Consider the following 144179-nt stretch of genomic DNA (forward strand, 5'->3'; position numbering starts at 1 on the left):
TGTTTGAAATGGCAGAGCTCACAATCTCGGATCATGCCGTTTATTTAGAATCAGAGCGATTTCAGCTTTGATGACCGAGTTGTTGAGTTTAACAAAATGCGCCAGGGCTCGTCCGGGATTTGAACCCGGGACCTCTCGCATTTTAATCGTGAAACGCCCAAAGCGAGAATCATACACCTAGACCAACGAGCCGCCCATGTTATTCTTTCATTTGCTTTGAGTTTCACTGCGCTGGTGCGAATCCAGCTCACAGAGGACCTGTTTATTCAGTTTAAATATTATTATCTTTTCCTCAATCCACTTCTTTTTTCGAGCAGTTTCCTTGAACCTGCTCACAATTCGCCCCATAAAAAGAGATGCAGCGGCATTACGGCCGCATAGACTAATGGATAAGGCGTCTGACTTCGGTTGCAAATTCTAAAGTTATCAGAAGATTGAAGGTTCAAATCCTACAAAGGTCGTTTAATTATCTGGGCGACACTTTTTATATTCTGAATCTGGCGTGAAACCGGCCATTTTTGACAGCCCCTCATCTGAAGTAACGGAAGGCCTGTTGCTTACATTTAGCTGATTGTACATTTTCAACATTGTAGATCTGTGTGCACGGGCAGGATAAGCGGTGAAGTTGAATTTCTTTCAGGGTAGTTCTAATTCGATGCAAAAAGCAAGAAATGGAATGTCTGAGAGCATTGCCTCGGTGAGAAGAGGTGGCCGAGAGGTTAAGGCGATGGACTGCTAATCCATTGTGCTCTGCACGCGTGGGTTGGAATCCCATTCTCGCCGTTACTGTATTACACGTTTGATGCTGATGCACTTTCCAAGCATTTCACTGAATCTTACTTGAAATGCAATTTCGTGAAAATTGTGCTGGTGTTGATGGTCTGTGCCCTTGCATTACTCATATCTTGTTAAAAGTAAAATATTCCAAGAAATTCCTCAACCCACCTTGAATGAAAGTGGAGTGTGAGATCGCGAATCGGAGACTGAGAACCCTCTCTTCCTTCCTCTGAGATTGGCACCGAATGAAAGACTAGCGGCAACAGAGGCAAATGATTAGGGAGCAGAAACATAAATTTCTCCTTTGGGGGCAATTTAATTTCAAAAATATTTATCAAACTTAATGACGAGATTTTCTGTTTTTGGGACTTTGGTTGAGAGATAAATAATGCGCGAGAAATCCTCGTTCTTTTCAGCATTCGCTCATGGGATCTGAAGCCCCAGTTTAACATCTTACTAGAAAGACGGCACTGCCGACAGTGCAGCACGACCTCAGTACTGCCCTGGAGTGTCAGCCTGGATTATGCACTCAAGTCTCTGGAGTGAGGCTTGAGTATGCTACCGCTGAGCCACGGCTGACACCTAAACTCAGTTCATTTGGCTGGAGTAAAATGACGGAGAAAAAGGGAAACATTATAATGGAGTAAACTTTCAACTTGACGTCCAAGATTAAACCGGGCATCGTTTTATAAACAGCCCGATTTATGTTGCCATAGATTTCATAAGCTTTGAAAATCAGGCCTGTCTATAATGGGCGGGGTCGTGGTCACTTGCGAATCATTCTGGGTCTGTTTAAACCGGGAGTGCTCACAGTCCCGCATCATTCTGTGTCTGTTTGAAATGGCAGAGCTCACAATCTCGGATCATGCCGTTTATTTAGAATCAGAGCGATTTCAGCTTTGATGACCGAGTTGTTGAGTTTAACAAAATGTGTCAGGGCTCGTCCGGGATTTGAACCCGGGACCTCTCGCATTTTAATCGTGATACGCCCAGAGCGAGAATCATACCCCTAGACCAACGAGCCGCCCATGTTATTTTTCCATTTGCATTGAGTTTCACTGCGCTGGTGCGAATCCAGCTCACAGAGGACCTGTTTATTCAGTTTAAATATTATTATCTTTTCCTCAATCCACTTCTTTTTTCGAGCAGTTTCCTTGAACCTGCTCACAATTCCCCCCATAAAAAGAGATGCAGCGGCATTAGCGGCCGCATAGACTAATGGATAATGTGTCTGACTTCGGTTGCAAATTCTTCAGTTATCAGAAGATTGAAGGTTCAAATCCTACAAAGGTCGTTTAATTATCTGGGCGACACTTCTTATATTCTGAATCTGGCGTGAAACCGGCCATTTTTGACAGCCCCTCATCTGAAGTAACGGAAGGCCTGTTGCTTACATTTAGCTGATTGTACATTTTCAACATTGTAGATCTGTGTGCACGGGCAGGATAAGCGGTGAAGTTGAATTTCTTTCAGGGTAGTTCTAATTAGATGCAAAAAGCAAGAAATGGAATGTCTGAGAGCATTGCCTCGGTGAGACGAGGTGGCCGAGAGGTTAAGGCGATGGACTGCTAATCTATTGTGCTCTGCACGCGTGGGTTGGAATCCCATTCTCGTCGTTACTGTATTACACGTTTGATGCTGATGCACTTTCCAAGCATTTCACTGAATCTTACTTGAAATACAATTTCGTGAAAATTGTGCTGGTGTTGATGGTCTGTGCCCTTGCATTACTCATATCTTGTTAAAAGTAAAATATTCCAAGAAATTCCTCAACCCACCTTGAATGAAAGTGGAGTATGAGATTGCGAATCGGGGACTGAGAACCCTCCCTTCCTTCCTCTGAGATTGGCACCGAATGAAAGACTAGCGGCAACAGAGGCAAATGATTAGGGAGCAGAAACATAAATTTCTCCTTCGGGGGCAATTTAATTTCAAAAATATTTATCAAACTTAATGACGAGATTTTCTGTTTTTGGGACTTTGGTTGAGAGATAAATAATGCGCGAGAAATCCTCGTTCTTTTCAGCATTCTCTCATGGGATCTGAAGCCCCAGTTTAACATCTTACTAGAAAGACGGCACTGCCAACAGTGCAGCACGACCTCAGTACTGCCCTGGAGTGTGAGCCAGGAATATACACTCAAGTCTCTGGAGTGTGGCTTGAGTATGCTACCGCTGAGCCACGGCTGACACCTAAACTCAGTTCATTTGGCTGGAGTAAAATGACGGAGATAAAGGGAAAAATGATAATGGAGTAAACTTTCAACTTGGCGTCCAAGATTAAACCGGGCATATTTTTAGAAACAGCACGATTTATGTTGCCATAGATATCATAAGCTTTGAAAATCAGGCCTGTCTATAATGGGCCGGGTCGTGGTCACGGTCACTTGCGAATCATTCTGGGTCTGTTGAAACCGGGAGTGCTCACAGTCCCGCATCATTCTGTGTCTGCTTGAAATGGCAGAGCTCACAATCTCGGATCATGCCGTTTATTTAGAAGCAGAGCGATTTCAGCTTTGATGACCGAGTTGTTGAGTTTAACAAAATGTGTCAGGGCACGTCCGGGATTTGAACCCGGGACCTCTCGCATTTTAATCGTGAAACGCCCAAAGCGAGAATCATACCCCTAGACCAACGAGCCGCCCATGTTATTCTTCCATTTGCATTGAGTTTCACTGCGCTGGTGCGAATCCAGCTCACAGAGGACCTGTTTATTCAGTTTAAATATTATTATCTTTTCCTCAATCCACTTCTTTTTTCGAGCAGTTTCCTTGAACCTGCTCAAAAATCGCCCCATAAAAAGAGATGCAGCGGCATTACGGCCGCATAGACTAATGGATAAGGCGTCTGACTTCGGTTGCAAATTCTAAAGTTATCAGAAGATTGAAGGTTCAAATCCTACAAAGGTCGTTTAATTATCTGGGCGACACTTTTTATATTCTGAATCTGGCGTGAAACCGGCCATTTTTGACAGCCCCTCATCTGAAGTAACGGAAGGCCTGTTGCTTACATTAAGCTGATTGTACATTTTCAACATTGTAGATCTGTGTGCACGGGCAGGATAAGCGGTGAAGTTGAATTTCTTTCAGGGTAGTTCTAATTAGATGCAAAAAGCAAGAAATGGAATGTCTAAGAGCATTGCCTCGGTGAGACGAGGTGGCCGAGAGGTTAAGGCGATGGACTGCTAATCTATTGTGCACTGCACGCGTGGGTTGGAATCCCATTCTCGTCGTTACTGTATTACACGTTTGATGCTGATGCACTTTCCAAGCATTTCACTGAATCTTACTTGAAATACAATTTCGTGAAAATTGTGCTGGTGTTGATGGTCTGTGCCCTTGCATTACTCATATCTTGTTAAAAGTAAAATATTCCAAGAAATTCCTCAACCCACCTTGAATGAAAGTGGAGTGTGAGATCGCGAATCGGAGACTGAGAACCCTCTCTTCCTTCCTCTGAGATTGGCACCGAATGAAAGACTAGCGGCAACAGAGGCAAATTATTAGGGAGCAGAAACATAAATTTCTCCTTTGGGGGCAATTTACTTTCAAAAATATTTATCAAACTTAATGACGAGATTTTCTGTTTTTGGGACTTTGGTTGAGAGATAAATAATGCGCGAGAAATCCTCGTTCTTTTCAGCATTCTCTCATGGGATCTGAAGCCCCAGTTTAACATCTTACTAGAAAGACGGCACTGCCAACAGTGCAGCACGACTTCAGTACTGCCCTGGAGTGTGAGCCAGGATTATACACTCAAGTCTCTGGAGTGTGGCTTGAGTATGCTACCGCTGAGCCACGGCTGACACCTAAACTCAGTTCATTTGGCTGGAGTAAAATGACGGAGATAAAGGGAAAAATGATAATGGAGTAAACTTTAAACCGGGCATCGTTTTAGAAACAGCCCGATTTATGTTGCCATAGATTTCATAAGCTTTGAAAATCAGGCCTGTCTATAATGGGCGGGGTCGTGGTCACTTGCGAATCATTCTGGGTCTGTTTGAACCGGGAGTGCTCACAGTCCCGCATCATTCTGTGTCTGTTTGAAATGGCAGAGCTCACAATCTCGGATCATGCCGTTTATTTAGAATCAGAGCGATTTCAGCTTTGATGACCGAGTTGTTGAGTTTAACAAAATGCGCCAGGGCTCGTCCGGGATTTGAACCCGGGACCTCTCGCATTTTAATCGTGAAACGCCCAAAGCGAGAATCATACCCCTAGACCAACGAGCCGCCCATGTTATTCTTTCATTTGCTTTGAGTTTCACTGCGCTGGTGCGAATCCAGCTCACAGAGGACCTGTTTATTCAGTTTAAATATTATTATCTTTTCCTCAATCCACTTCTTTTTTCGAGCAGTTTCCTTGAAGCTGCTCACAATTCGCCCCATAAAAAGAGATGCAGCGGCATTACGGCCGCATAGACTAATGGATAAGGCGTCTGACTTCGGTTGCAAATTCTAAAGTTATCAGAAGATTGAAGGTTCAAATCCTACAAAGGTCGTTTAATTATCTGGGCGACACTTTTTATATTCTGAATCTGGCGTGAAACCGGCCATTTTTGACAGCCCCTCATCTGAAGTAACGGAAGGCCTGTTGCTTACATTTAGCTGATTGTACATTTTCAACATTGTAGATCTGTGTGCACGGGCAGGATAAGCGGTGAAGTTGAATTTCTTTCAGGGTAGTTCTAATTAGATGCAAAAAGCAAGAAATGGAATGTCTGAGAGCATTGCCTCGGTGAGACGAGGTGGCCGAGAGGTTAAGGCGATGGACTGCTAATCTATTGTGCTCTGCACGCGTGGGTTGGAATCCCATTCTCGCCGTTACTGTATTACACGTTTGATGCTGATGCACTTTCCAAGCATTTCACTGAATCTTACTTGAAATGCAATTTCGTGAAAATTGTGCTGGTGTTGATGGTCTGTGCCCTTGCATTACTCATATCTTGTTAAAAGTAAAATATTCCAAGAAATTCCTCAACCCACCTTGAATGAAAGTGGAGTGTGAGATCGCGAATCGGAGACTGAGAACCCTCTCTTCCTTCCTCTGAGATTGGCACCGAATGAAAGACTAGCGGCAACAGAGGCAAATGATTAGGGAGCAGAAACATAAATTTCTCCTTTGGGGGCAATTTAATTTCAAAAATATTTATCAAACTTAATGACGAGATTTTCTGTTTTTGGGACTTTGGTTGAGAGATAAATAATGCGCGAGAAATCCTCGTTCTTTTCAGCATTCTCTCATGGGATCTGAAGCCCCAGTTTAACATCTTACTAGAAAGACGGCACTGCCGACAGTGCAGCACGACCTCAGTACTGCCCTGAAGTGTCAGCCTGGATTATGCACTCAAGTCTCTGGAGTGAGGCTTGAGTATGCTACCGCTGAGCCACGGCTGACACCTAAACTCAGTTCATTTGGCTGGAGTAAAATGACGGAGAATAAGGGAAACATTATAATGGAGTAAACTTTCAACTTGACGTCCAAGATTAAACCGGGCATCGTTTTAGAAACAGCCCGATTTATGTTGCCATAGATTTCATAAGCTTTGAAAATCAGGCCTGTCTATAATGGGCGGGGTCGTGGTCACTTGCGAATCATTCTGGGTCTGTTTAAACCGGGAGTGCTCACAGTCCCGCATCATTCTGTGTCTGTTTGAAATGGCAGAGCTCACAATCTCGGATCATGCCGTTTATTTAGAAGCAGAGCGATTTCAGCTTTGATGACCGAGTTGTTGAGTTTAACAAAATGTGTCAGGGCTCGTCCGGGATTTGAACCCGGGACCTCTCGCATTTTAATCGTGAAACGCCCAAAGCGAGAATCATACCCCTAGACCAACGAGCCGCACATGTTATTCTTTCATTTGCTTTGAGTTTCACTGCGCTGGTGCGAATCCAGCTCACAGAGGACCTGTTTATTCAGTTTAAATATTATTATCTTTTCATCAATCCACTTCTTTTTTCGAGCAGTTTCCTTGAACCTGCTCACAATTCGCCCCATAAAAAGAGATGCAGCGGCATTACGGCCGCATAGACTAATGGATAAGGCGTCTGACTTCGGTTGCAAATTCTAAAGTTATCAGAAGATTGAAGGTTCAAATCCTACAAAGGTCGTTTAATTATCTGGGCGACACTTTTTATATTCTGAATCTGGCGTGAAACCGGCCATTTTTGACAGCCCCTCATCTGAAGTAACGGAAGGCCTGTTGCTTACATTTAGCTGATTGTACATTTTCAACATTGTAGATCTGTGTGCACGGGCAGGATAAGCGGTGAAGTTGAATTTCTTTCAGGGTAGTTCTAATTCGATGCAAAAAGCAAGAAATGGAATGTCTGAGAGCATTGCCTCGGTGAGACGAGGTGGCCGAGAGGTTAAGGCGATGGACTGCTAATCTATTGTGCTCTGCACGCGTGGGTTGGAATCCCATTCTCGTCGTTACTGTATTACACGTTTGATGCTGATGCACTTTCCAAGCATTTCACTGAATCTTACTTGAAATGCAATTTCGTGAAAATTGTGCTGGTGTTGATGGTCTGTGCCCTTGCATTACTCATATCTTGTTAAAAGTAAAATATTCCAAGAAATTCCTCAACCCACCTTGAATGAAAGTGGAGTGTGAGATCGCGAATCGGAGACTGAGAACCCTCTCTTCCTTCCTCTGAGATTGGCACCGAATGAAAGACTAGCGGCAACAGAGGCAAATGATTAGGGAGCAGAAACATAAATTTCTCCTTTGGGGGCAATTTAATTTCAAAAATATTTATCAAACTTAATGACGAGATTTTCTGTTTTTGGGACTTTGGTTGAGAGATAAATAATGCGCGAGAAATCCTCGTTCTTTTCAGCATTCTCTCATGGGATCTGAAGCCCCAGTTTAACATCTTAATAGAAAGACGGCACTGCCGACAGTGCAGCACGACCTCAGTACTGCCCTGAAGTGTCAGCCTGGATTATGCACTCAAGTCTCTGGAGTGAGGCTTGAGTATGCTACCGCTGAGCCACGGCTGACACCTAAACTCAGTTCATTTGGCTGGAGTAAAATGACGGAGAAAAAGGGAAACATTATAATGGAGTAAACTTTCAACTTGACGTCCAAGATTAAACCGGGCATCGTTTTAGAAACAGCCCGATTTATGTTGCCATAGATTTCATAAGCTTTGAAAATCAGGCCTGTCTATAATGGGCGGGGTCGTGGTCACTTGCGAATCATTCTGGGTCTGTTTAAACCGGGAGTGCTCACAGTCCCGCATCATTCTGTGTCTGTTTGAAATGGCAGAGCTCACAATCTCGGATCATGCCGTTTATTTAGAAGCAGAGCGATTTCAGCTTTGATGACCGAGTTGTTGAGTTTAACAAAATGTGTCAGGGCTCGTCCGGGATTTGAACCCGGGACCTCTCGCATTTTAATCGTGAAACGCCCAAAGCGAGAACCATACCCCTAGACCAACGAGCCGCACATGTTATTCTTTCATTTGCTTTGAGTTTCACTGCGCTGGTGCGAATCCAGCTCACAGAGGACCTGTTTATTCAGTTTAAATATTATTATCTTTTCCTCAATCCACTTCTTTTTTCGAGCAGTTTCCTTGAACCTGCTCACAATTCGCCCCATAAAAAGAGATGCAGCGGCATTACGGCCGCATAGACTAATGGATAAGGCGTCTGACTTCGGTTGCAAATTCTAAAGTTATCAGAAGATTGAAGGTTCAAATCCTACAAAGGTCGTTTAATTATCTGGGCGACACTTTTTATATTCTGAATCTGGCGTGAAACCGGCCATTTTTGACAGCCCCTCATCTGAAGTAACGGAAGGCCTGTTGCTTACATTTAGCTGATTGTACATTTTCAACATTGTAGATCTGTGTGCACGGGCAGGATAAGCGGTGAAGTTGAATTTCTTTCAGGGTAGTTCTAATTCGATGCAAAAAGCAAGAAATGGAATGTCTGAGAGCATTGCCTCGGTGAGACGAGGTGGCCGAGAGGTTAAGGCGATGGACTGCTAATCTATTGTGCTCTGCACGCGTGGGTTGGAATCCCATTCTCGTCGTTACTGTATTACACGTTTGATGCTGATGCACTTTCCAAGCATTTCACTGAATCTTACTTGAAATACAATTTCGTGAAAATTGTGCTGGTGTTGATGGTCTGTGCCCTTGCATTACTCATATCTTGTTAAAAGTAAAATATTCCAAGAAATTCCTCAACCCACCTTGAATGAAAGTGGAGTATGAGATTGCGAATCGGGGACTGAGAACCCTCCCTTCCTTCCTCTGAGATTGGCACCGAATGAAAGACTAGCGGCAACAGAGGCAAATGATTAGGGAGCAGAAACATAAATTTCTCCTTCGGGGGCAATTTAATTTCAAAAATATTTATCAAACTTAATGACGAGATTTTCTGTTTTTGGGACTTTGGTTGAGAGATAAATAATGCGCGAGAAATCCTCGTTCTTTTCAGCATTCTCTCATGGGATCTGAAGCCCCAGTTTAACATCTTACTAGAAAGACGGCACTGCCAACAGTGCAGCACGACCTCAGTACTGCCCTGGAGTGTGAGCCAGGATTATACACTCAAGTCTCTGGAGTGTGGCTTGAGTATGCTACCGCTGAGCCACGGCTGACACCTAAACTCAGTTCATTTGGCTGGAGTAAAATGACGGAGATAAAGGGAAAAATGATAATGGAGTAAACTTTCAACTTGGCGTCCAAGATTAAACCGGGCATATTTTTAGAAACAGCCCGATTTATGTTGCCATAGATATCATAAGCTTTGAAAATCAGGCCTGTCTATAATGGGCCGGGTCGTGGTCACTTGCGAATCATTCTGGGTCTGTTTAAACCGGGAGTGCTCACAGTCCCGCATCATTCTGTGTCTGCTTGAAATGGCAGAGCTCACAATCTCGGATCATGCCGTTTATTTAGAAGCAGAGCGATTTCAGCTTTGATGACCGAGTTGTTGAGTTTAACAAAATGTGTCAGGGCTCGTCCGGGATTTGAACCTGGGACCTCTCGCATTTTAATCGGGAAACGCCCAAAGCGAGAATCATACCCCTAGACCAACGAGCCGCCCATGTTATTCTTCCCTTTGCATTGAGTTTCACTGCGCTGGTGCGAATCCAGCTCACAGAGGACCTGTTTATTCAGTTTAAATATTATTATCTTTTCCTCAATCCACTTCTTTTTTCGAGCAGTTTCCTTGAACCTGCTCAAAAATCGCCCCATAAAAAGAGATGCAGCGGCATTACGGCCGCATAGACTAATGGATAAGGCGTCTGACTTCGGTTGCAAATTCTAAAGTTATCAGAAGATTGAAGGTTCAAATCCTACAAAGGTCGTTTAATTATCTGGGCGACACTTTTTATATTCTGAATCTGGCGTGAAACCGGCCATTTTTGACAGCCCCTCATCTGAAGTAACGGAAGGCCTGTTGCTTACATTTAGCTGATTGTACATTTTCAACATTGTAGATCTGTGTGCACGGGCAGGATAAGCGGTGAAGTTGAATTTCTTTCAGGGTAGTTCTAATTCGATGCAAAAAGCAAGAAATGGAATGTCTGAGAGCATTGCCTCGGTGAGACGAGGTGGCCGAGAGGTTAAGGCGATGGACTGCTAATCCATTGTGCTCTGCACGCGTGGGTTGGAATCCCATTCTCGCCGTTACTGTATTACACGTTTGATGCTGATGCACTTTCCAAGCATTTCACTGAATCTTACTTGAAATGCAATTTCGTGAAAATTGTGCTGGTGTTGATGGTCTGTGCCCTTGCATTACTCATATCTTGTTAAAAGTAAAATATTCCAAGAAATTCCTCAACCCACCTTGAATGAAAGTGGAGTGTGAGATCGCGAATCGGAGACTGAGAACCCTCTCTTCCTTCCTCTGAGATTGGCACCGAATGAAAGACTAGCGGCAACAGAGGCAAATGATTAGGGAGCAGAAACATAAATTTCTCCTTTGGGGGCAATTTAATTTCAAAAATATTTATCAAACTTAATGACGAGATTTTCTGTTTTTGGGACTTTGGTTGAGAGATAAATAATGCGCGAGAAATCCTCGTTCTTTTCAGCATTCTCTCATGGGATCTGAAGCCCCAGTTTAACATCTTACTAGAAAGACGGCACTGCCGACAGTGCAGCACGACCTCAGTACTGCCCTGGAGTGTCAGCCTGGATTATGCACTCAAGTCTCTGGAGTGAGGCTTGAGTATGCTACCGCTGAGCCACGGCTGGCACCTAAACTCAGTTCATTTGGCTGGAGTAAAATGACGGAGATAAAGGGAAACATTATAATGGAGTAAACTTTCAACTTGACGTCCAAGATTAAACCGGGCATCGTTTTAGAAACAGCCCGATTTATGTTGCCATAGATTTCATAAGCTTTGAAAATCAGGCCTGTCTATAATGGGCGGGGTCGTGGTCACTTGCGAATCATTCTGGGTCTGTTTAAACCGGGAGTGCTCACAGTCCCGCATCATTCTGTGTCTGTTTGAAATGGCAGAGCTCACAATCTCGGATCATGCCGTTTATTTAGAATCAGAGCGATTTCAGCTTTGATGACCGAGTTGTTGAGTTTAACAAAATGTGTCAGGGCTCGTCCGGGATTTGAACCCGGGACCTCTCGCATTTTAATCGTGATACGCCCAAAGCGAGAATCATACCCCTAGACCAACGAGCCGCCCATGTTATTTTTCCATTTGCATTGAGTTTCACTGCGCTGGTGCGAATCCAGCTCACAGAGGACCTGTTTATTCAGTTTAAATATTATTATCTTTTCCTCAATCCACTTCTTTTTTCGAGCAGTTTCCTTGAACCTGCTCACAATTCCCCCCATAAAAAGAGATGCAGCGGCATTAGCGGCCGCATAGACTAATGGATAATGCGTCTGACTTCGGTTGCAAATTCTTCAGTTATCAGAAGATTGAAGGTTCAAATCCTACAAAGGTCGTTTAATTATCTGGGCGACACTTTTTATATTCGGATCTGGCGTGAAACCGGCCATTTTTGACAGCCCCTCATCTGAAGTAACGGAAGGCCTGTTGCTTACATTTAGCTGATTGTACATTTTCAACATTGTAGATCTGTGTGCACGGGCAGGATAAGCGGTGAAGTTGAATTTCTTTCAGGGTAGTTCTAATTAGATGCAAAAAGCAAGAAATGGAATGTCTGAGAGCATTGCCTCGGTGAGACGAGGTGGCCGAGAGGTTAAGGCGATGGACTGCTAATCTATTGTGCTCTGCACGCGTGGGTTGGAATCCCATTTTCGTCGTTACTGTATTACACGTTTGATGCTGATGCACTTTCCAAGCATTTCACTGAATCTTACTTGAAATACAATTTCGTGAAAATTGTGCTGGTGTTGATGGTCTGTGCCCTTGCATTACTCATATCTTGTTAAAAGTAAAATATTCCAAGAAATTCCTCAACCCACCTTGAATGAAAGTGGAGTATGAGATTGCGAATCGGGGACTGAGAACCCTCCCTTCCTTCCTCTGAGATTGGCACCGAATGAAAGACTAGCGGCAACAGAGGCAAATGATTAGGGAGCAGAAACATAAATTTCTCCTTCGGGGGCAATTTAATTTCAAAAATATTTATCAAACTTAATGACGAGATTTTCTGTTTTTGGGACTTTGGTTGAGAGATAAATAATGCGCGAGAAATCCTCTTTCTTTTCAGCATTCTCTCATGGGATCTGAAGCCCCAGTTTAACATCTTACTAGAAAGACGGCACTGCCAACAGTGCAGCACGACCTCAGTACTGCCCTGGAGTGTGAGCCAGGATTATACACTCAAGTCTCTGGAGTGTGGCTTGAGTATGCTACCGCTGAGCCACGGCTGACACCTAAACTCAGATCATTTGGCTGGAGTAAAATGACGGAGATAAAGGGAAAAATGATAATGGAGTAAACTTTCAACTTGGCGTCCAAGATTAAACCGGGCATATTTTTAGAAACAGCCCGATTTATGTTGCCATAGATATCATAAGCTTTGAAAATCAGGCCTGTCTATAATGGGCCGGGTCGTGATCACTTGCGAATCATTCTGGGTCTGTTTAAACCGGGAGTGCTCACAGTCCCGCATCATTCTGTGTCTGTTTGAAATGGCAGAGCTCACAATCTCGGATCATGCCGTTTATTTAGAATCAGAGCGATTTCAGCTTTGATGACCGAGTTGTTGAGTTTAACAAAATGTGTCAGGGCTCGTCCGGGATTTGAACCCGGGACCTCTCACATTTTAATCGTGATATGCCCAAAGCGAGAATCATACCCCTAGACCAACGAGCCGCCCATTTTATTTTCCCATTTGCATTGAGTTTCACTGCGCTGGTGCGAATCCAGCTCACAGAGGACCTGTTTATTCAGTTTAAATATTATTATCTTTTCCTCAATCCACTTCTTTTTTCGAGCAGTTTCCTTGAACCTGCTCACAATTCCCCCCATAAAAAGAGATGCAGCGGCATTAGCGGCCGCATAGACTAATGGATAATGCGTCTGACTTCGGTTGCAAATTCTTCAGTTATCAGAAGATTGAAGGTTCAAATCCTACAAAGGTCGTTTAATTATCTGGGCGACACTTTTTATATTCGGATCTGGCGTGAAACCGGCCATTTTTGACAGCCCCTCATCTGAAGTAACGGAAGGCCTGTTGCTTACATTTAGCTGATTGTACATTTTCAACATTGTAGATCTGTGTGCACGGGCAGGATAAGCGGTGAAGTTGAATTTCTTTCAGGGTAGTTCTAATTAGATGCAAAAAGCAAGAAATGGAATGTCTGAGAGCATTGCCTCGGTGAGACGAGGTGGCCGAGAGGTTAAGGCGATGGACTGCTAATCTATTGTGCTCTGCACGCGTGGGTTGGAATCCCATTTTCGTCGTTACTGTATTACACGTTTGATGCTGATGCACTTTCCAAGCATTTCACTGAATCTTACTTGAAATACAATTTCGTGAAAATTGTGCTGGTGTTGATGGTCTGTGCCCTTGCATTACTCATATCTTGTTAAAAGTAAAATATTCCAAGAAATTCCTCAACCCACCTTGAATGAAAGTGGAGTATGAGATTGCGAATCGGGGACTGAGAACCCTCCCTTCCTTCCTCTGAGATTGGCACCGAATGAAAGACTAGCGGCAACAGAGGCAAATGATTAGGGAGCAGAAACATAAATTTCTCCTTCGGGGGCAATTTAATTTCAAAAATATTTATCAAACTTAATGACGAGATTTTCTGTTTTTGGGACTTTGGTTGAGAGATAAATAATGCGCGAGAAATCCTCGTTCTTTTCAGCATTCTCTCATGGGATCTGAAGCCCCAGTTTAACATCTTACTAGAAAGACGGCACTGCCAACAGTGCAGCACGACCTCAGTACTGCCCTGGAGTGTGAGCCAGGATTATACACTCAAGTCTCTGGAGTGTGGCTTGAGTATGCTACCGCTGAGCCACGGCTGACACCTAAACTCAGATCATTTGGCTGGAGTAAAATGACGGAGATAAAGGGAAAAATGATAATGGAGTAAACTTTCAACTTGGCGTCCAAGATTAAACCGGGCATATTTTTAGAAACAGCCCGATTTATGTTGCCATAGATATCATAAGCTTTGAAAATCAGGCCTGTCTATAATGGGCCGGGTCGTGATCACTTGCGAATCATTCTGGGTCTGTTTAAACCGGGAGTGCTCACAGTCCCGCATCATTCTGTGTCTGCTTGAAATGGCAGAGCTCACAATCTCGGATCATGCCGTTTATTTAGAAGCAGAGCGATTTCAGCTTTGATGACCGAGTTGTTGAGTTTAACAAAATCTGTCAGGGCTCGTCCGGGATTTGAACCCGGTACCTCTCGCATTTTAATCATGAAACGCCCAAAGCGAGAATCATACCCCTAGACCAACGAGCCGCCCATGTTATTCTTCCATTTGCATTGAGTTTCACTGCGCTGGTGCGAATCCAGCTCACAGAGGACCTGTTTATTCAGTTTAAATATTATTATCTTTTCCTCAATCCACTTCTTTTTTCGAGCAGTTTCCTTGAACCTGCTCAAAAATCGCCCCATAAAAAGAGATGCAGCGGCATTACGGCCGCATAGACTAATGGATAAGGCGCCTGACTTCGGTTGCAAATTCTAAAGTTATCAGAAGATTGAAGGTTCAAATCCTACAAAGGTCGTTTAATTATCTGGGCGACACTTTTTATATTCTGAATCTGGCGTGAAACCGGCCATTTTTGACAGCCCCTCATCTGAAGTAACGGAAGGCCTGTTGCTTACATTAAGCTGATTGTACATTTTCAACATTGTAGATCTGTGTGCACGGGCAGGATAAGCGGTGAAGTTGAATTTCTTTCAGGGTAGTTCTAATTAGATGCAAAAAGCAAGAAATGGAATGTCTAAGAGCATTGCCTCGGTGAGACGAGGTGGCCGAGAGGTTAAGGCGATGGACTGCTAATCTATTGTGCACTGCACGCGTGGGTTGGAATCCCATTCTCGTCGTTACTGTATTACACGTTTGATGCTGATGCACTTTCCAAGCATTTCACTGAATCTTACTTGAAATACAATTTCGTGAAAATTGTGCTGGTGTTGATGGTCTGTGCCCTTGCATTACTCATATCTTGTTAAAAGTAAAATATTCCAAGAAATTCCTCAACCCACCTTGAATGAAAGTGGAGTGTGAGATCGCGAATCGGAGACTGAGAACCCTCTCTTCCTTCCTCTGAGATTGGCACCGAATGAAAGACTAGCGGCAACAGAGGCAAATTATTAGGGAGCAGAAACATAAATTTCTCCTTTGGGGGCAATTTACTTTCAAAAATATTTATCAAACTTAATGACGAGATTTTCTGTTTTTGGGACTTTGGTTGAGAGATAAATAATGCGCGAGAAATCCTCGTTCTTTTCAGCATTCTCTCATGGGATCTGAAGCCCCAGTTTAACATCTTACTAGAAAGACGGCACTGCCAACAGTGCAGCACGACTTCAGTACTGCCCTGGAGTGTGAGCCAGGATTATACACTCAAGTCTCTGGAGTGTGGCTTGAGTATGCTACCGCTGAGCCACGGCTGACACCTAAACTCAGTTCATTTGGCTGGAGTAAAATGACGGAGATAAAGGGAAAAATGATAATGGAGTAAACTTTAAACCGGGCATCCTTTTAGAAACAGCCCGATTTATGTTGCCATAGATTTCATAAGCTTTGAAAATCAGGCCTGTCTATAATGGGCGGGGTCGTGGTCACTTGCGAATCATTCTGGGTCTGTTTAAACCGGGAGTGCTCACAGTCCCGCATCATTCTGTGTCTGTTTGAAATGGCAGAGCTCACAATCTCGGATCATGCCGTTTATTTAGAATCAGAGCGATTTCAGCTTTGATGACCGAGTTGTTGAGTTTAACAAAATGTGTCAGGGCTCGTTCGGGATTTGAACCCGGGTTCTCTCGCATTTTAATCGTGATACGCCCAAAGCGAGAATCATACCCCTAGACCAACGAGCCGCCCATGTTATTCTTCCATTTGCATTGAGTTTCACTGCGCTGGTGCGAATCCAGCTCACAGAGGACCTGTTTATTCAGTTTAAATATTATTATCTTTTCCTCAATCCACTTCTTTTTTCGAGCAGTTTCCTTGAACCTGCTCACAATTCCCCCCATAAAAATAGATGCAGCGGCATTAGCGGCCGCATAGACTAATGGATAATGCGTCTGACTTCGGTTGCAAATTCTTCAGTTATCGGAAGATTGAAGGTTCAAATCCTACAAAGGTCGTTTAATTATCTGGGCGACACTTTTTATATTCTGAATCTGGCGTGAAACCGGCCATTTTTGACAGCCCCTCATCTGAAGTAACGGAAGGCCTGTTGCTTACATTTAGCTGATTGTACATTTTCAACATTGTAGATCTGTGTGCACGGGCAGGATAAGCGGTGAAGTTGAATTTCTTTCAGGGTAGTTCTAATTAGATGCAAAAAGCAAGAAATGGAATGTCTGAGAGCATTGCCTCGGTGAGACGAGGTGGCCGAGAGGTTAAGGCGATGGACTGCTAATCTATTGTGCTCTGCACGCGTGGGTTGGAATCCCATTCTCGTCGTTACTGTATTACACGTTTGATGCTGATGCACTTTCCAAGCATTTCACTGAATCTTACTTGAAATACAATTTCGTGAAAATTGTACTGGTGTTGATGGTCTGTGCCCTTGCATTACTCATATCTTGTTAAAAGTAAAATATTCCAAGAAATTCCTCAACCCACCTTGAATGAAAGTGGAGTATGAGATTGCGAATCGGGGACTGAGAACCCTCCCTTCCTTCCTCTGAGATTGGCACCGAATGAAAGACTAGCGGCAACAGAGGCAAATGATTAGGGAGCAGAAACATAAATTTCTCCTTCGGGGGCAATTTAATTTCAAAAATATTTATCAAACTTAATGACGAGATTTTCTGTTTTTGGGACTTTGGTTGAGAGATAAATAATGCGCGAGAAATCCTCGTTCTTTTCAGCATTCTCTCATGGGATCTGAAGCCCCAGTTTAACATCTTACTAGAAAGACGGCACTGCCAACAGTGCAGCACGACCTCAGTACTGCCCTGGAGTGTGAGCCAGGATTATACACTCAAGTCTCTGGAGTGAGGCTTGAGTATGCTACCGCTGAGCCACGGCTGACACCTAAACTCACTTCATTTGGCTGGAGTAAAATGACGGAGATAAAGGGAAAAATGATAATGGAGTAAACTTTCAACTTGGCGTCCAAGATTAAACCGGGCATATTTTTAGAAACAGCCCGATTTATGTTGCCATAGATATCATAAGCTTTGAAAATCAGGCCTGTCTATAATGGGCCGGGTCGTGGTCATTTGCGAATCATTCTGGGTCTGTTTAAACCGGGAGTGCTCACAGTCCCGCATCATTCTGTGTCTGTTTGAAATGGCAGAACTCACAATCTCGGATCATGCCGTTTATTTAGAAGCAGAGCGATTTCAGCTTTGATGACCGAGTTGTTGAGTTTAACAAAATGTGTCAGGGCTCGTCCGGGATTTGAACCCGGGACCTCTCGCATTTTAATCGTGAAACGCCCAAAGCGAGAATCATACCCCTAGACCAACGAGCCGCCCATGTTATTCTTCCATTTGCATTGAGTTTCACTGCGCTGGTGCGAATCCAGCTCACAGAGGACCTGTTTATTCAGTTTAAATATTATTATCTTTTCCTCAATCCACTTCTTTTTTCGAGCAGTTTCCTTGAACCTGCTCAAAAATCGCCCCATAAAAAGAGATGCAGCGGCATTACGGCCGCATAGACTAATGGATAAGGCGTCTGACTTCGGTTGCAAATTCTAAAGTTATCAGAAGATTGAAGGTTCAAATCCTACAAAGGTCGTTTAATTATCTGGGCGACACTTTTTATATTCTGAATCTGGCGTGAAACCGGCCATTTTTGACAGCCCCTCATCTGAAGTAACGGAAGGCCTGTTGCTTCCATTAAGCTGATTGTACATTTTCAACATTGTAGATCTGTGTGCACGGGCAGGATAAGCGGTGAAGTTGAATTTCTTTCAGGGTAGTTCTAATTAGATGCAAAAAGCAAGAAATGGAATGTCTAAGAGCATTGCCTCGGTGAGACGAGGTGGCCGAGAGGTTAAGGCGATGGACTGCTAATCTATTGTGCACTGCACGCGTGGGTTGGAATCCCATTCTCGTCGTTACTGTATTACACGTTTGATGCTGATGCACATTCCAAGCATTTCACTGAATCTTACTTGAAATACAATTTCGTGAAAATTGTGCTGGTGTTGATGGTCTGTGCCCTTGCATTACTCACATCTTGTTAAAAGTAAAATATTCCAAGAAATTCCTCAACCCACCTTGAATGAAAGTGGAGTGTGAGATCGCGAATCGGAGACTGAGAACCCTCTCTTCCTTCCTCTGAGATTGGCACCGAATGAAAGACTAGCGGCAACAGAGGCAAATTATTAGGGAGCAGAAACATAAATTTCTCCTTTGGGGGCAATTTACTTTCAAAAATATTTATCAAACTTCGTGACGAGATTTTCTGTTTTTGGGACTTTGGTTGAGAGATAAATAATGCGCGAGAAATCCTCGTTCTTTTCAGCATTCTCTCATGGGATCTGAAGCCCCAGTTTAACATCTTACTAGAAAGACGGCACTGCCAACAGTGCAGCACGACTTCAGTACTGCCCTGGAGTGTGTGCCAGGATTATACACTCAAGTCTCTGGAGTGTGGCTTGAGTATGCTACCGCTGAGCCACGGCTGACACCTAAACTCAGTTCATTTGGCTGGAGTAAAATGACGGAGATAAAGGGAAAAATGATAATGGAGTAAACTTTAAACCGGGCATCGTTTTAGAAACAGCCCGATTTATGTTGCCATAGATTTCATAAGCTTTGAAAATCAGGCCTGTCTATAATGGGCGGGGTCGTGGTCACTTGCGAATCATTCTGGGTCTGTTTAAACCGGGAGTGCTCACAGTCCCGCATCATTCTGTGTCTGTTTGAAATGGCAGAGCTCACAATCTCGGATCATGCCGTTTATTTAGAATCAGAGCGATTTCAGCTTTGATGACCGAGTTGTTGAGTTTAACAAAATGCGCCAGGGCTCGTCCGGGATTTGAACCCGGGACCTCTCGCATTTTAATCGTGAAACGCCCAAAGCGAGAATCATACCCCTAGACCAACGAGCCGCCCATGTTATTCTTTCATTTGCTTTGAGTTTCACTGCGCTGGTGCGAATCCAGCTCACAGAGGACCTGTTTATTCAGTTTAAATATTATTATCTTTTCCTCAATCCACTTCTTTTTTCGAGCAGTTTCCTTGAACCTGCTCACAATTCGCCCCATAAAAAGAGATGCAGCGGCATTACGGCCGCATAGACTAATGGATAAGGCGTCTGACTTCGGTTGCAAATTCTAAAGTTATCAGAAGATTGAAGGTTCAAATCCTACAAAGGTCGTTTAATTATCTGGGCGACACTTTTTATATTCTGAATCTGGCGTGAAACCGGCCATTTTTGACAGCCCCTCATCTGAAGTAACGGAAGGCCTGTTGCTTACATTTAGCTGATTGTACATTTTCAACATTGTAGATCTGTGTGCACGGGCAGGATAAGCGGTGAAGTTGAATTTCTTTCAGGGTAGTTCTAATTCGATGCAAAAAGCAAGAAATGGAATGTCTGAGAGCATTGCCTCGGTGAGACGAGGTGGCCGAGAGGTTAAAGCGATGGACTGCTAATCTATTGTGCACTGCACGCGTGGGTTGGAATCCCATTCTCGCCGTTACTGTATTACACGTTTGATGCTGATGCACTTTCCAAGCATTTCACTGAATCTTACTTGAAATACAATTTCGTGAAAATTGTGCTGGTGTTGATGGTCTGTGCCCTTGCATTACTCATATCTTGTTAAAAGTAAAATATTCCAAGAAATTCCTCAACCCACCTTGAAGATTAGACAGGGCTTGATGGCCGGCATGGACACGATGGGCCGAAGGGACTCTATCCGTGCTGTATTACTCTATGACTCTATGAATGAAAGTGGAGTGTGAGATCGCGAATCGGAGACTGAGAACCCTCTCTTCCTTGCTCTGAGATTGGCACCGAATGAAAGACTAGCGGCAACAGAGGCAAATGATTAGGGAGCAGAAACATAAATTTCTCCTTTGGGGGCAATTTAATTTCAAAAATATTTATCAAACTTAATGACGAGATTTTCTGTTTTTGGGACTTTGGTTGAGAGATAAATAATGCGCGAGAAATCCTCGTTCTTTTCAGCATTCTCTCATGGGATCTGAAGCCCCAGTTTAACATCTTACTAGAAAGACGGCACTGCCGACAGTGCAGCACGACCTCAGTACTGCCCTGGAGTGTCAGCCTGGATTATGCACTCAAGTCTCTGGAGTGAGGCTTGAGTATGCTACCGCTGAGCCACGGCTGACACCTAAACTCAGTTCATTTGGCTGGAGTAAAATGACGGAGATAAAGGGAAACATTATAATGGAGTAAACTTTCAACTTGACGTCCAAGATTAAACCGGGCATCGTTTTAGAAACAGCCCGATTTATGTTGCCATAGATTTCATAAGCTTTGAAAATCAGGCCTGTCTATAATGGGCGGGGTCGTGGTCACTTGCGAATCATTCTGGGTCTGTTTAAACCGGGAGTGCTCACAGCCCCGGATCATTCTGTGTCTGTTTGAAATGGCAGAGCTCACAATCTCGGATCATGCCGTTTATTTAGAAGCAGAGCGATTTCAGCTTTGATGACCGAGTTGTTGAGTTTAACAAAATGTGTCAGGGCTCGTCCGGGATTTGAACCCGGGACCTCTCGCATTTTAATCGTGATACGCCCAAAGCGAGAATCATACCCCTAGACCAACGAGCCGCCCATGTTATTCTTCCATTTGCATTGAGTTTCACTGCGCTGGTGCGAATCCAGCTCACAGAGGACCTGTTTATTCAGTTTAAATATTATTATCTTTTCCTCAATCCACTTCTTTTTTCGAGCAGTTTCCTTGAACCTGCTCACAATTCGCCCCATAAAAAGAGATGCAGCGGCATTAGCGGCCGCATAGACTAATGGATAATGCGTCTGACTTCGGTTGCAAATTCTTCAGTTATCAGAAGATTGAAGGTTCAAATCCTACAAAGGTCGTTTAATTATCTGGGCGACACTTTTTATATTCTGAATCTGGCGTGAAACCGGTCATTTTTGACAGCCCCTCATCTGAAGTAACGGAAGGCCTGTTGCTTACATTTAGCTGATTGTACATTTTCAACATTGTAGATCTGTGTGCACGGGCAGGATAAGCGGTGAAGTTGAATTTCTTTCAGGGTAGCTCTAATTAGATGCAAAAAGCAAGAAAGCATTGCCTCGGTGAGACGAGGTGGCCGAGAGGTTAAGGCGATGGACTGCTAATCTATTGTGCTCTGCACGCGTGGGTTGGAATCCCATTCTCGTCGTTACTGTATTACACGTTTGATGCTGATGCACTTTCCAAGCATTTCACTGAATCTTACTTGAAATACAATTTCGTGAAAATTGTACTGGTGTTGATGGTCTGTGCCCTTGCATTACTCATATCTTGTTAAAAGTAAAATATTCCAAGAAATTCCTCAACCCACCTTGAATGAAAGTGGAGTATGAGATTGCGAATCGGGGACTGAGAACCCTCCCTTCCTTCCTCTGAGATTGGCACCGAATGAAAGACTAGCGGCAACAGAGGCAAATGATTAGGGAGCAGAAACATAAATTTCTCCTTCGGGGGCAATTTAATTTCAAAAATATTTATCAAACTTAATGACGAGATTTTCTGTTTTTGGGACTTTGGTTGAGAGATAAATAATGCGCGAGAAATCCTCGTTCTTTTCAGCATTCTCTCATGGGATCTGAAGCCCCAGTTTAACATCTTACTAGAAAGACGGCACTGCCAACAGTGCAGCACGACCTCAGTACTGCCCTGGAGTGTGAGCCAGGATTATACACTCAAGTCTCTGGAGTGAGGCTTGAGTATGCTGCCGCTGAGACACGGCTGACACCTAAACTCAGTTCATTTGGCTGGAGTAAAATGACGGAGATAAAGGGAAAAATGATAATGGAGTAAACTTTCAACTTGGCGTCCAAGATTAAACCGGGCATCGTTTTAGAAACAGCCCGATTTATGTTGCCATAGGTATCATAAGCTTTGAAAATCAGGCCTGTCTATAATGGGCCGGGTCGTGGTCACTTGCGAATCATTCTGGGTCTGTTTAAACCGGGAGTGCTCACAGTCCCGCATCATTCTGTGTCTGTTTGAAATGGCAGAGCTCACAATCTCGGATCATGCCGTTTATTTAGAAGCAGAGCGATTTCAGCTTTGATGACCGAGTTGTTGAGTTTAACAAAATGTGTCAGGGCTCGTCCGGGATTTGAACCCGGGACCTCTCGCATTTTAATCGCGAAACGCCCAAAGCGAGAATCATACCCCTAGACCAACGAGCCGCCCATGTTATTCTTCCATTTGCATTGAGTTTCACTGCGCTGGTGCGAATCCAGCTCACAGAGGACCTGTTTATTCAGTTTAAATATTATTATCTTTTCCTCAATCCACTTCTTTTTTCGAGCAGTTTCCTTGAACCTGCTCAAAAATCGCCCCATAAAAAGAGATGCAGCGGCATTACGGCCGCATAGACTAATGGATAAGGCGTCTGACTTCGGTTGCAAATTCTAAAGTTATCAGAAGATTGAAGGTTCAAATCCTACAAAGGTCGTTTAATTATCTGGGCGACACTTTTTATATTCTGAATCTGGCGTGAAACCGGCCATTTTTGACAGCCCCTCATCTGAAGTAACGGAAGGCCTGTTGCTTCCATTAAGCTGATTGTACATTTTCAACATTGTAGATCTGTGTGCACGGGCAGGATAAGCGGTGAAGTTGAATTTCTTTCAGGGTAGTTCTAATTAGATGCAAAAAGCAAGAAATGGAATGTCTAAGAGCATTGCCTCGGTGAGACGAGGTGGCCGAGAGGTTAAGGCGATGGACTGCTAATCTATTGTGCACTGCACGCGTGGGTTGGAATCCCATTCTCGTCGTTACTGTATTACACGTTTGATGCTGATGCACATTCCAAGCATTTCACTGAATCTTACTTGAAATACAATTTCGTGAAAATTGTGCTGGTGTTGATGGTCTGTGCCCTTGCATTACTCACATCTTGTTAAAAGTAAAATATTCCAAGAAATTCCTCAACCCACCTTGAATGAAAGTGGAGTGTGAGATCGCGAATCGGAGACTGAGAACCCTCTCTTCCTTCCTCTGAGATTGGCACCGAATGAAAGACTAGCGGCAACAGAGGCAAATTATTAGGGAGCAGAAACATAAATTTCTCCTTTGGGGGCAATTTACTTTCAAAAATATTTATCAAACTTCGTGACGAGATTTTCTGTTTTTGGGACTTTGGTTGAGAGATAAATAATGCGCGAGAAATCCTCGTTCTTTTCAGCATTCTCTCATGGGATCTGAAGCCCCAGTTTAACATCTTACTAGAAAGACGGCACTGCCAACAGTGCAGCACGACTTCAGTACTGCCCTGGAGTGTGTGCCAGGATTATACACTCAAGTCTCTGGAGTGTGGCTTGAGTATGCTACCGCTGAGCCACGGCTGACACCTAAACTCAGTTCATTTGGCTGGAGTAAAATGACGGAGATAAAGGGAAAAATGATAATGGAGTAAACTTTAAACCGGGCATCGTTTTAGAAACAGCCCGATTTATGTTGCCATAGATTTCATAAGCTTTGAAAATCAGGCCTGTCTATAATGGGCGGGGTCGTGGTCACTTGCGAATCATTCTGGGTCTGTTTAAACCGGGAGTGCTCACAGTTCCGCATCATTCTGTGTCTGTTTGAAATGGCAGAGCTCACAATCTCGGATCATGCCGTTTATTTAGAATCAGAGCGATTTCAGCTTTGATGACCGAGTTGTTGAGTTTAACAAAATGCGCCAGGGCTCGTCCGGGATTTGAACCCGGGACCTCTCGCATTTTAATCGTGAAACGCCCAAAGCGAGAATCATACCCCTAGACCAACGAGCCGCCCATGTTATTCTTTCATTTGCTTTGAGTTTCACTGCGCTGGTGCGAATCCAGCTCACAGAGGACCTGTTTATTCAGTTTAAATATTATTATCTTTTCCTCAATCCACTTCTTTTTTCGAGCAGTTTCCTTGAACCTGCTCACAATTCGCCCCATAAAAAGAGATGCAGCGGCATTACGGCCGCATAGACTAATGGATAAGGCGTCTGACTTCGGTTGCAAATTCTAAAGTTATCAGAAGATTGAAGGTTCAAATCCTACAAAGGTCGTTTAATTATCTGGGCGACACTTTTTATATTCTGAATCTGGCGTGAAACCGGCCATTTTTGACAGCCCCTCATCTGAAGTAACGGAAGGCCTGTTGCTTACATTTAGCTGATTGTACATTTTCAACATTGTAGATCTGTGTGCACGGGCAGGATAAGCGGTGAAGTTGAATTTCTTTCAGGGTAGTTCTAATTCGATGCAAAAAGCAAGAAATGGAATGTCTGAGAGCATTGCCTCGGTGAGACGAGGTGGCCGAGAGGTTAAAGCGATGGACTGCTAATCTATTGTGCACTGCACGCGTGGGTTGGAATCCCATTCTCGCCGTTACTGTATTACACGTTTGATGCTGATGCACTTTCCAAGCATTTCACTGAATCTTACTTGAAATACAATTTCGTGAAAATTGTGCTGGTGTTGATGGTCTGTGCCCTTGCATTACTCATATCTTGTTAAAAGTAAAATATTCCAAGAAATTCCTCAACCCACCTTGAAGATTAGACAGGGCTTGATGGCCGGCATGGACACGATGGGCCGAAGGGACTCTATCCGTGCTGTATTACTCTATGACTCTATGAATGAAAGTGGAGTGTGAGATCGCGAATCGGAGACTGAGAACCCTCTCTTCCTTCCTCTGAGATTGGCACCGAATGAAAGACTAGCGGCAACAGAGGCAAATGATTAGGGAGCAGAAACATAAATTTCTCCTTTGGGGGCAATTTAATTTCAAAAATATTTATCAAACTTAATGACGAGATTTTCTGTTTTTGGGACTTTGGTTGAGAGATAAATAATGCGCGAGAAATCCTCGTTCTTTTCAGCATTCTCTCATGGGATCTGAAGCCCCAGTTTAACATCTTACTAGAAAGACGGCACTGCCGACAGTGCAGCACGACCTCAGTACTGCCCTGGAGTGTCAGCCTGGATTATGCACTCAAGTCTCTGGAGTGAGGCTTGAGTATGCTACCGCTGAGCCACGGCTGACACCTAAACTCAGTTCATTTGGCTGGAGTAAAATGACGGAGATAAAGGGAAACATTATAATGGAGTAAACTTTCAACTTGACGTCCAAGATTAAACCGGGCATCGTTTTAGAAACAGCCCGATTTATGTTGCCATAGATTTCATAAGCTTTGAAAATCAGGCCTGTCTATAATGGGCGGGGTCGTGGTCACTTGCGAATCATTCTGGGTCTGTTTAAACCGGGAGTGCTCACAGCCCCGGATCATTCTGTGTCTGTTTGAAATGGCAGAGCTCACAATCTCGGATCATGCCGTTTATTTAGAAGCAGAGCGATTTCAGCTTTGATGACCGAGTTGTTGAGTTTAACAAAATGTGTCAGGGCTCGTCCGGGATTTGAACCCGGGACCTCTCGCATTTTAATCGTGATACGCCCAAAGCGAGAATCATACCCCTAGACCAACGAGCCGCCCATGTTATTCTTCCATTTGCATTGAGTTTCACTGCGCTGGTGCGAATCCAGCTCACAGAGGACCTGTTTATTCAGTTTAAATATTATTATCTTTTCCTCAATCCACTTCTTTTTTCGAGCAGTTTCCTTGAACCTGCTCACAATTCGCCCCATAAAAAGAGATGCAGCGGCATTAGCGGCCGCATAGACTAATGGATAATGCGTCTGACTTCGGTTGCAAATTCTTCAGTTATCAGAAGATTGAAGGTTCAAATCCTACAAAGGTCGTTTAATTATCTGGGCGACACTTTTTATATTCTGAATCTGGCGTGAAACCGGTCATTTTTGACAGCCCCTCATCTGAAGTAACGGAAGGCCTGTTGCTTACATTTAGCTGATTGTACATTTTCAACATTGTAGATCTGTGTGCACGGGCAGGATAAGCGGTGAAGTTGAATTTCTTTCAGGGTAGCTCTAATTAGATGCAAAAAGCAAGAAAGCATTGCCTCGGTGAGACGAGGTGGCCGAGAGGTTAAGGCGATGGACTGCTAATCTATTGTGCTCTGCACGCGTGGGTTGGAATCCCATTCTCGTCGTTACTGTATTACACGTTTGATGCTGATGCACTTTCCAAGCATTTCACTGAATCTTACTTGAAATACAATTTCGTGAAAATTGTGCTGGTGTTGATGGTCTGTGCCCTTGCATTACTCATATCTTGTTAAAAGTAAAATATTCCAAGAAATTCCTCAACCCACCTTGAATGAAAGTGGAGTATGAGATCGCGAATCGGAGACTGAGAACCCTCCCTTCCTTCCTCTGAGATTGGCACCGAATGAAAGACTAGCGGCAACAGAGGCAAATGATTAGGGAGCAGAAACATAACTTTCTCCTTTGGGGTCAATTTAATTTCAAAAATACTTATCTAACTTAATGACGAGATTTTCTGTTTTTGGGACTTTGGTTGAGAGATAAATAATGCGCGAGAAATCCTCGTTCTTTTCAGCATTCTCTCATGGGATCTGAAGCCCCAGTTTAACATCTTACTAGAAAGACGGCACTGCCGACAGTGCAGCACGACCTCAGTACTGCCCTGGAGTGTCAGCCTGGATTATGCACTCAAGTCTCTGGAGTGAGGCTTGAGTATGCTACCGCTGAGCCACGGCTGACACCTAAACTCAGTTAATTTGGCTGGAGTAAAATGACGGAGATAAAGGGAAACATTATAATGGAGTAAACTTTCAACTTGACGTCCAAGATTAAACCGGGCATCGCTTTAGAAACAGCCCGATTTATGTTGCCATAGATTTCATAAGCTTTGAAAATCAGGCCTGTCTATAATGGGCGGGGTCGTGGTCACTTGCGAATCATTCTGGGTCTGTTTAAACCGGGAGTGCTCACAGTTCCGCATCATTCTGTGTCTGTTTGAAATGGCAGAGCTCACAATCTCGGATCATGCCGTTTATTTAGAAGCAGAGCGATTTCAGCTTTGATGACCGAGTTGTTGAGTTTAACAAAATGTGTCAGGGCTCGTCCGGGATTTGAACCCGGGACCTCTCGCATTTTAATCGTGAAACGCCCAAAGCGAGAATCATACCCCTAGACAAACGAGCCGCCCATGTTATTCTTCCATTTGCATTGAGTTTCACTGCGCTGGTGCGAATCCAGCTCACAGAGGACCTGTTTATTCAGTTTAAATATTATTATCTTTTCCTCAATCCACTTCTTTTTTCGAGCAGTTTCCTTGAACCTGCTCACAATTCGCCCCATAAAAAGAGATGCAGCGGCATTAGCGGCCGCATAGACTAATGGATAATGCGTCTGACTTCGGTTGCAAATTCTTCAGTTATCAGAAGATTGAAGGTTCAAATCCTACAAAGGTCGTTTAATTATCTGGGCGACACTTTTTATATTCTGAATCTGGCGTGAAACCGGCCATTTTTGACAGCCCCTCATCTGAAGTAACGGAAGGCCTGTTGCTTACATTTAGCTGATTGTACATTTTCAACATTGTAGATCTGTGTGCACGGGCAGGATAAGCGGTGAAGTTGAATTTCTTTCAGGGTAGTTCTAATTAGATGCAAAAAGCAAGAAATGGAATGTCTGAGAGCATTGCCTCGGTGAGACGAGGTGGCCGAGAGGTTAAGGCGATGGACTGCTAATCTACTGTGCTCTGCACGCGTGTGTTGGAATCCCATTCTCGTCGTTACTGTATTACACGTTTGATGCTGATGCACTTTCCAAGCATTTCACTGAATCTTACTTGAAATACAATTTCGTGAAAATTGTGCTGGTGTTGATGGTCTGTGCCCTTGCATTACTCATATCTTGTTAAAAGTAAAATATTCCAAGAAATTCCTCAACCCACCTTGAATGAAAGTGGAGTATGAGATTGCGAATCGGGGACTGAGAACCCTCCCTTCCTTCCTCTGAGATTGGCACCGAATGAAAGACTAGCGGCAACAGAGGCAAATGATTAGGGAGCAGAAACATAAATTTCTCCTTCGGGGGCAATTTAATTTCAAAAATATTTATCAAACTTAATGACGAGATTTTCTGTTTTTGGGACTTTGGTTGAGAGATAAATAATGCGCGAGAAATCCTCGTTCTTTTCAGCATTCTCTCATGGGATCTGAAGCCCCAGTTTAACATCTTACTAGAAAGACGGCACTGCCAACAGTGCAGCACGACCTCAGTACTGCCCTGGAGTGTGAGCCAGGATTATACACTCAAGTCTCTGGAGTGTGGCTTGAGTATGCTACCGCTGAGCCACGGCTGACACCTAAACTCAGTTCATTTGGCTGGAGTAAAATGACGGAGATAAAGGGAAAAATGATAATGGAGTAAACTTTCAACTTGGCGTCCAAGATTAAACCGGGCATATTTTTAGAAACAGCCCGATTTATGTTGCCATAGATATCATAACCTTTGAAAATCAGGCCTGTCTATAATGGGCCGGGTCGTGGTCACTTGCGAATCATTCTGGGTCTGTTTAAACCGGGAGTGCTCACAGTCCCGCATCATTCTGTGTCTGCTTGAAATGGCAGAGCTCACAATCTCGGATCATGCCGTTTATTTAGAAGCAGAGCGATTTCAGCTTTGATGACCGAGTTGTTGAGTTTAACAAAATGTGTCAGGGCTCGTCCGGGATTTGAACCCGGGACCTCTCGCATTTTAATCGTGAAACGCCCAAAGCGAGAATCATACCCCTAGACCAACCATACGCCCATGTTATTCTTCCATTTGCATTGAGTTTCACTGCGCTGGTGCGAATCCAGCTCACAGAGGACCTGTTTATTCAGTTTAAATATTATTATCTTTTCCTCAATCCACTTCTTTTTTCGAGCAGTTTCCTTGAACCTGCTCAAAAATCGCCCCATAAAAAGAGATGCAGCGGCATTACGGCCGCATAGACTAATGGATAAGGCGTCTGACTTCGGTTGCAAATTCTAAAGTTATCAGAAGATTGAAGGTTCAAATCCTACAAAGGTCGTTTAATTATCTGGGCGACACTTTTTATATTCTGAATCTGGCGTGAAACCGGCCATTTTTGACAGCCCCTCATCTGAAGTAACGGAAGGCCTGTTGCTTCCATTAAGCTGATTGTACATTTTCAACATTGTAGATCTGTGTGCACGGGCAGGATAAGCGGTGAAGTTGAATTTCTTTCAGGGTAGTTCTAATTAGATGCAAAAAGCAAGAAATGGAATGTCTAAGAGCATTGCCTCGGTGAGACGAGGTGGCCGAGAGGTTAAGGCGATGGACTGCTAATCTATTGTGCACTGCACGCGTGGGTTGGAATCCCATTCTCGTCGTTACTGTATTACACGTTTGATGCTGATGCACATTCCAAGCGTTTCACTGAATCTTACTTGAAATACAATTTCGTGAAAATTGTGCTGGTGTTGATGGTCTGTGCCCTTGCATTACTCACATCTTGTTAAAAGTAAAATATTCCAAGAAATTCCTCAACCCACCTTGAATGAAAGTGGAGTGTGAGATCGCGAATCGGAGACTGAGAACCCTCTCTTCCTTCTTCCTTCCTCTGAGATTGGCACCGAATGAAAGACTAGCGGCAACAGAGGCAAATTATTAGGGAGCAGAAACATAAATTTCTCCTTTGGGGGCAATTTACTTTCAAAAATATTTATCAAACTTCGTGACGAGATTTTCTGTTTTTGGGACTTTGGTTGAGAGATAAATAATGCGCGAGAAATCCTCGTTCTTTTCAGCATTCTCTCATGGGATCTGAAGCCCCAGTTTAACATCTTACTAGAAAGACGGCACTGCCAACAGTGCAGCACGACTTCAGTACTGCCCTGGAGTGTGTGCCAGGATTATACACTCAAGTCTCTGGAGTGTGGCTTGAGTATGCTACCGCTGAGCCACGGCTGACACCTAAACTCAGTTCATTTGGCTGGAGTAAAATGACGGAGATAAAGGGAAAAATGATAATGGAGTAAACTTTAAACCGGGCATCGTTTTAGAAACAGCCCGATTTATGTTGCCATAGATTTCATAAGCTTTGAAAATCAGGCCTGTCTATAATGGGCGGGGTCGTGGTCACTTGCGAATCATTCTGGGTCTGTTTGAACCGGGAGTGCTCACAGTCCCGCATCATTCTGTGTCTGTTTGAAATGGCAGAGCTCACAATCTCGGATCATGCCGTTTATTTAGAATCAGAGCGATTTCAGCTTTGATGACCGAGTTGTTGAGTTTAACAAAATGCGCCAGGGCTCGTCCGGGATTTGAACCCGGGACCTCTCGCATTTTAATTGTGAAACGCCCAAAGCGAGAATCATACCCCTAGACCAACGAGCCGCCCATGTTATTCTTTCATTTGCTTTGAGTTTCACTGCGCTGGTGCGAATCCAGCTCACAGAGGACCTGTTTATTCAGTTTAAATATTATTATATTTTCCTCAATCCACTTCTTTTTTCGAGCAGTTTCCTTGAACCTGCTCACAATTCGCCCCATAAAAAGAGATGCAGCGGCATTACGGCCGCATAGACTAATGGATAAGGCGTCTGACTTCGGTTGCAAATTCTAAAGTTATCAGAAGATTGAAGGTTCAAATCCTACAAAGGTCGTTTAATTATCTGGGCGACACTTTTTATATTCTGAATCTGGCGTGAAACCGGCCATTTTTGACAGCCCCTCATCTGAAGTAACGGAAGGCCTGTTGCTTACATTTAGCTGATTGTACATTTTCAACATTGTAGATCTGTGTGCACGGGCAGGATAAACGGTGAAGTTGAATTTCTTTCAGGGTCGTTCTAATTCGATGCAAAAAGCAAGAAATGGAATGTCTGAGAGCATTGCCTCGGTGAGACGAGGTGGCCGAGAGGTTAAGGCGATGGACTGCTAATCTATTGTGCACTGCACGCGTGGGTTGGAATCCCATTCTCGCCGTTACTGTATTACACGTTTGATGCTGATGCACTTTCCAAGCATTTCACTGAATCTTACTTGAAATACAATTTGGTGAAAATTGCACTGGTGTTGCTGGTATGTGCCCCTGCATTACTCATATCTTGTCAAAATTAAAATATTCCAAGAAATTCCTCAACCCACCTTGAATGAAAGTGGAGATGAGATCGCGAATGCGGAGATCTGAGAACTCTCTCTTCCTTCCTCTGAGATTAGCACCGAATGAAAGACTCGCGGCAACAGAGGCAATTGATTAGGGAGCAGAAACATAAATTTCTCCTTTGGGGGCAATTTAATTTCAAAAATATTTATCAAACTTAATGACGAGATTTTCTGTTTTTGGGACTTTGGTTGAGAGATAAATAATGCGCGAGAAATCCTCGTTCTTTTCAGCATTCTCTCATGGGATCTGAAGCCCCAGTTTAACATCTTACTGGAAAGCGGCACTGCCAACAGTGCAGCACGACCTCAGTACTGCCATGGAGTGTCAGCCTGGATTATGCACTCAAGTCTCTGGAGTGAGGCTTGAGTATGCTACCGCTGAGCCACGGCTGACACCTAAACTCAGTTCATTTGGCTGGAGTAAAATGACGGAGATAAAGGGAAAAATGATAATGGAGTAAACTTTCAACTTGGCGTCCAAGATTAAACCGGGCATCGTTTTAGAAACAGCCCGATTTATGTTGCCATAGATTTCATAAGCTTTGAAAATCAGGCCTGTCTATAATGGGCGGGGTCGTGGTCACTTGCGAATCATTCTGGGTCTGTTTAAACCGGGCGTGCTCACAGTCCCGCATCATTCTGTGTCTGTTTGAAATGGCAGAGCTCACAATCTCGGATCATGCCGTTTATTGAGAAGCAGAGCGACTTCAGCTTTGATGACCGAGTTGTTGATTTTAACAAAATGTGTCAGGGCTCGTCCGAGATTTGAACCCGGGACCTCTCGCATTTCAATCGCGAAATGCCCAAAGCGAGAATCATACCCCGAGACCAACGAGCCGCCGATGTCATTCGCCCATTTGCATTGAGTTTCACTGCGCTGGTGCGAATCCAGCTCACAGAGGACCTGTTTGTTCAGTTGAAATATTATTATCTTTTCCTCAATCCACTTCTTTTTTCGAGCAGTTTCCTTGAACCTGCTCACAATTCGCCCCATAAAAAGATTTCAGCAGCATCAGCCGCCGCATAGACTAATGGATAAGGCGTCTGACTTCGGTTGAAAATTCTTCAGTTATCAGAAGATTGAAGGTGCTAATCCTATCACGGTCGTTTAATTATCTGGGCGACACTTTTTATATTCTGAATCTGGCGTGAAACCGCCAGTTTTTGCCAGTCCCTCACCTGAAGTAACGGAAGGCCTGTTGCTTACAATTAGCTGATTGTACATTTTCAACATTGTAGATCTGTGTGCACGGGCAGGATAAGCGGTGAAGTTGAATTTCTTTCAGGATAATTCAACTTCGATGCAAAAAGCAAGAAATTGAAAGTCTGAGAGCAGTGCATCGGTGAGACGTGTCGGCTGAGAGGTTAAGGCGATTTTCTGCTAATTCATTGTGCTTTGCACGCGTGGTTTCGAATCCCATCCTTCGTTGTTACTGTATTCCACGTTTGATGCTGATGCACTTTCCAAGCATTTCACTGAATCTTACTTGAAATGCTATTTCGTGAAAATTGCATTGGTGTTGCTGGTCTGTGCCCCTGCATTGCTCATATCTTGGTAAATTAAAATATTCCAAGAAATTCCTCAACCCACCTTAAATGAAGGTGGAGATGAGATCCCGAATTGGAGACTGACAACCCTCTCTTCCTTCTTCCTTCCTCTGAGATTGGCACCGAATGAAAGACCTGCGGCAAATGATTAGGGAGTAGATACATAAATTACTCCTTTGGGGGCAATTTAATTTCAAAAATAGTTTTCAAACTTAATGACGAGATTTTCTGTTTTAGGGTCCTTGGTTGAGAGACAGATAATACGCGAGAAATCCTCGTTCTTTTCAGCATTCTCTCATGGGATCTGAAGCCCCAGTTTAACATCTTACTAGAAAGACGGCACTGCCGACAGTGCAGCATTACCTCAGCACTGCCCTGGAGTGTCAGCCTGGTATAATGCACTCAAGTCTCTGGAGTGAGGCTTGAGTATGCTACCACTGAGCCACGGCTGACACCTAAACTCAGTTCATTTGGCTGGAGTAAAATGACGGAGATAAAGGGAAAAATGAGTGCTCACAGTCCTGGATCATTCTGTGTCTGTTTGAAATGGCAGAGTTCACAATCTCGGACCATGCCGTTTTTTTTACAAGCAGAGCGATTTCAGCTTTGATGACCTAGTTGTTGAGTTTATCAAAATGTGTAAGGGCTCGTCCGGGATTTGAGCCAGGAACTTTTCGCATTTTAATCGTAAAATGCCCAAAGCGAGAATCATACCCCTAGACCAACGAGCCGCCGATGCTCTGCTTCGAGTTGCATTGCGATTCCCTGCACTGGTGCAAACCCAGCTCGCAGAAGTCCTGTTCATTCAGTTAAAATGTTTATCTTTTCCTCAATCCGCTTCTTTTTGCGTGCAGTTTCCTTGAATCTGCTCACAATTCTCCCCATAAAACGAGGCTTAACAGCATCAGTGGCTGCGTGGCCTAATGGAGAAGGCGTTTGACTTCAGTTGCGAGATTTTCAGTTATCAGAAGATTGTAGGTTCGAGTCCTCCCGCGGTTGTTTAATTAACTCAGCGACACCCGTTCTGAATCTGGCTGCGAACCGACCATTTTTGATCGTCCCTCAATTGAAGCAGTGGAAGGCCTTTTGCTTACATTAAGCTGATTGTACATTTTCAACATTGTAGATCTGTGTGCACGGGCAGTTTAAGAGGTGAAGTGCACTTTCTTTCAGGGTATTTCTGCTTAGATGCAAAAAGCAGGAAATGGAATGGCTGAGAGCGGTATATGGTTGAGACAAGGTGGCCGAGAGGTTAAGGCGTATGGGCTGTTAATCCATTACCGATCTGTACGCGATGATTCGGTTCCCATCCTTGTCGTTATTATGTTTGATACTGGTACACTTTCCGAGCATTTAACTGAATCTTGCCTAACATAAGCTTTCAAATGCAATTTCGTCAGAATCGCCCTGGTGCTCCTTGACTGTGCCCCATGCATTATTCATATCTTGTTAAAATTAAAAGAGACCACTGCAATTCTTCAACTCCTTGAATGACGGTGGAGCAGTGATCGCGATTCGGAGATTGTCGAATTCCTCCTTTCTTCTGCTGAGATTGTCACCGAATTAAAGAGTAGCGGGACCAGAGGCAAATGATTAGGGAGCAGAAACACAAATTTCTCCTTTAGGAGGCAATGGGGCAGACATTCCTGTTTGAAAGAGAAGAATCCCGGGGAGCGTATGATGTCACGCCGCCCAGGAGTGCAGACAGCGCGAAGCCTGTAGCGCGCTGTGCAAGTGAGACACGCTCCTTGAGGTCTCATTGTAATAGGACACGCCCATAACCTGTGAAAGCAGCTGGAGAGCACTCTTTCTTACAGAACAGAAGTGCAGGTAGGTTCTGTGTATTTTTATCAATGTTTTGGTAACTTTTAAAATTTTTTGAATGATTTTGATGACTCTCAGAAAGTTTTAAAGAGAATTGAAGCTGTTTGAGCCGTTTTTAAAGCCTTGAAAACAATCTTTTAATTCTGTTCAGTTAATTAGCAAATTGAGATGGCTGGAATGACCACATTTAACGTGATTAAAAGAAGTCAGAACTTCACTGAGGATCACCTCAGAAATCTCCTCAGCGAGGTGGAGGCGAGGCGCCTGCGCATCATGGGGAATGAGGAGACGAGGGCACCGCGAAAATGTCAGATGGCAGCGTGGTCGGAACTTGCACAAGCTGTCAGCGTGAACTCCACCATTCCACGTACAGCGGAACAATGTCGCAAGAAATTCAGTGACTTGTTGCGATGTGTCAGGGTTTGTACAGTTTTAACGAAAGTGTACCGTTAAATTGCTAAGAGTTTATTTTAACTGGATTGCAAAAGGCTTCTGCATTTAATTTTCTAAATTAAATTCATGGTAAAGTCACCTGAGCTAGCAATAAAACTTTATGGCTTTGGGGCCAGCTCAGGGTTACCTTCTGTTCTCTTATCTTGATTCCAGTGCTTTGAGCTGTAAAACTTCAATCAGAGATTTTAAGAAACACCTAACCCAGTCTTCAAAGCCTCTGCTGACCATGTCAGAAATGCAGCTGTGTGATTCTATTTTCACTTCTTTAATATCAGAGTAAGATATCACACAATGCCAGAGAACGCACACGCACAGGCGGTGGTTTTGCCATGCTGAGGGTTTTGACCGAGCATGAGGAATGGGTCGAACAAATGTGTGGATTTGCTAGCAATCGCCCTGCTGAAGGATCTGAAACAAACATTGCTGACCCTCATAGTGAGTTGCCCTGCCCAGCTATATGTTGAAGAAGGATAGGTGTCTGCTGAATATCGGTGATGTGGCACATCTTGCTTTACCTTTGCAAATGTTTTCTGCTTCATTCCCACAGCTGGACAGAGTACCTCTCAAATGCGGGATGAGCAGTGCGTGGAGTCAGCGGCCGCAGAGGGCATTGAAAAGGCGCAGGAAACGTTAGCATGTCACCTTCTGCCCACTCTGCCTCCTTCAACCCTCAGCCACAGAGGCCAGTGGCCAATTTGTTTAATTGTTATATTTCTCATTTTATTGAAATGTTTCATGATTTCTTACATATTTAAATTTAAATGTTTATTTCTGCATGAAAGGATGTGTTACCTTTTCGTTTAAGCAGTACACCCAGTAGTCAATCTTAAAACAATTTAAACATTTCTTTTATTTCAAATATTTTACAACAGTTACAGAAGTAGAAACTAGCTAGTTCCCACCTTGAATGTTTGTATCGCAGTAAGAAAGTAAAAATTACTGTAAAATGTTTACACTTTCTTTGCCAACAGTTAGCATTATGCACATGTTTGAAAACGTTACATGAGGTAGTACCCATCTTAAATTTTGCCATTTCACTGTGAATCAAACAAAAATTACTTAAACCTGTTTACAAAATGATTTCAAAACTGTTAACTTTAATATTATTAAAGTGCATAAAAGAAGTCCTTAACATCCTGAATGTCTTACTTGCACAACAAAAGAAAGACAAGTAAAAACTAACTGTTTACAATATTTCTTCCTCATTGTTCATTTTTAGAAATTTTTTAAAAGTAAAGAAGCTTTATTTAAAATTTACAAGTTATTCACTGCATACATCGAAACAGAAGATGAAAAGTTTTTGATGATGCAATAAAAGGTCACTGTTTCACTTTAATAGGTGTCTGCTTCTGTCTTTGCCTTGCGGGGGGAGGGGTAGGTTCAGGGCGTAACTACCGCATGAAGCTTTTAGCTGCCAGCAGTTCGCGAGCAGCCTTAGATTCGGCGGCACTTGGCTCCTCCCCATGAGGCCTGGCAACATGCACATTGCCATCGCCTTCATCCTCCACTTCAACAGGCAGCTGTTCATTATTGTTAAGGGTCAGTCCTTCCTGCAGGGCAAGGAGGCCAGCACAATCCGTGCCACTTTCTGGTGAGAGTACTGCAAGGTCACCCCTGACCTATCCAGGCACCGGAAGCGTGATTACAGAACTCCTATTGTCCTCTCCACCACTTGACGTGTAGTCACGTGTGCATGGTTGTATCTCTCCTGAGACTGATTAATGGTATTGCGGCAGGGGGTCATCAGCCATGGTTTTAGCGGGTAGCCCTTGTCGCCCAATATCCATGCGGATCCTGTAGGCAATTTGCTGAGAGAATCATACAATTTAGAGTTACGGAGGACGAAGGAGTCATGATTACTTTCCCGGTGCCCTGCATTCACGTTTATGATCCGGAGGTGTGCACCACATAATATCATAACATTCAATGAATGATACCCCTTCCTGTTAATGAATGTCACAGGTGCATCCTTGGGTGACTTCAAAGCAATATGGGTTCCATCGACGGCCCCAATCACTTTGGGTAATCCAGCAATGCGATAAAAAGCTAAGGCCATCTCCTTCTGATGTCGAGTGGACAAGTCATAACGAATGAAATCTGAAAGCCTACGGCAAATGGCTTCTGCGACCTGGTGAATGCAGACGTTCGCAGCATTCTTGGAGATGTTGCATATGTCACCGGTGCCTGCTTGAAATGATACACTTGCAAAGAAGTTCAATGCTGTGGTTACCTTCATGTTCACTGACAAGGCAGTGCGTGTTTTCGAGCTTGGCTACAAGTCCGCCTTCAACGTGTCACATAGTCGGCCAATTGCCTCTTTACTGAAGCGCAGCCTCCTGATACACAACTCCTCGGACAGCATATCAAATGATCGCCTCTCCCTGTAAACTCTGTGGGGTGGGTAGTTGTTTCTTCTGATCAGGAGACGGTTATGGTTCCTCAATCTTCTATGTTGCTCCTGGCCTTGCGATTTCTTTGAAGCAAATACACATAGAACATCGCGGCAACATTTCTATAAGAGGGCATGTTTCTCGCTCACAGGACTCCTCACTACACAGACGTACCTGTTCGGAGTAAATGGAAATAGTTGTTACAGTTATTTTAATAAACTTAGTGCCTATAACATCAACTCGGCCTATACCAGGAAGCATGCTTTAACAGCTTGCAAACACATCCTTCCCGCCTGATGAATATCACAGACCTAGATCCTTTTCTAATAAATTACATTTGCAGAAATTCATCATTACATAAATACATTCATCCACGTACTGAAAAGAATACATACATAAATGCACATCCTTAATGGAATATATACAGACATACATACAATCGTACATACATATTACTAAATATTACTGATGACAATTTCATTTTGTAAGCATTTTATTATTTTTAAAACAGTAAATTTCACATTTTATAAAAATAAATTCAATGAGGCCTTGCCCACAGCCACAATTGCTCCTTCTACCTACAATACTGAAAAACAGTTTTAAACAAAAAAAAATTTTTAAACTTACCTCAGCCTTTCTTAAAATAACTTTCCTCCCCTTCCCAAACAGAAATAAAATGACTTTCAGAAGCTCCACGATGACAGACTTCTTCCTCCGCAGTTTCTCGATAGCTTTACTTCTGCTTTTTTTATTTCCAAGTTGTCAGGACTGACCCTCACTGAATCCATGAATGAAATCGACAAAGTTCACTGCGCACGCGCTGCCTGTGCAGTCGCACGCGCTGTGCCTCTGAACCCCTTAGGTCAGAGGACAGGAAATGTGACTTTTCCCCGCATGCGCTGTGCATGCTGAAAACCGGCAATTCCTCCGGCCACACGCATGAGTACCCCGTCCGTACTCACGCATTCAGAGAGGAATTACTGGGCCAATGTAATTACAAAAATATTTATCAACCTTAATGACGAGATTTTCTGTTTTAGTGTCTTTGGTTGAGAGGTAAATAAAGGGCGAGAAATCCTCGTTCTTTTCGGCATACTCTCATGAGATCGGATGGCCCGGTTTAACGTCTTACTAGAAAGAGGGAGGCACCAACAGTGCAGCACTACCTCAGTACTGCACTGGAGTGTCAGCCTGGATTATGTGCTCAGGTCTCTCGAGTGGTGCTTGACTTTGCTGCGGCTGAGCCACGGCTGACACCTACACTCAGTTCATTTGGCTGGAGAAAAATGACGGAGATAAAGGGAAAAATTATAATGGAGTAAACTTTCAATTTGTCACCCAACAGAAAAGCGGGCATCGTAATCGGCCGCCTGTTATAGAAACAGTCCGATATATGTTGCCATCGATTTCATAAGCATTGAAAATCAGGCCTGTCTATAATGGAATGGGTCGTGGTCAGTTGTTAATCACTCTGGGTCTAATTAAACCGGGAGTGCTCACATTCCCGGATCATTCTGTTTCTGTTTAAAATGGCAGAGCTCACAGTCCCGATTAATTCCGTATTTTTTAAAGTAGAACGGTTTCAGCTTTCATGACCGAGGTGTTGAGTTTAACTAAATGCGGCGGGGCTCAGTCCAGGATTATGAACCCGGGACGTCTCGCATTTTAAGCCACGAAAATTCCCTAAGCGAGAGTCATACCCCTAGACCAACGAACCACCGATGCTGTGCTTCAAGTTGCATTGTGATTCCCTGCGCTGGTGCAAACCCAGCTCGCAGAAGTCCTGTTCATTCAGTTAAAATGTTTAACTTTTCCTCAATCCGCTTCTTTTTGCGAGCAGTTTCCTTGAATCTGCTCACAATTCTCCCCATAAAAAGACACCCAGCAGTATCAGCGGCTGCGTGGCCTAATGGATAAGGCGTCTGATTTCGGTTATGAGTTATTCAGTCATCAGAAGATTGCAGGTTCGAGTCCTGCCGCAGTCGTTTAATTAACTGGGCGACACTTTTTCTGTTCTGAATCTGGCTTCAAACCGAACATTTTTGACATTCCCTCAACTGAAGCAGTGGAAGGCCTTTTGCTTACATTAAGCTGATTGTACATTTTCAACATTGTTGATCTGGGTGCACGGGCAGGATAAGCGGTGAAGTGGACTTTCTTTCAGGGTATTTCTGCTTAGATGCAAAAAGCAGGAAATGAAATGGCTGAGAGCAGTATATGGTTGAGTCGAGGTGGCCGAAAGGTTAAGGCGATAGACAGTTAATCTATTGCCGATCTGTACGCGAGGGTTCAGCTCCCATTCTCGTCATTATTACGTTTGATACTGGTACAATTTCCGAGCATTTAACTGAATCTTGCCTAAAATAAGCTTTCAAATGCAATTTCGTCAGAATCGCCCTGGTGCTCCTGGTCTGTGCCCCATGCATTACTCATATCTTGTTAAAATTAAAAGAGACCGCTGCAATTCTTCAACCTCTTGAATGAATGTGGAACAGTGATCGTGATTCGGAGATTGTCGAACTGCTCCTTTCTTCTGCTGAGATTGTCACCGAATGAAAGAGTAGCGGGACCAGAGGCAAATGTTTAGGGAGCAGAAACATAAATTTCTCCTTTAGGAGGCAATGTAATTTCAAAAATATTTATCAACCTTAATGAAGAGATTTTCTGTTTTAGTGTCTTTGGTTGAGAGCTAAATAATGGGCGAGAAATCCTCGTTCTTTTCGGCATATTCTCATGGGATCGGAGGGCCCGGTTTAACGTCTTACTAGCAAGACGGGGGCACCAACAGTGCAGCAGTACCTCAGTACTGCACTGGAGTGTCAGCCTGGATTATGTGCTCAAGTCTCTGGAGTGCTGCTTGACTTGGCTGCAGCTGAGCCACGGCTGACACCTACACTCAGTTCATTTGGCTGGAGAGAAATGACGGAGATAAATGGAAAAATTATCATGGAGTAAACCTTAATTTGTCGTCCAACAGAAGAGCGGGCATTATAATCGGCCGCCTATTATAGAAACAGTCCGATTTATGTTGCCATCGCTTTCTTAAGCATTGAAAATCAGGCCTGTCTTTAATGGAATGGGTCGTGGTCAGTTGTTAATCACTCTGGGTCTGTTTAAACCGGGAGTGCTCACAGTCCCGGATCATTCTGTGTCTGTTTAAAATGGCAGAGCTCACAGTCCCGGATCATTCCGTTTTTTTTAAAGTAGAGCGATTTCAGCTTTCATGACTGAGGTGTTGAGTGTAACTAAATGCGACTGGGCTCGTTCGGGATTTGAACCCGGGACCTCTCGCATTTTAAGCCACAGAAATTCCCTAAGCGAGAATCATACCCCCTGGACAGACGAGCCGCCGATGTTATGTTTCAAGTTGCATTGCGATTCCCTGCGCTGGTGCAAACCCAGCTCGCAGAAGTCCTGTTCATTCAGTTAAAATATGTTTATCTTTTCCTCAATCCGCTTCTTTTTGCGAGCATTTTACTTGAATCTGCTCACAATTCTCCCCATAAAAAGAGATACAGCCGCATCGGTGGCCGCGTGGCCTAATGGATAAGGCGTCTGACTTCGGTTGTGAGGTTTTTCAGTTATCAGACGATTGCAGGTTCGAGTCCTGCAGCGGTCGTTCAATTAACTGGGCGACACTTTTTCTGTTCTGAATCTGGCTTCAAACCGACCATTTTTGACAGTCCCTCAACTGAAGCAGCGCAAGGCCTTTTGCTTACATTAAGCTGATTGTACATTTTCAACATTGTAGATCTGTGTGCATGGGCAGGATAAGCGGTGAAGTGGACTTTCTTTCAGGGTATTTCTGCTTAGATGCAAAAAGCAGGAAATGGAATGGCTGAGAGCAGTGCATGGTTGAGACGAGGTGGCCGAGAGGTTGAGGCGATGGACTGTTCATCGAGAATGCGGATCCCATCTTCGTCGTTATTACGTTTGATCCTGGTACCCTTTCCGAGCTTTTCACTGAAACTTGCCTAAAATAAACTTTCAAATGCAATTTCGTCAGAATCGCCCTGGTGCTCCTGGTCTGTGCCCCATGCATTACTCATATCTTGTTAAAATTAAAAGAGACCACTGCAATTCTTCAACATCTTGAATGAATGTGGAGCAGTGATCGTGATTCGGAGATTGTCGAACTCCTCCTTTCTTCTGCTGAGATTGTCACCGAATGAAAGAGTAGCGGGACCAGAGGCAAATGTTTAGGGAGCAGAAACATAAATTTCTCCTTTAGGTGGCAATGTAATTTCAAAAATATTTATCAACCTTAATGAAGAGATTTTCTGTTTTAGTGTCTTTGGTTGAGAGCTAAATAATGGGCGAGAAATCTTCGTTCTTTTCGGCATACTCTCATGGGATCGGAGGGCCCGGTTTAACGTCTTACTAGAAAGACGGGGGCACCAACAGTGCAGCACTACCTCAGTCCTGCACTGGAGTGTCAGCCTGGATTATGTGCTCAAGTCTCTGGAGTGCTGCTTGACTTTGCTGCCGCTGAGCCACGGCTGACACCTACACTCAGTTCATTTGGCTGGAGAGAAATGACGGAGAGAAATGGAAAAATTATAATGGAGTAAACCTTCAATTTGTCGTCCAACAGAAGAGCGGGCATTGTAATCGGCCGCCTATTATAGAAACAGTCCGATTTATGTTGCCATCGATTTCCTAAGCATTGAAAATCAGGCCTGTCTTTAATGGAATGGGTCGTGGTCAGTTGTTAATCACTCTGGGTCTGTTTAAACCGGGAGTGCTCACAGTCCCGAATCATTCTGTGTCTGTTTAAATTGCAGAGCTCACATGACCGGATCATTCCGTTTTTGTCAAAGCAGAGCGATTTCAGCTTTCATGACTGAGGTGTTGAGTTTAACTAAATGTGACGGGGCTCGTCCGGGATTTGAACCCGGGACCTCTCGCATGTTTAAGCCAGAGAAATATCCCTGAGCGATAATCATACCCCTAGACCCACGAGCCGCCGATGTTATGTTTCAAGTTGCATTGCGATTCCCTGCGCTGGTGCAAACCCAGCTCGCAGAAGTCCTGTTCATTCAGTTAAAATATGTTTATCTTTTCCTCAATCCGCTTCTTTTTGCGCGCATTTTACTTGAATCTGCTCACAATTCTCCCCATAAAAAGAGATATCGCCGCATCAGTGGCCGCGTGGCCTAATGGCTAAGGCGTCTGACTTCGGTTGCGAGGTTTTTCAGTTATCAGACGATTGCAGGTTCGAGTCCTGCCGCGGTCGTTCAATTAACTGGGCGACACTTTTTCTGTTCTGAATCTGAATATTTTTGAAATTACATTGCCACCTAAAGGAGAAATTTATGTTTCAGCTCCCTAAACATTTGCCTCTGGTCCCGCTACTCTTTCATTCGGTGACAATCTCAGCAGAAGAAAGGAGGAGTTCGACAATCTCCGAATCACGATCACTGCTCCACATTCATTCAAGATGTTGAAGAATTGCAGTGGTCTCTTTTAATTTTAACAAGATATGAGTAATGCATGGGGCACAGACCAGGAGCACCAGGGCGATTCTGACGAAATTGCATTTGAAAGTTTATTTTAGGCAAGTTTCAGTTAAATGCTCGGAAAGGGTACCAGTATCAAACGTAATAACGACGAGGATGGGATCCGCATTCTCGATTAACAGTCCCTCAGAACCGACCATTTTTGACAGTCCCTCAACTGAAGCAGCGCAAGGCCTTTTGCTTCCATTAAGCTGATTGCACATTTTCAACATTGTAGATCTGTGTGCATGGGCAGGATAAGCGGTGAAGTGGACTTTCTTTCAGGGTATTTCTGCTTAGATGCAAAAACCAGGAAATGGAATGGCTGAGAGCAGTGCATGGTTGAGACGAGGTGGCCGAGAGGTTAAGGCGACGGACTGTTAATCGAGAATGCGGATCCCATCCTCGTCGTTATTACGTTTGATACTGGTACCCTTTCCGAGCATTTAACTGAAACTTGCCTAAAATAAACTTTCAAATGCAATTTCGTCAGAATCGCCCTGGTGCTCCTGGTCTGTGCCCCATGCATTACTCATATCTTGTTAAAATTAAAAGAGACCACTGCAATTCTTCAACATCTTGAATGAATGTGGAGCAGTGATCGTGATTCGGAGATTGTCGAACTCCTCCTTTCTTCTGCTGAGATTGTCACCGAATGAAAGAGTAGCGGGACCAGAGGCAAATGTTTAGGGAGCTGAAACATAAATTTCTCCTTTAGGTGGCAATGTAATTTCAAAAATATTTATCAACCTTAATGAAGAGATTTTCTGTTTTAGTGTCTTTGGTTGAGAGCTAAATAATGGGCGAGAAATCCTCGTTCTTTTCGCCATACTCTCATGGGATCGGAGGGCCCGGTTTAACGTCTTACTAGCAAGACGGGGGCACCAACAGTGAAGCACTACCTCAGTCCTGCACTGGATTGCCAGCCTGGATTATGTGCTCAAGTCTCTGGAGTGCTGCTTGACTTTGCTGCCGCTGAGCCACGGCTGACACCTACACTCAGTTCATTTGGCTGGAGAGAAATGACGGAGATAAATGGAAAAATTATAATGGAGTAAACCTTCAATTTGTCGTCCAACAGAAGAGCGGGCATTGTAATCGGCCGCCTATTATAGAAACAGTCCGATTTACGTTGCCATCGATTTCCTAAGCATTGAAAATCAGGCCTGTCTTTAATGGAATGGGTCGTGGTCAGTTGTTAATCACTCTGGGTCTGTTTAAACCGGGAGTGCTCACAGTCCCGAATCATTCTGTGTCTGTTTAGAATGGCAGAGCTCACATGACCAGATCATTCCGTTTTTGTCAAAGCAGAGCGTTTTCAGCTTTCATGACTGAGGTGTTGAGTTTAACTAAATGCGACGGGGCTCGTCCAGGATTTGTACCCCGGACCTCTCGCATGTTTAAGCCAGAGAAATTCCCTAAGCGATAATCATACCCCTAGACCAACGAGCCGCCGATGTTATGTTTCAAGTTGCATTGCGATTCCCTGCGCTGGTGCAAACCCAGCTCGCAGAAGTCCTGTTCATTCAGTTAAATATGTTTATCTTTTCCTCAATCCGCTTCATTTTGCGAGCATTTTAATTGAATCTGCTCACAATTCTCCCCATAAAAAGAGGTACAGCCACATCAGTGGCCGCGTGCACTAATGGATAAGGCGTTTGACTTCGGTTGCGAGGTTTTTCAGTTATCAGACGATTGCAGGTTCGAGTCCTGCCGCGGTCGTTTAATTAACTCGGCGACACTTTTTCTGTTCTGAATCTGGCTTCAAACCGACCATTTTTGACAGTCCCTCAACTGAAGCAGCGGAAGGCCTTTTGCTTACATTAAGCTGATTGTACATTTTCAACATTGTAGATCTGTGTGCATGGGCAGGATAAGCGGTGAAGTGGACTTTCTTTCAGGGTATTTCTGCTTAGATGCAAAAACCAGGAAATGGAATGGCTGAGAGCAGTGCATGGTTGAGACGAGGTGGCCGAGAGGTTAAGGCGATGGACTGTTAATCGAGAATGCGGATCCCATCCTCGTCGTTATTACGTTTGATACTGGTACCCTTTCCGAGCTTTTAACTGAAACTTGCCTAAAATAAACTTTCAAATGCAATTTCGTCAGAATCGCCCTGGTGCTCCGGGTCTGTGCCCCATGCATTACTCATATCTTGTTAAAATTAAAAGAGACCACTGCAATTCTTCAACCTCTTGAATGAATGTGGAACAGTGATCGTGATTCGGAGATTGTCGAACTGCTCCTTTCTTCTGCTGAGATTGTCACCGAATGAAAGAGTAGCGGGACCAGAGGCAAATGTTTAGGGAGCAGAAACATAAATTTCTCCTTTAGGAGGCAATGTAATTTCAAAAATATTTATCAACCTTAATGACGAGATTTTCTGTTTTAGTGTCTTTGGTTGAGATATAAATAAGGGGCGAGACATCCTCGTTCTTTTCGGCATACTCTCATGGGATCGGAGGACCCGGTTTAACGTCTTACTAGAAAGACGGAGGCACCAACAGTGCAGCACTACCTCATTACTGCACTGGGGTGTCTGCCTGGATTATCTGCTCAAGTCTCTGGAGTGGTGCTTGACTTTGCTGCCGCTGAGCCACGGCTGACACCTAGACTCAGTTCATTTGGCTGGAGAGAAATGACGGAGATAAAGGGAAAAATTACAATGGAGTAAACTTTCAATTTGTCACCCAACAGCAAAGCGGGCATCGTAATCGGCCGCCTGTTATAGAAACAGTCCGATTTATGTTGCCATCGATTTCATAAGCATTGAAAATCAGGCCTGTCTATAATGGAATGGGTCGTGGTCAGTTGTTAATCACTCTGGGTCTATTTAAACCGGGAGTGCTCACATTCCCGGATCATTCTGTTTCTGTTTAAAATGGCAGAGCTCACAGTCCCGATTAATTCCGTATTTTTTAAAGTAGAACGGTTTCAGCTTTCATGACCGAGGTGTTGAGTTTAACTAAATGCGGCGGGGCTCAGCCCGGGATTTGAACCCGGGACGTCTCGCATTTTAAGCCACGAAAATTCCCTAAGCGAGAGTCATACCCCTAGACCAACGAACCACCGATGCTGTGCTTCAAGTTGCATTGTGACTCCCTGCGCTGGTGCAAACCCAGCTCGCAGAAGTCCTGTTCATTCAGTTAAAATGTTTAACTTTTCCTCAATCCGCTTCTTTTTGCGAGCAGTTTCCTTGAATCTGCTCACAATTCTCCCCATAAAAAGACAATCAGCAATATCAGCGGCTGCGTGGCCTAATGGATAAGGCGTCTGACTTCGGTTATGAGTTATTCAGTCATCAGAAGATTGCAGGTTCGAGTCCTGCCGCAGTCGTTTAATTAACTGGGCGACACTTTTTCTGTTCCGAATCTGGCTTCAAACCGAACATTTTTGACAGTCCCTCAACTGAAGCAGTGGAAGGCCTTTTGCTTACATTAAGCTGATTGTACATTTTCAACATTGTTGATCTGGGTGCACGGGCAGGATAAGCGGTGAAGTGGACTTTCTTTCAGGGTATTTCTGCTTAGATGCAAAAAGCAGGAAATGAAATGGCTGAGAGCAGTATATGGTTGAGTCGAGGTGGCCGAAAGGTTAAAGCGATAGACAGTTAATCTATTGCCGATCTGTACGCGAGGGTTCAGCTCCCATCCTCGTCGTTATTACGTTTGATACTGGTACACTTTCCGAGCATTTAACTGAATCTTGTCTAAAATAAGCTTTCAAATGCAATTTCGTCAGAGGCGCTCTGGTGCTCCTGGTCTGTGCCCCATGCATTACTCATATCTTGTTAAAATTAAGAGAGACCACTGCAATTCTTCAAATTCTTGAATGAAGTTGGAGCAGTGATCGCGATTCGGAGATTGTCGAACTCCTCCTTTCTTCTGCTGAGATTGTCACCGAATGAAAGAGTAGCGGGACCAGAGGCAAATGATTAGGGAGCAGAAACATAAATTTCTCCTTTAGGAGGCAATGTAATTTCAAAAATATTTATCAACCTTAATGACGAGATTTTCTGTTTTAGTGTCTGGTTGAGATATAAATAAGGGGCGAGACATCCTCGTTCTTTTCGGCATACTCTCATGGGATCGGAGGACCCGGTTTAACGTCTTACTAGAAAGACGGAGGCACCAACAGTGCAGCACTACCTCATTACTGCACTGGGGTGTCTGCCTGGATTATCTGCTCAAGTCTCTGGAGTGGTGCTTGACTTTGCTGCCGCTGAGCCACGGCTCACACCTAGACTCAGTTCATTTGGCTGGAGAGAAATGACGGAGATAAAGGGAAAAATTACAATGGAGTAAACTTTCAATTTGTCACCCAACAGAAAAGCGGGCATCGTAATCGGCCGCCTGTTATAGAAACAGTCCGATTTATGTTGCCATCGATTTCATAAGCATTGAAAATCAGGCCTGTCTATAATGGAATGGGTCGTGTTCAGTTGTTAATCACTCTGGGTCTATTTAAACCGGGAGTGCTCACATTCCCGGATCATTCTGTTTCTGCTTAAAATGGCAGAGCTCACAGTCCCGATTAATTACGTATTTTTTAAAGTAGAACGGTTTCAGCTTTCATGACCGAGGTGCTGAGTTTAACTAAATGCGGCGGGGCTCAGTCCGGGATTTGAACCGGGGACGTCTCGCATTTTAAGCCACGAAAATTCCCTAAGCGAGAGTCATACCCCTAGACCAACGAACCACCGATGCTCTGCTTCAAGTTGCATTGTGATTCCCTGCGCTGGTGCAAACCCAGCTCGCAGAAGTCCTGTTCATTCAGTTAAAATGTTTAACTTTTCCTCAATCCGCTTCTTTTTGCGAGCAGTTTCCTTGAATCTGCTCACAATTCTCCCCATAAAAAGACACCCAGCAGTCTCAGCGGCTGCGTGGCGTAATGGATAAGGCGTCTGACTTCGGTTATGAGTTATTCAGTCATCAGAAGATTGCAGGTTCGAGTCCTGCCGCAGTCGTTTAATTAACTGGGCGACACTTTTTCTGTTCCGAATCTGGCTTCAAACCGAACATTTTTGACAGTCCCTCAACTGAAGCAGTGGAAGGCCTTTTGCTTACTTTAAGCTGATTGTACATTTTCAACATTGTTGATCTGGGTGCACGGGCAGGATAAGCGGTGAAGTGGACTTTCTTTCAGGGTATTTCTGCTTAGATGCAAAAAGCAGGAAATGAAATGGCTGAGAGCAGTATATGGTTGAGTCGAGGTGGCCGAAAGGTTAAGGCGATAGACAGTTAATCTATTGCCGATCTGTACGCGAGGGTTCAGCTCCCATCCTCGTCGTTATTACGTTTGATACTGGTACACTTTCCGAGCATTTAACTGAATCTTGCCTAAAATAAGCTTTCAAATGCAATTTCGTCAGAGTCGCTCTGGTGCTCCTGGTCTGTGCCCCATGCATTACTCATATCTTGTTAAAATTAAAAGAGACCACTGCAATTCTTCAACTTCTTGAATGAAGTTGGAGCAGTGATCGCGATTCGGAGATTGTCGAACTCCTCCTTTCTTCTGCTGAGATTGTCACCGAATGAAAGAGTAGCGGGACCAGAGGCAAATGATTAGGGAGCAGAAACATAAATTTCTCCTTTAGGAGGCAATGTAATTTCAAATATATTTATCAACCTTAATGACGAGATTTTCTGTTTTAGTGTCTTTGGTTGAGATATAAATAAGGGGCGAGACATCCTCGTTCTTTTCGGCATACTCTCATGGGATCGGAGGACCCGGTTTAACGTCTTACTAGAAAGACGGAGGCACCAACAGTGCAGCACTACCTCATTACTGCACTGGGGTGTCTGCCTGGATTATCTGCTCAAGTCTCTGGAGTGGTGCTTGACTTTGCTGCCGCTGAGCCACGGCTGACACCTAGACTCAGTTCATTTGGCTGGAGAGAAATGACGGAGATAAAGGGAAAAATTACAATGGAGTAAACTTTCAATTTGTCACCCAACAGAAAAGCGGGCATCGTAATCGGCCGCCTGTTATAGAAACAGTCCGATTTATGTTGCCATCGATTTCATAAGCATTGAAAATCAGGCCTGTCTATAATGGAATGGGTCGTGGTCAGTTGTTAATCACTCTGGGTCTGTTTAAAAAGAGAGTGCTCACAGTCCCGGATCATTCTGTTTCTGTTTGAAATGGCAGAGCTCACAGTCCCGGATCATTCCGTTTTTTTTAAAGGAGAACGATTTCAGTTTTCATGACCGAGGTGTTGAATTCAACTAAATGTGGCGGGGCTCGTTCGGGATTTGAACCCGGGACCTCTCGCAATTTAAGCCATGGAAATTCCCTAAGCGAGAATCATACCCCTAGACCAACGAGCCGCCGATGTTATGTTTTAAGTTGCATTGCGATTCCCTGCGCTGGTGCAAACCCAGCTCGCAGAAGTCCTGTTCATTCAGTTAAAATGTTTAACTTTTCCTCAATCCGCTTCTTTTTGCGAGCAGTTTCCTTGAATCTGCTCACAATTCTCCCCATAAAAAGAAACTCAGCAGCATCTGCGGCTGCGTGGCCTAATGGGTAAGGCGTCTGAATTCGGTTAGCGAGTTTTTCAGTTATCAGAAGATTGCAGGTTCGAGTCCTGCTGCGGTCGTTTAATTAACTGGGCGACACTTCTTCTGTTCCGAATCTGGCTTCAAACCGACAATTTTTGACAGTCCCTCAACTGAAGCAGTGGAAGGCCTTTTGCTTACATTAAGCTGATTGTACATTTTCAACATTGTAGATCTGGGTGCACGGGCAGGATAAGCGGTGAAGTGAACTTTCTTTCAGGGTATTTCTGCTTAGATGCAAAAAGCAGGAAATGGAATGGCTGAGAGCAGTATATGGTTGAGTCGAGGTGGCCGAAAGGTTAAGGCGATAGACTGTTAATCTATTGCCGATCTGTACGCGAGGGTTCAGCTCCCATTCTCGTCATTATTACGTTTGATACTGGTACAATTTCCGAGCATTTAACTGAATCTTGCCTAAAATAAGCTTTCAAATGCAATTTCGTCAGAGTCGCTCTGGTGCTCCTGGTCTGTGCCCCATGCATTACTCATATCTTGTTAAAATTAAAAGAGACCACTGCAATTCTTCAACTTCTTGAATGAAGTTGGAGCAGTGATCGCGATTCGGAGATTGTCGAACTCCTCCTTTCTTCTGCTGAGATTGTCACCGAATGAAAGAGTAGCGGGACCAGAGGCAAATGATTAGGGAGCAGAAACATAAATTTCTCCTTTAGGAGGCAATGTAATTTCAAAAATATTTATCAACCTTAATGACGAGATTTTCTGTTTTAGTGTCTTTGGTTGAGATATAAATAAGGGGCGAGACATCCTCGTTCTTTTCGGCATACTCTCATGGGATCGGAGGACCCGGTTTAACGTCTTACTAGAAAGACGGAGGCACCAACAGTGCAGCACTACCTCATTACTGCACTGGGGTGTCTGCCTGGATTATCTGCTCAAGTCTCTGGAGTGGTGCTTGACTTTGCTGCCGCTGAGCCACGGCTGACACCTAGACTCAGTTCATTTGGCTGGAGAGAAATGACGGAGATAAAGGGAAAAATTACAATGGAGTAAACTTTCAATTTGTCACCCAACAGCAAAGCGGGCATCGTAATCGGCCGCCTGTTATAGAAACAGTCCGATTTATGTTGCCATCGATTTCATAAGCATTGAAAATCAGGCCTGTCTATAATGGAATGGGTCGTGGTCAGTTGCTAATCACTCTGGGTCTATTTAAACCGGGAGTGCTCACATTCCCGGATCATTCTGTTTCTGTTTAAAATGGCAGAGCTCACAGTCCCGATTAATTCCGTATTTTTTAAAGTAGAACGGTTACAGCTTTCATGACCGAGGTGTTGAGTTTAACTAAATGCGGCGAGGCTCAGCCCGGGATTTGAACCCGGGACGTCTCGCATTTTAAGCCACGAAAATTCCCTAAGCGAGAGTCATACCCCTAGACCAACGAACCACCGATGCTGTGCTTCAAGTTGCATTGTGACTCCCTGCGCTGGTGCAAACCCAGCTCGCAGAAGTCCTGTTCATTCAGTTAAAATGTTTAACTTTTCCTCAATCCGCTTCTTTTTGCGAGCAGTTTCCTTGAATCTGCTCACAATTCTCCCCATAAAAAGACAATCAGCAATATCAGCGGCTGCGTGGCCTAATGGATAAGGCGTCTGACTTCGGTTATGAGTTATTCAGTCATCAGAAGATTGCAGGTTCGAGTCCTGCCGCAGTCGTTTAATTAACTGGGCGACACTTTTTCTGTTCCGAATCTGGCTTCAAACCGAACATTTTTGACAGTCTCTCAACTGAAGCAGTGGAAGGCCTTTTGCTTACATTAAGCTGATTGTACATTTTCAACATTGTTGATCTGGGTGCACGGGCAGGATAAGCGGTGAAGTGGACTTTCTTTCAGGGTATTTCTGCTTAGATGCAAAAAGCAGGAAATGAAATGGCTGAGAGCAGTATATGGTTGAGTCGAGGTGGCCGAAAGGTTAAAGCGATAGACAGTTAATCTATTGCCGATCTGTACGCGAGGGTTCAGCTCCCATCCTCGTCGTTATTACGTTTGATACTGGTACACTTTCCGAGCATTTAACTGAATCTTGTCTAAAATAAGCTTTCAAATGCAATTTCGTCAGAGGCGCTCTGGTGCTCCTGGTCTGTGCCCCATGCATTACTCATATCTTGTTAAAATTAAGAGAGACCACTGCAATTCTTCAAATTCTTGAATGAAGTTGGAGCAGTGATCGCGATTCGGAGATTGTCGAACTCCTCCTTTCTTCTGCTGAGATTGTCACCGAATGAAAGAGTAGCGGGACCAGAGGCAAATGATTAGGGAGCAGAAACATAAATTTCTCCTTTAGGAGGCAATGTAATTTCAAAAATATTTATCAACCTTAATGACGAGATTTTCTGTTTTAGTGTCTTTGGTTGAGATATAAATAAGGGGCGAGACATCCTCGTTCTTTTCGGCATACTCTCATGGGATCGGAGGACCCGGTTTAACGTCTTACTAGAAAGACGGAGGCACCAACAGTGCAGCACTACCTCATTACTGCACTGGGGTGTCTGCCTGGATTATCTGCTCAAGTCTCTGGAGTGGTGCTTGACTTTGCTGCCGCTGAGCCACGGCTCACACCTAGACTCAGTTCATTTGGCTGGAGAGAAATGACGGAGATAAAGGGAAAAATTACAATGGAGTAAACTTTCAATTTGTCACCCAACAGAAAAGCGGGCATCGTAATCGGCCGCCTGTTATAGAAACAGTCCGATTTATGTTGCCATCGATTTCATAAGCATTGAAAATCAGGCCTGTCTATAATGGAATGGGTCGTGTTCAGTTGTTAATCACTCTGGGTCTATTTAAACCGGGAGTGCTCACATTCCCGGATCATTCTGTTTCTGCTTAAAATGGCAGAGCTCACAGTCCCGATTAATTCCGTATTTTTTAAAGTAGAACGGTTTCAGCTTTCATGACCGAGGTGCTGAGTTTAACTAAATGCGGCGGGGCTCAGTCCGGGATTTGAACCGGGGACGTCTCGCATTTTAAGCCACGAAAATTCCCTAAGCGAGAGTCATACCCCTAGACCAACGAACCACCGATGCTCTGCTTCAAGTTGCATTGTGATTCCCTGCGCTGGTGCAAACCCAGCTCGCAGAAGTCCTGTTCATTCAGTTAAAATGTTTAACTTTTCCTCAATCCGCTTCTTTTTGCGAGCAGTTTCCTTGAATCTGCTCACAATTCTCCCCATAAAAAGACACCCAGCAGTCTCAGCGGCTGCGTGGCGTAATGGATAAGGCGTCTGACTTCGGTTATGAGTTATTCAGTCATCAGAAGATTGCAGGTTCGAGTCCTGCCGCAGTCGTTTAATTAACTGGGCGACACTTTTTCTGTTCCGAATCTGGCTTCAAACCGAACATTTTTGACAGTCCCTCAACTGAAGCAGTGGAAGGCCTTTTGCTTACTTTAAGCTGATTGTACATTTTCAACATTGTTGATCTGGGTGCACGGGCAGGATAAGCGGTGAAGTGGACTTTCTTTCAGGGTATTTCTGCTTAGATGCAAAAAGCAGGAAATGAAATGGCTGAGAGCAGTATATGGTTGAGTCGAGGTGGCCGAAAGGTTAAGGCGATAGACAGTTAATCTATTGCCGATCTGTACGCGAGGGTTCAGCTCCCATCCTCGTCGTTATTACGTTTGATACTGGTACACTTTCCGAGCATTTAACTGAATCTTGCCTAAAATAAGCTTTCAAATGCAATTTCGTCAGAGTCGCTCTGGTGCTCCTGGTCTGTGCCCCATGCATTACTCATATCTTGTTAAAATTAAAAGAGACCACTGCAATTCTTCAACTTCTTGAATGAAGTTGGAGCAGTGATCGCGATTCGGAGATTGTCGAACTCCTCCTTTCTTCTGCTGAGATTGTCACCGAATGAAAGAGTAGCGGGACCAGAGGCAAATGATTAGGGAGCAGAAACATAAATTTCTCCTTTAGGAGGCAATGTAATTTCAAATATATTTATCAACCTTAATGACGAGATTTTCTGTTTTAGTGTCTTTGGTTGAGATATAAATAAGGGGCGAGACATCCTCGTTCTTTTCGGCATACTCTCATGGGATCGGAGGACCCGGTTTAACGTCTTACTAGAAAGACGGAGGCACCAACAGTGCAGCACTACCTCATTACTGCACTGGGGTGTCTGCCTGGATTATCTGCTCAAGTCTCTGGAGTGGTGCTTGACTTTGCTGCCGCTGAGCCACGGCTGACACCTAGACTCAGTTCATTTGGCTGGAGAGAAATGACGGAGATAAAGGGAAAAATTACAATGGAGTAAACTTTCAATTTGTCACCCAACAGAAAAGCGGGCATCGTAATCGGCCGCCTGTTATAGAAACAGTCCGATTTATGTTGCCATCGATTTCATAAGCATTGAAAATCAGGCCTGTCTATAATGGAATGGGTCGTGATCAGTTGTTAATCACTCTGGGTCTATTTAAACCGGGAGTGCTCACATTCCCGGATCATTCTGTTTCTGTTTAAAATGGCAGAGCTCACAGTCCCGATTAATTCCGTATTTTTTAAAGTAGAACGGTTTCAGCTTTCATGACCGAGGTGTTGAGTTTAACTAAATGCGGCGGGGCTCAGCCCGGGATTTGAACCCGGGACGTCTCGCATTTTAAGCCACGAAAATTCCACTAAGCGAGAGTCATACCCCTAGACCAACGAACCACCGATGCTGTGCTTCAAGTTGCATTGTGATTCCCTGCGCTGGTGCAAACCCAGCTCGCAGAAGTCCTGTTCATTCAGTTAAAATGTTTTACTTTTCCTCAATCCGCTTCTTTTTGCGAGCAGTTTCCTTGAATCTGCTCACAATTCTCCGCATAAAAAGACAACCAGCAGTATCAGCGGCTGCGTGGCCTAATGGATAAGGCGTCTGACTTCGGTTATGAGTTATTCAGTCATCAGAAAATTGCAGGTTCGAATCCTGCCGCAGTCGTTTAATTAACTGGGCGACACTTTTTCTGTTCCGAATCTGGCTTCAAACCGACCATTTTTGACAGTCCCTCAACTGAAGCAGTGGAAGGCCTTTTGCTTACATTAAGCTGATTGTATATTTTCAACATTGTTGATCTGGGTGCACGGGCAGGATAAGCGGTGAAGTGGACTTTCTTTCAGGGTATTTCTGCTTAGATGCAAAAAGCAGGAAATGAAATGGCTGAGAGCAGTATATGGTTGAGTCGAGGTGGCCGAAAGGTTAAGGCGATAGACAGTTAATCTATTGCCGATCTGTACGCGAGGGTTCAGCTCCCATCCTCGTCGTTATTACGTTTGATACTGGTACACTTTCCGAGCATTTAACTGAATCTTGTCTAAAATAAGCTTTCAAATGCAATTTCGTCAGAGGCGCTCTGGTGCTCCTGGTCTGTGCCCCATGCATTACTCATATCTTGTTAAAATTAAGAGAGACCACTGCAATTCTTCAACTTCTTGAATGAAGTTGGAGCAGTGATCGCGATTCGGAGATTGTCGAACTCCTCCTTTCTTCTGCTGAGATTGTCACCGAATTAAAGAGTAGCGGGACCAGAGCCAAATGATTAGGGAGCAGAAACATAAATTTCTCCTTTAGGAGGCAATGTAATTTCAGAAATATTTATCAACCTTAATGACGAGATTTTCTGCTTTAGTGTCTTTGGTTGAGATATAACTAATGGGCGAGACATCCTCGTTCTTTTCGGCATACTCTCATGGGATCGGAGGACCCGGTTTAACGTCTTACTAGAAAGACGGAGGCACCAACAGTGCAGCACTACGTCATTACTGCACTGGAGTGTCTGCCTGGATTATCTGCTCAAGTCTCTGGAGTGGTGCTTGACTTTGCTGCCGCTGAGCCACGGCTGACACCTAGACTCAGTTCATTTGGCTGGAGAGAAATGACGCAGATAAAGGGAAAATTACAATGGAGTAAACTTTCAATTTGTCACCCAACAGAAAAGCGGGCATCGTAATCGGCCGCCTGTTATAGAAACAGTCCGATATATGTTGCCATCGATTTCATAAGCATTGAAAATCAGGCCTGTCTATAATGGAATGGGTCGTGGTCAGTTGTTAATCACTCTGGGTCTGTTTAAAAAGAGAGTGCTCACATCCCGGATCATTCTGTTTCTGTTTGAAATGGCAGAGCTCACAGTCCCGGATCATTCCGTTTTTTTTAAAGGAGAACGATTTCAGTTTTCATGACCGAGGTGTTGAATTCAACTAAATGTGGCGGGGCTCGTCCGGGATTTGAACCCGGGACCTCGCGCAATTTAAGCCATGGAAATTCCCTAAGCGAGAATCATACCCCTAGACCAACGAGCCGCCGATGTTATGGTTTAAGTTGCATTGCGATTCCCTGCGCTGGTGCAAACCCAGCTCGCAGAAGTCCTGTTCATTCAGTTAAAATGTTTAACTTTTCCTCAATCCGCTTCTTTTTGCGAGCAGTTTCCTTGAATCTGCTCACAATTCTCCGCATAAAAAGACAACCAGAAGTATCAGCGGCTGCGTGGCCTAATGGATAAGGCGTCTGACTTCGGTTATGAGTTATTCAGTCATCAGAAGATTGCAGGTTCGAGTCCTGCCGCAGTCGTTTAATTAACTGGGCGACACTTTTTCTGTTCCGAATCTGGCTTCAAACCGAACATTTTTGACAGTCCCTCAACTGAAGCAGTGGAAGGCCTTTTGCTTACATTAAGCTGATTGTACATTTTCAACATTGTTGATCTGGGTGCACGGGCAGGATAAGCGGTGAAGTGGACTTTCTTTCAGGGTATTTCTGCTTAGATGCAAAAAGCAGGAAATGAAATGGCTGAGAGCAGTATATGGTTGAGTCGAGGTGGCCGAAAGGTTAAGGCGATAGACAGTTAATCTATTGCCGATCTGTACGCGAGGGTTCAGCTCCCATCCTCGTCGTTATTACGTTTGATACTGGTACACTTTCCGAGCATTTAACTGAATCTTGTCTAAAATAAGCTTTCAAATGCAATTTCGTCAGAGGCGCTCTGGTGCTCCTGGTCTGTGCCCCATGCATTACTCATATCTTGTTAAAATTAAGAGAGACCACTGCAATTCTTCAACTTCTTGAATGAAGTTGGAGCAGTGATCGCGATTCGGAGATTGTCGAACTCCTCCTTTCTTCTGCTGAGATTGTCACCGAATTAAAGAGTAGCGGGACCAGAGCCAAATGATTAGGGAGCAGAAACATAAATTTCTCCTTTAGGAGGCAATGTAATTTCAGAAATATTTATCAACCTTAATGACGAGATTTTCTGCTTTAGTGTCTTTGGTTGAGATATAACTAATGGGCGAGACATCCTCGTTCTTTTCGGCATACTCTCATGGGATCCGAGGGCCCGGTTTAACGTCTTACTAGAAAGACGGAGGCACCAACAGTGCAGCACTACGTCATTACTGCACTGGAGTGTCTGCCTGGATTATCTGCTCAAGTCTCTGGAGTGGTGCTTGACTTTGCTGCCGCTGAGCCACGGCTGACACCTAGACTCAGTTCATTTGGCTGGAGAGAAATGACGGAGATAAAGGGAAAAATTACAATGGAGTAAACTTTCAATTTGTCACCCAACAGAAAAGCGGGCATCGTAATCGGCCGCCTGTTATAGAAACAGTCCGATTTATGTTGCCATCGATTTCGTAAGCATTGAAAATCAGGCCTGTCTATAATGGAATGGGTCGTGGTCAGTTGTTAATCACTCTGGGTCTGTTTAAAAAGAGAGTGCTCACAGTCCCGGATCATTCTGTTTCTGTTTGAAATGGCAGAGCTCACAGTCCCGATTAATTCCGTATTTTTTAAAGTAGAACGGTTTCAGCTTTCATGACCGAGGTGTTGAGTTTAACTAAATGCGGCGGGGCTCAGCCCGGGATTTGAACCCGGGACGTCTCGCATTTTAAGCCACGAAAATTCCCTAAGCCAGAGTCATACCCCTAGACCAACGAACCACCGATGCTGTGCTTCAAGTTGCATTGTGATTCCCTGCGCTGGTGCAAACCCAGCTCGCAGAAGTCCTGTTCATTCGGTTAAAATGTTTAACTTTTCCTCAATCCGCTTCTTTTTGCGAGCAGTTTCCTTGAATCTGCTCACAATTCGCCCCATGAAAAGACAACCAGCAGTATCAGCGGCTGCGTGGCCTACTGGATAAGGCGTCTGACTTCGGTTATGAGTTATTCAGTCATCAGAAGATTGCAGTTTCGAGTCCTGCCGCAGTCGTTTAATTAACTGGGCGACACTTTTTCTGTTCCGAATCTGGCTTCAAACCGAACATTTTTGACAGTCCCTCAACTGAAGCAGTGGAAGGCCTTTTGCTTACATTAAGCTGATTGTACATTTTCAACATTGTTGATCTGGGTGCACGGGCAGGATAAGCGGTGAAGTGGACTTTCTTTCAGGGTATTTCTGCTTAGATGCAAAAAGCAGGAAATGAAATGGCTGAGAGCAGTATATGGTTGTGTCGAGGTGGCCGAAAGGTTAAGGCGATAGACAGTTAATCTATTGCCGATCTGTACGCGAGGGTTCAGCTCCCATCCTCGTCGTTATTACGTTTGATACTGGTACACTTTCCGAGCATTTAACTGAATCTTGTCTAAAATAAGCTTTCAAATGCAATTTCGTCAGAGGCGCTCTGGTGCTCCTGGTCTGTGCCCCATGCATTACTCATATCTTGTTAAAATTAAGAGAGACCACTGCAATTCTTCAACTTCTTGAATGAAGTTGGAGCAATGATCGCGATTCGGAGATTGTCGAACTCCTCCTTTCTTCTGCTGAGATTGTCACCGAATTAAAGAGTAGCGGGACCAGAGCCAAATGATAAGGGAGCAGAAACATAAATTTCTCCTTTAGGAGGCAATGTAATTTCAGAAATATTTATCAACCTTAATGACGAGATTTTCTGCTTTAGTGTCTTTGGTTGAGATATAACTAATGGGCGAGACATCCTCGTTCTTTTCGGCATACTCTCATGGGATCCGAGAGCCCGGTTTAACGTCTTACTAGAAAGACGGAGGCACCAACAGTGCAGCACTACGTCATTACTGCACTGGAGTGTCTGCCTGGATTATGTGCTCAAGTCTCTGGAGTGGTGCTTGACTTTGCTGCCGCTGAGCCACGGCTGACACCTAGACTCAGTTCATTTGGCTGGAGAGAAATGACGGAGATAAAGGGAAAATTACAATGGAGTAAACTTTCAATTTGTCACCCAACAGAAAAGCGGGCATCGTAATCGGCCGCCTGTTATAGAAACAGTCCGATATATGTTGCCATCGATTTCATAAGCATTGAAAATCAGGCCTGTCTATAATGGAATGGGTCGTGGTCAGTTGTTAATCACTCTGGGTCTGTTTAAAAAGAGAGTGCTCACAGTCCCGGATCATTCTGTTTCTGTTTGAAATGGCAGAGCTCACAGTCCCGGATCATTCCGTATTTTTTAAAGGAGAACGATTTCAGTTTTCATGACCGAGGTGTTGAATTCAACTAAATGTGGCGGGGCTCGTCCGGGATTTGAACCCGGGACCTCTCGCAATTTAATCCATGGAAATTCCCTAAGCGAGAATCATACCCCTAGACCAACGAGCCGCCGATGTTATGTTTTAAGTTGCATTGCGATTCCCTGCGCTGGTGCAAACCCAGCTCGCAGAAGTCCTGTTCATTCAGTTAAAATGTTTAACTTTTCCTCAATCCGCTTCTTTTTGCGAGCAGTTTCCTTGAATCTGCTCACAATTCTCCCCATAAAAAGAAACTCAGCAGCATCTGCGGCTGCGTGGCCTAATGGGTAAGGCGTCTGAATTCGGTGAGCGAGTTTTACAGTTATCAGAAGATTGCAGGTTCGAGTCCTGCTGCGGTCGTTTAATTAACTGGGCGACACTTCTTCTGTTCCGAATCTGGCTTCAAACCGACAATTTTTGACAGTCCCTCAACTGAAGCAGTGGAAGGCCTTTTGCTTACATTAAGCTGATTGTACATTTTCAACATTGTAGATCTGGGTAGGATAAGCGGTGAAGTGGACTTTCTTTCAGGGTATTTCTGCTTAGATGCAAAAAGCAGGAAATGGAATGGCTGAGAGCAGTATATGGTTGAGTCGAGGTGGCCGAAAGGTTAAGGCGATAGACTGTTAATCTATTGCCGATCTGTACGCGAGGGTTCAGCTCCCATTCTCGTCATTATTACGTTTGATACTGGTACAATTTCCGAGCATTTAACTGAATCTTGCCTAAAATAAGCTTTCAAATGCAATTTCGTCAGAGTCGCTCTGGTGCTCCTGGTCTGTGCCCCATGCATTACTCATATCTTGTTAAAATTAAAAGAGACCACTGCAATTCTTCAACTTCTTGAATGAAGTTGGAGCAGTGATCGCGATTCGGAGATTGTCGAACTCCTCCTTTCTTCTGCTGAGATTGTCACCGAATGAAAGAGTAGCGGGACCAGAGGCAAATGATTAGGGAGCAGAAACATAAATTTCTCCTTTAGGAGGCAATGTAATTTCAAAAATATTTATCAACCTTAATGACGAGATTTTCTGTTTTAGTGTCTTTGGTTGAGATATAAATAAGGGGCGAGACATCCTCGTTCTTTTCGGCATACTCTCATGGGATCGGAGGACCCGGTTTAACGTCTTACTAGAAAGACGGAGGCACCAACGGTGCAGCACTACCTCATTACTGCACTGGGGTGTCTGCCTGGATTATCTGCTCAAGTCTCTGGAGTGGTGCTTGACTTTGCTGCCGCTGAGCCACGGCTGACACCTAGACTCAGTTCATTTGGCTGGAGAGAAATGACGGAGATAAAGGGAAAAATTACAATGGAGTAAACTTTCAATTTGTCACCCAACAGAAAAGCGGGCATCGTAATCGGCCGCCTGTTATAGAAACAGTCCGATTTATGTTGCCATCGATTTCATAAGCATTGAAAATCAGGCCTGTCTATAATGGAATGGGTCGTGGTCAGTTGTTAATCACTCTGGGTCTATTTAAACCGGGAGTGCTCACATTCCCGGATCATTCTGTTTCTGTTTAAAATGGCAGAGCTCACAGTCCCGATTAATTCCGTATTTTTTAAAGTAGAACGGTTTCAGCTTTCATGACCGAGGTGTTGAGTTTAACTAAATGCGGCGGGGCTCAGTCCAGGAATTTAACCCGGGACGTCTCGCATTTTAAGCCACGAAAATTCCCTAAGCGAGAGTCATACCCCTAGACCAACGAACCACCGATGCTGTGCTTCAAGTTGCATTGTGATTCCCTGCGCTGGTGCAAACCCAGCTCGCAGAAGTCCTGCTCATTCAGTTAAAATGTTTAACTTTTCCTCAAACCGCTTCTTTTTGCGAGCAGTTTCCTTGAATCTGCTCACAATTCTCCCCATAAAAAGACACCCAGCAGAATCAGCGGCTGTGTGGCCTAATGGATAAGGCGTCTGACTTCGGTTATGAGTTATTCAGTCATCAGAAGATTGCAGGTTCGAGTCCTGCCGCAGTCGTTTAATTAACTGGGCGACACTTTTTCTGTTCCGAATCTGGCTTCAAACCGAACATTTTTGACATTCCCTCAACTGAAGCAGTGGAAGGCCTTTTGCTTACATTAAGCTGATTGTACATTTTCAACATTGTTGATCTGGGTGCACGGGCAGGATAAGCGGTGAAGTGGACTTTCTTTCAGGGTATTTCTGCTTAGATGAAAAAAGCAGGAAATGAAATGGCTGAGAGCAGTATATGGTTGAGTCGAGGTGGCCGAAAGGTTAAGGCGATAGACAGTTAATCTATTGCCGATCTGTACGCGAGGGTTCAGCTCCCATCCTCGTCGTTATTACGTTTGATACTGGTACACTTTCCGAGCATTTAACTGAATCTTGTCTAAAATAAGCTCTCAAATGCAATTTCGTCAGAGGCGCTCTGGTGCTCCTGGTCTGTGCCCCATGCATTACTCATATCTTGTTAAAATTAAGAGAGACCACTGCAATTCTTCAACTTCTTGAATGAAGTTGGAGCAGTGATCGCGATTCGGAGATTGTCGAACTCCTCCTTTCTTCTGCTGAGATTGTCACCGAATTAAAGAGTAGCGGGACCAGAGCCAAATGATTAGGGAGCAGAAACATAAATTTCTCCTTTAGGAGGCAATGTAATTTCAGAAATATTTATCAACCTTAATGACGAGATTTTCTGCTTTAGTGTCTTTGGTTGAGATATAACTAATGGGCGAGACATCCTCGTTCTTTTCGGCATACTCTCATGGGATCCGAGGGCCCGGTTTAACGTCTTACTAGAAAGACGGAGGCACCAACAGTGCAGCACTACGTCATTACTGCACTGGAGTGTCTGCCTGGATTATCTGCTCAAGTCTCTGGAGTGGTGCTTGACTTTGCTGCCGCTGAGCCACGGCTGACACCTAGACTCAGTTCATTTGGCTGGAGAGAAATGACGGAGATAAAGGGAAAATTACAATGGAGTAAACTTTCAATTTGTCACCCAACAGAAAAGCGGGCATCGTAATCGGCCGCCTGTTATAGAAACAGTCCGATTTATGTTGCCATCGATTTCATAAGCATTGAAAATCAGGCCTGTCTATAATGGAATGGGTCGTGGTCAGTTGTTAATCACTCTGGGTCTGTTTAAAAAGAGAGTGCTCACAGTCCCGGATCACTCTGTTTCTGTTTGAAATGGCAGAGCTCACAGTCCCGGATCATTCCGTTTTTTTTAAAGGAGAACGATTTCAGTTTTCATGACCGAGGTGTTGAATTCAACTAAATGTGGCGGGGCTCGTCCGGGATTTGAACCCGGGACCTCTCGCAATTTAAACCATGGAAATTCCCTAAGCGAGAATCAGACCCCTAGACCAACGAGCCGCCGATGTTATGTTTTAAGTTGCATTGCGATTCCCTGCGCTGTTGCAAACCCAGCTCGCAGAAGTCCTGTTCATTCAGTTAAAATGTTTAACTATTCCTCAATCCGCTTCTTTTTGCGAGCAGTTTCCTTGAATCTGCTCACAATTCTCCCCATAAAAAGAAACTCAGCAGCATCTGCGGCTCCGTGGCCTAATGGGTAAGGCGTCTGAATTCGGTTCGCGAGTTTTTCAGTTATCAGAAAATTACAGCTTCGAGTCCTGCTGCGGTCGTTTAATTAACTGGGCGATACTTCTTCTGTTCCGAATCTGGCTTCAAACCGACAATTTTTGACAGTCCCTCAACTGAAGCAGTGGAAGGCCTTTTGCTTCCATTAAGCTGATTGTACATTTTCAACATTGTTGATCTGGGTGCACGGGCACGATAAGCGGTGAAGTGGACTTTCTTTCAGGGTATTTCTGCTTAGATGCAAAAAGCAGGAAATGGAATGGCTGAGAGCAGTATATGGTTGAGTCGAGGTGGCCGAAAGGTTAAGGCGATAGACTGTTAATCTATTGCCGATCTGTACGCGAGGGTTCAGCTCCCATTCTCGTCATTATTACGTTTGATACTGGTACAATTTCCGAGCATTTAACTGAATCTTGCCTAAAATAAGCTTTCAAATGCAATTTCGTCAGAGTCGCTCTGGTGCTCCTGGTCTGTGCCCCATGCATTACTCATATATTGTTAAAATTAAAAGAGACCACTGCAATTCTTCAACTTCTTGAATGAAGTTGGAGCAGTGATCGCGATTCGGAGATTGTCGAACGCCTCCTTTCTTCTGCTGAGATTGTCACCGAATGAAAGAGTAGCGGGACCAGAGGCAAATGATTAGGGAGCAGAAACATAAATTTCTCCTTTAGGAGGCAATGTAATTTCAGAAATATTTATCAACCTTAATGACGAGATTTTCTGCTTTAGTGTCTTTGGTTGAGATATAACTAATGGGCGAGACATCCTCGTTCTTTTCGGCATACTCTCATGGGATCCGAGGGCCCGGTTTAACGTCTTACTAGAAAGACGGAGGCACCAACAGTGCAGCACTACGTCATTACTGCACTGGAGTGTCTGCCTGGATTATCTGCTCAAGTCTCTGGAGTGGTGCTTGACTTTGCTGCCGCTGAGCCACGGCTGACACCTAGACTCAGTTCATTTGGCTGGAGAGAAATGACGGAGATAAAGGGAAAATTACAATGGAGTAAACTTTCAATTTGTCACCCAACAGAAAAGCGGGCATCGTAATCGGCCGCCTGTTATAGAAACAGTCCGATATATGTTGCCATCGATTTCATAAGCATTGAAAATCAGGCCTGTCTATAATGGAATGGGTCGTGGTCAGTTGTTAATCACTCTGGGTCTGTTTAAAAAGAGAGTGCTCACAGTCCCGGATCACTCTGTTTCTGTTTGAAATGGCAGAGCTCACAGTCCCGGATCATTCCGTTTTTTTTAAAGGAGAACGATTTCAGTTTTCATGACCGAGGTGTTGAATTCAACTAAATGTGGCGGGGCTCGTCCGGGATTTGAACCCGGGACCTCTCGCAATTTAAACCATGGAAATTCCCTAAGCGAGAATCAGACCCCTAGACCAACGAGCCGCCGATGTTATGTTTTAAGTTGCATTGCGATTCCCTGCGCTGTTGCAAACCCAGCTCGCAGAAGTCCTGTTCATTCAGTTAAAATGTTTAACTATTCCTCAATCCGCTTCTTTTTGCGAGCAGTTTCCTTGAATCTGCTCACAATTCTCCCCATAAAAAGAAACTCAGCAGCATCTGCGGCTCCGTGGCCTAATGGGTAAGGCGTCTGAATTCGGTTCGCGAGTTTTTCAGTTATCAGAAAATTACAGCTTCGAGTCCTGCTGCGGTCGTTTAATTAACTGGGCGATACTTCTTCTGTTCCGAATCTGGCTTCAAACCGACAATTTTTGACAGTCCCTCAACTGAAGCAGTGGAAGGCCTTTTGCTTCCATTAAGCTGATTGTACATTTTCAACATTGTTGATCTGGGTGCACGGGCACGATAAGCGGTGAAGTGGACTTTCTTTCAGGGTATTTCTGCTTAGATGCAAAAAGCAGGAAATGGAATGGCTGAGAGCAGTATATGGTTGAGTCGAGGTGGCCGAAAGGTTAAGGCGATAGACTGTTAATCTATTGCCGATCTGTACGCGAGGGTTCAGCTCCCATTCTCGTCATTATTACGTTTGATACTGGTACAATTTCCGAGCATTTAACTGAATCTTGCCTAAAATAAGCTTTCAAATGCAATTTCGTCAGAGTCGCTCTGGTGCTCCTGGTCTGTGCCCCATGCATTACTCATATATTGTTAAAATTAAAAGAGACCACTGCAATTCTTCAACTTCTTGAATGAAGTTGGAGCAGTGATCGCGATTCGGAGATTGTCGAACTCCTCCTTTCTTCTGCTGAGATTGTCACCGAATGAAAGAGTAGCGGGACCAGAGGCAAATGATTAGGGAGCAGAAACATAAATTTCTCCTTTAGGAGGCAATGTAATTTCAAAAATATTTATCAACCTTAATGACGAGATTTTCTGTTTTAGTGTCTTTGGTTGAGATATAAATAAGGGGCGAGACATCCTCGTTCTTTTCGGCATACTCTCATGGGATCGGAGGACCCGGTTTAACGTCTTACTAGAAAGACGGAGGCACCAACAGTGCAGCACTACCTCATTACTGCACTGGGGTGTCTGCCTGGATTATCTGCTCAAGTCTCTGGAGTGGTGCTTGACTTTGCTGCCGCTGAGCCACGGCTGACACCTAGACTCAGTTCATTTGGCTGGAGAGAAATGACGGAGATAAAGGGAAAAATTACAATGGAGTAAACTTTCAATTTGTCACCCAACAGAAAAGCGGGCATCGTAATCGGCCGCCTGTTATAGAAACAGTCCGATTTATGTTGCCATCGATTTCATAAGCATTGAAAATCAGGCCTGTCTATAATGGAATGGGTCGTGGTCAGTTGTTAATCACTCTGGGTCTATTTAAACCGGGAGTGCTCACATTCCCGGATCATTCAGTTTCTGTTTAAAATGGCAGAGCTCACAGTCCCGATTAATTCCGTATTTTTTAAAGTAGAACGGTTTCAGCTTTCATGACCGAGGTGTTGAGTTTAACTAAATGCGGCGGGGCTCAGCCCGGGATTTGAACCCGGGACGTCTCGCATTTTAAGCCACGAAAATTCCCTAAGCGAGAGTCATACCCCTAGACCAACGAGCCGCCGATGTTATGTTTTAAGTTGCATTGCGATTCCCTGCGCTGGTGCAAACCCAGCTCGCAGAAGTCCTGTTCATTCAGTTAAAATGTTTAACTTTTCCTCAATGCGCTTCTTTTTGCGAGCAGTTTCCTTGAATCTGCTCACAATTCTCCCCATAAAAAGAAACTCAGCAGCATTTGCGGCTGCGTGGCCTAATGGGTAAGGCGTCTGAATTCGGTTAGCGAGTTTTTCAGTTATCAGAAGATTGCAGGTTCGAGTCTTACTGCGGTCGTTTAATTAACTGGGCGACACTTCTTCTGTTCCGAATCTGGCTTCAAACAGACAATTTTTGACAGTCCCTCAACTGAAGCAGTGGAAGGCCTTTTGCTTACATTAAGCTGATTGTATATTTTCAACATTGTTGATCTGGGTGCACGGGCAGGATAAGCGGTGAAGTGGACTTTCTTTCAGGGTATTTCTGCTTAGATGCAAAAAGCAGGAAATGAAATGGCTGAGAGCAGTATATGGTTGAGTCGAGGTGGCCGAAAGGTTAAGGCGATAGACAGTTAATCTATTGCCGATCTGTACGCGAGGGTTCAGCTCCCATCCTCGTCGTTATTACGTTTGATACTGGTACACTTTCCGAGCATTTAACTGAATCTTGTCTAAAATAAGCTTTCAAATGCAATTTCGTCAGAGGCGCTCTGGTGCTCCTGGTCTGTGCCCCATGCATTACTCATATCTTGTTAAAATTAAGAGAGACCACTGCAATTCTTCAACTTCTTGAATGAAGTTGGAGCAGTGATCGCGATTCGGAGATTGTCGAACTCCTCCTTTCTTCTGCTGAGATTGTCACCGAATTAAAGAGTAGCGGGACCAGAGCCAAATGATTAGGGAGCAGAAACATAAATTTCTCCTTTAGGAGGCAATGTAATTTCAGAAATATTTATCAACCTTAATGACGAGATTTTCTGCTTTAGTGTCTTTGGTTGAGATATAACTAATGGGCGAGACATCCTCGTTCTTTTCGGCATACTCTCATGGGATCCGAGGGCCCGGTTTAACGTCTTACTAGAAAGACGGAGGCACCAACAGTGCAGCACTACGTCATTACTGCACTGGAGTGTCTGCCTGGATTGTCTGCTCAAGTCTCTGGAGTGGTGCTTGACTTTGCTGCCGCTGAGCCACGGCTGACACCTAGACTCAGTTCATTTGGCTGGAGAGAAATGACGGAGATAAAGGGAAAATTACAATGGAGTAAACTTTCAATTTGTCACCCAACAGAAAAGCGGGCATCGTAATCGGCCGCCTGTTATAGAAACAGTCCGATATATGTTGCCATCGATTTCATAAGCATTGAAAATCAGGCCTGTCTATAATGGAATGGGTCGTGGTCAGTTGTTAATCACTCTGGGTCTGTTTAAAAAGAGAGTGCTCACAGTCCCGGATCATTCTGTTTCTGTTTGAAATGGCAGAGCTCACAGTCCCGGATCATTCCGTTTTTTTTAAAGGAGAACGATTTCAGTTTTCATGACCGAGGTGTTGAATTCAACTAAATGCGGCGGGGCTCGTCCGGGATTTGAACCCGGGACCTCTCGCAATTTAAGCCATGGAAATTCCCGAAGCGAGAATCATACCCCTAGACCAACGAGCCGCCGATGTTATGTTTTAAGTTGCATTGCGATTCCCTGCGCTGGTGCAAACCCAGCTCGCAGAAGTCCTGTTCATTCAGTTAAAATGTTTAACTTTTCCTCAATCCGCTTCTTTTTGCGAGCAGTTTCCTTGAATCTGCTCACAATTCTCCCCATAAAAAGAAACTCAGCAGCATTTGCGGCTGCGTGGCCTAATGGGTAAGGCGTCTGAATTCGGTTAGCGAGTTTTTCAGTTATCAGAAGATTGCAGGTTCGAGTCCTGCTGCGGTCGTTTAATTAACTGGGCGACACTTCTTCTGTTCCGAATCTGGCTTCAAACCGACAATTTTTGACAGTCCCTCAACTGAAGCAGTGGAAGGCCTTTTGCTTACATTAAGCTGATTGTACATTTTCAACATTGTAGATCTGGGTGCACGGGCAGGATAAGCGGTGAATTGGACTTTCTTTCAGGGTATTTCTGCTTAGATGCAAAAAGCAGGAAATGGAATGGCTGAGAGCAGTATATGGTTGAGTCGAGGTGGCCGAAAGGTTAAGGCGATAGACTGTTAATCTATTGCCGATCTGTACGCGAGGGTTCAGCTCCCATTCTCGTCATTATTACGTTTGATACTGGTACAATTTCCGAGCATTTAACTGAATCTTGCCTAAAATAAGCTTTCAAATGCAAATTCTTCAGAGTCGCTCTGGTGCTCCTGGTCTGTGCCCCATGCATTACTCATATCTTGTTAAAATTAAAAGAGACCACTGCAATTCTTCAACCTTCGTGAATGAAGTTGGAGCAGTGATCGCGATTCGGAGATTGTCGAACTCCTCCTTTCTTCTGCTGAGATTGTCACCGAATGAAAGAGTAGCGGGACCAGAGGCAAATGATTAGGGAGCAGAAACATAAATTTCTCCTTTAGGAGGCAATGTAATTTCAAAAATATTTATCAACCTTAATGACGAAGTTTTCTGTTTTAGTGTCTTTGGTTGAGATATAAATAAGGGGCGAGACATCCTCGTTCTTTTCGGCATACTCTCATGGGATCGGAGGACCCGGTTTAACGTCTTACTAGAAAGACGGAGGCACCAACAGTGCAGCACTACCTCATTACTGCACTGGGGTGTCTGCCTGGATTATCTGCTCAAGTCTCTGGAGTGGTGCTTGACTTTGCTGCCGCTGAGCCACGGCTGACACCTAGACTCAGTTCATTTGGCTGGAGAGAAATGACGGAGATAAAGGGAAAAATTACAATGGAGTAAACTTTCAATTTGTCACCCAACAGAAAAGCGGGCATCGTAATCGGCCGCCTGTTATAGAAACAGTCCGATTTATGTTGCCATCGATTTCATAAGCATTGAAAATCAGGCCTGTCTATAATGGAATGGGTCGTGGTCAGTTGTTAATCACTCTGGGTCTATTTAAACCGGGAGTGCTCACATTCCCGGATCATTCAGTTTCTGTTTAAAATGGCAGAGCTCACAATCCCGATTAATTCCGTATTTTTTAAAGTAGAACGGTTTCAGCTTTCATGACCGAGGTGTTGAGTTTAACTAAATGCGGCGGGGCTCAGCCCGGGATTTGAACCCGGGACGTCTCGCATTTTAAGCCACGAAAATTCCCTAAGCGAGAGTCATACCCCTAGACCAACGAGCCGCCGATGTTATGTTTTAAGTTGCATTGCGATTCCCTGCGCTGGTGCAAACCCAGCTCGCAGAAGTCCTGTTCATTCAGTTAAAATGTTTAACTTTTCCTCAATCCGCTTCTTTTTGCGAGCAGTTTCCTTGAATCTGCTCACAATTCTCCCCATAAAAAGAAACTCAGCAGCATTTGCGGCTGCGTGGCCTAATGGGTAAGGCGTCTGAATTCGGTTAGCGAGTTTTTCAGTTATCAGAAGATTGCAGGTTCGAGTCCTACTGCGGTCGTTTAATTAACTGGGCGACACTTCTTCTGTTCCGAATCTGGCTTCAAACAGACAATTTTTGACAGTCCCTCAACTGAAGCAGTGGAAGGCCTTTTGCTTACATTAAGCTGATTGTATATTTTCAACATTGTTGATCTGGGTGCACGGGCAGGATAAGCGGTGAAGTGGACTTTCTTTCAGGGTATTTCTGCTTAGATGCAAAAAGCAGGAAATGAAATGGCTGAGAGCAGTATATGGTTGAGTCGAGGTGGCCGAAAGGTTAAGGCGATAGACAGTTAATCTATTGCCGATCTGTACGCGAGGGTTCAGCTCCCATCCTCGTCGTTATTACGTTTGATACTGGTACACTTTCCGAGCATTTCACTGAATCTTGTCTAAAATAAGCTTTCAAATGCAATTTCGTCAGAGGCGCTCTGGTGCTCCTGGTCTGTGCCCCATGCATTACTCATATCTTGTTAAAATTAAGAGAGACCACTGCAATTCTTCAACTTCTTGAATGAAGTTGGAGCAGTGATCGCGATTCGGAGATTGTCGAACTCCTCCTTTCTTCTGCTGAGATTGTCACCGAATTAAAGAGTAGCGGGACCAGAGCCAAATGATTAGGGAGCAGAAACATAAATTTCTCCTTTAGGAGGCAATGTAATTTCAGAAATATTTATCAACCTTAATGACGAGATTTTCTGCTTTAGTGTCTTTGGTTGAGATATAACTAATGGGCGAGACATCCTCGTTCTTTTCGGCATACTCTCATGGGATCCGAGGGCCCGGTTTAACGTCTTACTAGAAAGATGGAGGCACCAACAGTGCAGCACTACCTCATTACTGCACTGGGGTGTCTGCCTGGATTATCTGCTCAAGTCTCTGGAGTGGTGCTTGACTTTGCTGCCGCTGAGCCACGGCTGACACCTAGACTCAGTTCATTTGGCTGGAGAGAAATGACGGAGATAAAGGGAAAATTACAATGGAGTAAACTTTCAATTTGTCACCCAACAGAAAAGCGGGCATCGTAATCGGCCGCCTGTTATAGAAACAGTCCGATATATGTTGCCATCGATTTCATAAGCATTGAAAATCAGGCCTGTCTATAATGGAATGGGTCGTGGTCAGTTGTTAATCACTCTGGGTCTGTTTAAAAAGAGAGTGCTCACAGTCCCGGATCATTCTGTTTCTGTTTGAAATGGCAGAGCTCACAGTCCCGGATCATTCCGTTTTTTTTAAAGGAGAACGATTTCAGTTTTCATGACCGAGGTGTTGAATTCAACTAAATGTGGCGGGGCTCGTCCGGGATTTGAACCCGTGACCTCTCGCAATTTAAGCCATGGAAATTCCCTAAGGGAGAATCATACCCCTAGACCAACGAGCCGCCGATGTTATGTTTTAAGTTGCATTGTGATTCCCTGCGCTGGTGCAAACCCAGCTCGCAGAAGTCCTGTTCATTCAGTTAAAATGTTTAACTTTTCCTCAATCCGCTTCTTTTTGCGAGCAGTTTCCTTGAATCTGCTCACAATTCTCCCCATAAAAAGAAACTCAGCAGCATCTGCGGCTGCGTGGCCTAATGGGTAAGGCGTCTGAATTCGGTTAGCGAGTTTTTCAGTTATCTAGAAGATTGCAGGTTCGAGTCCTGCTGCGGTCGTTTAATTAACTGGGCGACACTTCTTCTGTTCCGAATCTGGCTTCAAACCGACAATTTTTGACAGTCCCTCAACTGAAGCAGTGGAAGGCCTTTTGCTTACATTAAGCTGATTGTACATTTTCAACATTGTAGACCTGGGTGCACGGGCAGGATAAGCGGTGAAGTGGACTTTCTTTCAGGGTATTTCTGCTTAGATGCAAAAAGCAGGAAATGGAATGGCTGAGAGCAGTATATGGTTGAGTCGAGGTGGCCGAAAGGTTAAGGCGATAGACTGTTAATCTATTGCCGATCTGTACGCGAGGGTTCAGCTCCCATTCTCGTCATTATTACGTTTGATACTGGTACAATACCGAGCATTTAACTGAATCTTGCCTAAAATAAGCTTTCAAATGCAATTTCGTCTGAGGCGCTCTGGTGCTCCTGGTCTGTGCCCCATGCATTACTCATATCTTGTTAAAATTAAAAGAGACCACTGCAATTCTTCAACTGCTTGAATGAAGTTGGAGCAGTGATCGCGATTCGGAGATTGTCGAACTCCTCCTTTCTTCTGCTGAGATTGTCACCGAATTAAAGAGTAGCGGGACCAGAGCCAAATGATTAGGGAGCAGAAACATAAATTTCTCCTTTAGGAGGCAATGTAATTTCAAAAATATTTATCAAACTTAATGACGAGATTTTCTGCTTTAGTGTCTTTGGTTGAGATATAAATAAGGGGCGAGACATCCTCGTTCTTTTCGGCATACTCTCATGGGATCGGAGGACCCGGTTTAACGTCTTACTAGAAAGACGGAGGCACCAACAGTGCAGCACTACCTCATTACTGCACTGGGGTGTCTGCCTGGATTATCTGCTCAAGTCTCTGGAGTGGTGCTTGACTTTGCTGCCGCTGAGCCACGGCTGACACCTAGACTCAGTTCATTTGGCTGGAGAGAAATGACGGAGATAAAGGGAAAAATTACAATGGAGTAAACTTTCAATTTGTCACCCAACAGAAAAGCGGGCATCGTAATCGGCCGCCTGTTGTAGAAACAGTCCGATTTATGTTGCCATCGATTTCATAAGCATTGAAAATCAGGCCTGTCTTTAATGGAATGGGTCGTGGTCAGTTGTTAATCACTCTGGGTCTGTTTACACCGGGAGTGCTCACAGTCCCGGATCATTCCGTTTTTTTTAACGCAGAGCGATTTCAGCTTTCATGACCGAGGTGTTGAGTTTAACTAAATGTGTCGGGGCTCGTCCGGGATTTAAACCCGGAACCTCTCGCATTTTAAGCCACAGAAACTCCCTAAGCGAGAATCATACCCCTAGACCAACGAGCCGTCGATGTTATGTTTCAAGTTGCATTGCGATTCCCTGCGCTGGTGCAAACCCAGCTCGCAGAAGTCTTGTTCATTCAGTTAAAATATGTTTATCTTTTCCTCAATCCGTTTCTTTTTGGCGAGCATTTTAATTGAATCTGATCACAATTCTCCCCATAAAAAGAGGTACAGCCGCATCAGTGGCCGCGTGGCCTAATGGATAAGGCGTCTGACTTCGGTTGCGAGGTATTTCAGTTGTCAGACGATTGCTGGTTCGAGTCCTGCCGCGGTCGTTCAATTAACTTGGCGACACTTTTTCTGCTCTGAATCTGGCTTCAAACCGACCATTTTTGACAGTCCCTCAACTGAAGCAGCGGAAGGCCTTTTGCTTCCATTAAGCTGATTGTACATTTTCAACATTGTAGATCTGTGTGCATGGGCACGATAAGCGGTGAAGTGGACTTTCTTTCAGGGTATTTCTGCTTAGATGCAAAAACCAGGAAATGGAATGGCTGAGAGCAGTGCATGGTTGAGACGAGGTGGCCGAGAGGTTGAGGCGATGGACTGTTAATCGAGAATGCGGATCCCATCCTCGTCGTTATTACGTTTGATACTGGTCCCCTTTCCGAGCATTTAACTGAAACTTGCCTAAAATAAACATTCAAATGCAATTTCGTCAGAATCGCCCTGGTGCTCCTGGTCTGTGCCCCATGCATTACTCATATCTTGTTAAAATTAAAAGAGACCACTGCAATTCTTCAACATCTTGAATGAACGTGGAGCAGTGATCGTGATTCGGGGATTGTCGAACTCCTCCTTTCTTCTGCTGAGATTGTCACCGAATGAAAGAGTAGCGGGACCAGAGGCAAATGTTTAGGGAGCAGAATCATAAATTTGTCCTTTAGGAGGCAATGTAATTTGAAAAATATTTATCAACCTTAATGAAGAGATTTTCTGTTTTAGTGTCTTTGGTTGAGAGCTAAATAATGGGCGAGAAATCCTCGTTCTTTTCGGCATACTCTCATGGGATCGGAGGGCCCGGTTTAACGTCTTACCAGCAAGACGGGGGCACCAACAGTGCAGCACTACCTCAGTACTGCACTGGAGTGTCAGCCTGGATTATGTGCTCAAGTCTCTGGAGTGCTGCTTGTCTTTGCTGCCGCTGAGCCACGCCTGACACCTGCACTCAGTTCATTTGGCTGGAGAGAAATGACGGAGATAAATGGAAAAATTATAATGGAGTAAACCTTCAATTTGTCGTCCAGCAGAAGGGCGGGCATTGTAATCGGCCGCCTATTATAGAAACAATCCGATTTATGTTGCCATCGATTTCATAAGCATTGAAAATCAGGCCTGTCTTTAATGGAATGGGTCGTGGTCAGTTGTTAATCACTCTGGGTCTGTTTACACCGGGAGTGCTCACAGTCCCGGATCATTCTGTGTCTGTTTAAAATGGCGGAGCTTACAGTCCCGGATCATTCCGTTTTCTTTAACGTAGAGCGATTTCAGCTTTCATCACTGAGGTGTTGAGTTTAACTAAATGTGTCGGGGCTCGTCCGGGAGTTGAACCCGAGACCTCTCGCATATTTAAGCCACAGAAATTCCCTAAGCGAGAATCATACCCCTAGACCAACGAGACACCGATGTTATGTTTCAAGTTGCATTGCGATTCCCTGCGCTGGTGCAAACCCAGCTCGCAGAAGTCCTGTTCATTCAGTTAAAATATGTTTATCTTTTCCTCAATCCGTTTCTTTTTGGCGAGCATTTTAATTGAATCTGATCACAATTCTCCCCATAAAAAGAAATACAGCCGCATCAGTGGCCGCGTGGCCTAATGGATAAGGCGTCTGACTTCGGTTGCGAGGTATTTCAGTTATCAGACGATTGCAGGTTTGATTCCTGCCGCAGTCGTTCAATTAACTGGGCGACACTTGTTCTGAATCTGGCTTCAAACCAACCATTTTTGACAGTCCCACAACTGAAGCAGCGGAAGGCCTTTTGCTTACATTAAGCTGATTGTACATTTTCAACATTGTAGATCTGTGTGCATGGGCAGGATAAGCGGTGAAGTGGACTTTCTTTCAGGGTATTTCTGCTTAGATGCAAAAACCAGGAAATGGAATGGCTGAGAGCAGTGCATGGTTGAGACGAGGTGGCCGAGAGGTTGAGGCGATGGACTGTTCATCGAGAATGCGGATCCCATCCTCGTCGTTATTACGTTTGATACTGGTACCCTTTCCGAGCTTTTAACTGAAACTTGCCTAAAATAAACTTTCAAATGCAATTTCGTCAGAATCGCCCTGGTGCTCCTGGTCTGTGTCCCATGCATTACTCATATCTTGTTAAAATTAAAAGAGACCACTGCAATTCTTCAGCATCTTGAATGAATGTGGAGCAGTGATCGTGATTCGGAGATTGTCGAACTCCTCCTTTCTTCTGTTGAGATTGTCACCGAATGAAAGAGTAGCGGGACCAGAGGCAAATGTTTAGGGAGCAGAAACATAAATTTCTCCTTCAGGAGGCAATGTAATTGCAAAAATATTGATCAACCTTAATGAAGAGATTTTCCGTTGTCGTGTCTTTGGATGAGAGCTAAATAATGGGCGAGAAATCCTCGTTCTTTTCGGCATACTCACATGGGATCGGAGGGCCCGGTTTAACGTCTTACCAGCAAGACGGGGGCACCAACAGTGCAGCACTACCTCAGTAATGCACTGGAGTGTCAGCCTGGATTATGTGCTCAAATCTCTGGAGTGCTGCTTGACTTGGCTGCAGCTGAGCAACGGCTGACACTTACACTCAGGTCATTTGGCTGGAGAGAAATGACGGAGATAAATGGAAAAATTATAATGGAGTAAACATTCAATTTGTCGTCCAACAGAAGAGCGGGCATTGTAATCGGCCGCCTATTATAGAAACAGTCCGATATATGTTGCCATCGCTTTCTTAAGCATTGAAAATCAGGCCTGTCTTTAATGGAATGGCTCGTGGTCAGTTGTTAATCACTCTGGGTGTGTTTAAACCGGGAGTGCTCACAGTCCCGGATCATTCTGTGTCTGTTTAAAATGGCAGAGCTCACAGTCCCGGATCATTCCGTTTTTTTTAAAGTAGAGCGATTTCAGCTTTCATGACTGAGGTGTTGAGTTTAACTAAATGTGACTGGGCTCGTCCAGAATTTGAAACCAGGACCTCTCGCATTTTAAGCCACAGAAATTCCCTAAGCGAGAATCATACCCCTAGACCAACGATCCGCCGATGTTATGTTTCAAGTTGCATTGCGATTCCCTGCGCTGGTGCAAACCCAGCTCGCAGAAGTCCTGTTCATTCAGATAAAATATGTTTACCTTTTCCTCAATCCGCTTCTTTTTGCGAGCATTTTAATTGAATCTGCTCACAATTCTCCCCATAAAAAAAGTTACAGCCGCATCAGTGGCCGCGTGGCCTAATGGATAAGGCGTCTGACTTCGGTTGCGAGGTTTTTCAGTTATCAGACGATTGCAGGTACGAGTCCTGCCGCGGTCGTTCAATTAACTGGGCGACACTTTTTCTGTTCTGAATCTGGCTTCAAACCAACCATTTTTGACAGTCCCTCAACTGAAGCAGCGGAAGGCCTTTTGCTGACATTAAGCTGATTGTACATTTTCAACATTGTAGATCTGTGTGCATGGGCAGGATAAGCGGTGAAGTGGACTTTCTTTCAGGGTATTTCTGCTTAGATGCAAAAAACAGGAAATGGAATGGCTGAGAGCAGTGCATGGTTGAGACGAGGTGACCGAGAGGTTGAGGCGATGGACTGTTCATCGAGAATGCGGATCCCATCCTCGTCGTTATTACGTTTGATACTGGTACCCTTTCCGAGCTTTTAACTGAAACTTGCCTAAAATAAACTTTCAAATGCAATTTCGTCAGAATCGCCCTGGTGCTCCTGGTCTGTGTCCCATGCATTACTCATATCTTGTTAAAATTAAAAGAGACCACTGCAATTCTTCAACATCTTGAATGAATGTGGAGCAGTGATCGTGATTCGGAGATTGTCGAACTCCTCCTTTCTTCTGTTGAGATTGTCACCGAATGAAAGAGTAGCGGGACCAGAGGCAAATGTTTAGGGAGCAGAAACATAAATTTCTCCTTCAGGAGGCAATGTAATTTCAAAAATATTGATCAACCTTAATGAAGAGATTTTCTGTTTTAGTGTCTTTGGATGAGAGCTAAATAATGGGCGAGAAATCCTCGTTCTTTTCGGCATACTCTCATTGGATCGGAGGGCCCGGTTTAACGTCTTACCAGCAAGACGGGGGCACCAACAGTGCAGCACTACCTCAGTACTGCACTGGAGTGTCAGCCTGGATGATGTGCTCAAATCTCTGGAGTGCTGCTTGACTTGGCTGCAGCTGAGCCACGGCTGACACCTACACTCAGGTCATTTGGCTGGAGAGAAATGACGGAGATAAATGGAAAAATTATAATGGAGTAAACCTTCAATTTGTCGTCCAACAGAAGAGCGGGCATTGTAATCGGACGCCTATTATAGAAACAGTCCGATTTATGTTGCCATCGCTTTCTTAAGCATTGAAAATCAGGCCTGTCTTTAATGGAATGGCTCGTGGTCAGTTGTTAATCACTCTGGGTCTGTTTAAACCGGGAGTGCTTGCAGTCCCGGATCATTCTGTGACTGTTTAAAATGGCAGAGCTCACAGTCCCGGATCATTCCGTTTTTTTTAAAGGAGAGCGATTTCAGCTTTCATGACTGAGGTGTTGAGTTTAACTAAATGTGACTGGGCTCGTCCGGGATTTGAACCCGGGACCTCTCGCATTTTAAGCCACAGAAATTCCCTCAGCGAGAATCATATCCCTAGACCAACGAGCCGCCGATGTTATGTTTCAAGTTGCATTGCGATTCCATGCGCTGGTGCAAACCCAGCTCGCAGGAGTCCTGTTCATTCAGTTAAAATATGTTTATCTTTTCCTCAATCCGCTTCTTTTTGCGAGCATTTTAATTGAATCTGCTCACAATTCTCCCCATAAAAAGAGGTACAGCCGTATCAGTGGCCGCGTGGCCTAATGGATAAGGCGTCTGACTTCGGTTGCGAGGTTTTTCAGTTATCAGACGATTGCAGGTTCGAGTCCTGCCGCGGTCGTTCAATTAACTGGGTGACACTTTTTCTGTTCTGAATCTGGCTTCAAACCAACCATTTTTGACAGTCCCTCAACTGAAGCAGCGGAAGGCCTTTTGCTTACATTAAGCTGATTGTACATTTTCAACATTGTAGATCTGTGTGCATGGGCAGGATAAGCGGTGAAGTGGACTTTCTTTCAGGGTATTTCTGCTTAGATGCAAAAACCAGGAAATGGAATGGCTGAGAGCAGTGCATGGTTGAGACGAGGTGGCCGAGAGGTTGAGGTGATGGACTGTTCATCGAGAATGCGGATTACATCCTCGTCGTTATTACGTTTGATACTGGTACCCTTTCCGAGCTTTTAACTGAAACTTGCCTAAAATAAACTTTCAAATGCAATTTCGTCAGAATCGCCCTGGTGCTCCTGGTCTGTGCCCCATGCATTACTCATATCTTGTTAAAATTAAAAGAGACCACTGCAATTCTTCAACATCTTGAATGAATGTGGAGCAGTGATCGTGATTCGGAGATTGTCGAACTCCTCCTTTCTTCTGCTGAGATTGTCACCGAATGAAAGAGTAGCGGGACCAGAGGCAAATGTTTAGGGAGCAGAAACATAAATTTCTCCTTAAGGAGGCAATGTAATTTCAAAAATATTGATCAACCTTAATGAAGAGATTTTCTGTTTTAGTGTCTTTGGATGAGAGCTAAATAATGGGCGAGAAATCCTCGTTCTTTTCGGCATACTCGCATGGGATCGGAGGGCCCGGTTTAACGTCTTACCAGCAAGACGGGGGCACCAACAGTGCAGCACTACCGCAGTACTGCACTGGAGTGTCAGCCTGGATTATGTGCTCAAATCTCTGGAGTGCTGCTTGACTTGGCTGCAGCTGAGCCACGGCTGACACCTACACTCAGGTCATTTGGCTGGAGAGAAATGACGGAGATAAGTGGAAAAATTATAATGGAGTAAACCTTCAATTTGTCGTCCAACAGAAGAGCGGGCATTGTAATCGGACGCCTATTATAGAAACAGTCCGATTTATGTTGCCATCGCTTTCTGAAGCATTGAAAATCAGGCCTGTCTTTAATGGAATGGCTCGTGGTCAGTTGTTAGTCACTCTGGGTCTGTTTAAACCGGGAGTGCTTGCAGTCCCGGATCATTCTGTGACTGTTTAAAATGGCAGAGCTCACAGTCCCGGATCATTCCGTTTTTTTTAAAGTAGAGCGATTTCAGCTTTCATGACTGAGGTGTTGAGTTTAACTAAATCTGACTGGGCTCGTCCGGGATTTGAACTCGGGATCTCTGGCATTTTAAGCCACGGAAATTCCCTAAGCGAGAATCATACCCCTAGACCAACGAGCCGCCGATGTATTGTTTCAAGTTGCATTGCGATTCCCTGCGCTGGTGCAAACCCAGCTCGCAGAAGTCCTGTTCATTCAGTTAAAATATGTTTCCCTTTTCCTCAATCCGCTTCTTTTTGCGAGCATTTTACTTGAATCTGCTCACAATTCTCCCCATAAAAAGAAATCCAGCAACGTCAGTGGCCGCGTGGCCTAATGGATAAGGCGTGTGACTTTGGTTGCGAGGTTTTTCAGTTATCAGACGATTACAGGTTCGAGTCCTGCCGCGGTCGTTCAATTAACTGGGCGGAGGTTTTTCTGTTCTGAATCTGGCTTCAAACCGACCATTGTTGACAGTCCCTCAACTGAAGCAGCGGAAGACCTTTTGCTTACATTAAGCTGATTGTACATTTTCAACATTGTCGATCTGTGTGCATGGGCATGATAAGCAGTGAAGTGGACTTTCTTTCAGGGTATTTCTGCTTAGATGCAAAAACCAGGAAATGGAATGGCTGAGAGCAGTGCATGGTTGAGACGAGGTGGCCGAGAGGTTAAGGCGATGGACTGTTAATGGAAAATGCGGATCCCATCCTCGTCGTTATTACATTTGATATTGGTACACTTTCCGAGCTTTTAACTGAAACTTGCCTAAGATGAACTTTCAAATGCAATTTCGTCAGAATCGCCCTGGTGCTCCTGGTCTGTGCCCCATGCATTACTCATATCTTGTTAAAATTAACGAGACCACTGCAATTCTTCAACTTCTTGAATGAATGTGGAGCAGTGATCGTGATTCGGAGATTGTCGAACTCCTCCTTTCTTCTGCTGAGATTGTCACTGACTGAAAGTGTAGCGGGACCAGAGGCAAATGTTTAGGGAGCAGAAACATAAATTACTCCTTTAGTAGGCAATGTAATTTCAAAAATATTTATCAACATTAATGAAGAGATTTTCTGTTTTAGTGTCTTTGGTTGAGAGCTAAATAATGGGTGAGAAATCCTCGTTCTTTTCGGCATACTCTCATGGGATCGGAGGGCCCGGTTTAACGTCTTAACTAGCAAGACGGGGGCACCAACAGTGCAGCACTACCTCAGTACTGCACTGGAGTGTCAGCCTGGATTATGTGCTCAAGTCTCTGGAGTGCTGCTTGACTTTGCTGCCGCTGAGCCACGGCTGACACCTGCACTCAGTTCATTTGGCTGGAGAGAAATGACGGAGATAAATGGAAAAATTATAATGGAGTAAACCTTCAAATTGTCGTCCAGCAGAAGAGCGGGCATTGTAATCGGCCGCCTATTATAGAAACAGTCCGATTTATGTTGCCATTGATTTCATAAGCATTGTAAATCAGGCCTGTCTTTAATGGAATTGGTCGTGGTCAGTTGTTAATCACTCTGGGTCTGTTTAAACCGGGAGTGCTCACAGTCCCGGATCATTCTGTGTCTGTTTAAAATGCCAGAGCTCACAGTCCCGGATCATTCCGTTTTTTTTAAAGTAGAGCGATTTCAGCTTTCATGACTGAGGTGTTGAGTTTAACTAAATGTGACTGGGCTCGTCCGGGATTTAGAATCCGGGACCTCTCGCATTTTAAGCCACACGAAATTTACCGAAGGGAGAATCATACCCCTAGACCAACGAGCCACCGATGTTATGGTTCAAGTTGCATTGCGATTCCCTGCGCTGGTGCAAACCCAGCTCGCAGAAGTCCTGTTCATTCAGTTAAAATATGTTTATCTTTTCCTCAATCCTCTTGTTTTTGCGAGCAGTTTCCTTGAATCTGCTGACAATTCTCCCCATAAGAAGAGGCTCAGCAGCTTCAGCGGCCGCGTGGCCTAATGGATAAGGCGTCTGAATTCGGTTGCGAGTTTTTCAGTTATCGAAAGATTGCAGGTTGGAGTCCTGGCGCGGTCGTTTAATTAACTGGGAGACGCTTTTTCTTTTCTGAATCTGGCTGCAAACCGACCATTTTTGACAGTCCCTCAACTGAAGCAGCGGAAGGCCTTTTGCTTACATTAAGCTGATTGTACATTTTCAACATTGTAGATCTGTGTGCACGGGCAGAATAAGCGGTGAAGTGAACTTTCTTTCAGGGTATTTCTGCTTAAATGCAAAAAGCTGGAAATGGAATGGCTGAGAGCAGTGTATGGTGGAGACGAGGTGGCCGAGAGATTAAGGCGATGGACTGTTAATCTATTGGGCTCTGTACGCGTGGGTTCTGGATCCCATCCTCGTCGTTATTACGTTTGATAGGGATTGCCAGCGAGGCCCACGTTCCAGGAAGGAATAAAAACAACAGTTTTTTCGCGCCTGATGTTGCTTAATAAAGGGATTGTTGATGAAGTGCCTGTCTCACTAGATGCTACTTGACCTGATCAACGTTCGCTCCATCATATATTTTTTATTTTGAACTTTGCAGCGAGCATTTCTTCGGGCAACAACAAAATCAATACAATTTTATGACAGGAGTGCGTTTCGAATCCACGCCCCCGAAAAGAATGAAGCTTTAATTCAGTGCCTTAGACTGCTCGGCCACGCTATCACACTGGTGGGATTTCATTTCTGATACTGGTGACTGATAATTGAAAGCCGGCATTGAGTCAAGGGCTTTGCATTGAGAAAGAAGGAAACAAAGAGCTTTCTGAGCTCTGTTTATGGAGCGAGGTGGTTGAGGGGTTAAGGCGGTGGGTCGCTAATCATCTGTGCTCTACACGCATTGTTTTGAATTCTACCGTTATTGTATTTAAGACTAGATCTTTTTCAACGCATCCAAGACTCCTGAGTCCTTTCCTTGTCCAATCCGCAGTGGGAAGTTTTGTTTTGCTGCCTCACTCTATTTGCACAAATCAGCAAAGTCCTCATTTCAGCCCAAACTGTTTCTTGCACGGAGGTGTTGAAATTGTAAGCTATAAGTTACGTGAAGTGTAATTGAAAGTGGACAGTGACGTCTGATAAAAGGAAAATTTCTCTTCAGATGCTGCCTGATCTATTGAATATTTCCAATATGTTCTGTTTTAATTTTGTGCTTTCACTGTAGCAGTTTACCCGACAACACAAAACCTGCCTCAAGGGCGCAGTTTCAGGCAAAACGTTTCTGCGCTCTTCTCACATACAAGATCTACTTACCTTTCCCCGCACACGATGTAAAGGCAGCTGTTTCTGCCCACTTTCTCCTGCACCGCAACATTCCAAACACACGTTGCTCCTGGCATCAGGGAGTCTCAGAGTTTCTCAGAGGGGATTGCCAGAGCAATGGGGAGCTCAGAAGCTGTGAGGGAATTGAAGGGTTTCTGAGATAGTATCACGTGGGTATGAGGGCTCTAAATGGATACCAGAGAGAGTAACGGACACTCAGAAGGTATTATAGAGGGAAAGGGAACTCAGGAGTTATCAGAGAGGTTTAATGAGGCCTCGGGAGGTATGAGAGTGTGTAAGGGGCGCTCAGACTGTATCGAAGAGGGTACGGGACGCTGAGGAGCTATCAGTGAGAGTAAGCAATACTCTGGAGATATCAGAGTGAGAAATGAACACTCAGGTTTTATCAGAAAGATTGAGGAACGCTTAGGTGGTAGCAGTGAGTCTGGTGGAACATGAGTTTTTATCGCATAAACTTCACATTGTCTAAATATCAACATGGTTAATGAAAGCAAAGTTGAATCCGAATGTAACAGCTGGTCTGCCGTGTCCTAAGTGGGGACTGTAACGATCAATAACATGTCATTCTATAGTGGACACTAGGTGGAGCCATAGAGCTGTGTAGAGCTGTATATAAGACTGCACTACCCAGCTGTATATATATTAAGACTACATTACCCATGAGGCACTAGGCTACCAACAAGGAAGCAGTCAAGATGGAAGCCTCTGCAGATACTGTACCAGTCCACATGTGCTCAACAAAGTAACTAACAAAAGCTAGCTGTGTTCATAATAAGAATGTCTATTTATTAATGAACATAACATGGTACCAGGATGGTGAAGATCTGCTGAAAATTGTTAAAAGCGACATGGAGAATTTGAAGCCACCAGAGCGTTTGAATCTCACAGAAAAAATCGACTACAATTGGCAGACTTTTAAACAGTAATTCGAACTCTACATTGCAGCCATCGGATTCGGTACGAAGCCAGACGCAAGGAAGATAGAATTGCTGCTTACGGATGCAGGCCCACAGGTGATAGAGGTATTTAATACATTTGTATTTAATCCAGTGGAGAACAGAGAAAAATTAGGAGATGTGCTAAAAAAATTTGATGCACTTTGCGCTCCCAAAAAGAATGAGACGTATGAAAGATACATCTTCCGTTCTCGGACACAGCAACAAAATTAGACTTTTGCTAGCTTTATAACTGACCTGAAACTGAAAGCACAGACATGTAATTTCTCTGAGCTCAAAGCATCCATGATTCGTGACCAGATTGTGTTTGGTATTCATGATAAAAAAGTCAGGGAACGTCTGTTGAGAGAAACCAAACTAAATTTGGAAAATGCGGTGAAAATATGCCAAGCCAGCGAGCTAGCTCGAAAGCACACGAAGACTTTCAGTGAAATCAATAATGATGCGATTGCAATGAGTGATAATGCTGCTGTCGGTGCTGTGTACTACAAGGGGAAGAAACGTGGGCAGAACAGAAATGAAAAGCAATCGGAGGATGAAATTTTTAATTGTAAACGCTGTGGTTACAAACACCAGTAAAGACAATGCCCAGCGTTTGGAAAAATGTGCACAAAGTGTAATGGAAAGAATCACTTTGCCAAGCAATGCTTTTCAAAAGTAAAAACAACGAAAGGGCAACAAGTTAATGTGATTGAGGACATTGATGCTCAAAGTGATCACATTTGCAGTAAGTTTTGGCTGCTCGAGGAACTCCGGCTCCGTGTTGAAGAGCTGGAGTCCTTGCTTCAAACACTGAGACACATCAGGGAGGGGGAGAGTTACCTGGACTCTGTGTATCACGAGGTAGTCACACCAATTAGATTAATTAATTCAGATGTAGTCCGTGGCCAGGGTCAGGATGGTGTGACTAGAAGTGAGGCAGGTGCGGGGACCAAGGAGGTAGTGTTGGAGGAGCCGCAGCCCTTGCACTTGTCCAACAGGTTCGAGGCTCTTACTCCCTGTGGGAACAGGAGCAGGAACTGCAGGGAGGATGAGCAACCTGGCCACAGCACCGTGGACAGGCGGCCATTCAATTGGGGGGAGTTAAAATAAATGTTGTAGTGGTAGGGGATGGTATCGTTAGGGAGATAGATAGAGTTCTTTGCAGCCGAGAGCGAGAGTCCCGAAGGCTGTGTTGCCTGCCCGGTGCCAGGGTTAAGGACATCGCCTCTGGACTGGAGAGAAACTTGGAGTGGGAGGGGGAGGATCCAGTTGTCGTGGTCCATGTTGGTACCAACGACATAGATAGGACAAGGAAGGAGGTACTGCTGAGGGAGTTTGAGCAGCTAGGGGTCAAATTAAAAAGCAGAACCACAAGGGTAATAATCTCTGGATTATTACCTGAGCCACGAGCGAATTTGGCTAGGACAAATATAATTAGAGAGTTAAATGCGTGGCTCAAAGACTGGTGTGGGAGAAATGGGTTTTGCTTCCTGGGGCACTGGCACCAGTACTGGGGCAGGAGGGAGCTGTTCCATTGGGATGGGCTTCACTTGGCCAGTGCTGGGACTAGAGTCCTGGCGGATCATATAACTAGGGTTGTAGAGAGGGCTTTAAACTGACTCGTGGGGGGGGAGATTCCTAGAGAGCAAATAATAAAAATGACAACAGAGAAGGTCATAGACTTAGGTTGCAGTGGGGAAATTAAAAATCAGTGCGTGTCAGGAAGGGGCAGAAGGTATGCAGTAAAAGGTAAAGTACTAAAAAGGGGAAAAGCAGGAACTAAGTGTCACAAAACATCTTTGAAAGTTCTCTATCTGAATGCACGTAGCATTTGTAACAAAATAGACGAGTTAATGGCACAAATAACTACATATGGGTATGATCTTGTGGCCATTACAGAAACATGGCTGCAGGATGACAATGCCTGGGGATTAAACATACCAGGTTATTTAACGATCAGGAAGGACAGGCAGGAAGGAAGGGGAGGTGGGGTGGCTATGATATTAAAGGAAGGAATCACTGTAATAGAGAGAAATGATATTGGGTCAAAAGATCAGGATAATGAAACAGTTTGGGTGGAGGTAAGGAATAATAAGGGGAAAAAACACTAGTGGGCGTAGTCTATAGGCCTCCGAACAGTGGCAACTCTGTTGGACGGAGTATCAATCAGGAAATAGTTGAGGCTTGTAATAAGGGAACATCTATAATTATGGGGGATTTTAACTATCATATTAATTGGACAAATCAAATTGGGCAGGGCTGCCTTGAGGATGAGTTCATTGAGTGTATTAGGGATGGGTTTCTTGAGCAGTATGTAACTGAACCGACGAGGGGGCAAGCAAACTTAGATCTGGTCCTGTGTAACGAGATGGGATTAATTAAAAATGTCCTAGTAAAGGATCCCCTTGGAATGAGTGACCATAACATGGTTGAATTCCATATTCAATTAGAGGGTGAGAAGGTTGGATCTCAAACAAGCGTGCTAAGCTTGAATAAAGGAGACTATGAAGGTATGAGAGCGGATTGAGTAGAGTGGATTGGGACAATAGATTAAAGGGTAAGACGATACATGATCAGTGGTGTACATTTAAGGAGTTATTTTACAACTTCCAAAAAAAATATATTCCACTGAGAAGAAAAGAGTGTAAAAGAAAAGACAGCCATCCGTGGCTAAGTAAAGAAATTAAGGATAGTATTCGACTAAAAACAAGGGCATATAAGGAAGCCAAATCTATTGGGAGGATAGAGGATTGGGAAAACTTTAAAAGACAGCAAAAAATAACAAAAAGATTGATTAAGAAAGGGAAGATAGATTATGAAAGTAAATTAGCATAAAATATAAAAACAGATAGTAAGAGTTTTTATAGTTATATAAAAAGAAAAAGGGTGGCTAAAGTAAATGTTGGTCCCTTAGAGGATGAGACCGGGAAATTAATGGTGGGAAATATGGAGATGGCAAAAACACTGAATGAATATTTTACATCAGTCTTTACAGTAGAAGACACTAAGAATATACCAACACTGGATAAACAGGGGGCTAAAGGGGGGGATGAGCTAAACACGATCAAAATCACTAAGGAAGTGGTACTCGGTAAAATAATGGGACTCAAGGCGGATAAATCATCTGGACCTGATGGCTTACATCCTAGGGTCTTGAAGGAAGTGGCGGTTGGGATTGTGGATGCATTGATAATAATTTTCCAAAACTCCCTGGACTCGGCAAAGGTCCCGGCAGACTGGAAAACTGCTAATGTAACACCCTTATTTAAAAAGGGCAGCAGACAGAAGGCTGGAAACTATAGATTGGTTAGCCTAACATCTGTGGTAGGTAAAATTTTGGAGTCCATTATTAAGGAGACAGTAACAGGACATTTAGAATATCAGAATTTAATAGGACAAAGTTAGTATGGTTGTATGAAGGGGAAGTCATGTTTGACAAATTTGCTGGAGTTCTTTGAGGAAGTAACATATAGGGTGGATAAAGGGGAACCAGTGGACGTAGTGTATTTAGAATTCCAAAAGGCATTTGACAAGGTGCCACACAAAAGATTATTGCTTAAGATAAAAAACCACGGGATTGAGGGTAATATTCTGGCATGGATAGAGGATTGGCTATCTAACAGAAGGCAGAGAGTTGGGATAAATGGTTCATTCTCAGACTGGCAATCAGTAACTAGTGGTGTTCCGCAGGGGTCAGTGCTGGGGCCCCAGCTCTTTACAATCTATATTAACGATTTGGAGGAGGGGACCGAGTGTAACATATCAAAGATTGCAGATGATACTAAGATGGGAGGGAAAGTAGTGAGTGAGGAGGACATAAACAACCTGCAAGGGGACATCGACAGGCTAAGTAAGTGGGCAGAGATTTGGCAGATGGAATACAATACTGGAAAGTGTGAGGTTATGCACTTTGGCAGGAAAAATCGTAGAGCAAGTTATTATCTTAATGGCAAGAAACTGGAAAGTACTGAAGTACAAAGGGATCTGGGGGTCCTGATGCACGAAACTCAAAAGGTTAGTATGCAGGTGCAGCAAAGGATTAAGAAGGCCAATGGAATGTTGGCTTTCATTGCTAGGGGAATAGAATATAAAAATAGGGAGGTATTGCTTCAGTTGTACAAGGTATTGGTGAGACCGCACCTGGAATACTGCGTACAGTTTTGGTGTCCATACTTAAGAAAGGACATACTTGCTCTCGAGCCAGTACAAAGAAGGTTCACTCGGTTAATCCCGGGGATGAGTGGATGGACATATGAGGAGAGGTTGAGTTGATTGGGACTCTACTCATTGGAGTTCAGAAGAATGAGAGGCGATCTTATTGAAACATATAAGATTGTGAAGGGGGTGGATCGGGTGGATGCGGGGAAGATGTTGCCGATGATGGGTGAAACTAGAACTAGGGGGCGTAGTCTTAGAATAAGGAGCTGCTCTTTCAAAACTGAGATGTGGAGGAACTACTTCACTCAGACGGTGGTAGGTCCGTGGAATATGCTGCCCCAAAAAGCTGTAGAAGCTACATCATTACATAAATTTAAAACAGAAATAGACAGTTTCCTAGAAGTAAAGGGAATTAAGGGTTACGTGGAGCGGGCAGGAATTTGGACATGAGTCTAGGTTCGGATCGGTCATGGCCCTGTGGGTCGCGGAGCGGGCCCAGGGGCCGTGTAGCCTGATACTGCTCCTATTTCGTGTGTCTAATTCTGTTAGATTCAGGAGATGGTTCTGTGATAGTGGATTGGCGGTTAGGATCAGATCAGCCATTACTTATTGAATGGCGGAGCAGGCTCGAGGGGCCGATTGGCCTACTCCTGCTCCTATTTCTTATGTTCTGATGTTCTTATGATTTAAGTGAGACATTTTTTGTAGGAATGGTGTCATGTGACGATATCAAAAAAAGTACAGAAAATGTGCAGCCCTCAGAAATGGACAATGCTGAACATAAAGTCAATGCAGTAAAAGTGGACAAATGGATGATCCCACTGCAGATAAATGGAGCATTAGTTACATTGATACTGGACACTGGGGCAAAAGCAAACTTAATCAGTATGAGTGACATAAAAAATAAGAAAGAAAAGCCGAAAATACAGAAAAAGTCAGTACTACTGAAGAGCTATGATGGACAGAACATAGATAGCTTAGGTGTATGCAGACTTAAAGTGACAGTCAAAGACAAAGTGCATCATCTCTTGTTTTCTGTTGTGGCTGAACGACTTGATTCGATACTAGGTGACAAAGCTTGTGAAGACTTAGAACTGGTCAAGAGAGACTACCGTATAAACTGTGCCATAAGCAGACCAGATGACTCAGGTGATGAAGCAGAGAGCCCATCAAGGATGAAAAGGCGAAAGGTATCCATGTCTTCAAAAAGCCTAGTTTCTCCAAGAAGAAGGAAAAATACTTTAAGGTCAAAGAGAAGCCAAAGGAAGAAAAGCACAAAGAGGAAAACACAAGGAGAAAAAGTCCAAAGATATAACCGCAGCAGATGTTGTTAAGCAGTGGAAAGAGAAAAAGAAAAAGAAGAAGCCTGCACCAGAGCAGGAAGCAGTTCTGGAGGATACTCATTCTTCCCTTAGGCCAATCTTTGGTGTTCCATTAGCCGAGGCTGCTGAGAGGACTATGCTGTATGATGGGATCCAGCTGCCAGCAGTTTTTCGAGAGTGCATTGACTCCATTGAGAGTTATGGCACTGAAACCCTCTCCAAGCAAAGATTGCAAGGAGACCTCGATCTATTCAAGACCAGATTGATGAGAATGCCGCAACTGCATCTTGTCATTCACCTCCAGAACAATGTCATGAAGACACATCAGACTTACCCGTGTTGAGAAGATCCACACGTGAAGTAAAAGAGCCTGATAGACTTAATCTTTGAGTACAATGTAAAGCTTTGAATAGGGCTGACTGTTTTGAAAATGTTTATGTTTATAGAGCACTAACAAAAGTGTTACTGATATTATCTTTATTGTTTTCTTGAAAGTTGATTGATATTGATTTTGTTAAACCTCAAAGAAAGGGGGATGTAACGATCAATAACATGTCATTCTATAGTGGACACTAGGTGGAGCCGTAGAGCTGTGTAGAGCTGTATATAAGACTACACTACTCAGCTGTATATATATTAAGACTACATTACCCATGAGGCACTAGGCTACCCACAAGGCAGCAGTCAAGATCGAAGCCTCTACAGATACTGTACCAGTCCACATGAGCTCAATAAAGTACCTAGCAAAAGCTAGCTGTGTTCATAATAAGAATGTCTATTTATTAATGAACATAACAGGGACAATGGGAAGATAGAATGGTGTCGGACTGGACATTTGCAGCGCTCAGATATACATTTATTACATTTATTACTGACACAGATCCCCCACCCTATACAAAAATAATAATACAGACACATCTAACTATATTAGTAAATAACAGAGACGCAAAATCATTTACATTCAACACATTAGCAACTCGCAAATACACGTGTATCTAACATGGGCACATCTAAATATATTTAAAAGGATCACAGGTTATTGATTGCTAAAAAAAAGACTTTAATTGAGTGTCTTTAAGTCCTGAAGTAAATATGCTAGTTTACATTAGTCTTCTTCCAAAGCCACTGGAGATTGCTGTGGAATGATATGGGCCCTATCTGATAATTTATGATGTGGAACTGCAAGTTTGAAGCACAATGGATTGATTCCACTTGCCCTGTTCTGCTGACTGCCAACACAATACATACTTACAACCAATGAAACAAACCTGCCTTGGATGGAAGTGGGCTTCGTTTTCTGGAAGGAATAAATCAACTGGGCCGAAAAATTACCTCCAAAAAATCTAGATAAAATCGTTCTGTATAAGTAAAGGACAAATTGTCAGAAGTGGAATTCGAACACTCGCCTCTAGAGGAAATTACAACCTAAAAAGAGCGCCTTAGACCATTCGATCATTCTGACCTCCTGATTCAAAACCTAATGACCCTGCAGTTACACACTGAGGTAAACAAAACGCGAACTGTTGCTGGAAGGCCCTGGGATTTCACTGTCAATGTGTTCTGTGTATGAGGAGGCCTCGCTGGGCCATGTGGTATCTTGCTTCACTGGCAGTAATGCGCTGCTTTCGCTGCAGTGGGTCCCCCAGCGATGGGTATTAGTATTATTTCTTTTCTTGTTATATATAAATGACCTGGAGTTGGGTATAGCGAGTCAAATTTCAAAGTTTGTGGATGTGTTGGCAACGTAATAAGTAGTGAGTATGTTATTGGCAGATTTCAGGAGGACATAGACAGACCGGCGAAATGGTCATGGCAGATGAAATTTGACAAATTAATTAAGTTTGGTAGGAAGTATCAGGAGAGTCAAAATAAACCACGTGTTTCATTTAAAGTGGGGGCAGGAACAGAGCGACCTGGGGGTGTACGTTCACATGTATTTGCAGGTGGTGGGACAAGTTGAGAAGGCTGTAAGGAGGGCATTCACGGTCCATGACTTTATAAATCGAGGAATTGAGGAAAAAGCAAGGAATTTATGTTCAAACTTCATAAAATACTAATTAGGCACAAGCTGGAGTATTGTGGCCAATTCTGGGCTCCACAGTGAGGAATCATGTCAAGCCCTCAGAGAGTGTGCAGTGGAGATTTACTGGAATGGTACAAGTGATGAAAGACTTCAGTTAGGTGCAGAGCTGATTCAATACTAACATTTAAAAGGTAATTAGATAAACACTTGGAAATAAAAAAAATATGCTGGACTATGGGGAACCCGCAGGGGAGTGGGATTAATTGGTTCACTCTTACAAAGGCTCGATGGGCCGAATGCCCCCTACTGTGCTGTAATATTCTATGATTCTATGTTATCGATCTCCATGGTGTCACCTATAGGCGAGAGATGCAAAGCTCTGCAGAACTCTGCTTCAGTGGTATCTTGTTCCCCAGAAATGGGCTGTAATGCGCTGTCTGAGGCCACATTCGCTGCTATTTGCCAGCAGCGGGTTATTGAAGAGAGCTGCTTTCGCGGCCTCACTCATTCCAGGCTCTAGAAAACAGCAACCAAACGATAGATTTGTTGCCGTGTCTGAAATGTAGATTAAAACAGTTGTTATTAACCGAGGCAGCCCTGCAGGATCTTATAATGATCTCTCACAAATCAACTGAAGCCAGTGAGGATGTGAATATCATTTTGCTTTTCTAAAATAAACGGTGTGACATTCATTGTGGAAACATGGAGAGAGTCTGGTGTGGCTCACTGCGGAAATATCCATGTCACAGTGAACCAGCTCTCCTGCAACCAGTGCGGCCTCCCATCCGTCCTTTCGGGGCCTAGTCTGCTAAGATGAATTCTGATTTCCGTGAAGCCAGTCTCAGGCTTTTATATATTTTTGATGTGCTTGCTATCCGACCGCAGGGTAAATGTTGGGAATATCAGCCGGGCCCAGCTGGCAATGTTTGCAGCACATTTGTGTTCATTCGTTGAAACCTGAAACAGTGAGACAATAAGGTAAAGATTACTCGATCGTTAATGGAACCATCAGTTATTTGAGCTGACAGCTGACCTTGTCAACCGATTGTGCCAACGAGACCCAACCCTTTCCAAACTGAAACACCGAGCTACAACCTCAGATTACAGCGACCAGTATGGATCGATGATGTATTACAAATTACTTTCAGTCTGATGCAGATAAGTGGAGCATTGGAGACTGCATTTTATACATTCCGAATTCCAATGCCCTGTCAGCTCAGCCCGCTGATCTATTCCCATTCCCAGCCCTTTTTCAAATTTCGATGACGTCCACCCTATAACCAAGTTTGCTGATGGCATTAAGTTAGGCGGCAAAGTAAGTAGTGTAGGTGGGAGCATAAAGTTCCAAAGGAACATTGATAGATTAAATGAGTGGGCAAAACTGTGGCCGATTGAGTTCAAAGTGGAGAACCGTGAGATCATCCACTTTAGACCTGAGAAATATAGATCAGAGTATATTCAAAAAGGTGAGAATTTAGGAACCGTGGAGGAGCAGAAAGTGTTAAAAGTCTACGTACATTAATTACTTCAAACTGCTGGACAGGTACAAAAGAAGATGAAAGGTTCATGGAATTGTAGCCTTCATCTCAAGTTGGCAGTAATACAGAGTGGTGGAAGGTCTGCTGGACGTCTACAGGAAAGATAGGGAAATGGTACAGGGGGGAGCAGTAGTCTTAGTGACTAAGTGTGAAATGACTTCAATCATAAGAGAGACTATAATGAGAGACAAGCAGGCAATGGAGACTTTATGGTTAGAATTAAGAGCTAGGAAAAATTTAAGACTGCAGTGGGAGTTGAGTAGAGGCCCTCTGATCGCAGCTGTGAAGTGCTAGATTTTATAAAGAACATAAGAACATAAGAAATAGGAGCAGGAGTAGGCCAATCGGCCCCTCGAGCCTGCTCCACCATTCAATAAGATCATGGCTGATCTGATCCTAACCTCAAATCTTCTATCACTCTGCATCCACCCGAACCCATGTGAGGCGAAAAACCAGATAAAGACCCAATGGCCAATTTGGGAGAAAAAAATCTGGGAAATTCCTCTCCGACCCATCTAGGCGATCGAAATTCTTCCAGGAGATCACTCTGTCCCTATATTTTCTACAGTACTTACCTTCTGTAAAGGCGATCTCCACCCCAGCCAGGAACAGGAATAAAACCATCTCCTGAAATCTAACACAGAATTAGAGCACAGTAGGTGCAGAACAAGGCTACACGGCCCCTGGGCCCACTCGACTACCCACAGGGCCATGACCATTCCGAACCTAGACTCATGTCCAATTTCCTGCCCGCTCCCCGTAACCCTTAATTCCCTTTACTTCTAGGAAACTATCTATTTCTGTTTTAAATTTATTTAATGATGTAGCTTCCACAGCTTTCTGGGGCAGCAAATTCCACAAACCTACCACCCTCTGAGTGAAGAAGTTTCTCCTCATCTCAGTTTTGAATGAGCAGCCCATTATTTTAAGATTATGCCCCCTAGTTCTAGTAAAAGCAGAAATTAGACAAGCGTGTAGGAAAAGCAGAGTGGTTTTAATGGAGGATGTAAATTTTCATATAGATAGGGATAAGCAGACTAGCACCTATCAGAAAGTTAATTTATTGAGTGCATCCGGAATAGTTTTCGACAACAATATGCCTTAGAAACAACACACGGGCAGGCCATATTTGATTTAGGAATGAGTAATGAGTCAGATTTATTCAACAGACTAAAGGTGCATGAACATTTATTTAATAGTGATCATAACATGATCAAGTTCAACGTAGTGTTTGAAAGGGAGAAACGCGACACAACTACTAAGATTCTAGATTTGGGTGGGGCCGACTTCAACGGATGAGGAAGAGACTGTCCACATTAAACTGGGCAAATCTGTTAATAGGTAAAATGACAGAAGATCAGCGGGAGGTGTTCAAAATAAATTTAACATGGTACGGAATCAGTTTATATCCCTGTGGGGCAAGAACTCTACTGGACAAAAAAACAGGCATGGACGACTAAAGAGGTAAGAGACAGACAGCGTTAAAATAAAATAAAAAGCATACAAAAATGCTAAACATAGCACAGATCCTGGCGAATGGGAAAGATACAAAGAACAGAGAGTAAGAGCAGATAGTAATAGCTACAAAGAGGGAGTATGAACAGAAAGAGACTGGTGAAATGGGCAGACACATGGCAGATGAAAGTTAACGCAGAGAAGTGCAAAGTGATATATTTTGGTCGGAAGAATGAGGAGAGGCAATGTAAACTAAATGGTACTAATTTAATGGGGCCGATTATTTCCTTTTATCGGCTCCCTCTGGAGATCACTGGCCCCGAAACTGCTCACAATGCTCTCCCCTGCAATTTATTAACCAGCTCTAAATGGTTCAATTTTAAAGAGGGTGCAGGAACAGGGAGACATTGGCTGTGTGCACACAAATCTTTGAAGGTGGGAGGACAAGGTGAGAAGGATGTTAAAAATGATTAGGGTTCCTTTCTTTTATTAATAGATGAATAGAGCATAAAAGCAAGGAAATTATGCTAAACATTTATAAAGCACTGGTGTATTGCGTTCAATTCTGGGCACCACATATTAGGAAAGAAGTCAAGGCCTTGGAGAGAGTGCAGACTAGAGTTACTGGAATGGTACCAGGGATGGGGGAACTCATTTATGGGAAGAGACTGGAGAAGCTGGGATTTTTCTTCTTAGAGCAGTGAATGTCAAGAGGAGATTTGATAGAAATATTCAAAATTATGAATGGTTTTGATAGAGATAAAAAAGGAGAAACCTTAAAAATGTAAAAAAAATATGATAAAATCCACCCAGGCGCAGTTGGGGGTCGAACCCATGATATTCGGCTTATGTGACAGATGGCCTTACCACCTGGCCACCACGCCGTACATCAGCCTTTGCCTTGAGGTTGAGGGAAGGCAGAACAGACACTTGTATACAGGAATAAAATGAGATGGTGGAGCCAGCAAATAACCGCCTCATTTAGATGAATCTTTTCATAAAACCTTTCAGAGAATCAGAGAATCCTACATCACAGAAGGAGGCCATTTGCCCCGTCGTGCTCTTGGAAGAGCAATCCAATTATTCCCAGTTCGTTCCCCATACCGCTGCAAATTTTTCCAATTCAAGTATTTATCCAATTCCCTTTTGAAAGTTACTATTGAATCTGCTTCCTCCACCATTTCAGGCAGAGCATTAAGATGATAATAACTTGTAATGTAAAAAAGAAAATCTCCTCATCTCCCCTCTGGATCTTTTCCAATTCGATGTCGTCTGTTGTCGTCTGGGTGTTGCCAGGAGTGGAGGATTTTGAGTCTGAGGAAAGATTGGAGAGGCTGGAGTTGCTTTCTTTGGAACAGAGGAGGCGGAGGGGAGGCTTAATTGAAGTGTATAAAATTATGAGCGGCCGAACTATAGTGGATAGGAAGCACCCATTTTAGTTAGCAGAGAGGCCAATAACAAGGAGGAATAGATTTAAAGTAATTGGTAGAAGAATTAGAGGGAAGTTGAGGAGAACTTTTATCACCCAAAGGGTGGCGGGGTCTGTAACTCACTACCTGAAATGGTGGTAGAGGCAGAAACCCTCATCATATTTGAGAAGTACTTGGATATGTACTTGATGTGCCGTAAACTGCAAGGCTATGGACCAATAGCTTGAAAGTGGGATTAGGCTGGATAGTTCTTTCGACCAGAGCCGATGACCCTCCTTCTGTGCTGCAAATTTCAAAGATTCTATGATTCTAACAGGTACTGATTTTCCTAGGTGTCCTGGGCATAGCTGTGTCCGACAGCCAACATCAATTCAATTTCAATTTTATTTGTCACGTAACCAAATACAACAAGTGAAATCCAGTAAGTGAAATGCTTTTTCCTTAACAAACCGAGCGCACCAAGCAGCAAGGACACTTTGCTACCTGGTACACACGGAGCCCGCAAGGACGGCAGCCATCTTCATCGGCGCCATAAAACAGCGCCCAAACAGGGACAGGAACAACATCACAGTGGGATCTTTCTGTGTAGAAATCGGCCGCCGTATTTTCTTATATTATAAGCAGTGACTACGCTTCAAAAAGTACTTCATTTTCTGTAAAGCAATTTAAACAAAAATCACCATTCATGGGATGTGGATGTCGCTAACAATATCAGCATTTATTGCACAATCCCACTTGCCCTTGAGAGGGTGGTGATGAGCCCCTTTTTGAACCACTGCAGTCCGTGAGGTGAAGGGACCCAGAGTGCTGTTAGGGAAGGATGTCCCGGATTTTGACCCAGCGACAATGAAGGAATGACGATATATTTACAAGTCAGGATGGTGCATGCCTTGGAGGGGAACTTACAGGTGGTGGTGTTCCCATGCGCAAACTGCTCTTGACCTTCTAGGAGGTAAAGGTCCCGGTTTTGGGAGGTGCTGTGGAAGAAGCTTTGGCACTTGTGTAGCGCGATTTTTAATTTCCACATATCAGCCCAAGCCGGAATGTTGTGCAGGTCTTTCTGCATGCAGGCCAGGATTGCTTCATTATCTGATGAGATGAGAATGGAACTGAACACTTTGCGAGCATCGCTGAACATCCCCACGTCTGACCTTATGATAGAGGGAAGGTCATTGATGAAGCAGGTGAAGATTAACTCCTGCAGTGATGTCCTGGTGCTGACATGATTGACCTCCAACAAGCACAAGCATCTTCCTTTATGCTAGGTATGTCTCTAACAGTGGACTTTCCCCCGTGTCCACCCACAGGTTCCATTGACTTCAATTTTACTCGGGCTCCTTGATGCAACACTTGGTCTAATGCTGTTTTGCTGCTAAGAACAATCACTCTCACCTCGCCTTTAGAATCCAGCTCCTTTGTCCATGTTAGGATCAAGGCTGTAATGAGGTCTGGAAACTAGTGGTCCTGTCGGGACTCAAACTGAGCATTGGTGAGCATTAGGACGTCCCAAGGTCGTGAAAGTTGCTATAGGAGTGCAAGTTCTCTTTTTTACTGTTTAAAAACAACTAACATATGCATGATGTTTATTTGTAGGAACAGATGGTCGTCGAGCTGAAACCTTAACCCTACCTTCCTCTCCCCACAGATCGTGCCAGGGTGTCCCAGCATGGCTCATTTATAAATGTTGATATTAAATAAGTGGTTCCTTCTGCAGTGGGGGAAGAGTTAAACTGACACCGCTGGCAGTTTTACTGAATGGTGTAATAAAGAAAAAATCTAATAGGTATTTGCAGTAGTAAGCTTTTTCTAAAGTGCTGAACTGGCAGTTGAGACAACCTAAGCATTAGTGTCAGAACTGCATACTGTGTCAATTAGAGACAATTGGAAATAGTCCGATGTGGAAGCCATAAGAGGCCTAGAGGATGTAAGTTCTGTTCTGGCAGGAAAGTAAAATAATGAGTTGGAAGTAAAGAGACCGACAGAGGCAGGAATGGAGGACAATGAGTCAGAAGTACAATGTTGATGAGACCCTATCTGGCATAAACAAAGGTCATAGGTGCAACAATAGCTTGGGGGATAACAGACATATAGGTTTGCGATAATAAAAGTGGTACATTAATGTAACGCAGCATAGGCAACCAATCAGTGAAGATGCATACGGGCCAAGATCCAATCAGGTGGCAGGAATGAATTCTGACCGAGCTGGACATATATGTTTTAATGTATAAAAATGTAGTGTTTGCTGCACCAATTTGGTGAAGTCTGGCTATGACAGAGCAGATTGTCTCCCCACCAGTGTAATAAAGATGATTGATTATCGATCCGAAAACCTTGTGTCGAGTGTTGGTTTAAAATACTCCACAGCAATTGGCATCACGAACAGGATCCCACATGGATGGGTGGCATGGACGAGTGAAGCTGAGCAAAAATGTGAGTTATTTTGAAAAACCACGTACAGTTAGGGCAAAGCAACACCGCCTCGTGTCCACCGCCCCCTTTGGAATCAAAGAACTAAAAGATTTGAATCAATAAGTCAAGCGGTCTTGGGGTTCAGGTGAAATACGCAGAACTATAGGCGTGGTATGTGTTGCAAGTAGTGCGTTAACTTTGGAGTAAAAGTCTAAAGCATACCTCTGACAACTCGAGTTACAAGCAATGCAGAAAGTTTAAGCATACCTCTGACAACTCCAGTTGCACGTAGTGCTAAGCATACATCTGACAACAAATTACCCGAACAAAATTGTTGCAAGTATGGACTCACCCTGCGAGACTAAATAAGGGAGCTACCTCTGACAACTGCGGTTGCAAGTACCGTCTCACACTGTGAGAGTAAAGCAAGGATGGTACCTCTGACAACTGCGGTTGCGAGAGTAAAGGATGGGACATACCGCTGACAACAATTAACCATGGAAAGTGAAAATCTCGAGGGGGCTTGGTGGGGTCGCTGATACACTATTTAATGGACAAAAATAAAAGATTCAATGACAAAATTGTTAATAACGATTGGCAACCGAACGACCCACCGGCCAAACAAAGAGAATGGTGGGCTAAAGAAACAAAATTAAAGGAAGAAAGGGCCATCATTTTAGTGGCTCATGCATATTATGAGTTGAGCAGCTGTGCTCGAGTTTGGACCAAAAACGGGTGCCAAAATTGTACACAAGTACCCATAATGGCAACAGCTCCTGTAGCGCCATCTGAGGTGAAAAGAGTAGAGGAGGACAGGATAGACTGGGATGCGCTGAGCCGAAAAGTTGCTGAACATGACCCCGACTATAATGATGGGGAAATCTCGCCCCCATATGACGACATAAAAGTGGCACCTATTAAGGTGGAATTTATTCTGGTCACCCCGGCGGTGCCTACACTTGTAGGGGCACCCCCAGGCACCGTAGCGATCCCAGCAGTACCAGTTCAGGTATAAATCACTTATGTATCTTTCTCCACAGGAGATAAATTAAAGTTGCTTCAAATTCTGCCGGAACTAAAGCTCCGCCAGAGTAATGCCATATTCTGGCAGAAACTAAGAGAAATGAGAATATGTCACAACTTCCACAACCGGGATGTTGATGGATTAGCGAGGGCAAAAATGAGCGAAGATATTTTGGGTCAATTACCTCAACAATATAGGGAGGGGACATGGTGTCAAGATGTAGCCCCTATAAGCCAGCAACGAGATGTGGATTATACAGCATTTAGGACCGCTGTTACACAAGTTATAGGATTAGTACCAGTAAACTGGGGACTAGTCATGGGAATTAGTCAGGGGAAAGGGGTGTCAACCCATGATTATGGAGAACGGAAGTGGACTAGTTTTGTAGCCCACTCCAGTATAATAGCACCACAACGAGACAATTTGGCATTTTTGAAAATGTACAAGGGCTGAGTCGTGCCCATCAGGCCAAAGTACAAATTGGATTGGTCACCATACAGACCTTTGATGAATTGATCAGATGGGCGACTGAGGTAGACAACCAGCAGAAAGTTAAGGTGGCTGCCTTGGAGGAACAGATAGCTGCAGTAAAGGAGATGGAAGGCTGTATAAAATGCAATAGGCTTGGGCACAAGAGTTATCATTGCACATTAACTAGGAAAGACACAAGAAGGAGATGTAAAAACTGTAATAAACCTGGACACGAACAGCGAGACTGTTGGTCCAAGGGAGGGAGTAAGGAAGGCCAAGGCTCAAGACAACAAGAGGCAGCGTGTAGCGAGAAGATAACGGACGAGGCCAATATGAATAAGATTCAATTGATCGAACTAATCAAAACCCTGTCACAGTCCTGCAAGGTAGCATCGGCCCTCGGTACAGACACCGATCCCCCTCTGTATCTAACAGCACTGTTATGGGGCCAGCAGTGCGATAAATTAGTTGACACAGGGGCATCAGTGTCTATAACCAATTTGGACATCCCGCACACAAAACCTCAAGACCTCAATAATGATACAAGAGTGGGCGGGAAGAGTAATTGCGCTTACAAAAGCGGGACACAATTATTGGAACTAGGAGGAATTTTTCTTCCGTTCCAGTTATGGGCATGTGATAACCCTGAGGAAACAATCTTAGGAGTGGACAAAATAAGTGAACTGGTCCATGTGACAGATGTATGAAATAAGACTGTCTTACGAAAGCGCGTAATTGATGATAAATAAGCCCTCACACTCACTCACTCTACACTGGGTCTGGATCACTGGAATCTGAGGCTGCTGTTTCCTCACACACTGAGCCCACACACTCACTCACTCTACACTGGGTCTGGATCACTGGACCCTGAGACTGCTGGTTCCTCACACACTGAGCCCTCACACGCACTCACTCTTCAGCTGGGTCTCGATCACTGGACCCTGAGGATGCTGGTTCCTCATACACTGAACCCTCACACTCACTCAGTCGTCAGCTAGGTCTGGATCACTGGACCCTGAGACTGCTGGTTCCTCACACACTGAGCCCTCACACACACTCAATCTTCAGCTGGGTCGGTATCACTGGACCCTGAGGATGCTGGTTCCTCACTCACTGAGCCCTCACATTCACTCACTCTTCAGCTGGGTCTGGATCACTGGTTCCTGAGAATGCTGGTTCCTCACATACTGATCCGTCACACTCACTCACTCTACTCTGGGTCTGGATCACTGGACACTGAGATTGCTGGTTCCGCACCCACTGAGCCCTCTCACTCATTCGCTCTTCAGCTGTGTCTGGATCACTGGAAACTGAGACTGCTGGTTCCTCACACACTGAGCTCTCACACTCACTCACTCTTCAGCTGGGTCTGGATCACTGGAACCTGAGACTGCTGGTTCCTCACACACAGAGCCCTCACACTCATTCTCTCTTCAGCTGGGTCTGGATCACTGGACCCTGAGACTGCTTGTTCCTCACACACTGAGCCCTCACAGTCACTCACCCTTCAGCTGGGTGTGGATCACTGCACCCTGAGACTGCTGGTTCCAAACACACTGAGCCCTCACACTGGCTCACTCTACAGATGGGTCTGGATCAATTGACCCTGAGGCTGCTGGTTCCTCACAAACTGAGCCCTCACATTCACACACTCTTCATCTGGGTCGGGATCACTGGACACTGAGGCTGGTGGTTCCTCACCCACTGAGCTCTCACACTCACTCACCCTTCAGCTGGGTCTGGATCATTGGACCCTGAGACTGCTGGTTCCTCACACACTGAGCCCTCACACTCACTCACTCTTCAGCTGGGTCTGGATCACTGGACCCTGAGGATGCTAATCCCTCACACACTGAGCACTCACACACACTCTCTCTACAGCTGGGTCTGGATAACTGTACCCTGAAAATGCTCGTTCCTCAGACACTGAACCCTCACACTCACTCAATCTTCAGCTGGGTCTGCATCACTGAGTCCTGAGGATGCTGGTTCCTAACACACTGAGCCCTCACACTCACTCATTCTTCAGCTGGGTCTGGATCACTGTACCTTGAGACTGCTGGTTCCTCACACACTGAGCCCTCACACTCACTCACTCTTCATCTGGGCCTGGATCACTGGACCCTGAGGCTGCTGGTTCCTCACACACTGAGCCCTCAGATTCACTCACTTTTCTGCTGGGTCTGCATCACTGGAACCTGAGGATGCTGGTTCCTCACACACTGAACCCTCACATTCATTCACTCTTCAGCTGGGTCTGAATAACTGGACCCTGAAGATGTTCGTTCCTCACACACTGAGCCCTCCCACTCACTCACTCTTCAGCTGGGTCTGGATCACTGAGTCCTGAGGATGCTGGTTCCTCACACAATGAGCCCTCACACTGATTCACTCTACAGCTAGGTCTGGATAACTGGACACTGAAGATGTTCGTTCCTCACACACTGAGCCCTCACACTCACCCACTCTTCAGCTGGGTCTGGATCACTGAGTCCTGAGGATGCTGGTTCCTCACACACTGAGCCATCACACTCACTCACTCTTCAGCTGGGTCTGGATCACTAGACGCTGAGACTGCTGGTTCCTCACACAGTGAGCCCTCACAGTCACTCACTCTTCATCTGGGCCTGAATCCCTGGACCCTGAGGCTGCTGGTTCCTCAAACACTGAGCCCTCAATTTCACTCACTCTTCAGCTGGGTCTGGATCACTGGACCCTGAGACTGCTGGTTCCTCACACACTGTGCCCTCACATTCACTCATTCTTCAGCTGGATCTTGATCACTGGACACTGAGGATGCTGGTTCCTCACAACTGAGCCATCACACACCCTCACTCTTCAGCTGGGACTGTATCACTGGACACTGAGGCTGCTGGTTCCGCACACACTGAGCCCTCACACTCACTCACTCTTCAGCTGGATAAGGATCACTGGACCCTGCGGCTGTTGGATTCTCACACACTGATCCCTCACACTCACTCACTCTTCAGCTGGGTCTTGATCACTGGACCCTGAGCCTGCTGTTTCCTCACACACTGAGCCCTCACACTCACTCACTCTACACTGGGGCTGGATCACTTGACACTGAGACTGCTGGTTCCTCACATACTGAGACCTCACACTCACTCAGTCTTCAGCTAGGTCTGGATCACTGGACCCTGAGACTGTTGGTTCCTCACACACTGAGCCTTCACACACACTCAATCTTCAGCTGGGTCTGTATCACTGGACCCTGAGGATGCTGGTTCCTCAGTCACTGAGCCCTCACACTCACTCACTCTACAGATGGGTCTGGATCACTGGACACTGAGGCTGCTGGTTCCTCACACACTGAGCCCCACATTCACACACTGTTCATCTGGGTCTGGATCACTGGACACTGAGCCTGCTGGTTCCTCACCCACTGAGCTCTCACACTCACTCACGCTTCAGCTGGGTCTGGATCATTGGACACTGAGGCTGCTGGTTCCTCACACACTGAACCCTCACATTCACTCACTCTTCAGCTGGGTCTTGATCACTGGACACTGAGGATGCTGTTTCCTCACAAACAGAGCCATCACACTCACTCACTCTTCAGCTGGGACTGTATCACTGGACACTTAGGCTGCTGGTTCCTCACACGCTGAGCCCTCACACTCACTCACTTTTCAGCTGGATCAGTATCACTGGACCCTGCGGCTGTTGGATTCTCACACACTGAGCCCTCACACTCACTCACTCTACACTGGGACTGGATCACTTGGTCCTGAGGATGCTGGTTCCTCACACACTGAGCCCTCACACTCACTCACTCTTCAGCTGGGTCTGGATCACTGGACACTCAGACAGCTGGATCCTCACACACTGAGCTCTCACACTCATTCACTCTTCAGCTAGGTCTGGATCACTGGACCCTCAGACTGCTGGTTCCTCACACACTGAGCCCTCAAACTCACTCACTCTTCAGCTGGGTCTGGATAACTGGACCCTGAGCCTGCTGGTTCCTCACACACTGAGCCCTCGCACTCACTCACTCTTCAGCTGGGTCAGGATCACTGGACACTGAGACTGCTGGTTCCTCACACACTGAGCCCTCACACTCACTCACTCTTCAGCTGGGTCTGGATCACTGGACGCTGAGACTGATGGTTCCTCACCCATTGAGCTCTCACACTCACTCACTCTTCAGCTGGGTCTGGATCACTGGAACCTGAGGGTGCTGGTTCCTCACACACTGAGCCCTCACACTCACTCACTCTTCAGCTGGGTCTGGATCACAGGAACCTGAGACTGCTGGTTCCTCACACACAGAGCCTTCACACTCACTCACTCTTCAGCTGGGTCTGGATCACTTGACCCTGAGACTGCTTGTTCCTCACACACTGAGCCCTCACACTCACTCACTCTTCAGCTGGGTGTGGATCACTGGACCCTGAGGCTGCTGGTTCCTCACACACTGAGCCCACACACTCACTCACTCTACAGATGGGTCTGGATCACTGGACACTGAGGCTGCTGGTTCCTCACACACTGAGCCCTCACATTCACAGTCTCTTCATCTGGGTCTGGATCACTGGGCACTGAGGCTGCTGGTTCCTCACCCACTGAGCTCTCACACTCACTCACTCTTCAGCTGGGTCTGGATCACTGGACCCTGAGACTGCTGGTTCCTCACACACTGAGCCCTCACACTCAATCACTCTTCATCTGGGTCTGGATCACTGGACCCTGAGGCTGCTGGATCCTCACACACTGAGCCCTCAGATTCACTCACTCTTCAGCTGGGTCTGCATCACTGGAACCTGAGGATGCTTGTTCCTCACACACTGAGCCCTCACACTCACGCACTCTACAGCTGGGTCTCGATAACTGGACCCTGAAGATGTTCGTTCCTCACACACTGAGCCCTCACACTCACTCACTCTTCAGCTGGGTCTGGATCACTGAGTCCTGAGGATGCTGGTTCCTCACACAGTGAGCCCTCACACTCACTCAGTCTTCAGCTAGGTCTGGATAACTGGACCCTGAGACTGTTGGTTACTCACACACTGAGCTCTCACACACACTCAATCTTCAGCTGGGTCTTTATCACTGGACCCTGAGGATGCTGGTTCCTCACTCACTGAGCCCTCGCATTCACTCACTCTTCAGCTGGGTGTGGATCACTGGACCCTGAGGATGCTGGTTCCTCACACACTGAGCCCTCACACTCTCTCACTCTACAGATGGGTCTGGATCACTGGACCCTGAGACTGCTGGTTCCTCACACACTGAGCCCTAACACTCACTCACGCTTCAGCTGTGCCTGGATCACTGGACCCTGAGGCTTTTGTTCCTCACAAACTGAGCCCTCACATTCACTCACTCTTCAGCTGGGGCTTGATCACTGGACACTGAGGATGCTGGTTCCTCACAAACTGAGCCATCACACTCACTCACTCTTCAGCTGGGACTGTATCACTGGACACTGAGGATGCTGTTTCCTCACACGCTGAGCCCTCAATCTCACTCACTCTTCAGCTGGGTCTGGATCACTGAATCCTGAGGATGCTGGTTCCTCACACACTGAGCCCTCAATCTCACTCACTCTTCAGCTGGGTCTGGATCACTGAATCCTGAGGATGCTGGTTCCTCACACACTGAGCCCTCACACTCACTCACTCTTCAGCTGGGTCTGGATCACTGGTCCCTGAGACTGCTGGTTCGTCACACACTGAGCCCTCACACTCGCTCACAATTCATCTGGGTCTGGATCACTGGACCCTGAGGCTGCTTGTTCCTCACACACTGAGTCCTCAGATTCCCTCACACTTCAGCTGGGTCTGCATCACATGGAACCTGAGGATGCTGGTTCCTCACACACTGAGCCCTCACACTCACTCACTCTTCAGCTGGGTCAGGATCTCTGAGTCCTGAGAATGCTGGTTCCTCACACACTGAGCCCTCACACTCAATCAGTCTTCAGCTAGGTCTGGATCACTGGACACTGAGACTGTTGGTTCCTCACACACTGAGCCCTCACACACACTCAATATTCAGCTGGGTCTGTAGCACTGGGCCCTGAGGATGCTGGTTCCTCACTCACTTAGCCCTCGCATTCACTCACTCTTCAGATGGGTGTGGATCACTGGACCCTGAGGCAGCTGGTTCCTCACACACTGAGCCCTCACACTCACTCACTCTACAGATGGGCCTGGATCACTGGACACTGAGGCTGCAGGTTCCTCACATACTGAGCCCTCACATTCACACACTCTTCATCTGGGTCTGGATCACTGGACACTGAGGCTGCTGGTTCCTCACCCACTGAGCTCTCACACTCATTCACTCTTCGGCTGGGTCTGGATCACTGGACCCTGAGACTGCTGATTCCTCACACACTGAGTCCTCACACTCACTCCCGCTTCAGCTGGGTCTGGATCATTGGACACTGAGGCTGCTGGTTCCTCACACACTGAGCCCTCACATTCACTCACTCTTCAGCTGGGACTGTTCACTGGACAGTTAGGCTGCTGGTTCCTCACACGCTGAGCCCTCACACTCACTCACTCGACACTGGGTCTGGATCACTTGGTCCTGAGGATGCTGTTTCCTCACACACTGAGCCCTCACACTCACTCACTCTTCAGCTGGGTCTGGATCACTGGACACTCAGACTGCTGGTTCCTCGCACACTGAGCCCTCACACTCAATCACTCTTCATCTGGGTCTGGATCACTGGACCCTGAGGCTGCTGGTTCCTCACACACTGAGCCCTCAGACTCACTCACTCTTCAGCTGGGTCTGCATCACTGGAACCTGAGGATGCTGCATCCTCACACGCTGAGCCCTCACACTCACTCACTCTTCAGCTGGGTCTCGATCACTGGATCCTGAGCCTGCTGTTTCCTCACACACTGAGCCCTCAATCTCACTCACTCATCAGCTGGGTCTGGATCACTGAATCCTGAGAATGCTGGTTCCTCACACACTGAGCCCTCACACTCACTCACTCTTCAGCTGGGTCTGGATCACTGGTCCCTGAGACTGCTGGTTCCTCAAACACTGAGCCCTCACACTCACTCACTCTCCATCTGGGTCTGGATCACTGGACACTGAGGCTGCTGGTTCCTCACACACTGAGTCCTCAGATTCAATCACACTTCAGCTGTGTCTGCATCACTGGAACCTGAGGATGCTGGTTCCTCACACACTGAGCCCTCAAACTCACTCACTGTTCAGCTGGGTCTGGATCTCAGAGTCCTGAGAATGCTGGTTCCTCACACACTGAGCCCTCACACTCACTCAGTCTTCAGCTAGGTCTGGATCACTGGACCCTGAGACTGTTGGTTCCTCACATACTGAGCCCTCACACACACTCAATCTTCAGCTGGGTCTGTATCACTGCATCCTGAGCCTGCTGTTTCCTCACACACTGAGCCCTCAATCTCATTTACTCTTCAGCTGGGTCTGGATCACTGAATCCTGAGGATGCTGGTTCCTCACACACTGAGCCCTCACACTCACTCACTCTTCAGCTGGGTCTGGATCACTGGTCCCTGAGACTGCTGGTTCCTCACACACTGAGCCCTTACACTCACTCACTCTTCATCTGGGTCTGGTTCACTGGACACTGAGGCTGCTGGTTCTTCACACACTGAGCCCTCACACTCACTCTCTGTTCAGCTGGGTCTGGATCTCTGAACCCTGAGAATGCTGGTTCCTCACACACTGAGCCCTCACACTCACTCAGTCTTCAGCTTGGTCTGGATCACTGGATCCTGAGACTGTTGGTTCCTCACACACTGAGCCCTCACACACACTCAATCTTCAGCTGGGTCTGTATCAGTGGACCCTGAGGATGCTGGCCCTCACTCACTTAGCCCTCGCATTCACTCACTCTTCAGCTGGGTCTGGATCACTGGTCCCTGAGACTGCTGGTTCCTCACACGCTGAGCCCTCACATTCACACACTCTTCATCTGGATCTGGATCACTGGACACTGAGGCTGCTGATTCCTCACCCACTGAGCCCTCACACTCATTCACTCTTCAGCTGGGTCTGGATCACTGGACCCTGAGACTGCTGGTTCCTCACACACTGAGCCCTCACACTCACTCACGCTTCAGCTGGGTCTGGATCATTGGACACTGAGGCTGCTGGTTCCTCACACATTGAGCCCTCACATACACTCACTCTTCAGCTGAGTCTTGATCACTGGACACTGAGGATGCTGTTTCCTCACAAACAGAGCCATCACACTCAATCACTCTTCAGCTGGGACTGTATCACTGGACACTTAGGCTGCTGGTTCCTCACACGCTGAGCCCTCACACTCACTCACTTTTCAGCTGGATCAGTATCACTGGACCCTGCGGCTGCTGGATTCTCACACACTGAGCCCTCACACTCACTCACGCTACACTGGGTCTGGATCACTTGGTCCTGAGGATGCTGGTTCCTCACACACTGAGCCCTCACACACACTCACTCTTCTGCTGGGTCTGGATCACTGGACACTCAGACAGCTGGATCCTCACACACTGAGCTCTCACACTCATTCACTCTTCAGCTAGGTCTAGATCACTGGACCCTCAGACTGCTGGTTCCTCACACACTGAGCCCTCAAACTCACTCACTCTTCAGCTGGGTCTGGATAACTGGATCCTGAGACTGCTGGTTCCTCACACACTGAGCCCTCGCACTCACTCACTCTTCAGCTGGGTCAGGATCACTGGACACTGAGACTGCTGGCTCCTCACTCACTGAGCCCTCACACTCACTCACTCTTCAGCTGGGTCTGGATCACTGGACCCTGAGACTGATGGTTCCTCACCCACTGAGCTCTCACACTCACTCATTCTTCAGCTGGGTCTGGATCACTGGACCCTGAGGATGCTGGTTCCTCACACACTGAGCCCTCACACTCACCCACTCTTCAGCTTGGTCTGGATCACTGGAACCTGAGACTGCTGGTTCCTCACACACAGAGCCCTCACACTCACTCACTCTTCAGCTGGGTCTGGATAACTTGACCCTGAGACTGCTTGTTCCTCACACAATGAGCCCTCACACTCGCTCACTCTTCAGCTGGGTGTGGATCACTGGACCCTGAGGCTGCTGGTTCCTCACACACTGAGCCCTCACACTCACTCATTCTACAGATGGGTCTGGATCACTGGACACTGAGGCTGCTGGTTCCTCACACACTGAGCCCTCACATTCACACACTCTTCATCTGGGTCTGGATCACTGGACACTGAGGCTGCTGGTTCCTCACCCACTGAGCTCTCACACTCTCTCACTCTTCAGCTGGGTCTGGATCACTGGATCCTGAGACTGCTGGTTCCTCACACACTGAGCCCTCACACTCTCTCACTCTACAGATGGGTCTGGATCACTGGACCCTGAGACTGCTGGTTCCTCACACACTGAGCCCTAACACTCACTCACGCTTCAGCTGTGCCTGGATCACTGGACCCTGAGGCTTTTGTTCCTCACAAACTGAGCCCTCACATTCACTCACTCTTCAGCTGGGGCTTGATCACTGGACACTGAGGATGCTGGTTCCTCACAAACTGAGCCATCACACTCACTCACTCTTCAGCTGGGACTGTATCACTGGACACTGAGGATGCTGTTTCCTCACACGCTGAGCCCTCAATCTCACTCACTCTTCAGCTGGGTCTGGATCACTGAATCCTGAGGATGCTGGTTCCTCACACACTGAGCCCTCAATCTCACTCACTCTTCAGCTGGGTCTGGATCACTGAATCCTGAGGATGCTGGTTCCTCACACACTGAGCCCTCACACTCACTCACTCTTCAGCTGGGTCTGGATCACTGGTCCCTGAGACTGCTGGTTCGTCACACACTGAGCCCTCACACTCGCTCACAATTCATCTGGGTCTGGATCACTGGACCCTGAGGCTGCTTGTTCCTCACACACTGAGTCCTCAGATTCCCTCACACTTCAGCTGGGTCTGCATCACATGGAACCTGAGGATGCTGGTTCCTCACACACTGAGCCCTCACACTCACTCACTCTTCAGCTGGGTCAGGATCTCTGAGTCCTGAGAATGCTGGTTCCTCACACACTGAGCCCTCACACTCAATCAGTCTTCAGCTAGGTCTGGATCACTGGACACTGAGACTGTTGGTTCCTCACACACTGAGCCCTCACACACACTCAATATTCAGCTGGGTCTGTAGCACTGGGCCCTGAGGATGCTGGTTCCTCACTCACTTAGCCCTCGCATTCACTCACTCTTCAGATGGGTGTGGATCACTGGACCCTGAGGCAGCTGGTTCCTCACACACTGAGCCCTCACACTCACTCACTCTACAGATGGGCCTGGATCACTGGACACTGAGGCTGCAGGTTCCTCACATACTGAGCCCTCACATTCACACACTCTTCATCTGGGTCTGGATCACTGGACACTGAGGCTGCTGGTTCCTCACCCACTGAGCTCTCACACTCATTCACTCTTCGGCTGGGTCTGGATCACTGGACCCTGAGACTGCTGATTCCTCACACACTGAGCCCTCACACTCACTCCCGCTTCAGCTGGGTCTGGATCATTGGACACTGAGGCTGCTGGTTCCTCACACACTGAGCCCTCACATTCACTCACTCTTCAGCTGGGACTGTATCACTGGACAGTTAGGCTGCTGGTTCCTCACACGCTGAGCCCTCACACTCACTCACTCGACACTGGGTCTGGATCACTTGGTCCTGAGGATGCTGTTTCCTCACACACTGAGCCCTCACACTCACTCACTCTTCAGCTGGGTCTGGATCACTGGACACTCAGACTGCTGGTTCCTCGCACACTGAGCCCTCACACTCAATCACTCTTCATCTGGGTCTGGATCACTGGACCCTGAGGCTGCTGGTTCCTCACACACTGAGCCCTCAGACTCACTCACTCTTCAGCTGGGTCTGCATCACTGGAACCTGAGGATGCTGCATCCTCACACGCTGAGCCCTCACACTCACTCACTCTTCAGCTGGGTCTCGATCACTGGATCCTGAGCCTGCTGTTTCCTCACACACTGAGCCCTCAATCTCACTCACTCATCAGCTGGGTCTGGATCACTGAATCCTGAGAATGCTGGTTCCTCACACACTGAGCCCTCACACTCACTCACTCTTCAGCTGGGTCTGGATCACTGGTCCCTGAGACTGCTGGTTCCTCAAACACTGAGCCCTCACACTCACTCACTCTCCATCTGGGTCTGGATCACTGGACACTGAGGCTGCTGGTTCCTCACACACTGAGTCCTCAGATTCAATCACACTTCAGCTGTGTCTGCATCACTGGAACCTGAGGATGCTGGTTCCTCACACACTGAGCCCTCAAACTCACTCACTGTTCAGCTGGGTCTGGATCTCAGAGTCCTGAGAATGCTGGTTCCTCACACACTGAGCCCTCACACTCACTCAGTCTTCAGCTAGGTCTGGATCACTGGACCCTGAGACTGTTGGTTCCTCACATACTGAGCCCTCACACACACTCAATCTTCAGCTGGGTCTGTATCACTGCATCCTGAGCCTGCTGTTTCCTCACACACTGAGCCCTCAATCTCATTTACTCTTCAGCTGGGTCTGGATCACTGAATCCTGAGGATGCTGGTTCCTCACACACTGAGCCCTCACACTCACTCACTCTTCAGCTGGGTCTGGATCACTGGTCCCTGAGACTGCTGGTTCCTCACACACTGAGCCCTTACACTCACTCACTCTTCATCTGGGTCTGGTTCACTGGACACTGAGGCTGCTGGTTCTTCACACACTGAGCCCTCACACTCACTCTCTGTTCAGCTGGGTCTGGATCTCTGAACCCTGAGAATGCTGGTTCCTCACACACTGAGCCCTCACACTCACTCAGTCTTCAGCTTGGTCTGGATCACTGGATCCTGAGACTGTTGATTCCTCACACACTGAGCCCTCACACACACTCAATCTTCAGCTGGGTCTGTATCAGTGGACCCTGAGGATGCTGGCCCTCACTCACTTAGCCCTCGCATTCACTCACTCTTCAGCTGGGTCTGGATCACTGGTCCCTGAGACTGCTGGTTCCTCACCCACTGAGCCCTCACACTCATTCACTCTTCAGCTGGGTCTGGATCACTGGACCCTGAGACTGCTGGTTCCTCACACACTGAGCCCTCACACTCACTCACGCTTCAGCTGGGTCTGGATCATTGGACACTGAGGCTGCTGGTTCCTCACACATTGAGCCCTCACATACACTCACTCTTCAGCTGAGTCTTGATCACTGGACACTGAGGATGCTGTTTCCTCACAAACAGAGCCATCACACTCAATCACTCTTCAGCTGGGACTGTATCACTGGACACTTAGGCTGCTGGTTCCTCACACGCTGATCCCTCACACTCACTCACTTTTCAGCTGGATCAGTATCACTGGACCCTGCGGCTGCTGGATTCTCACACACTGAGCCCTCACACTCACTCACGCTACACTGGGTCTGGATCACTTGGTCCTGAGGATGCTGGTTCCTCACACACTGAGCCCTCACACACACTCACTCTTCTGCTGGGTCTGGATCACTGGACACTCAGACAGCTGGATCCTCACACACTGAGCTCTCACACTCATTCACTCTTCAGCTAGGTCTAGATCACTGGACCCTCAGACTGCTGGTTCCTCACACACTGAGCCCTCAAACTCACTCACTCTTCAGCTGGGTCTGGATAACTGGACCCTGAGACTGCTGGTTCCTCACACACTGAGCCCTCGCACTCACTCACTCTTCAGCTGGGTCAGGATCACTGGACACTGAGACTGCTGGCTCCTCACTCACTGAGCCCTCACACTCACTCACTCTTCAGCTGGGTCTGGATCACTGGACCCTGAGACTGATGGTTCCTCACCCACTGAGCTCTCACACTCACTCATTCTTCAGCTGGGTCTGGATCACTGGACCCTGAGGATGCTGGTTCCTCACACACTGAGCCCTCACACTCACCCACTCTTCAGCTTGGTCTGGATCACTGGAACCTGAGACTGCTGGTTCCTCACACACAGAGCCCTCACACTCACTCACTCTTCAGCTGGGTCTGGATAACTTGACCCTGAGACTGCTTGTTCCTCACACAATGAGCCCTCACACTCGCTCACTCTTCAGCTGGGTGTGGATCACTGGACCCTGAGGCTGCTGGTTCCTCACACACTGAGCCCTCACACTCACTCATTCTACAGATGGGTCTGGATCACTGGACACTGAGGCTGCTGGTTCCTCACACACTGAGCCCTCACATTCACACACTCTTCATCTGGGTCTGGATCACTGGACACTGAGGCTGCTGGTTCCTCACCCACTGAGCTCTCACACTCTCTCACTCTTCAGCTGGGTCTGGATCACTGGATCCTGAGACTGCTGGTTCCTCACACACTGAGCCCTCACACTCAATCACTCTTCATCTGGGTCTGGATCACTGGACCCTGAGGCTGCTGGTTCCTCACAAACTGAGCCCTCAGATTCACTCACTCTACAGCTGGGTCTGCATCACTGGAACCTGAGGATGCTGGTTCCTCACACGCTGAGCCCTCACACTCACTCACTCTACAGATGTGTCTGGATCACTGGACACTGTGGCTGTTGGTTCCTCACAAACTGAGCCCTAACATTCACACACTCGTCATCTGGGTGTGGATCACTGGACATTGAGGTTGCTGGTTCCTCACCCACAGAGCTCTCACACTCACTCACTCTTCAGCTGGGTCTGGATCACTGGACCCTGAGACTGCTGGTTCCTCACACACTGAGCCCTCACACTCACTCACTCTTCAGCTGGGTCTGGATCATTGGACACTGAGGCTGCTGCTTCCTCACACACTGAGCCCTCACATTCACTCACTCTTCAGCTGGGTCTTGATCACTGGACACTGAGGATGATGTTTCCTCACAATCTTTGCCATCACACTCACTCACTCTTCAGTTGGGAGTGTATCACTGGACACTGAGGCTGCTCGTTCCTCACACGCTGAGCCCACACACTCACTCACTGTTCAGCTGGATCAGGATTACTGGACCCTAAGACTGCTGGTTCCTCACACACTGAGCTCTCACACTCACTCACTCACTCTTCAGCTGGGTCTGGATCACTGGAACCTGAGACTGCTGGTTCCTCACACACAGAGTCCTCACACTCACTCACTCTTCAGCTGGGTCAGGATAACTGGTCCCTGAGTCTGCTGGTTGCTCACACACTGAGCCCTCAGAATCACTCACTCTTCATCTGGGTCTGGATCACTGGACCCTGAGGCTGCTGGTTCCTCACACATTGAGCCCTCAGATTCACTCACTCTTCAGCTGGGTCTGCATCCCTGGAACCAGAGGATGCTGATTCCTCACAGACTGAGCCCTCACACTCACTCACTCTACAGCTGGGTCTGGATAACTGGGCCCTGAAGATGTTCGTTCCTCACACACTGAGCCCTCACACTCACTCACTCATCAGCTGGGTCTGGATCACTGAGTCCCGAGGATGCTGGTTCCTCACACACTGAGCCCTTACACTCACTCAGTCTTCAGCTAGGTCTGGATAACTGGACCCTGAAGATGTTCGTTACTCACACACTGAGCCCTCACACGCACTCACTCTTCAGCTGGGTCTGGATCACTGGACCCTGAGACTGCTGGTTCCTCACACACTGAGCCCTCACACACACTCAGTCTTCAGCTGGGTCTATATCACTGGACCCTGAGGATGCTGATTCCTCACTCACTGAGCCCTCGCATTCACTCACTCTTCAGCTGTGTGTGGATCACTGGACCCTGAGGCTGCTCGTTCCTCACACACTGAGCCCTCACACTCACTCACTCTACAGTTGGGTCTGGATCACTGGACACTGAGGCTGCTGGTTCCTCACACACTGAGCGCTCACATTCACACACTCTTCCTCTGGGTCAGAATCACTGGACAGTGAGGCTGCTGTTTCCTCACCCACTGAGCCCTCCCACTCACTCACTCTTCAGCTGGGTCTGGATCACTGGACCCTGAGACTGCAGGTTCCTCACACACTGAGCGCACACGCTCACTCACTCTTCTGCTGGATCGGGATCATTGGACACTGAGGCTGCTGGTTCCTCACACACTGAGCCCTCACACTCACTCACTCTTCAGCTGGGTCTTGATCACTGGACACTGAGGATGCTGTTTCCTCACAAACTGAGCCATCACGCTCACTCGCTCTTCAGCTGGGACTGTATCACTGGACACTGAGGCTGCTGGTTCCTCACACGCGGAGCCCTCGCACTCCCTCACTTTTCAGCTGGATCAGGATCACTGGACCCTGCGGCTGCTGGATTCTCACACACTGAGCCCTCACACTCACTCACTCTTCAGCTGGGTCTGGATCACTGGACCCTGAGACTGCTGGTTCCTTACACACTGAGCCCTCACACACACTCACTCTTCAGTTTGGTCTGGATAACTGGACCCAGAAGATGTTCGTTCCTCACACACTGAGCCCTCACACTCACTCAATCTTCAGCTGGGTCTGGATCACTGAGTCCTGCGGATGCTGGTTCCTCACACACTGAGCTCTCACACTCACTCACTCTACAGCTGGGTCTGGATAGTTGGACCCTGAAGATGTTCGAACCTCACACACTGAGCCCTCACACTCACTCACTGTTCAGCTGGGCCTTGTTCGCTGAGTCCTGAGGATGCTGGTTCCTCACACACTGAGCCCTCACACTCACTCACTGTTCAGCTGGGCCTGGATCACTGGACACTGCGGCTGCTGGATTCTCACACACTGAGCCCTCACACTCACTCACTCCTCAGCTGGGTCTGGATCACTGGACCCTGAGCCTGCTGGTTCCTCACACACTGAGCCCTCACACTCACTCACTCTTCAGCTGGGTCTGGATCACTGGACCCTGTGACTGCTGGTTCCTCACACGCTGAGCCCTCACACTCACTCACTCTACACCGGGTCTGGACCACTGGACCCTGAGACAGCAGGTTCCTCACACACTGAGCCCTCACATGCTCCCACTCTTCAGTTGGGTCTGTATCACTGTACCCTGAGGATGTTGGTTCCTCACTCACTGTGCCCTCACATTCACTCACCATTCAGCTGGGTCTGGATCACTGGGTCCTGGGGCTGCTGGTTCCTCACACACTCAGCCCTCACATTCACTCAGTCTTCAGCTAGGTCTGGATAACTGGACCCTGAAGATGTTCGTTCCTCACACACTGAGCCCTCACACTCACTCACTCTTCAGCTGGGTCTGGATCACTGAGTCCTGAGACTGCTGGTTCCTCACACACTGAGCCCTCACACACACTCAATCTTCAGCTAGTTCTGTATCACTGGACACTGAGGATGCTGGCTCCTCACTCACTGATCCCTCGCATTCACTCACTCTTCAGCTGGGTCTGGATCACAGGACCCTGAGGCTGCTGGTTCCTCACACACTGAGCCCTCACACTCACTCACTCTACAGATGTGTCTGGATCACTGGACACTGTGGCTGTTGGTTCCTCACACACTGACCCCTAACATTCACACACTCGTCATCTGGGTGTGGATCACTGGACATTGAGGTTGCTGGTTCCTCACCGACAGAGCTCTCACACTCACTCACTCTTCAGCTGGGTCTGGATCACTGGACCCTGAGACTGCTGGTTCCTCACACACTGAGCCCTCACACTCACTCACTCTTCAGCTGGGTCTGGATCATTGGACACTGAGGCTGCTGCTTCCTCACACACTGAGCCCTCACATTCACTCACTCTTCAGCTGGGTCTTGATCACTGGACACTGAGGATGATGTTTCCTCTCAATCTTTGCCATCACACTCACTCACTCTTCAGTTGGGAGTGTATCACTGGACACTGAGGCTGCTCGTTCCTCACACGCTGAGCCCTCACACTCACTCACTGTTCAGCTGGATCAGGATTACTGGACCCGAAGACTGCTGGTTCCTCACACACTGAGCTCTCACACTCACTCACTCTTCAGCTGGGTCTGGATCACTGGAATCTGAGACTGCTGGTTCCTCACACACAGAGTCCTCACACTCACTCACTCTTCAGCTGGGTCAGGATAACTGGTCCCTGAGTCTGCTGGTTGCTCACACACTGAGCCCTCACAATCACTCACTCTTCATCTGGGTCTGGATCACTGGACCCTGAGGCTGCTGGTTCCTCACACACTGAGCCCTCAGATTCACTCACTCTTCAGCTGGGTCTGCATCCCTGGAACCTGAGGATGCTGGTTCCTCACAGACTGAGCCCTCACACTCACTCACTCTACCGCTGGGTCTGGATAACTGGGCCCTGAAGATGTTCGTTCCTCACACACTGAGCCCTCACACTCACTCACTCATCAGCTGGGTCTGGATCACTGAGTCCCGAGGATGCTGGTTCCTCACACACTGAGCCCTCACACTCACTCAGTCTTCAGCTAGGTCTGGATAACTGGACCCTGAAGATGTTCGTTCATCACACACTGAGCCCTCACACTCACTCACTCTTCAGCTGGGTCTGGATCACTGAGTCCTGAGGATGCTGGTTCCTCACACACTGAGCCCTCACACTCACTCAGTCTTCAGCTAGGACTGGATCACTGGACCCTGAGACTGCTGGTTCCTCACACACTGAGCCCTCACACACACTCAGTCTTCAGCTGGGTCTATATCACTGGACCCTGAGGATGCTGATTCCTCACTCACTGAGCCCTCGCATTCACTCACTCTTCAGCTGGGTGTGGATCACTGCACCCTGAGGCTGCTCGTTCCTCACACACTGAGCCCTCACACTCACTCACTCTACAGTTGGGTCTGGATCACTGGACACTGAGGCTGCTGGTTCCTCACACACTGAGCGCTCACATTCACACACTCTTCCTCTGGGTCAGAATCACTGGACACTGAGGCTGCTGTTTCCTCACCCACTGAGCTCCCACACTCACTCACTCTTCAGCTGGGTCTGGATCACTGGACCCTGAGACTGCTGGTTCCTCACACACTGAGCGCACACGCTCACTCACTCTTCTGCTGGGTCGGGATCATTGGACACTGAGGCTGCTGGTTCCTCACACACTGAGCCCTCACACTCACTCACTCTTCAGCTGGGTCTTGATCACTGGACACTGAGGATGCTGTTTCCTCACAAACTGAGCCATCACGCTCACTCGCTCTTCAGCTGGGACTGTATCACTGGACACTGAGGCTGCTGGTTCCTCACACGCGGAGCCCTCGCACTCCCTCACTTTTCAGCTGGATCAGGATCACTGGACCCTGCGGCTGCTGGACTCTCACACACTGAGCCCTCACACTCACTCACTCTACACAGGGTCTGGATCACTGGACCCTGAGACTGCTGGTTCCTCACACACTGAGCCCTCACACCCAGTCACTCTTCAATTTGGTCTGGATAACTGGACCCAGAAGATGTTCGTTCCTCACACACTGAGCCCTCACACTCACTTAATCTTCAGCTGGGTCTGGATCACTGAGTCCTGCGGATGCTGGTTCCTCACACACTGAGCTCTCACACTCACTCACTCTACAGCTGGTTCTGGATAACTGGACCCTGAAGATGTTCGAACCTCACACACTGAGCCCACACACTCACTCACTCTTCAGCTGGGTCTGGATCGCTGAGTCCTGAGGATGCTGGTTCCTCACACACTGAGCTCTCACACTCACTCACTCTACAGCTGGGTCTGGATAACTGGACCCTGAAGATGTTCGAACCTCACACACTGAGCCCTCACACTCACTCACTGTTCAGCTGGGTCTGGATCACTGGACCCTGAGACTGCTGGTTCCTCACACACTGAGCCCTCACACTCACTCACTCTTCATCTGGGTCTGGATCACTGGACCCTGAGGCTGCTGGTTCCTCACACACTGAGCCCTCCGATTCACTCACTCTTCAGCTGGGTCTGGATCACTGGACCCTGAGGCTGCTGGTTCCTCACACACTGAGCCCTCACATTCACTCACTCTTTAGCTGGGTCTTGATCACTGGACGCGAATGATGCTGGTTCCTCACACACTGACCCTCACACTCACTCACTCTTCAGCTGGGTCTGGATCACTGATTCCTGAGGATGCTGGTTCCTCACACACTGAGCCCTCACACTCACTCACTGTTCAGCTGGGTCTGGATCACTGGACCCTGAGACTGCTGGTTCCTCACACACTGAGCCCTCACACTCACTCACTCTTCAGCTGGGTCTGGATCACTGGACCCTGAGACTGCTGGTTCCTCACACACCGAACCCTCTCACTCACTCACCCTTCAGCTGGGTCTGGATCACTGGGTCCTGAGACTGCTGGTTCCTCACACACTGAGCCCTCACACTCACTCACTCTACTCTGGGTCTGGATCACTGGACCCTGAGACTGCTGGTTCCTCACACACTGAGCCCTGACACTGACTCATTCTTCAGCTGGGCCTGGATCACTGGTCCCTGAGACGGCTGGTTCCTCACCCATTGAGCCCTCACACTCACTCACTCTTCAGGTGAGTCTGGATCACTGGACCCTAAGACTGCTGGTTCCTCACACACTGAGCTCTCACACTCACTCACTCTTCAGCTGGGTCTGGATCACTGGAGCCTGAGACTGCTGGTTCCTCACACACCGAGCCCTCACACTCACTCACTCTTCAGCTGGGTCTGGATCACTGGTCCCTGAGACTGCTGGTTGCTCACACACTGAGCCCTCACACTCACTCACTCTTCATCTGGGTCTGGATCACTGGACCCTGAGGCTGCTGGTCCCTCACACACTGAGCCCTCAGATTCACTCACTCTTCAGCTGGGTCTGCATCACTGGAACCTGAGGATGCTGGTTCCTCACACACTGAGCCCTCACACTCACTCACTCTACAGCTGGGTCTGGATAACTGCACCCTGAAGATGTTCGTTCCTCACACACTGAGCCCTCACACCCACTCACTCTTCAGCTGGGTCTGGATCACTGAGTCCTGAGGATGGTGGTTCCTCACACACTGAGCCATCACACTCACTCAGTCTTCAGCTAGGTCTGGATAACTGGACCCTGAAGATGTTCTTTCCTCACACACTGAGCCCTCACACTCACTCACTCTTCAGCTGGGTCTGGATCACTGAGTCCTGAGGATGCTGGTTCCTCACACACTGCGCCCTCACACTCACTCAGTCTTCAGCTAGGTCTGGATCACTGGACACTGAGACTGCTGGTTCCTCACACACTGAGCCCTCACCCACACTCACTCTTCAGCTGGGTCTGGATCACTGGACTCTGACGCTGCTGGTTCCTCAAACACTGAGTCCTCACACTCACTCACTCTACAGATGGGTCTGGATCACTGCACACTGAGGCTGCTGGTTCCTCACACACTTAGCCCTAACATTCACACACTCTTCATCTGGGTCTGGATCACTGGACACTGAGGTTGCTGGTTCCTCACCCACTGAGCTCTCACACTCACTCACTCTTCAGCTTGGTCTGGATCACTGGACACTGAGACTGCTGGCTCCTCACACACTGAGCCCTCACACTCACTCACTCTTCAGCTGGGTCTGGATCATTGGACCCTGAGGCTGCTGGTTCCTCACACACTGAGCCCTCACATTCACTCACTCTTCAGCTGGGTCTTGATCACTGGACACGGAGGGTGATGTTTCCTCACAAACTGAGCCATCACACTCACTCACTCTTCAGCTGGGTCTGTCTCACTGGTCCCTGAGACTGCTGGTTGCTCACACACTGAGCCCTCACGCTCACTCACTCTTCATCTGGTTCTGGATCACTGGACCCTGAGGCTGCTGGTCCCTCACACACTGAGCCCTCATATTCACTCACTCTTCAGCTGGGTCTGCATCACTGGAACCTGAGGATGCTGGTTCCTCACACACTGAGCCCTCACACTCACTCACTCTACAGCTGTGTCTGGATAACTGGACCATGAAGATGTTTGTTCCTCACACACTGAGCCCTCACACTCACTCACTCTTCAGCTGGGTCTGGATCACTGAGTCCTGAGCATGCTGGTTCCTCACACACTGAGCCCTCACACTCACTCAGTCTTCAGCTTGGTCTGGATCTCTGTGCCCTGAGACTGCTGGTTCCTCACACACTGAGCCCTCACACACACTCACTCTTCAGCTGGTTCTGGATCACTGGAGCCTGAGGCTGCTGGTTCCTCACACACTGAGCCCTCACACTCACTCACTCTACAGATGGGTCTGGATCACTTGGCACTGAGGCTGCTGGTTCCTCACACACTTAGCCCTAACATTCACACATTCTTCATCGGGGTCTGGATCACTGGACACTGAGGTTGCTGGTTCCTAACCCACTGAGCTCTCACACTCACTCACTCTTCAGCTGGGTCTGGATCGCTGGACCCTGAGACTGCTGGTGCCTCACAAATTGAGCCCTCAGACTCACTCACTTTTCAGCTGTGTCTGGATCATTGGACCCTGAGGCTGCTGTGTCCTCACACACTGAGCCCTCACATTCACTCACTCTTCAGCTGGGTCTTGATCACTGGACACTGAGGATGATGTTTCCTCACAAACCGAGCCATCACACTCACTCAATCTTCAGCTGGAACTGTATCACTGGACACTGAGGCTGCTGGTTCCTCACACTCACTCACTTTTCAGCTGGATAAGGATCACTGGACCCTGAGGCTGCTCGATTCTCACACACTGAGCCCTCACACTCACTCACTCTTCAGCTGGTTCTGGATGACTGGACACTGAGCCTGCTGGTTCCTCACACACTGAACCCTCACACTCACTCACTCTTCAGCTGTATCAGGATCACTGGACCCTGCGGCTGCTGCATTCTCACACACTGAGCCCTCACACTCACTCACTCGTCAGCTGGGTCTGGATCACTGGACCCTGAACCTGCTGTTTCCTCACACACTGAGCCCTCACACTCACTCACTCTTCAGCTGGGTCTGGATCACTGGACCCTGTGACTGCTGGCTCCTCACACACTGATCCCTCACAGTCACTCACTCTACACTGGGTCTGGATCACTGGACCCTCAGGCTGCTGGTTCCTCACACATTGAGCCCTCACACGCTCCCACTCTTCAGTTGGTTCTGTATAACTGTACCCTGAGGATGTTGGTTCCTCAGTCACTGAGCTCTCACATTCACTCACTCTTCAGCTGGGTCTGGATCACTGGGTCCTGGGACTGCTGGTTCCTCACACACTGAGCCCTCACCCTCACTCACTCTACTCTGGGTCTAGATCACTGGACCCTGAGACTGCTGGTTCCTCAAACACTGAGCCCTCACACTCACTCTCTCTTCAGCTGGGTCTTGATCACTGGATCCTGAGACTGCTGGTTCCTCACACACTGAGCCCTCACACTCACGCACGCTTCAGCTGGGTGTGGATCACTGGAAGCTGAGACTGCTGGTTCCTCACACACTGAGCCCTCACACTCACTCACTCTTCAGCTGGGTCTGGATCACTGGACCTTGAGACTGCTTGTTCCTCACACACTGAGCCCACACACTCACTCACTCACTCTTCAGCTGGGTCTGGATTACTGGACACTGAGACTGCTGGTTCCTCACACACTGAGCCCTCACACTCAGTCACTCTTCAGCTGGGTGTGGATCACTGGAAGCTGAGACTGCTGGTTCCTCACACACTGAGCCCTCACACTCACTCACTCTTCAGCTGGGTCAGGATCACTGGACCCTGTGACTGCTTGTTCCTCACACATTGAGCCCTCACACTCACTCACTCTTCAGCTGGGTCTGGATCACTGGACCCTGAGGCTGCTGGTTCCTCACACACATAGCACTCACACTCACACAGTCTTCAGTTTGGTCTGGATCTCTGGACCCTGAGCATGCTGGTTCCTCACACACTGAGCCCTCACATTCACTCACTCTTCAGCTGGTACTGGATCACTGGACCCTGAGACTGCTGGATCCTCACACACTGAGCTCTCCCACTCACTCACTCTTCAGCTGGGTCTGGATCACTGGACTCTGGGACTGCTGGTTCCTCACACACTGAGCCCTCACACACACTCACTCTTCATTTTGGTCTGGATAGCTGGACCCTGAAGATGTTCGTTCCTCACAAACTGAGCCCTCAGATTCACTCACTCTTCAGCTGGGTCTGGATTACTGGACCCTGAGGCTGCTGGTTCCTCACACACTGAGCCCTCACATTCACTCACTCTTCAGCTGGGTCCTGATCACTGGACACTGAGGATGCTGGTTCCTCACAAACTGAGCCCTCACACTCACTCACTCTTCGGCTGGGACTGTATCAATGGACACTGAGGCTGCTTGTTCCTCACACACTGAGCCCTCACACTCACTCTCTCTTCAGCTGGATCAGGATCACTGGACCCTGCGGCTGCTGGATTCTCACACACTGAGCCCTCACACTCACTCACTCCTCAGCTGGGTCTGGATCACTGGACCCTGAGCCTGCTGTTTCCTCACACACTGAGCCCTCAAACTCACTCACTCTTCAGCTGGGTCTGGATCACTGGGCTCTGAGCCTGCTGTTTCCTCACACACTGAGCCCTCAAACTCACTCACTCATCAGCTGTGTCTGGATCTCTGGTCCCTGAGGCTGCTGGTTCCTCACACACTGAGCCCTCACACTCACTCACTCTTCAGCTGGTTCTGGATCACTGGACCCTGAGACTGCCGGTTCCTCACACACTGAACCCTCAAACTCAGTCACTCTACAGATGGGTCTGGATCACTGGACCCTGAGGCTGCTGGTTCCTCACACACTGATCCCTCACATTCACTCACTCTTCAGCTGGGTCTGGATCACTGGGCCCTGAGACTGCTGGTTCCTCACACACTGAGCCCTCACACGCTCCCTCTCTTCAGTTGGGTCTGTATCACTGTACCCTGAGGATGTTAGTTCCTCACTCACTGTGCCCTCACATTCACTCACCATTCAGCTGGGTCTGGATCACTGGCTCCTGGGACTTCTGGTTCCTCACACGCTGAGCCCTCACACTCACTCACTCTACTCTGGGTCTGGATCAATGGACCCTGAGACTGCTGGTTCCTCACACACTGAGCCCTCACACTCACTCACTCTTCAGCTGGGTCTGGATCACTGGACCCTGAGACTGCTGGTTCCTCACACACTGAGCCCTCACACTCACTCACTCTTCAGCTGGGTCTGGATCACTGGGTCCTGAGATTGCTGGTTCCTCACACACTGAGCCCTCACACTCACTCACTCTACTCTGGGTCTAGATCACTGGACCCTGAGACTGCTGGTTCCTCACACACTGAGCCCTCACACTCACTCACTCTTCAGCTGGGTCTGGATCACTGGACCCTTTGACTGCTGGTTCCTCACACACTGAGCCCTCACACTCACTCACTTTACACTGGGTCTGGATCACTGGACCCTGAGACTGCTGGTTCCTCACACACTGAGCCCTCACACGCTCCCACTCTTCAGTTGGGTCTGTATCACAGTACCCTGAGGATGATGGTTCCTCACTCACTGTGCCCTCACATTCACTCACCATTCAGCTGGGTCTGGATCACTGGGTCCTGGGACTGCTGGTTCCTCACACGCTGAGCCCTCACACTCACTCATTCTACTCTGGGTCTGGATCACTGGACCCTGAGACTGCTGGTTCCTCACACACTGAGGCCTCACACTCACTCACTCTTCAGCTGGGTCTGGATCACTGGACCCTGAGACTGCTGGTTCCTCACACACTGAGCCCTCACACTCACTCTCTCTTCAGCTGGGTCTGGATCACTGGGTCCTGAGACTGCTGGTGCCTCACACACTGAGCCCTCACACTCACTCACTCTACTCTGGGACTAGATCACTGGACCATGAGACTGCTGGTTCCTCACACACTGAGCCCTCACACTCACTCACTCTACTCTGGGTCTGGATCACTGGACCCTGAGACTGCTGGTTCCTCACACACTGAGCCCTCACACTCACTCATTCTTCAGCTGGGCCTGGATCACTGGTCCCTGAGACAGCTGCTTCCTCACCCATTGATCCCTCACACTCACTCACTCTTCAGCTGAGTCTGGATCACTGGACCCTAAGACTGCTGGTTCCTCACACACTGAGCTCTCACACTCACTCACTCTTCAGCTGGGTCTGGATCACTGGTCCCTGAGACTGCTGGTTGCTCACACACTGAGCCCTCACACTCACTCACTCTTCATCTGGGTCTGGATCACTGGACCCTGAGGCTGCTGGTCCCTCACACACTGAGCCCTCAGATTCACTCACTCTTCAGCTGGGTCTGCATCACTGGAACCTGATGATGCTGGTTCCTCACAGACTGAGCCCTCACATTCGCTCACTCTACAGCTGGGTCTGGATAACTGGACTCTGAAGATGTTCGTTCCTCACACACTGAGCCCTCACACCCACTCAGTCTTCAGCTAGGTCTGGATCACTGAGTCCTGAGGATGGTGGTTCCTCACACACTGAGCCATCACACTCACTCAGTCTTCACCTAGGTCTGGATAACTGGACCCTGAAGATGTTCGTTCCTCACACACTGAGCCCTCACACTCACTCACTCTTGAGCTGGGGCTGGATCACTGAGTCCTGAGGATGCTGGTTCCTCACACACTGCGCCCTCACACTCACTCAGTCTTCAGCTAGGTCTGCATCACTGGACCCTGAGACTGCTGGTTCCTCACACACTGAGCCCTCACACACACTCACTCTTCAGCTGGGTCTGGATCACTGGACTCTGACGCTGCTGGTTCCTCACACACTGAGCCCTCACACTCACTCACTCTACAGATGGGTCTGGATCACTGGACACTGAGGCTGCTGGTTCCTCACACACTTAGCCCTAACATTCACACACTCTTCATCGGGGTCTGGAGCACTGGACACTGAGGTTGCTGGTTCCTCACCCACTGAGCTCTCACACTCACTCACTCTTCAGCTGGGTCTGGATCACTGGACCCTGAGACTGCTGGCTGCTCACACACTGAGCCCTCACACTCACTCACTCTTCAGCTGGGTCTGGATCATTGGACCCTGAGGCTGCTGGTTCCTCACACACTGAGCCCTCACATTCACTCGCTCTTCAGCTGGGTCTTGATCACTGGACACTGAGGGTGATGTTTCCTCACAAACTGAGCCATCACACTCACTCACTCTTCAGCTGGGTCTGGATCACTGGTCCCTGAGACTGCTGGTTGCTCACACACTGAGCCCTCACAGTCACTCACTCTTCATCTGGGTCTGGATCACTGGACCCTGAGGCTGCTGGTCCCTCACACACTGAGCCCTCAGATTCACTCACTCTTCATCTGGGTCTGCATCACTGGAACCTGAGGATGCTGGTTCCTCACACACTGAGCCATCACACTTACTCAGTCTTCAGCTAGGTCTGGATAACTGGACCCTGAAGATGTTCGTTCATCACACACTGAGCCCTCACACTCACTCACTCTTCAGCTGGGTCTGGATCACTGAGTCCTGAGCATGCTGGTTCCTCACACACTGAGCCCTCACACTCACTCAGTCTTCAGCTAGGTCTGGATCACTGGACCCTGAGACTGCTGGTTCCTCACACACTGAGCCCTCACACACACTCACTCTTCAGCTGGGTCTGGATCACTGGAGCCTGAGGCTGCTGGTTCCTCACACACTGAGCCCTCACACTCACTCACTCTACAGATGGGTCTGGATCACTTGGCACTGAGGCTGCTGGTTCCTCACACACTTTGCCCTAACATTCACACAATCTTCATCTGGGTCTGGATCATTGGACAGTGAGGTTGCTGGTTCCTCACCCACTGAGCTCTCACACTCACTCACTCTTCAGCTGGGTCTGGATCACTGGACCCTGAGACTGCTGGTACCTCACACACTGAGCCCTCACACTCACTCGCTCTTCAGCTGGGTCTGGATCATTGGACCCTGAGGCTGCTGTTTCCTCACACACTGAGCCCTCACATTCACTCACTCTTCAGCTGGGTCTTGATCACTGGACACTGAGGATGATGTTTCCTCACAAACTGAGCCATCACACTCACTCACTCTTCAGCTGGGACTGTATCACTGGACACTGAGACTGCTGGTTCCTCACATGCTGAGCCCTCACACTCACTCACTTTTCAGCTGGATAAGGATCACTGGACCCTGCGGCTGCTCGATTCTCACACACTGAGCCCTCACACTCACTCACTCTTCAGCTGGGTCTGGATCACTGGACCCTGAGCCTGCTGTTTCCTCACACCGAGCCCTCACACTCACTCACTCTTCAGCTGGGTCTGGGTCACTCAGTCCTGAGGATGCTGGTTCCTCACACACTGAGTCCTCACACTCACTCACTCTTCTGCTGGGTCTGGATCACTGGACACTGAGACTGCTGGTTCCTCACACACTGAGCCCTCACACTCACTCACTCTTCATCTGGGTCTGGATCACTGGACCCTGAGACTGCTGCTTCCTCACACACTGAGCCCTCACACTCACTCACTCTACTCTGTGTCTAGATCACTGGACCCTGAGACTGCTGGTTCCTCACACACTGAGCCCTCACACTCACTCAATCTTCAGCTGGGTCTGGATCACTGGTCCCTGAGACTGCTGCCTCCTCATCCACTGAGCCCTCACACTCACTCACTCTTCAGCTGAGTCTGGATCACTGGACCCTCAGACTGCTGGTTGCTCACACACTGAGCCCTAGCACTCACTCACTCTTCATCTGGGTCTGGATCACTGGACCCTGAGGCTGCTGGTTCCTCACACACTGAGCCCTCAGATTCACTCACTCTTCAGCTGGGTCTGGATCACTGGACCCTGAGGCTTCTGGTTCCTCACACACTGTGCCCTCACATTCACTCACTCTTCAGCTGGGTCTTGATCACTGGACACTGAGGATGCTGGTTCCTCACAAACTGAGCCCTCACACTCACTCACTCTTCAGCTGGGACTGCATCAATGGACACTGAGGCTGCTGGTTCCTCACACACTGAACCCTCACACTAATTCACTCTTCAGCTGGATCAGGATCACTGGACCCTGCGGCTGCTGCATTCTCACACACTGAGCCCTCACACTCACTCACTCGTCAGCTGGGTCTGGATCACTGGACCCTGAACCTGCTGTTTCCTCACACACTGAGCCCTCACACTCACTCACTCTTCAGCTGGGTCTGGATCACTGGACCCTGTGACTGCTGGCTCCTCACACACTGAGCCCTCACAATCACTCACACTGCACTGGGTCTGGATCACTGGGCCCTCAGGCTGCTGGTTCCTCACTCACTGAGCCCTCACATTCACTCACTCTTCAGCTGGGTCTGGATCACTGGGTCCTGGGACTGCTGGTTCCTCACACACTGAGCCCTCACACTCACTCACTGTACTCTGGGTCTGGATCACTGGACCCTGAGACTGCTGGTTCCTCAAACACTGAGCCCTCAAACACACTCACTCTTCATTTTGGTCTGAATAGCTGGACCCTGAAGATGTTCGTTCCTCACAAACTGAGCCCTCAGATTCACTCACTCTTCAGCTGGGTCTGGATCAATGGACCCTGAGGCTGCTGGTTCCTCACACACTGAGCACTCACATTCACTCACTCTTCAGCAGGGTCTTGATCACTGGACACTGAGGATGCTGGTTCCTCACAAACTGAGCCCTCACATTCACTCACTCTTCAGCTGGGACTGTATCAATGGACACTGAGGCTGCTTGTTCCTCACACACTGAGCCCTCACACGCACTCACTCTTCAGCTGGATCAGGATCACTGGACCCTGCGGCTGCTGGATTCTCACACACTGAGCCCTCACACTCACTCACTCCTCAGCTGGGTCTGGATCACTGGACCCTGAGCCTGCTGTTTCCTCACACACTGAGCCCTCACACTCACTCACTCTTCATCTGGGTCTGGATCACTGGACCCTGTGACTGCTGGTTCCTCACACACTGAGCCCTCACACTCACTCACTTTACACTGGGTCTGGATCACTGAACCCTGAGACTGCTGGTTCCTCACACACTGAGCCCTCACACGCTCCCATTCTTCAGTAGGGTCTGTATCACTGTACCCTGAGGATGTTGGTTCCTCACTCACTGTGCCCTCACATTCACTCACCATTCAGCTGGGTCTGGATCACTGGGTCCTGGGACTGCTGGTTCCTCACACGCTGAGCCCTCACACTCACTCACTCTACTCTGGTTCTGGATCACTGGACCCTGAGACTGCTGGTTCCTCACACACTGAGCCCTCACACTCACTCACTCTTCAGCTGGGTCTGGATCACTGGACCCTGAGACTGCTGGTTCCTCACACACTGAGCCCTCACACTCACTCACTCTACTCTGGGTCTGGATCACTGGACCCTGAGACTGCTGGTTCCTCACACACTGAGCCCTCACATTGACTCATTCTTCAGCTGAGTCAGGATCACTGGCCCCTAAGACTGCTGGTTCCTCACACACTGAGCTCTCACACTCACTCACTCTTCAGCTGGGTCTGGATCACTGGAGCCTGAGTCTGCTGGTTCCTCACACACAGAGCCCTCACACTCACTCACTCTTCAGCTGAGTCTGGATCACTGGTCCCTGAGACTGCTGGTTGCTCACACACTGAGCCCTCACACTCACTCACTCTTCATCTGGGTCTGGATCACTGGACCCTGAGGCTGCTGGTCCCTCACACACTGAGCCCTCAGATTCACTCACTCTTCAGCTGGGTCTGCATCACTGGAACCTGAGGATGCTGGTTCCTCACACACTGAGCCCTCACACTCACTCAATCTACAGCTGGGTCCGGATAACTGGACCCTGAAAATGTTCGTTCCTCACACACTGAACCCTCACACCCACTCACTCTTCAGCTGGGTCTGGATCACTGAGTCCTGAGGATGGTGGTTCCTCACACACTGAGCCATCACACTCACTCAGTCTTCAGCTAGGTCTGGATAACTGGACCCTGAAGATGTTCGTTCCTCACACACTGAGCCCTCACACACACTCATTCTTCAGCTGGGTCTGGATCACTGGACACTGAGGGTGATGTTTCCTCACAAACTGAGCCATCACACTCACTCACTCTTCAGCTGGGTCTGGATCACTGGTCCCTGAGTCTGCTGGTTGCTCACACACTGAGCCCTCACACTCACTCACTCTTCATCTGGGTCTGGATCAGTGGACACTGAGGCTGCTGGTCCCTCACACACTGAGCCCTCAGATTCACTCACTCTTCAGCTGGGTCTGCACCACTGGAACCTGAGGATGCTGGTTCCTCACACACTGAGCCCTCACACTCACTCACTCTACAGCTGGGTCTAGATAACTGGACCCTGAAGATGTTCGTTCCTCACACACTGAGCCCTCACACCCACTCACTCTTCAGCTGGGTCTGGATCACTGAGTCCTGAGGATGCTGGTTCCTCACACACTGAGCCATCACACTCACTCAGTCTTCAGCTAGGTCTGGATAACTGGACCCTGAAGATGTTCGTTCCTCACACACTGAGCCCTCACACTCACTCACTCTTCAGCTGGGTCTGGATCACTGAGTCCTGAGCATGCTGGTTCCTCACACACTGAGCCCTCACACTCACTCAGTCTTCAGCTAGGTCTGGATCACTGGACCCTGAGACTGCTGGTTCCTCACACACTGAGCCCTGACACACACTCACTCCTCAGCTGGGTCTGGATCACTGGAGCCTGAGGCTGCTGGTTCCTCACACACTGAGCCCTCACACTCACTCACTCTACAGATGGGTCTGGATCACTTGGCACTGAGGCTGCTGGTTCCTCGCACACTTAGCCCTAACATTCACACACTCTTCATCTGGGTCTGGATCACTGGACACTGAGGTTGCTGGTTCCTCACCCACTGAGCTCTCACACTCACTCACTCTTCAGCTGGGTCTGGATCACTGGACCCTGAGACTGCTGGTTCCTCACACACTGAGCCATCACACTCACTCACTCTTCAGCTGGGTCTGGACCATTGGCCTCTGAGGCTGCTGTTTCCTCACACACGGAGCCCTCACATTCAGTCACTCTTCAGCTGGGTCTTGATCACTGGACACTGAGGATGATGTTTCCTCACAAACTGAGCCATCACACTCACTCACTCTTCAGCTGGGACTGTATCACTGGACACTGAGGCTGCTGGTTGCTCACACGCTGAGCCCTCACACTCACTCACTTTTCAGCTGGATAAGGATCACTGGACCCTGCGGCTGCTCGATTCTCACACAATGAGCCCTCACACTCACTCACTCTTCAGCTGGGTCTGGATCACTGGACCCTGAGCCTGCTGTTTCCTCACACTGAGCCCTCACACTCACTCACTCTCCACTGTGTCTGGATCACTGGACCCTGAGACTGCTGGTTCCTCACACACTGAGCCCTCACACGCTCTCATTCTTCAGCTGGGTCTGGATCACTGGACCCTGAGGATGCTGGTTCCTCATACACTGAGCCCTCACACTCACTCAGTCTTCAGCTGGGTCTGGATCACTGGACCCTGAGACTGCTTGTTCCTCACACACTAAGCCCTCAGATTCCCTCACTCTTCAGCTGTGTCTGCATCACTGGATCCTGAGGATGCTGGTTTCTCACACACTGAGCCCTCACACTCACTCACTGTACTCTGGTCTGGATCACTGGACCCTGAGGCTGCTGATTCCTCGCACACTGAGCCCTCACACTCACTCACTCTTCAGCTGGGTCTGGATCACTGGTAACTGAGACTGCTGATTCCTCACACACTGAGCCCTCACCCTCACTCACTCTTCAGCTGGGTCTGGATCACTGGGCCCTGAGACTGCTTGTTCCTCACACACTGAGCCCTCACACTCACTCACTCTTCAGGTGGGTCTGGATCACTGGACCCTGATGCTGCTGGTTCCTCGCTCACTGAGCCCTCACACTCACTCACTTTGCAGCTGGGTCTGGATCTCTGGTCCCTGAGCCTGCTGCTTCCTCACACACTGAGCCCTCACACTCACTCACTCTTCAGCTTGGTCTGGATCACTGGACCCTGAGATTGCTGGTTCCTCACACACTGAGCGCTCACACTCACTCACTCTAAAGATGGGTCTGGATCACTGGAGACTGAGGCTGCTGGTTCCTCACACACTAAGCCCTCACATTCACTCACTCTTCAGCTGGTTCTGGATCACTGAAGCCTGAGACTGCTGGTTCCTCTCACACTGAGCCCTCACACTCACTCACACTACACTGGGTCTGGATCACTGGACCCTGAGTCTGCTGGTTCCTCCCGCACTGAGCACTCACACTCACTCAATCTTCAGCTGGGTCTGGATCATTGGACCCTGAGACTGCTGGTTCCTCACACACTGAACCCTCACACTCACTCACTCTTCATCTGGGTCTGGATCACTGGACCCTGAGGCTGCTGGTTCCTCACACACTGAGCCCTCAGATTCACTCACTCTTCAGCTGGGTCTGCATCACTGGAACCTGAGGATGCTGGTACCTCACACACTGAGCCCTCACACTCACTCACTCTTCATCTGGGTCTGGATCACTGGACCCTGAGGCTGCTGGTCCCTCACACACTGAGCCCTCAGATTCACTCACTCTTCAGCTGGGTCTGCATCACTGGAACCTGAGGATGCTGGTTCCTCACACACTGAGCCCTCACACTCACTCAATCTACAGCTGGGTCCGGATAACTGGACCCTGAAAATGTTCGTTCCTCACACACTGAACCCTCACACCCACTCACTCTTCAGCTGGGTCTGGATCACTGAGTCCTGAGGATGGTGGTTCCTCACACACTGAGCCATCACACTCACTCAGTCTTCAGCTAGGTCTGGATAACTGGACCCTGAAGATGTTCGTTCCTCACACACTGAGCCCTCACACACACTCATTCTTCAGCTGGGTCTGGATCACTGATTCCTGAGGATGCTGGTTCCTCACACACTGCGCCCTCGCATTCTCTCAGTCTTCAGCTAGGTCTGGATCACTGGACCCTGAGACTGCTGGTTCCTCACACACTGAGACCTCACATTCACTCACTCTTCAGCTGGGTCTTGATCACTGGACACTGAGGGTGATGTTTCCTCACAAACTGAGCCATCACACTCACTCACTCTTCAGCTGGGTCTGGATCACTGGTCCCTGAGTCTGCTGGTTGCTCACACACTGAGCCCTCACACTCACTCACTCTTCATCTGGGTCTGGATCAGTGGACACTGAGGCTGCTGGTCCCTCACACACTGAGCCCTCAGATTCACTCACTCTTCAGCTGGGTCTGCACCACTGGAACCTGAGGATGCTGGTTCCTCACACACTGAGCCCTCACACTCACTCACTCTACAGCTGGGTCTAGATAACTGGACCCTGAAGATGTTCGTTCCTCACACACTGAGCCCTCACACCCACTCACTCTTCAGCTGGGTCTGGATCACTGAGTCCTGAGGATGCTGGTTCCTCACACACTGAGCCATCACACTCACTCAGTCTTCAGCTAGGTCTGGATAACTGGACCCTGAAGATGTTCGTTCCTCACACACTGAGCCCTCACACTCACTCACTCTTCAGCTGGGTCTGGATCACTGAGTCCTGAGCATGCTGGTTCCTCACACACTGAGCCCTCACACTCACTCAGTCTTCAGCTAGGTCTGGATCACTGGACCCTGAGACTGCTGGTTCCTCACACACTGAGCCCTGACACACACTCACTCCTCAGCTGGGTCTGGATCACTGGAGCCTGAGGCTGCTGGTTCCTCACACACTGAGCCCTCACACTCACTCACTCTACAGATGGGTCTGGATCACTTGGCACTGAGGCTGCTGGTTCCTCGCACACTTAGCCCTAACATTCACACACTCTTCATCTGGGTCTGGATCACTGGACACTGAGGTTGCTGGTTCCTCACCCACTGAGCTCTCACACTCACTCACTCTTCAGCTGGGTCTGTATCACTGGACCCTGAGACTGCTGGTTCCTCACACACTGAGCCATCACACTCACTCACTCTTCAGCTGGGTCTGGACCATTGGCCCCTGAGGCTGCTGTTTCCTCACACACGGAGCCCTCACATTCAGTCACTCTTCAGCTGGGTCTTGATCACTGGACACTGAGGATGATGTTTCCTCACAAACTGAGCCATCACACTCACTCACTCTTCAGCTGGGACTGTATCACTGGACACTGAGGCTGCTGGTTGCTCACACGCTGAGCCCTCACACTCACTCACTTTTCAGCTGGATAAGGATCACTGGACCCTGCGGCTGCTCGATTCTCACACAATGAGCCCTCACACTCACTCACTCTTCAGCTGGGTCTGGATCACTGGACCCTGAGCCTGCTGTTTCCTCACACTGAGCCCTCACACTCACTCACTCTCCACTGTGTCTGGATCACTGGACCCTGAGACTGCTGGTTCTTCACACACTGAGCCCTCACACGCTCTCATTCTTCAGCTGGGTCTGGATCACTGGACCCTGAGGATGCTGGTTCCTCATACACTGAGCCCTCACACTCACTCAGTCTTCAGCTGGGTCTGGATCACTGGACCCTGAGACTGCTTGTTCCTCACACACTAAGCCCTCAGATTCCCTCACTCTTCAGCTGTGTCTGCATCACTGGATCCTGAGGATGCTGGTTTCTCACACACTGAGCCCTCACACTCACTCACTGTACTCTGGTCTGGATCACTGGACCCTGAGGCTGCTGATTCCTCGCACACTGAGCCCTCACACTCACTCACTCTTCAGCTGGGTCTGGATCACTGGTAACTGAGACTGCTGATTCCTCACACACTGGGCCCTCACCCTCACTCACTCTTCAGCTGGGTCTGGATCACTGGGCCCTGAGACTGCTTGTTCCTCACACACTGAGCCCTCACACTCACTCACTCTTCAGGTGGGTCTGGATCACTGGACCCTGATGCTGCTGGTTCCTCGCACACTGAGCCCTCACACTCACTCACTTTGCAGCTGGGTCTGGATCTCTGGTCCCTGAGCCTGCTGCTTCCTCACACACTGAGCCCTCACACTCACTCACTCTTCAGCTTGGTCTGGATCACTGGACCCTGAGATTGCTGGTTCCTCACACACTGAGCGCTCACACTCACTCACTCTAAAGATGGGTCTGGATCACTGGAGACTGAGGCTGCTGGTTCCTCACACACTAAGCCCTCACATTCACTCACTCTTCAGCTGGTTCTGGATCACTGAAGCCTGAGACTGCTGGTTCCTCTCACACTGAGCCCTCACACTCACTCACACTACACTGGGTCTGGATCACTGGACCCTGAGTCTGCTGGTTCCTCCCGCACTGAGCACTCACACTCACTCAATCTTCAGCTGGGTCTGGATCATTGGACCCTGAGACTGCTGGTTCCTCACACACTGAACCCTCACACTCACTCACTCTTCATCTGGGTCTGGATCACTGGACCCTGAGGCTGCTGGTTCCTCACACACTGAGCCCTCAGATTCACTCACTCTTCAGCTGGGTCTGCATCACTGGAACCTGAGGATGCTGGTACCTCACACACTGAGCCCTCACACTCACTCACTCTTCAGCTGTGTCTGCATGACTGAGTCCTGAGGATGCTGGTTCCTCAAACACTGAGCCCTCACACTCACTTACTCTTCAGCTGGGCCTGGATCACTGGACCCTGAGACTGCTGGTTCCCAACACACTGAGCCCTCACACTCACTCACTCTTCATCTGGGTCTGGATCACTGGACCCTGAGGCTGCTGGTTCCTCACACACTGAACACTCACACTCACTCAGTCTTTAGCTGGGTCTGCATCACTGGACCCTGAGACTGCTGGTTCCTCACACCCTGAGCCCTCACACACACTCACTCTTCAGCTGGGTCTGGATCACTAGATCCTGAGACTGCTGGTTCCTCACACAATGAGCCCTCACACTCACACACTCTTCAGCTTGTTCTGGATCACTGGACCCTGAGACTGCTGGTTCCTCACACACTGAGCCCTCACACTCACTCACTCTTCATCTGGGTCTGGATCGCTGGACCCTGAGGCTGCTGGTTCCTCACACACTGAACACTCACACTCATTCAGCATTTAGCTGGGTCTGCATCACTGGAAACTGAGGCTGCTGGTTCCTCACACACTGAGCACTCACACGAAGTCTCTCTTCAGCTGGGTCTGGATCACTAGATCCTGAGACTGCTGGTTCCTCACACAATGAGCCCTCACACTCACACACTCTTCAGCTGGTTCTGGATCACTGGACCCTGAGACTGCTGGTTCCTCACACACTGAGCCCTCACACTCACTCACTCTACACTGGGTCTGGCTCACTGGACCCTGTGACTGCTGGTTCCTCACACAATGAGCCCTCACATTCAATCACTCTTCAGCTGGGTCTGGATCACTGGACCCTGAGACTGCTGGTTCCTCACACACTGAGCCCTCACACTCACTCACTCTTCAGCTGGGGGTGGATCACTGGACCCTGAGACTGCTGGTTCCTCACACACTGAGCCCTCACACTCACTCACTCTACAGATGGGTCTGGCTCACTGGACCCTGAGACTGCTGGTTCCTCACAAACAGAGCCCTCACAGTCACTCTCTCTTCAGCTTGGTCTGGATCACTGGACCCTGAGACTGCTTGTTCCTCACACACTGAGCCCTCACTCTCACTCACTCTTCAGCTGGGTCTGGATCACTGGACCCTGAGACTGCTAGTTCCTCACTCTCTGACACCTCACACCCACTCACTCTTCATCTGGGTCTGGATCACTGGACGCCGAGTCTGCTGGTTCCTCACACACTAAGCCTTCACATTCACTCACTCTTCAGCTGGTACTGGATCTCTGGAGGCTGAGACTGCTGGTTCCTCACATACTGAGCCATCCCACTCACTCACTCATCAGCTTGGTCTGGATCACTGGACCCTGAGACTGCTGGTTCCTCACACACAGAGCCCTCACACTCACTCACACTACACTGGGTCTGGATCACTGGACCCTGAGTCTGCTGATTCCTCCCGCACTGAGCATTCACACTCAGTCACTCTTCAGCTGGGTCTGGATCAATGGACCCTGAGGCTGCTGGTTCCTCACACACTGTTCCCTCACACTCACTCACTCTTCAGCTGAGTCTGGATCACTGGACCCTGAGACTGCTGGTTCCTCACACACGAAGCCCTCACACTCACTCACTCTACACTGGGCCTGGATCACTGGAACATGAGGCTGCTGGTTCCTCACACACTGAGGCCTCACACTCACTCACTCTACACTGGGTCTGGATCACTGGACCCTGAGGCTGCTGGTTCCCCACACACTGATCCGTCACACTCACTCACTCTTCAGCTGGGCCTGGATCACAGGACCCTGAGGATGCTGGCTCCTCACACTCTGAGCCCTCGCACTCACTCACTCTTCAGCTGGGTCTGGATCACTGGACACTGAGACTGCTGGTTCCTCACACACTTAGCCCTCACACTCACTCACTGTACTCTGGTCTGGATCACTGGACCGTGAGACTACTGGTTCCTCACACACTGAGCCCTCACACTCACTCACTCTGCAGCTGGGTCTGGATCACTGGACACTGAGGCTGCTGATTCCTCACACACTGAGCACTCACACTCACTCACTCTTCAGCTGGGTCTGGATCTCTGGTCCCTGAGACTGCTGGTTCCTCACAAACTGGGCCCTCACACTAACTCACTCATCAGCTGGTTCTGGATCAATCGACCCTGAGGCTGCTGGTTTCTCACACACTGAGCCCTCACACTCACTCACTCTACAGATGGGTCTGAATCACTGGACCCTGAGGCTGCTGGTTCCTCACACACTAAGCCCTCACATTCACTCACTATTCAGCTGGGTCTGGATCACTGGACCCTGAGACTGCTGTTTCCTCACACACTGAGCCCTCACACTCACACACACTACACTGGGTCTGGATCACTGGATCGTGAGTTTGCTGGTTCCTCCCGCACTGAGCACTCACACTCACTCACTCTTCAGCTGGGTCTGGATCACTGGACCCTGAGGCTGTTGGTTCCTCACACACTGTGCCTTCACAATCACTCACTCTTCAGCTGGGTCTGGATAAGTGGACACTGAGACTGCTGTTTCCTCACACACTGAGCCCTCACACTCACTCACTCTTCAGCTGGGTCTGGATCACTGGGTCCTGAAACCACTGGTTCCTCACACACTGAGCCCTCACTCTTCAGCTCGGTCTGGATCACTGGACCCTGAGACTGCTGGTTCCTCACACACTGAGCCCTCGCACTCACTCACTCTTCAGCTTGGTCTGGATCACCGGTAACTGAGACTGCTGGTTCCTCACACACTGAGCCCTCACCCTCACTCACTCTTCAGCTCGGTCTGGATCACTGGACCCTGAGACTGCTGGTTCCTCACACACTGAGCCCTCGCACTCAATCACTCTTCAGCTGGGTCTGTATCACCGGTAACTGAGACTGCTGGTTCCTCACACACTGAGCCCTCACCCTCACTCACTCTTCAGCTCGGTCTGGATCACTGGACGCTGAGACTGCTGGTTCCTCACACACTGAGCACTCACACTCACTCACTCTTCAGCTGGGTCTGGATAACTAGATTCTGAGACTGCTGGTTCCTCACACACTGAGCCCTCGCACTCACTCACGGTACTGATGGGTCTGGATCACTGGACCCATGAAACTGCTGGTTCCTCACACACTGAGCCCCCACATTCACAAACTCTTCATCTGGGTCTGGACCACTGGACCAAGTGACTGCTGGTTCCACACACACTGAGCCCTCACATTCAATCACTTCAGCTGGGTCTGGATCACTGGACCCTGAGAATACTGGTTCCTCACACACTGAGCCCTCACACTCACTCACTCTTCAGCTGGGTCAGGGTCACTGGACCCTGAGACTGCTGGTTCCTCACACACTGAGCCCTCGCACTCACTCACTCACTCTACAGATGGGTCTGGATCACTGGACCCTGAGACTGCTGGTTCCTCACACACTGAGCCCTCACACTCACTCATTCTTCAGCTGGGTCTGGATCACTGGACTCTGAGACTGCTGGTTCCTCACACACTGAGCCCTCACACTCACTCACTCTTCAGCTGGGTCTGGATCACTGAGTCGTGAGGATGCTGGTTCCTCACACACTGAGCACTCACACTCACTCACTCTTCAGCTGGATCTGGATCACTGGACTCTGAGAGTGCTGGTTCCTCACACACTGAGCCCTCACACTCACTCACTCTTCATCTGGGTCTGGATCACCGAGTCGTGAGGATGCTGGTTCCTCACACACTGAACACTCACACTCACTCACTCTACAGCTTGGTCTGGATAACTGGACCCTGAAGATGTTCGTTCCTCACACACTGAGCCCTCACACTCACTCACTCTTCAGCTGGGTCTGGGTCACTGAGTCCTGAGGATGCTGTTTCCTCACACACTGAGCCCTCACACTCACTCAGTCTTCAGCTTGGTCTGGATCACTGGATCCTGAGACTGCTGGTTCCTCACACACTGAGCCCTCACACCCACTCAATCTCCAGCTGGGTCTGTATCACTGGACCCTGAGGATGCTGGCTCCTCACTCACTGAGCCCTCACATTCACTCACTATTCAGCTGGGTCTGGATCACTGGTTCGTGAGACTGATTGTTACTCACACACAGAGCCCTCACACTCACTCACTCTTCAGCTGGGTCTGGATAACTGGACCCTGAGACTGCTTGTACCTCACACACTGAGCCCTCACACTCACTCACTCTTCAGCGGAGTCTGGATCACTGGACCCTGATGCTGCTGGTTCCTCACACACTGAGCCCTCACACTCACTCACTCTACTGATGGGTCTGGATCACTGGAGCCATGAAACTGCTGGTTCCTCACACACTGAGCCCCCACATTCACAAACTCTTCATCTGGGTCTGGATCACTGGACACTGAGGCTGCTGGTTCCTCACCCACTGAGTTCTCACACTCACTCACTCTTCAGCTGGGTCTGGATAACTGGACCCTGAGTCTGCTGGTTCCTCACACACTGAGCCCTCACACTCACTCACTCTTCAGCTGGGTCTGGATCACTGGGCCCTGAGACTGCTGGTTCCTCACACACTGAGCCCTCACACTCACTCACTGTACAGATGGGTCTGGATCACTGGACCCCGAGTCTGCTGGTTCCTCACACACTAAGCCCTCACATTCACTCACTCTTCAGCTGGTACTGTATCACTGGAGGCTGAGACTGCTTGTTCCTCACATACTGAGCCCTCCCACTCACTCACTCATCAGCTGGGTCTGGATCACTGGACCCTGAGGCTGCTGGTTCCTCACACACTGTTCCCTCACTCTCACTCACTCTTCAGCTGGGTCTGGATCACTGGACCCTGAGACTGCTGGTTCCTCACACACGGAGCCCTCACACTCACTCACTCTACACTGGGCCTGGGTCACTGGATCCTGAGGCTGCTGGTTCCTCACACACTGAGGCCTCACACTCACTCACTCTACACTGGGTCTGGATCACTGGATCCTGAGGCTGCTGGTTCCCCACGCACTGATCCCTCACACTCAATCACTCTTCAGCTGGGCCTGGATAACAGGACCCTGAGGATGCTGGTTCCTCACACTCTGAGCCCTCGCACTCACTCACTCTTCAGCTGGGCCTGGATCACTGGACACTGAGGATGCTGGTTCCTCACACACTGAGCCCTCACACTCACTCGCTCTTCAGATGGTTCTGGATCACTGGGTCCTGAAACTGCTGATTCCTCACACATTGAGCCCTCACACTCACTCACTGTACTCTGGTGTGGATCACTGGACCCTGAGACTGCTGGTTCCTCACACACTGAGCCCTCACACTCACTCACTCTTCAGCTGGGTCTGGATCACTGGACCCTGAGACTGCTGGTTCCTCACACACTGAGCCCTCGCACTCAATCACTCTTCAGCTGGGTCTGTATCACCGGTAACTGAGACTGCTGGTTCCTCACACACTGAGCCCTCACCCTCACTCACTCTTCAGCTGGGTCTGGATCACTGGACGCTGAGACTGCTTGTTCCTCACACACTGAGCCCTCACACTCATTCACTCTTCAGCTGGGTCTGGATCACTGGACACTGAGGCTGCTGGTTCCTCACACACTGAGCACTCACACTCACTCACTCTTCTTCTGGGTCTGGATCTCTAGATTCTGAGGCTGCTGGTTCCTCACACACTGTGCCCTCACACTCACACACTCTTCAGCTGGTTCTGGATCACTGGACCCTGAGACTGCTTGTTCCTCACACACTGAGCCCTCACACTCACTCACTCTACACTGGGTCTGGATCACTGGACCCAGTGACTGCTGGTTCCACACACACTGAGCCCTCACATTCAATCACTTCAGCTGGGTCTGGATCCCTGGACCCTGAGACTGCTGGTTCCTCACACACTGAGCCCTCACACTCACTCACTCTTCAGCTGGGTCTGGATCACTGGACCCTGAGACTGCTGGTTCCTCACACACTGAGCCCTCGCACTCACTCACTCACTCTACAGATGGGTCTGGATCACTGGACCCTGAGACTGCTGGTTCCTCACACACTGAGCCCTCCCATTCACTCACTCTTCTGCTGGGGCTGGATCACTGGGTCCTGAGACTGCTGGTTCCTCCCACACTGAGCCCTCACACTCACTCACTCTACTCTGGGTCTGGATCACTGGAACCTGAGACTGCTTGTTCCTCACAAACAGAGCCCTCACAGTCACTCTCTCTTCAGCTTGGTCTGGATCACTGCACCCTGAGACTGCTTGTTCCTCACACACTGAGCCCTCACATTCACTCACTCTTCAGCTGGGTCTGTATAACTGGACCCTGAGGCTGCTGGTTCCTCACACACTGAGCCCTCACACTCACTCACTCTTCAGCTGGGCCTGGATCACTGGACACTGAGACTGCTGGTTCCTCACTCTCTGACCCCTCACACTCACTCACACTTCATCTGGGTCTTGATCACTGGATCCTGAGGCTGCTGGTTCCTCACACACTGATCCCTCAGATTCCCTCACTCTTCAGCTGTGTCTGCATCACTGGAACCTGAGGATGCTGGTTCCTCACACACTGAGCCCTCACACTCACTCACTCTACAGCTGGGTCTGGATAACTGGAACCTGAAGATGTTCGTTTCTCACACACTGAGCCCTCACACTCACTCAGTCTTCAGCTAGGTCTGGATCACTGGACCCTGAGACTGCTGGTTCCTCACACACTGAGCCCTCACACACACTCAATCTTCAGCTGGGTCTGTATCACTGGACCCTGAGGATGCTGGTTCCTCACTCACTGAGCCCTCACATTCACTCACTCTTGAGCTGGGTCTGGATCACTGGTTCCTGAGACTGCTGGTTCCTCACACACTGAGCCCTCACACTCACTCACTCTACTCTGGGTCTGGATCACTGGACCCTGAGACTGCTGGTTCCTCACACACTGAGCCCTCACACTCACTCACTCTTCAGCTGGGTCTGGATCACTGGACCCTGAGACTACTGGTTCCTCACACACTGAGCCCTCACTTTCACTCACTCTTTAGCTGTGTCTGGATCACTGGACCCTGAGACTGCTGGTTCCTCACACACTGAGCTCTCACACACACTCACTCTTCAGCTGGGTCTGGATCACTGGACACTGAGACTGCTGGTTCCTCACACACTTAGCCCTCACACTCACTCACTGTACTCTGGTCTGGATCACTGGACCGTGAGACTACTGGTTCCTCACACACTGAGCCCTCACACTCACTCACTCTTCAGCTGGGTCAGGATCACTGGACACTGAGGCTGCTGATTCCTCACACACTGAGCACTCACACTCACTCACTCTTCAGCTGGGTCTGGATCTCTGGTCCCTGAGGCTGCTGGTTCGTCACACACTGAGACCTCACACTATCTCACTCATCAGCTGGTTCTGGATCAATCGACCCTGAGGCTGCTGGTTCCTCACACACTGAGCCCTCACACTCACTCACTCTACAGATGGGTCTGAATCACTGGACCCTGAGGCTGCTGTTTCCTCACACACTAAGCCCTCACATTCACTCACTCTTCAGCTGGGTCTGGATCACTGGACACTGAGACTGCTGTTTCCTCAAACACTGAGCCCTCACGCTCACTCACACTACACTGAGTCTGGATCACTGGACCCTGAGTCTGCTGGTTCCTCCCGCACTGTGCACTCACACTCACTCACTCTTCAGCTGGGTCTGGATAACTGGAACCTGAGGCTGTTGGTTCCTCACACACTGTGCCTTCACACTCACTCACTCTTCAGCTGGGTCTGGATAAATGGACCCTGAGACTGCTCGTTCCTCACACACTGAGCCCTCACACTCACTCACTCTACACTGGGTCTGGATCACTGGAAACTGCGGCTGCTGGTTACTCACACACTGAGGCCTCACACTCACTCACTCTACACTGGGTCTGGATCACTGGACCCTGATGCTGCTGGTTCCCCACACACTGATCCCTCACACTCACTCACTCTTCAGCTGGGCCTGGATCACTGGACCCTGAGGATGCTGGGTCCTCACACTCTGAGCCCTCACACTCACTCACTCTTCAGCTGGGTCTAGATCACTGGGTCCTGAAACCACTGGTTCCTCACACACTGAGCACTCACACTCACTCACTGTACTCTAGTCTGGATCACTGGACACTGAGACTGCTGGTTCCTCACACACTGAGCCCTCACTCTTCAGCTGGGTCTGGATCACTGGACCCTGAGACTGCTGGTTCCTCACACACTGAGCCCTCGCACTCACTCACTCTTCAGCTTGGTCTGGATCACCGGTAACTGAGACTGCTGGTTCCTCACACACTAAGCCCTCAGATTCACTCACTCTACAGCTGGGTCTGGATAACTGGACCCTGAAAATGCTCATTCCTCACACAATCAGCCCTCACACTCACTCACTCTTCAGCTGGGTCTGGATCACTGAGTCCTGAGGATGCTGGTTCCTCACACACTGAGCACTCACACTCACTCACTCTTCAGCTGGGTCTGGATCACTGGACTCTGAGACTGCTGGTTCCTCACACACTGAGCCCTCACACTCACTCACTCTTCATCTGGGTCTGGATCACTGGACCCTGAGGCTGCTGGTTCCTCACACACTGAGCCCTCAGATTCACTCACTCTTCAGCTGCGTCTGGATCACTGGACCCTGAGGATGCTGGTTCCTCACACACTGAGCCCTCACACTCACTCACTCTACAGCTCGGTCTGGATAACTGGACCCTGAAGATGCTCGTTCCTCGCACACTGAGCCCTCACACACACTCACTGTTCAGCTGGGTCTGGATCACTGAGTCCTGAGGATGCTGGTTCCTCACACACAAAGCCCTCACACTCACTCACTCTTCAGCTGGGTCTGGATCACTGGACCCAGAGACTGCTGGTTCCTCACACTCTGAGCCCTCACACTCACTCACTCTTCATCTGGGTCTGGATCACTCGACCCTGAGGCTGCTTGTTACTCACACACTGAGCCCTCAGATACACTCACTCTTCAGCTGGGTCTGCATCACTGGAACCTGAGGATGCTGGTTCCTCACACACTGAGCCCTCACACTCACTCACTCTACAGCTGGGTCTGGATAACTGGACCCTGAAGATGTTCGTTCCTCACACACTGAGCCCTCACACTCACTCACTCTTCAGCTGGGTCTGGATCACTGAATACTGAGGATGCTGGTTCCTCACACACTGAGCCCTCGCACTCACTCACTCTTCAGCTGGGTCTGGATCACTGGACTCTGAGACTGCTGGTTCCTCACACACTGACCCCTCACACTCACTCACTCTTCATCTGGGTCTGGATCATTGGAACCTGAGGCTGCTGGTTCCTCACACACTGAGCCCTCAGTTTCACTCACTCTTCAGCTGGGTCTGGATCACTGGACTCTGAGGCTGCTGGTTCCTCACAAACTGAGCCCTCACCCTCACTCACTATTCAGCTGGGAGTGTATCACTGGACACTGAGGCTGCTTGTTCCTCACACATTGAGCCCTCACACTCACTCACTCTTCAGCTGGATCAGGATCACTGGACCCTGCGGCTGCTGGATTCTCACACACTGAGCCCTCACACTCACTCACTCTTCAGCTGGGTCTGGTTCACTGGAACCTGAGCCTGCTGTTTCCTCACACACTGAGCCCTCACACTCACTCAGTCTACACTGGGTCTGGATCACTGGACCCTGAGACTGCTGGTTCCTCACACACTGAGCCCTCACACGCTCTCACTCTTCAGCTAGGTCTGGATCACAGGACCCTGAGGATGCTGGTTCCTCACACACTGAGTCCTCACACTCACTCAGTCTTCAGCAGGTTCTGGTTCACTGGACCCTGAGACTGCTGGTTCCTCACACACTGAGCCCTCACACACACTCACTCTTCAGTTGGG

General features: G+C 47.3%; 21 non-coding genes across 21 annotated transcripts; 5 read left to right on the forward strand and 16 right to left on the reverse strand.

Moving 5' to 3' along the window:
• Positions 1–4919: 4919 nt before the first annotated feature.
• Positions 4920–5007, reverse strand: trnap-ugg (transfer RNA proline (anticodon UGG)). The gene is given in 2 exon segments: positions 4920–4955; positions 4972–5007. It is a non-coding gene; the product is annotated as a tRNA-Pro (tRNA).
• A 1521-nt stretch (positions 5008–6528) lies between these two features.
• trnap-ugg (transfer RNA proline (anticodon UGG)) lies at positions 6529–6616 on the reverse strand. Its single transcript is given in 2 exon segments — positions 6529–6564; positions 6581–6616. It is a non-coding gene; the product is annotated as a tRNA-Pro (tRNA).
• Positions 6617–11355: 4739 nt separating this feature from the next.
• trnap-ugg (transfer RNA proline (anticodon UGG)) lies at positions 11356–11443 on the reverse strand. Its single transcript is given in 2 exon segments — positions 11356–11391; positions 11408–11443. It is a non-coding gene; the product is annotated as a tRNA-Pro (tRNA).
• A 6330-nt stretch (positions 11444–17773) lies between these two features.
• Positions 17774–17861, reverse strand: trnap-ugg (transfer RNA proline (anticodon UGG)). Its single transcript is given in 2 exon segments — positions 17774–17809; positions 17826–17861. It is a non-coding gene; the product is annotated as a tRNA-Pro (tRNA).
• A 1502-nt stretch (positions 17862–19363) lies between these two features.
• Positions 19364–19451, reverse strand: trnap-ugg (transfer RNA proline (anticodon UGG)). The gene is given in 2 exon segments: positions 19364–19399; positions 19416–19451. It is a non-coding gene; the product is annotated as a tRNA-Pro (tRNA).
• Positions 19452–21056: 1605 nt separating this feature from the next.
• On the reverse strand, positions 21057–21144 carry trnap-ugg (transfer RNA proline (anticodon UGG)). The gene is given in 2 exon segments: positions 21057–21092; positions 21109–21144. It is a non-coding gene; the product is annotated as a tRNA-Pro (tRNA).
• Positions 21145–22652: 1508 nt separating this feature from the next.
• On the reverse strand, positions 22653–22740 carry trnap-ugg (transfer RNA proline (anticodon UGG)). Its single transcript is given in 2 exon segments — positions 22653–22688; positions 22705–22740. It is a non-coding gene; the product is annotated as a tRNA-Pro (tRNA).
• A 1502-nt stretch (positions 22741–24242) lies between these two features.
• On the reverse strand, positions 24243–24330 carry trnap-ugg (transfer RNA proline (anticodon UGG)). Its single transcript is given in 2 exon segments — positions 24243–24278; positions 24295–24330. It is a non-coding gene; the product is annotated as a tRNA-Pro (tRNA).
• A 1605-nt stretch (positions 24331–25935) lies between these two features.
• Positions 25936–26023, reverse strand: trnap-ugg (transfer RNA proline (anticodon UGG)). Its single transcript is given in 2 exon segments — positions 25936–25971; positions 25988–26023. It is a non-coding gene; the product is annotated as a tRNA-Pro (tRNA).
• A 4715-nt stretch (positions 26024–30738) lies between these two features.
• trnap-ugg (transfer RNA proline (anticodon UGG)) lies at positions 30739–30826 on the reverse strand. The gene is given in 2 exon segments: positions 30739–30774; positions 30791–30826. It is a non-coding gene; the product is annotated as a tRNA-Pro (tRNA).
• An 8881-nt stretch (positions 30827–39707) lies between these two features.
• On the forward strand, positions 39708–39797 carry trnar-ucg (transfer RNA arginine (anticodon UCG)). Its single transcript is given in 2 exon segments — positions 39708–39744; positions 39762–39797. It is a non-coding gene; the product is annotated as a tRNA-Arg (tRNA).
• Positions 39798–46556: 6759 nt separating this feature from the next.
• On the forward strand, positions 46557–46646 carry trnar-ucg (transfer RNA arginine (anticodon UCG)). The gene is given in 2 exon segments: positions 46557–46593; positions 46611–46646. It is a non-coding gene; the product is annotated as a tRNA-Arg (tRNA).
• Positions 46647–49549: 2903 nt separating this feature from the next.
• trnap-agg (transfer RNA proline (anticodon AGG)) lies at positions 49550–49639 on the reverse strand. The gene is given in 2 exon segments: positions 49550–49585; positions 49604–49639. It is a non-coding gene; the product is annotated as a tRNA-Pro (tRNA).
• A 1811-nt stretch (positions 49640–51450) lies between these two features.
• Positions 51451–51540, forward strand: trnar-ucg (transfer RNA arginine (anticodon UCG)). The gene is given in 2 exon segments: positions 51451–51487; positions 51505–51540. It is a non-coding gene; the product is annotated as a tRNA-Arg (tRNA).
• A 4536-nt stretch (positions 51541–56076) lies between these two features.
• Positions 56077–56166, reverse strand: trnap-agg (transfer RNA proline (anticodon AGG)). Its single transcript is given in 2 exon segments — positions 56077–56112; positions 56131–56166. It is a non-coding gene; the product is annotated as a tRNA-Pro (tRNA).
• Positions 56167–56344: 178 nt separating this feature from the next.
• Positions 56345–56434, forward strand: trnar-ucg (transfer RNA arginine (anticodon UCG)). The gene is given in 2 exon segments: positions 56345–56381; positions 56399–56434. It is a non-coding gene; the product is annotated as a tRNA-Arg (tRNA).
• A 2904-nt stretch (positions 56435–59338) lies between these two features.
• On the reverse strand, positions 59339–59428 carry trnap-agg (transfer RNA proline (anticodon AGG)). Its single transcript is given in 2 exon segments — positions 59339–59374; positions 59393–59428. It is a non-coding gene; the product is annotated as a tRNA-Pro (tRNA).
• A 3165-nt stretch (positions 59429–62593) lies between these two features.
• Positions 62594–62683, reverse strand: trnap-agg (transfer RNA proline (anticodon AGG)). Its single transcript is given in 2 exon segments — positions 62594–62629; positions 62648–62683. It is a non-coding gene; the product is annotated as a tRNA-Pro (tRNA).
• Positions 62684–64224: 1541 nt separating this feature from the next.
• Positions 64225–64314, reverse strand: trnap-agg (transfer RNA proline (anticodon AGG)). Its single transcript is given in 2 exon segments — positions 64225–64260; positions 64279–64314. It is a non-coding gene; the product is annotated as a tRNA-Pro (tRNA).
• A 3174-nt stretch (positions 64315–67488) lies between these two features.
• On the reverse strand, positions 67489–67578 carry trnap-cgg (transfer RNA proline (anticodon CGG)). The gene is given in 2 exon segments: positions 67489–67524; positions 67543–67578. It is a non-coding gene; the product is annotated as a tRNA-Pro (tRNA).
• Positions 67579–77458: 9880 nt separating this feature from the next.
• trnar-ucg (transfer RNA arginine (anticodon UCG)) lies at positions 77459–77549 on the forward strand. Its single transcript is given in 2 exon segments — positions 77459–77495; positions 77514–77549. It is a non-coding gene; the product is annotated as a tRNA-Arg (tRNA).
• The last annotated feature ends 66630 nt before the right edge of the window (positions 77550–144179 follow it).

The sequence above is a fragment of the Somniosus microcephalus genome, unplaced genomic scaffold (assembly GCF_052327205.1).
Source record: "Somniosus microcephalus isolate GS21.2 unplaced genomic scaffold, FLI_Smic_1.0 unresolved_chr1, whole genome shotgun sequence".
NCBI lineage: Eukaryota > Metazoa > Chordata > Chondrichthyes > Squaliformes > Somniosidae > Somniosus > Somniosus microcephalus.